This window comes from Podarcis cretensis (genome assembly GCF_951804945.1).
Source record: "Podarcis cretensis genome assembly, chromosome: Z".
Taxonomy (NCBI): domain Eukaryota; kingdom Metazoa; phylum Chordata; class Lepidosauria; order Squamata; family Lacertidae; genus Podarcis; species Podarcis cretensis.
This window is the reverse complement of record NC_137184.1, coordinates 32,802,301-32,914,704: the sequence shown is the minus strand read 5'-3', so window position 1 is coordinate 32,914,704 and position 112,404 is coordinate 32,802,301. Positions and strand designations below refer to the sequence as shown.

General features: G+C 43.4%; 5 protein-coding genes and 1 long non-coding RNA gene across 12 annotated transcripts; 1 reads left to right on the top strand and 5 right to left on the bottom strand.

The window, feature by feature from the left end:
- Positions 1–3,538: 3,538 nt before the first annotated feature.
- Positions 3,539–46,799, bottom strand: ENOX2 (ecto-NOX disulfide-thiol exchanger 2). Of its 5 annotated transcripts, none has more exons than XM_079962994.1 (15): positions 46,587–46,799; positions 31,148–31,264; positions 27,361–27,492; positions 26,280–26,417; positions 24,754–24,960; positions 23,070–23,303; positions 21,793–22,005; positions 18,584–18,690; positions 14,472–14,583; positions 11,858–12,039; positions 10,827–10,934; positions 10,095–10,157; positions 8,157–8,265; positions 7,146–7,231; positions 3,539–3,759 (listed from the first exon to the last, which is right to left on the bottom strand). In XM_079962994.1, exons 1-15 carry the CDS (start codon positions 46,747–46,749, stop codon positions 3,625–3,627), a joined length of 2,106 nt encoding a protein of 701 aa, XP_079819120.1. In that variant the 5' UTR covers positions 46,750–46,799; the 3' UTR covers positions 3,539–3,624. The 5 variants fall into 5 exon arrangements, with proteins under 5 accessions (XP_079819120.1, XP_079819124.1, XP_079819122.1 ...); XM_079962998.1 differs by lacking the exon at positions 46,587–46,799 and adding an exon at positions 46,406–46,497; XM_079962996.1 differs by lacking the exon at positions 46,587–46,799 and adding an exon at positions 40,083–40,234.
- Positions 46,800–48,444: 1,645 nt separating this feature from the next.
- GPR119 (G protein-coupled receptor 119) lies at positions 48,445–53,138 on the top strand. The gene is made up of 2 exons (XM_079961831.1): positions 48,445–49,945; positions 52,717–53,138. The coding sequence occupies exon 1, from the start codon at positions 48,953–48,955 to the stop codon at positions 49,940–49,942; it is 990 nt and encodes a 329-aa protein (XP_079817957.1). The 5' UTR covers positions 48,445–48,952; the 3' UTR covers positions 49,943–49,945; positions 52,717–53,138.
- A 7,051-nt stretch (positions 53,139–60,189) lies between these two features.
- On the bottom strand, positions 60,190–73,081 carry SLC25A14 (solute carrier family 25 member 14). Of its 2 annotated transcripts, none has more exons than XM_079962473.1 (9): positions 72,836–73,081; positions 70,387–70,534; positions 70,081–70,175; positions 67,996–68,081; positions 66,248–66,343; positions 63,997–64,121; positions 62,997–63,132; positions 62,131–62,211; positions 60,190–60,635 (listed from the first exon to the last, which is right to left on the bottom strand). In XM_079962473.1, the coding sequence occupies exons 1-9, from the start codon at positions 72,897–72,899 to the stop codon at positions 60,594–60,596; spliced, it is 873 nt and encodes a 290-aa protein (XP_079818599.1). In that variant the 5' UTR covers positions 72,900–73,081; the 3' UTR covers positions 60,190–60,593. The 2 variants fall into 2 exon arrangements, with proteins under 2 accessions (XP_079818599.1, XP_079818600.1); XM_079962474.1 differs by lacking the exon at positions 72,836–73,081 and adding an exon at positions 71,444–71,929.
- Positions 73,082–79,960: 6,879 nt separating this feature from the next.
- Positions 79,961–84,834, bottom strand: RBMX2 (RNA binding motif protein X-linked 2). Of its 2 annotated transcripts, none has more exons than XM_079962470.1 (6): positions 84,778–84,834; positions 84,125–84,240; positions 83,959–84,010; positions 81,618–81,747; positions 81,090–81,278; positions 79,961–80,525 (listed from the first exon to the last, which is right to left on the bottom strand). In XM_079962470.1, exons 1-6 carry the CDS (start codon positions 84,780–84,782, stop codon positions 80,181–80,183), a joined length of 837 nt encoding a protein of 278 aa, XP_079818596.1. In that variant the 5' UTR covers positions 84,783–84,834; the 3' UTR covers positions 79,961–80,180. The 2 variants fall into 2 exon arrangements, with proteins under 2 accessions (XP_079818596.1, XP_079818595.1); XM_079962469.1 differs by having other exon boundaries at positions 79,961–80,539; positions 81,101–81,278; positions 84,778–84,832.
- A 9,494-nt stretch (positions 84,835–94,328) lies between these two features.
- On the bottom strand, positions 94,329–102,850 carry RAB33A (RAB33A, member RAS oncogene family). Its single transcript, XM_079961575.1, has 2 exons — positions 102,296–102,850; positions 94,329–94,939 (listed from the first exon to the last, which is right to left on the bottom strand). Exons 1-2 carry the CDS (start codon positions 102,488–102,490, stop codon positions 94,484–94,486), a joined length of 651 nt encoding a protein of 216 aa, XP_079817701.1. The 5' UTR covers positions 102,491–102,850; the 3' UTR covers positions 94,329–94,483.
- Positions 102,851–105,892: 3,042 nt separating this feature from the next.
- On the bottom strand, positions 105,893–111,106 carry LOC307208370. Its single transcript, XR_013835124.1, has 2 exons — positions 109,287–111,106; positions 105,893–106,080 (listed from the first exon to the last, which is right to left on the bottom strand). It is a non-coding gene; the product is annotated as an uncharacterized lncRNA (long non-coding RNA).
- Positions 111,107–112,404: the final 1,298 nt, after the last annotated feature.

Here is a 112,404-nt window from a genome sequence, read left to right as displayed (position 1 = left end):
ATGCGGGTGGCGCCGTGGATTAAACCACAGAGCCTAGGGCTTGCTGATCAGAAGGTGGGCGGTTCGAATCCCCACGACGGGGTGAGCTTCCGTTGCTCGGTCCCAGCTCCTGCCCACCTAGCAGTTCGAAAGCACATCAAAGTGAAAGTAGATAAATAGGTACCACTCCGCCGGGAAGGTAAAAGGCGTTTCTGTGCACTGCTCCGGTTTGCCAGAAGCGACTTAGTCATGCTGGCCACATGACCCGGAAGCTGTACACCGGCTCCCTCGGCCAATAAAGCGAGATGAGGGCCGCAACCCCAGAGTCGGTCACGACTGGACCTAATGGTCAGGGGTCCTTTACCTTTACTATGTTACCTGGACCCTTAAAAACAATCTTCCACCTAGCGTAATCTAACATTACAGAGGGCAGTACAGTCAAGTCCGCTTTAAACCTAAATGAGAAAAAGCAGGGCCTTGAAGTTGCCCTTCAGCATCTGGACAGCAGACCAACCAGGTGTACAGGTTATCTGGTCATTGTCTTCCTCAAATACTAAGATGAATTTATTTTTACATTTTTGAATTTGTATGTATGTATATGTCAGGGAACTGCCATCGGAAGAACAGGTGGTGGGAAGGCTCCAGGAGAATAGGAGAGACACTTCAGCAGAAGAGGGAACCAGTAGGGGGGGTGCAGGAGCTCCAAAGGAAAGGGAGTCGGAGGGGAGGCTCTGGGATACTTCCAGTGAGAACAGTGAGGAGGTATCAGGAACCCCTTTAAGGACCCCCACCCCTCGCCGGAAACTGTCACGCAGAGAATCCAGGAGACGCATTTCCGTCAAACAGCTTTTATGTTGGAAACGTTTCCGCAGACGCCCACTGTCAGATTCTACCAGCGACTGACGGAGCCATGCCAAAGGGCTCCGCTCAAGGCAGGGCTTCACTACACTGAGTAAGCTCTGAGGGATCCAGCTTTAACGCACAAGCAGCTCATTATCCCACCACAGTATATAAATTAGCATATGCACACGTGTCCTTGGTTTTGTTTTTATGGTGATGTAGATATTCTGGCAATCTATAAGCGGCCATCCAATGTTGCCTGAACAAATATGATCCCCATCAGAGGCCCTGCTGCTCTGTGCCATTTTTGCCATTGGATGCAGAATGGGGCATTTTTTAATACAGTCTCTAGTGCCTGCCATACTTGCCTGCCTTTGGCAGAGCAGCTTATTTATTTGAAGAGGCATTTTGTGTTTTTACTGACTGCTGTGCATACAGAGTTAATGAACTGTTGCCATTTCTGATAATGCTTCTTGTTTAACAGTGATCATTTTAATATTCTAAACAGATTGTTTTATGTTGTATCAGTTGGACTACAGTAGCCACTTTAAATAGAAAAATTTTAATGCGGAAAAAACATGGTAAAATATGAAAATGAATTTCACATGGCCTAGCAGGAGTTTCTATGGCCAATCTATTCTTACTGCCATCTTTCCCAGTGTAGACTTTAATAATCAGGGCACAGGAAACATTGACCTATGGTACAAGCTACCTGCAAACTACCCTGTGATCTTCAGATGAGGGGTGGTATAGAAATTTAATAAAGAAATGTTACAAGTGTGTGGGTGCCAGACTCCCCTAAATTCATGGTCCAGTAGTATCAGAATTTAATTAATTCTTAGGGTGTTAAAACTGGGTGCCAGACTCATGTGTTTTAAGTTAGGTGCTAGACTTCTAAAATCCATGGATCCAGTGAGTGTTAGAATATAATTCAAGCTTGGGGTGCTAAGACACTTCTAATCCCTGGAATCAGCAAAGTGTCAAAAGCTAATTAAGTCAGACTAGTCTCCTGTGTTATTGTGACTGTCTAAGGTGATAAGTGATCAGACCAGAACAGAGAACCAGACAGAAAATGGGTGTGGCCCCTCCATCAACAGATAAAGCCAGAGTTTTAAAAGTTGGAAGCAATGTGAGCTAGATGCATAGAGAGCATGGTTAGACATTCTTAGATCCAAGACTGTAGTTATGGAAGAAGCAAGACATTTTGGGGGGTGTTGATGCTGTAAACCCATCCACCATAGGCTCAGGTTATATGTATCTGTAAATAAACCCGATAGCCTAAAGACACCACAGTCTCCACTGTGCCTCATTTCCAAAAGGAAACACAAACCCTGGGTAAAGCGCCTGGAACACCCTGGAATCTTGCACCACTTGGAGATTGGAGGTGGCATGCAACAATAATAATAGCACCCAGAAGACTGTAGCAAAGATACCACACATGGAGGAGAGCCACCACTCATGTTAAAAACCCTTAGCAATTTTGCAAAATAATTCAGTGTTGCAGAATCAGCTTGATGAAAAGTCAGAGATCCATGATCAGAAACAACCCCCTCATTTCTTCTAAATAGTTGTTAAAAGCAACTGTGGAGGGGTCCAAATTGAACTGGGATCACAGAGAGAGAAGAGAGAGAGAGGAGAGAAGAGACTGAACTTTTCTTCCATGCTATTTTTTAAATCTGCATTGGCATCTTTAATTTGTATTTAATTAGTTGTTGTTTTTAAATCTGTATAGGAATTGTTTTTAAGAAAATTTTAGTCATTTACCACCTGATGTTTGCCCCTGCCCCAGGGCAACTTTGGGAGAAAGGGTAGGATATGAATTTAATAAACAAACAAAATAACCTCCACTCACTCAGGAGCTGTCATTTTCTCACCATGACAAATAGCAGCTTCCAGGGGAGAAAGGGAAGATTTCAATCAGGAAAGCAGCACAATGGAATGAATTTTTAATAGACCACCCCCGTCTACTGTAGCACTGCAGTCACATTTCAATCTCCTTTCTTCCACAATGGCTATTAAAATGAAATTTAAAGAGACAGCTGGTCTGATCATGGACCACCAATGTGTCATCTAGCCTGGCCCTTACAAACCTTTGCTAGGACAACTGTTCCCAAGTTTAAACACATGGAATGTGCTTAAAGCAGCGAATGTAAGCACCCAGGGGAGGGTGGTCCATTAGGGCAAATGGAGAACTGCTCCACAAAGCTCAGTCTGCTCTCAAGCAGCTGCCACCTGCCTACCTTCTAACTAGCATCCAGAGGGTGGCACTGGCTGTCAGCTTCCTTCCCCTTAGTCTAAGTGTTGCCCTTTTAGAACTCAGAAGGGAGGAGGATATGGACAAAATTAGTTGGCTCCAGCTGTCGTTGGATGTGGCTTGACCAACCCTTGGCCTCCCAGTCTTCTGCTCTAAGACACCCAATAGCCACCACTGGGAGCATACACACTAACAATGGAGGTAATGCAACTGACTTGAGAAACCCCAGAACTGGAACCAGCTGAAAAAAAGCACTGCTTTGGTCTTTCCACAATTTCCATAACCGTTTGAGAACAGATAGGTCCAAAATGGCTGATTCTGTCCAAATAAAAGTCAAGAAACAGAGTACAGTAATCGCAGCACTGAAATGAAATATCATATGGTTAGTTTCTAACAGAAATGTTAGGTCTCTCTGGTGGCTGTAAACTCACCCAACAAACAATTTCTGTTGCAAAATGGCAACAATTTCTGCTTGCAATCTTTCTCTTTATTATCAATGATAGAAATCAGAAAAAAAAAATTCATGGTCCAAAGTCCTATTAGCTTCAAGTTCATGTGGCTGTTTTCAGTCCATCAAAGCCACAGAATTTCCACCTTTTTTCAAGGCTTGCTCCAACACCACTCATCTCCTGCTTGAAAGTGTGCTGGAGTCGCATCATGAGGGCTTCCACTTCACTAGCACAAATCTAGAAAAGAAAAACAGAATGTAACTGAAAACAGCTCAAGACAAAAAAAAAAAGGACGATCCTCTCAGTTCACCATGAAGGGTTTACATTTAACACCTTGGGTGAGATGACATTTCAGGGTATCCTGAACAGATATGCCAGACTCACAATCCTGTTAACGAACTTGGGTCACTCACTGTCCACTGTTTCTCTAGGGAGCTCTTGACTCCAGGGACCAGAAACACTACACCTGCTATGGATGAACTGCACAGCCCAGTTTAAAAGATAAGTGAGAATCAAAGAGCCCCCGATCTTTCCAGGGGTTTATCTCTCCACTCCCACCTCCCCGCCCCCGCTCTTCGGTTTGCAATTCACTGGCTAGAACAGGCATAGGCAAACTCAGCCCTCCAGATGTTTTGGGACTACAACTCCCATCATCCCTAGCTAACAGGACCAGTGGTCAGGGATGATGGGAACTGCAGTCTCAAAACATCTGGAGGGTCGTGTTTGCCTATGCCTGGGCTAGAATATGTGGATAAAATCAGGAGGCTGTTATTGAAGCACAATAGATTGTGTGACCACAGCACTTAAAATGCAGAGGTTGGGAATCTTTGGCCCTCCAGATGTTGCTGGCCTCCAATCCCCCATCAAAGCCAGTTAGTTTTAAATAAATAAATAAATAAACAAACAAACAAACAAACAAACAAACAAACAAACAAACATATCCTTTATTAGGCATAGCAAACCACACATTATCAAACAGACACGGTATACAAATTGTGCAAAATACAAGCTCAACATAACAAGGTTTGTCCCAGTCAGATCTTTAACTCCAGAGAAAATCAATTTGCATAAATAACACAACATTACCACATCACCAATCAATAAAGAACCACTAAATCTCTTTATAATGGCCCAGTCTTTCCACATGGACAGCACTCAAAAATTCAGCCACTATTAAAGTAATTTGATCATTCCTGTCCGAGAGCAGGTCCTGAACCGTTGGTAGCATAGAATTGAGCCTATTGAGTTGTAAGGCCTCTGATTAATTGTCTTCTGGCACAAATGCCAAAATCACAAGAAAAGAAAATATGTTCCAAAGTATCAGGTTCCTGTTTACTACATATGCAGAGACGCTCTGATTCTGGGAGAGCCAAGTATCTTCCTCTTACTATCATTAAGGGAAACATATTAAATCTGGCTAACATAAACAGCCTGCACAATTCATGATTCTTCAGATTTGTCATGTATCCCTTTTGAAAATCTCTACAAAATGGGAGATTTAAATAGAGAGGAGAGCAAGTGCTGTGCTTTGCAACCTCAAGAGTGGAGAGAACACCTTTTTCTGTAAGATTCTTCCTGATAATTTCCCAAATATCTTTGGGGTCAGAATTTTCAAAGTCAGTTAAATTAAGCCCTATCAAGTTCAATTTTGCATGGAATTTATCCAACCTCTTAAGGTGACCTGAAATCCACACTGGGGTGCCATATAAAATTTGGGTACAAAGTTTCATATCAATCACTTGCAATACAGCTGGAATATATCTATTTCCTACAGGAGAAATAAAAAAAGATTTAATATGGTGAGCTGTCACTTTAGCCTTAGCTATTGCAGCACAGATATGTGTGTTCCAATTCATGTTATTTTTAAATACAATTCCCAGATAATTGAAATAATTCACTTCTTTTATTAGATGTCCATTGATTATCCAATTTTTTGGGTTCCCTCTTTGTAAATTGCATAATTTTTGTCTTATCATAGTTAATTTTGAGGTTATTAAGAGGGCAAAAGTTTGAGAAACTCTTAAATATTTTTTTTAAACCCAAAGAGGAAAGTGAGATAATTACCGCATCATCTGCATATAGTAATAAAAAACCTGGGATACTGTTTAAATAAGGAATATGAGTAGTTACATTTTGAAGAAATAATGGGAGGTCAGATAAAAAGAGACTAAATAGGGTAGGGGCCAAGATGCAGCCTTGCCTAACTCCTCAGTTATTCAGAATTGGACCTACAAGTCTACCATCTTTTGAAACTTTAACATATATTTGGTTACTGGAGTATAAACATTGAATCAATGTAAGCAGGTATGGATCAATACCGCGGTATTCCAATTTGGTCTACAGTTTAATACGATCGACCAAATCAAAGGCACTTTTTAAATCTACAAATGCCACAAAGAGTCTTCGTTTGTTTCTCAAGACATATTTGTCCACAAGATGACTTAACACTAGACACTGGTCAAGAGTTGAAGGTCCTGCCTTGAAACCAGCTTGTTCCTTACCAGGTAGACCTTTTGTAAGCATCCATTCTTCCAGTTTAATAAGCAGAGATTTGGCATAGATTTTACTTATGCATGGTAACAAACTAATAGGCCTGTAATTCTCTTGGCAATTCCTATCATTTATTTTTTTAAAATCGACACCACTATTGAGTTATTCCACAATTTAGGTACAAGGCCTGAGTGATTGATAGAGTTAAAGAGCTGGACAAGATTAATCCCGGTTTCAATATTGTCACTGGAGGTTCAGGTGGCCTTGGTGAGTAGAGAGTGCCTATTTCCATTTCCAGCTGATTTGGAGCCATGCTCCCTTTTGGACAGAGATGTGCTCTGGTAACTTCCAGAACGGACTCCTGCCTATTGCAATGTGCTCTATGTGGTTCTGTCTTTGAAGGAAGACTTGCAAAATTGAATTGGTCCAAAATGCAGTAGCCAGTTTACTGGCTGTGGTTCCATTAAGAATTCACATATACCCCAGAACTAGTTGCCAGTTGGTTTCCAGACCAAATTCAAGGTGCTCACATTTAGTGTTTGAAGTCCTAAATGGCTTAGGCCCCAAATAACTGAAAGACTGCCTCCTTCTCTACAGATCCTCTTGGGTGTCAAGACTAGCAGAGAGGGGTGGGGGCACTTGGTAGTTCCTACATCCTCAGAGGTCTGGGGTGGAGGGCCCAACAGAGGGCCTTCTCGGTGGTAGCACCTAAGCTGTGGAATTCCCTGCCCATGGAACAGCTTCTAGCACCTTAAGTAGTTTTTGTCATATGCTGAAGAAACACTTCTTTACCCTTTGACACTAGATGTATACTTTATGTTTTAGAACCCACCTCTTGACTGTAATTTCTTTTAACTGAATATTTAATATTGAATTTTTAAATCACTGCAGCCTGTCCTGGGACCTCAAGGTGAAAGGCGAGCAAGAAATCAAATGATAATCATCATCTGCAGGCACTCCAAAATCCATGGGACGACTCCTTGGCTGGCAACAGCTTGGGCTTTTATTTATTAAATTTATATATCCCACCTTTCCTCCCAGTGGAGCCTAGGAGGCTTTTAATTGTGTCACAAGATGTTTCCCAGTGGCACAAACTTTACTTTGCTCATCATACAAGAGGTGCAGGCACATACCTTGCTATCAAGGCGCTGGAGGTAGGAACAGATGTATTCAATGCTCGCTCCAAAAGGGTGAACGTGCAAGAAGGTTGAGATTATTCCTAGAGAAACAAAATTAATGGAGTTACATCCGGGACTCAGATGCTTGCAGAGAACACATATGTCTCTACTGTGAGCATTTCTGTACCTTTGGGGAAGAGCAGAAGCTGCCATTTGGCTTTTCAAAATGTCGTGGGAATGCCCAAGCAGCAGGTCATTAGTGAAGGAACATGTCACCCTCCATATGTTTTTAGCCTCCTGCTCCCATCAGCAGCAGTCCAACAACATCTGGAGATCCACAGGTTCTCCACTTCTAGTGCAGAGAGATTCACACTGCAGGCTCCAACTTATTTGTTATAACATCAGGTGTTATGTATGTGGGCCTGCATTAATGGTTATTAGACTGGGCTGCACTTCTGGTGGGTGGATCAAGCCCCAGATAAAAGCATCCAGTAGTACTTCTGAGCAGGTACACCTTTGTTATTGAGCTCTCAGAACAATTTTGCTTGGTTGGCAAAATTATTCACAGCTTGGTGTGTTTTGGCTATTAGCCAAGAGAAGGTGTGCCTGTTGATTAAAAAAAATACTGACACATAAGCTTGTGTTTGTTTCAGGACTGCATCATCCATCCCACCCATTGGAAAAGTTTTTACTTTTATGGGGAAAGGCCAATTTGTTGTACAATAAAGATGCTTGGAGTGCATAATGAATTTAGGTTGTGCACATTGCAAAAGATAATGAGCCTTTACACCTGAGCTTATAGAGCTGGCATATTTTGGGGAGAGGGAGGTGTAGCTGGGTGTTAAAGAGCACATGCTTTGCAAGCAAAAGGTCCCAGGTTCAAGGTCCCAACCTGAAACCTCGAAAGGTTGCTGCCAGTTGATACTTAGGTAGATCAACCAATGATCCAATGGTGCCCAGCAGCCTCCTATGTTTCTGTGTGGAATGTATCCTGGCCTCAACAATACCGTGGCCGGTGATCCTTACCCACTAGCAAAGCTTCCCTTTCTGATTTGATAGGGCTGCTGTTGAGTCCTCTCTCAAGTGTGCTCTCCTTCTCCTGGCACACTGAGCAAGCTGGTGAAAAGTCGTTGGCCTAAAGGCAATTACAGATAATTACTTTCTAGCACTGATTTGTATCCTAGCAATCTGTCAATTAAGTCACCAGCTGCATCCTGCACAGTAAGCATACTTTAAAAACAGTAAAAATATTATAGAATGGGTATAGGATAAAGGAGCTGGAGAAAACACATTAGAAATTATTCCCAAATGCACGCATGCACACCCACCCACCCCTGAATGGGACTGACTTCTTCACTTACAATGGATTTTTATTTTTATTTTGCATGCTCACAATTAGTGTAATATTCTTCAGGAAAACACACAACTGCAAATCAGAGTCAGCCAGCATTTGTTGTCAGCCAACAAATGTGAGCTTCTCTCTGCAAATGGAAACAGCAGGTGTGGGGATCTAGACTGCAGCAGGGAAATGCACCTTGCCCTCCCCACTATGAGCCTGATCCAGTTCCCCCATTCCCGTGGCACACTGGCTGTTTGTGAAAGAAAGAAAAAATCTTGCACTGAAGGTAAAACCTTTACATCATAGGTACTTAGCCTCAAGATGGCTTTTAAAAGGGATTAGACTAATGCATGGAGAAGAGGTCTATCAGCGGCTAGCATAGCTGAACAGAACTTCCACGCACAGAGGCAGTATCTCTCTCTGAATACCAGGTGCTGGGGAAGGGCATCACTTCCTTGCCTAGCTTGGAAGCCCCTAGAATAGGCTTCCTCAAACTTCGCCCTCCAGATCTTTTTGGCCTACAACTCCCATGATCCCTAGCTAGCAGGACCAGTGGTCAGCGATGATGGGAACTGTAGTCCCAAAACATCTGGAGGGCTGAGCATGAGGAAGCCTGCCCTAGAAGCAACTGATGGCTGCCTTTGAAAACAAAAATGACAGATTGGGCAGACCTCTGTCTAACACAGCAAGAGTTCATAATAATAATAATAATAATTATTATTATTATTATTATTATTATTATTATTATTATTTTATATTTATACCCCGCCCTCCCCAGCCAAGACCGGGCTCAGGGCGGCCAACAACCAATAATAAAAACAAGTTGATTAAAATACAATTTTAAAAAGATTAAAATACAACATTAAAACATTAGGATGCAGCCTCTTCACAGGAGGAGAAAGGAAAAAGAAAGAGAGAGAGGGAATCAAACTGATTCTAAGCCAAAGGCCAGGCAGAACAACTCTGTCTTACAGGCCCTGCGGAAAGAAATCAGATCCCGCAGGGCCCTGGTCTCATGAGACAGAGCGTTCCACCAGGCTGGAGCCAATGTTGAGAAGGCCCTGGCTCTGGTTGAAGCTAATCTAACTTCCTTAGGGCCCGGGACATCTAGGGTGTTGCTATATATAGACCTTAAGAAAGTGGGAAGCTTACACAGTGGGGATAATCCATCAGGGAACAAAATGGTGAGGGCCAGCTAAAACTGAATTAGCCCAAAGAAATCTAACCAAAAGTAGGTTGCAAGATTTTCATAATCATGCAAGATCTAGTAGATCAGACAAAGGGTGCAATTCCATAAAGTTTGAGAACAGTAACTGTTACAAACCATGTAATCACCATGACTAGAATTAAGCATCACATGTCATAGGGATGGCATGTTCCAGTGCAGAAATAGAAAGGGACAAAAGGAAGGTTTTATGCCTCAAATTCACCATTGTCACCATTGTCTATATTACCTCAACAGGTTGGTTGAGGCTCATTCTAGGATTTGTGGCAAGCAAAGGAAAATACTGCCTGCTACCCTGCATAGTAGGACTGGGTTAATAAAAAAGCAGCCATATTTGAACCTGAATTCACAAGGAAACATAAAAATAAGACTATGTCAAAGTATTCAGAAAGAAACTTACGAAACTCGCGTGGTCTTGATCATTGGAGTCTTTCCCCCATTCTGGTCCAGCAGCCAGCTCTTGCTATATTCAGTTGGAGAAACAAAAAGTCATAGTCCCAGTAGCATGTTATTCTTGTTAGTTGAACCACTCAGCACTTTCCCCTCTCAGTGATAAACATCACCTTATCAAACTAAGGCTGAGTTAACAATCAAGAACAGAATCATGTGCAGCCACTAGCTCAATATTATTATTTTAAGATGAACAAGTTTTGTGCAAGTCCCCAAAGAAGTGTCTAATAATTAAAAACAACAGCAATATCGCAAAAACTCATTATGTGGAGAAAAGTCATACAGGCAGGCAATATGAAATGCAACACTGGCTTGAGACTACAAGACTTTTGACATGTAAAAGATTTAAAGTCTCAACAGATGTGATGCAAGTTACCCAACTTCATAACACCTTTGCTCTGTTCATAGCAATGCTAGTAAATAGGTTACTACATAATTCAAGACTATTTTGGCAAGGCCTAGATTATGTATGTATGTATATACATCTTTATCCCATCCTTCCTCCAAGGATAGTGGGCAACATACATGGTTCTCCCTATTTCATTCTTTTTATCTTCACAACTACCCTGTGAGGTGGGTTTAGATTGTAAGAGAGAAATACTGGCTCCCAGTTACAAAGGGAGCTTTATGTCCAAGTTAGGAGGGAGAGCCAGCAAGACCAGCACCTGGGAGCAAATCTTACATTTTCATTTAGGCTTTCAAGCAATTTGTCAAGTTGTGCTTTTTCTTCATTGACTTTTTCCAGTTCAGCATCTCTTCTTTCACATTCATCTTGGAGTTTCAGGAGATGCTTGGGAAGAGGAAGAGAATAGTTTCATCTATTGTACTTTTAGCCACCCAATCCCATAAACTGAGTAAAGTACAAACAAAACCGAAACTAATATTAGACAAACTAGGATTTATTTATTTATTCATTACATAAATTGGCACCTGGTTGGCCACTGTGAGAACAGGATGCTGGAAAACATGGGCCCCTGGTCTGACCCATTTTACATATAGAGCCAATTGCTCATGGTACAACTTTTGCAAACAAAAGTTAAAGCTACCTGAGCTGTTCATTTTTAGAGGACATCCCTTTTTATTATCCAAAACACTTGCTGTTGTTCATTCTGGGGACTATCATAGCATTTAGGAACATAAAAGATATTCCTGAAACAGCTGCTTGGAACAAACAATTTAGGTGCCCTTTCATGGTGCCAACTCTGTGAAGAAGACCCGCATTAGTCCATGTGATTAGGTCCATTAATTGTTCTACCAGTCACATGGAACCACACTGATTAACTCTTTCCCCAGTCGCACAGAAACAGTTTTATAACTACAACAGAAATCACATTTCAGAAATGCATTCAGGGAAGGCTCTGGCACTGTAAAGCCTAAACAGTACTGCTCTGTAGTCAAGTCTACTTCTTAGTGAGGGAGCATTCCCATGTTGCAACCTTGGAAAGAGATTTGGACATGTTGACATGTTGCAAGCTTCATGAGGGCATTTATTTTCACTCCAATAAAAGGCATCAGTAGAACAGCCTTCCCCAGAGGTTTAGGACTTCAACCCTGTCAGCACCGTCCATGATAGACAGTGGTCAGGAATTATGGGAGTTGGAATCCAAAATGTCTGGAGGGCACCGTGTTGGGGAAGAGAGATCTTCTTTGGCACAAGGCAATTACTACAAATATTCATTGGAGGTGGTTTCTTTTTGCAGGAAAGAGTCCTACCTGCTGCATGCCTTGCAAAGCCTGCTGGAGAATCTTTAATTTCTGGTCTTTGCTTATGTCTTCATCTCTGTCCACTTTGCCCTGCTCTTGCTTTAAAAGATCCACCTCATTCCTGTAGGCATCAAGCTGACATTTTAAGCTGTCGTTTTCTTCCTTCAGAGCTTCTGCTTGAGATATTAAAGCTGGGGGTTGGGAAGAGAAAAAAATGGGAAGGTGGATACATCTATTGTCCTTGGAATTATTTTGACCTTCATTGTTCCCCATTTGGTTTTTTTATTTTCTGGAACACCTTCTAAATATATGCTTACTTCCTTAATAAATGTATTGGAGATGTTTGTGTTATACATGTGTTATACATCAGCGTCTGGTCTCACCTGTTTTGGTAATTTGCTCTGTAGGCACCCATGACACAGCTGTAGTACAGACTGCATCAGACTGATCTGTAGTTTGCATGATACCATGCATGCTTTGCAGCAGGGGACAGTAAGCAAATGCAATGGCTGTACATCACTGGAACAAATCATTTTCCACAGGTCCCATCCCCTGTATTAAGTGGTGCCTCAGACAGCTCTTTGTGGAACTACAATTTCAGATTTTATGGGAGAATCCAGATCAGCAGGAACTCAAACAATGTACCGTATTTTTCGCTCTATAGGACGCACCAGACAATAGGACGCACCTTGTTTTAGAGGGGGGGAAACAAGGGGAAAAAAATTCTCCCCCTCTATGCCCAGCGCCCCTTCAGCGAAGCTGCAGGAGGTGCTGCGCAGAGAGGGGGAGAATTTCCCCCCTCTTGTTTTCCCCCTCTAAAACAAGGTGCCATTTAAGGTGCATTCAATCACCTTCAGGTGGCTACCTTGGAAGCCTAGAGAGCGAGAGGGGTCGGTGTACACCGATCCCTCTCGCTCTCCAGGCTTCAGGTTCCTTTCGACCTGCTCTTTGGGGCTGGCGGGGGAAGCCCACCAGCAGCCCCAAAGAGCAGGTCGGGGAGCAGCGGAAAGGCGCGCAGCGGAGAGGCTGCTGCCATAGACGCGCGTCACCTCTCCAGCTGGGAGAGGGTCGCGGGGCTATGGCTTCTTTAGCCCTGCGCTCGCTCTCCCGGCTGGAGGGGTGGCGCGCATAGCGGCGCGTCACCTCTCCAGCTGGGAGAGGGTCACGGGGGGCTGCTTTAGCCCCGCTCGCGCTCTCCAGGCTGGAGAGGTGGTGCGCGGCTAAAGAGGCTCCTGCCATAGTCCCGCGTCACCTCTCCAGCAGGGAGAGGATCACGGGGGGCTGCTTTAGTCGCGCGCGTGCTCTCCCAGCTGGAGAGGTGGTGCGCGGCTATAGAGGCTCCTGCCATAGCCGCCCGTCACCTCTCCAGCTGGGAGAGGGTCCCGGGGGGCTTCTTTAGCCCCACGCGTGCTCTCCCGGCTGGAGAGGTGGTGCGCGGCTAAAGAGGCTCCTGCCATAGTCCCGCATTACCTCTCCAGCTGGGAGAGGGTCGCGGGGGGCTGCTTTAGCCGCGCGCGCGCTCTCCCGGCTGGAGAGGTGACGCGCGGCTATAGAGACTCCTGCCATAGCCGCCCGTCACCTCGCCAGCCAGGAGAGGGTCGCGGGGGGCTGCTTTAGCCACGCACGCACTCTCCCAGCTGAAGAGGTGGTGTGCAGCTATAGAGGCTCCTGCCATAGTCGTGCGTCACCTCTCCAGCCGGGAGAGGGTCGCGGCGGGATTCTTTAGCTAAAGAAGCCCCCCGCGACCCTCTCCCGGCTGGAGAGGTGGTGTGCGGCTAAAGAGGCTCCTGCCATAGCCGTGCGTCACCTCTCCAGCCGGGAGAGGGTCGCGGGGCTATGGCTTCTTTGCTCCATAGAATGCACACACATTTCCCCTTCATTTTTGAAGGGGAAGAAGTGCATCCTATCGAGCAAAAAATATGGTATATAGGTAGGTCATCTATAAATATGAGATCCCCAGTGCAGGAAATAACTGCAACTAGCTCTGCCATTTCCAATCAGCTACTGTTTCGTAACTGACTCTAGCTTGAAAAACCTGGGGCCCTGATTAAAAATAATACCCTAGATTCTGGCATATAAAATGACTTTTTAACCCCGGAAAATCCTCTAAAAAGTCGGGGGTAGTCATATACGCCGGGTATGGGTTCGCTGGGCAGTGGCAGTGGGCGGCGGGCTCCACACCGGGAGGAAGCTGCCTGGCGAAGCTGTCCAGCGGTGCTAAGCCGGCTTCACTGGGCAGCTTCCTCTCGGCGCAGAGCAGAGCCCACCACCCACTGCTGCTGCGGTGGCAGCAGCTTCGGCAGCTTTGCTGGGCAGCAGGCTCTGCGCCAGGAGGAAGCTGCCCAGCAAAGCCAGCTTAGCATCGCTGAGCAGCTTTGCCAGGAAGTTTCCTCCCAGCGCAGAGCCCACTGCCCACTGCCGCTGCCCAGCGAAGCTGCTGTGTATAAGACTGGGCGTATAAGTCAACCAAATTGGCAGCTGCCAATTTTGGGGGGTCGTCTTATACGCCCAGTTGCCTAATATGCCGGAATCTTCGGTAGGTAAGTAGAACACACATGCTTGAATACTGCTCACCGCTGAACTTGAATACTCTGGCTTCCTTTCAACACAGTGCCAGTCATACCTGACTCTTCCATCTCCTTGGCATCTGATGGCTCTGTCTCGTCGTCAGACATTTCCATTTCCTCTTCTCGTCGGATGCCCATCAGCTCATCATTCTGAATGTTGCGGATTTCCTATGATTTAAAGAGCGTTTTTTTATATATATAAAAGAAAAAAGAAATGCTACTGATTGCTCTGCATGCTGGTTCACAGTTAAGAACCTGCAGGAAATACCAGGAGAAAAGGAATAGGGGGAGAAGTGTAGCGACTTTGTGTTTGGTAATGGCAAGCTTTGGACACTTAAACCTATCAAGTTCCTAATTTGTGCAATTTGATAAAATTCATTCACAGAATTTTGGGGTGGGGAAGATTAGCATGGAATTCAAAGCAACTCCCCCTTGATGATAAATATTGTAACTTGCACAGAACGTTCGGAGAACAAAATGCTTTATGTTCGTCCATTTTTTAATCCTCAAGTAATTGAGGATTGAGTAATTTTAATTACTCAAACAAGCCTCATGATCATTTCATTCCTTATACACATGGCTGGGGAATGATGTAAACCAAAGCCACCCCAGTTCAACTCTTGAGCTTCTGGGACACCAGATCTTAGCAACAGTAGGGTTCTAAGGTAGAAGTGCAGTCTGTCTGAAAAATGGTTATTTGAAGGAAAGGGTGGGGGAAACCTAAGAGTTTATCCTTTGGCTATTGCCTGGATATTAGGGAGAGAAATCCCACCAAATCCCAGCCCCTTCCACAGATGCAAACCATGGAGGGTCCTATTGTAGCAAGGGGCTAAGTGAATAGCAGTTCCAGAATACACAGAAAAGCCACATGGCAGCTAAACAGAAATGAACAACCAGACAAAAGTGTGATGGTTAAAGAGATGGAATGATTTGCTCCTAGGGCATTGGGGACTTTTATGCTAGATTTATGTTACCCAGCCTAGTATTGCTTACACTGACTAACATCAGCTGTTCAGAATCTCAGGCAGAGAAGAGGCTTTCCCAGGGTTTTTTTTTCCTAGAAAAAGAGGTGCCGGAACTTGTTGAGCTTTTTTAGGGGGAGCAAAGTTGTGCCAGGGAACAGCAACACAACAGAGGTGCTAGAATGCCCTGGTCTTTCCCATTACTGCTACCCAATCCTTCCAACTGGAGATACCAGGGATTGAACCTGCAACCTTCCACATTAAAAGCACCAACAAAAATAAATGAATGAATGAATGACCTACTTATGTGACGCTTACAAACAAAAAAATTGCACAAATACTATTCAGCAGAACGAAATATCATTATACCCCCCTTCCTTCTCCCCTCACCCCTTTCTTTTTCCCCACACTGAACGTAACTGAACTGTGAAAAGGACCCTATGAATTGAAAAAAGAGACACTATATGTACTTTTATTACACAGTACAAATCTTTAATAAAATAAAAAGTAGACAGCATTCTTCCCAAGTTCCCAAAACTCCATATTACGGCTTTCATCTCACACTATGTCCTTTTTTTTTTTTTTTTGGATGAAGACAGATCAATACTGGAAAGTGCTGAAAGGTTTCTTAATGTCAGACAATCAAAGCCATCAAGACATAGGTCCTTAAGAACTCTCTATTAATATGTCCCTACCCAACCACTAAGGGACGCAGGTGGCGCTGTGGGTTAAAGCCTCAGCTCCTAGGACTTGCCGATCGAAAGGTCGGCGGTTCGAATCCCTGCGGCGGGGTGCGCTCCCGCTGCTCGGTCCCAGCGCCTGCCAACCTAGCAGTTCGAAAGCACCTCCGGGTGCAAGTAGATAAATAGGGACCGCTTACCAGCGGGAAGGTAAACGGCGTTTCCGTGTGTGGCTCTGGCTCGCCAGAGCAGCGATGTCACGGTGGCCACGTGACCCGGAAGTGTCTCCGGACAGCGCTGGCCCCTGGCCTCTTAAGTGAGATGGGCGCACAACCCCAGAGTCTGTCAAGACTGGCCCGTACGGGCAGGGGTACCTTTACCTTTACCCAACCACTAAAAGTAGGTGGACTACGCATGACAGGGTGTTTTCTCTTACAGTACCAAAGGTGTGGAATTGCTCTCCAGACGGAGGCCAATCTGGCCCCATCATAGCCAGCTTCCTGCCACTCTGCAAAAACATGGCCCTTTCACAGAGCCCTTGGCAGACAGACAGCAAGATCATAAGCAACACTACTGTTTGGGCCAATTCTCTTTGTTGCATTTTTAGTTGCTTTTTATGCTTTATGGGATTCGTTAAGACAGAGAGGCAGGATAGCAGCGTTTTTATAAATAAACATAAATGAAAATGGTTTTGCAATAAGCATGCCAATTACTCCGCAGGCACAGCAGGACAGGATCTAAATTTCATTTATTTATATCCTGCGTTATTCTACTCCAGTTACGAAACTACCAATAAAATTATGCAGAATACTTGCCATATGTTCCAGATCACAATTACTTACCTGAAGCTGCCACAAACTGCAAGGAACCTCATTGTATATTTGTATTTTAAACCAGTTTTAACACATGCCCAGTTGCTTCTCACCCCAACTATTTATCACTGCGATCCAGAATAATCATGAGCAAACTATGAAATCACACAGAGTAGCACAGGCACCACTCTTGAACAAGGCCAGACATAAAGGCACCTTTGCTTAAAAAATGCCCTTCTATATCAATGTTAGTTATGGCTTGTTTGACAACTAAGCTATACCATGGTTTCATGTGAATCCTTACATCATTTGCAAGTATGTCTTAATGTAAGGCAGTATGGCAAAGTTCTGGCCCTCCAGCTGTTGTTGCATGAAAACTCCTATCATTTCTGACCATTGGCCATGCTGGCTGGTGCTGATGAGAGTTTGAGTCCAACACCAGAAGTTTCTGGGGAAGAACTTGGACTGTCTTCATTTCCATGTTTCTTATGTTCTCAGTTCTGCATGCCTGACAACTGAATGCATGCTGAACATTTTTAAAGCTTCTATGGATCTTCTTAACCAAGCCTGTCCGTCTCCAGCCCTTTCTAAATCATATAAGAATACTCAGCCTCTTCATAATTCTACAATGCACCACCACTTAGGGGCTTCGTTCAAATTATGCCTGGCACATTCGCCATTTCTGCTGTGGGCTTCAGTAGCAGACAGACTGCATGGTTGCCCAGAATTTAGAGTCAGAATAGGTCAAAGAGTCAAATCCTTGCAATAGCAGAACTTCTTTAAATCATACCTGACAGTAGTTCATCTGGTCTCATCAAATGTGTGGAGAGAGAAAGCATCCAGGGAAGGAGAATCCATACTCCTTTGTTCAACTGTTACAGCTAAGAATACTTATTCACATGAACCCAAGCTCATCTGCAACTTGAACCCAGCGCAACTGCTCTTGTCTCCATAGTGTCTGTCCCACGTGGGACATTTGTAGCCTTGTTACAGTCTAGCAGTGTAACAATGCTAGCACTGCCACATCTTTCCAGCCATTTAACCTAAGAAGAGCCCTGGCAGATCAGATTGAAGGCCCACCTAGACCAACATTCTGTCCCCACAGTGGTCAACCAGGAGCTTATGGGAAGCCCACCAGCAAGTCACCCCCCCTCCATGTTCCCAAACAGCTGACATTCAGATGATTGGAGGCTACAGATGATTACCTCCTTGCCATGGTTCTAGCTACCTAAGTTTTTATATGACTATTGTGTGTGTCTTAAAGCACCTGAATCCACCCTAGTATAATAGTGGTAGTAATTATTAGTATTATACCTCACCCATCTGATTGGGTCACGCTTGTCTCTTCAACATATATAAAACATAATAAAATGTTAAACATTAAAAAGCTTCCCTATACAGGGCTGCCCTCAGAACTGAAGAGAGCAGAGCTACTATCTTTAGGTCATGGGCATAATGCTGCCCAAAAATGCAAGTACAACTATTTCTAAAGAGCTTCATTCATATCCCACTATAATTCTGAGCTTCTTCTTAATAGTGCTCACCAATGGCTGTTCTCTTCCTCTCCTGAACTTCCTCGTGCTGTGTTTTGCTATGAACTTAGCTCCATGTGCGTTGCTACTTACCTTCCAGGGCAAGGCTGGAAAAATCCATCCTTTTATAAGCAAGCCTATAGGCCAAAGGGAGCTAACGAAAAGTAAAAGGAAGTACCAACCTCAGCTTGCTTGCACCATACGCTGATGTTCTTACGTTGCGCTTTCGTGAAATGGTCCCAAGCCTTTTGTTTGGATGCAGAATGGTACACGGCCACTATCTGCTCGACTTCAGTTTCAAAATCAGCAGGCAAAGCCAGGCCACAATATCATCCAGAGAGGGCAAGAGAAAGGAGTAAGAGAGCGGGATCAGGCAGGTAGTCCAGTGAATCTTTTTTCTTATGGTGCTTTGCTGGATGGAACCATAGCTGAGAAAGATGGCGCTCAGGAAGAAGCCAGAGCCACAGAACTTGGAGATCAAAGCAGACAACAGGCAAGATATGTTTGTATGTCCAATCAGGCAGAAGCCAAGTTAACAGAGTAAGCTGTCTTGATGAGGAGGGTGACACTAAACACTCAAAAAAGGAGTTTCTTAAAAAAAACTCAAGAGGAAGAAAAGCACTCATGTAAAAAGAAATAGATGCTTGGCCAGAGAGAGAGAGAGAGAGAGAGAGAGAGAGAATTTCTCCCCCACTTCACAAACATTGTGTCATAAATAGGGCTGGGTGTATTCCATAAATCTGTAACTGCAAATAAGTACTGGACCCAAAATCCTGCACACTGAATCTTACCTTGGTTTTTAATTCCATTTCTAGTCCTTACTACCAAAGTGATAGACTTGGAAAAATCTCAGAAGCAAAAAAGAAATGGAGTGTGACTTCCAGCGGAGCTTTAATATTCCCAATGGGTTGGCTTGCTTGTAACACGAAGGCAAACAATGGTTTAGCATGGGCTCCCAGAGAGGAAATCACAGCCACTTTACTTCTCCTCTTGTTGTTCTGCTGCTGCACTGCTCTGAGCTAAGCCATCATTTTAGCTCAGCATGTGATGAACCCAGGATTGTAGCTTGTCTCACTCCAGACAAACAACAGCAAGGTCTGTTCTTGGGTTTACAACTTATGGTTTGTCTTGATCGATAATAATAAATAATAATAATAATAATAATAATAATAATAATAATAATTTATTATTTATACCCCGCCCATCTGGCTGGGTTTCCCCAGCCACTCTGAATGGCTTCCAACAGAATATTAAAGTACAATAATCTATTAAACATTAAAAGCTTCCCTAAACAGGGCTGCCTTCAGATGTCTTCTAAAAGTCAGATAGTTGTTTATTTCCTTGACATCCGATGGGAGGGTGTTCCACAGGGCGGGTGCCACTACTCAGAAGGCCCTCTGCCTGGTTCCCTGTAATTTGGCTTCTCGCAGCGAGGGAACCGCCAGAAGGCCTCGGCGCTGGACCTCAGTGTCTGGGCAGACAGATCCTTTCCCAAAACATATTCCTGCAAATTTCTAGCCAAAAGGTTTAGACAAACCATGAACCTTAGTTCAGTCAACATACTGAGCCAAACCATGGCTTAGCTCAGAGCAGTAAAGCAGCAGAACGAGGGAAGGTGTGTAGCAGCAGCGATATCCTCTCTGAAAAGCCTCACACTCATGCATTTGTGCTGAGCATTTGGCTTAGCATTACATGAGAACCAGTTTTATGACTAGATTATTTTTAAAAATCACCACATGTACATATTTGCACAGCTTATATGAGAAGTTACAATGCATTGTTTTCCTCAGGATGGAATGTTATTTTAAACACCAGAGTAGAGCCCTGCTGGTGATGTGAAAAGTATGATATGCTACCCCACATTCAGTAAAGTAATACAGGTCCTTTCCCAAAACATATTCCTGCAAATTTCTAGCCAAAAGGTTTAGTTGTGAAAGATTATCTTCCCTGAAAGGAGCTAAAAATCCACCCCATAGCCACAGGTGATTGGCTTGAACACTGGAGAGGCTAATGAATTGCTCTTACCCTGGCTAAAGATTGACCAACACCAACATGATGGCAGGATTCAGGTCTGAGGTTCCCCCCAATTGCTACTTACTGTAACTCCTTCTGGAATCCAGGACCAATATATTTTTTTAAGGTTAACAGAATAAAACAATTCAAAACAAACACTAAGCAAACTGTAAGGGACTGCAGAATCCTCTTGGTACACTCAGGAGACGAATGGTCACACTGTGCTGTGATACATAACAAGGTGACCTTAAAAGGCCAGGAGGCTGCTAAGGTGTCGGCTTCCCCAGCAGTGAGGCAGTTGCTGCCTGCCAGGGACTTGGTTCGCTAGTTACTCAGTTCCAGAGAATGAAGGAGAGAAAGCTCTGCAGGGCATTCAATAGGAACAGAATCTCCTGGTTGGAAATGGTTAATAACAGGGCAATGAAAACTGCAGAACACTCCCAGGGCTCAGAAGAGCATCAAATGTTTTGTACATAACGTTTAAAGTGACGCAAAAAAGGAAAAATGAAGCAATATTACATTACCTTGAAGGCTTAAATCTCCCATTTAGTAAGATGATCTGTAGATCCTCAAAGGAACAGGAAGATAAGGGATTTGGCTATACACCTACCTTTGTTGCCTAAGCCTCTCAGCAATCACCAAAGGTACAAGGCTGTGGTTAACACAGGAGCAGCCTGCGGGTAGGAACATCACTAAGGCAGAAAATACCTGCACATCCCGAGTGTGAACAGAAATTAAGGAGACACTTCAAAGAAGATTCAGAAGCTTCAGCTGGTGCAGAAATAGGTGGTCTGTCTCCTGATGCAGTATGTATGATGCGAGTACATGACATCTACTAAGGCTCACTACCATGTTCTTTCCTGTGTCCCATCCCATTAATCACCCAAGAATGCTCTCGACTGTACCATTAGTTTCCCAAAGAAAATGTGCACCGTAGGAGTTTTGTGGGCTTTTTTATTTGTTGTGTCTGGGGACCATCCCCCCCCCCCCCCAGAAATCTATCAGAATAAGATTTTGATAGTTTTCCAGAAGCTTTGTAAGATTTTCTTGTTTCCACTGAGCATTAATGGCCTGGTGACCTTTCATTCATTTAAAATTAATTTTAATATCCAGCATTTTATCTGTTAAATGGTTTGTTATGTTTTTCCTTTTTTAAAAAGTTTGCTGGTTTTCTTTGACGTTTGTACGAATGCAGCATGGTGGTTTAGAAATTTGTAAGAAATAAACCTAAATATGTTTCCTAATAAAGGGCATGTATGTTCCGGATCTGTGTCTCTCTCTCTTGTTCAACCTTCAACTGGAAAAAAAGAAAACAAAAAATGGTACATTTCCATCAAGTGAAACTTTGAAATCCTGGTTGCAAGCCCCAAACACTTACACTGAGCAAGAATTCCTGAGAGTGCAAGCTTGAACTTCTCCTTTGCTTCTTCCATTTCCTTTTCATGGACTGCTTTCTCATTTGTAAGCCGGCGGATGTGGCTGTTGACCGACTGGATCATTGAGTAGAAGTTGTTTGCAGTCCGTCTGTTCACTTCCCCACGCTCTATCCAGGCCAGCAGTGTCTGTACCGCTTCCAAAAACTTGGAATCATCTGACCCAAGAGAGAAACACTGTTCAGGTACAAAGCACTGGTGAATTTTGCAAGTAATACTATTTAAATCATCGCTCCCTGTGTGAGAGTTTAAAACACAAAAACATAGTAAGATGTTTGATAGGCTAAAATGATATTGTTTTGTTACTAGTGCTCTGCCAAAGCTTCCTGTGGCTGCTATAGGGGTTCTTTTGTTATGTTTTTATGGTATAATGTATTTACATTTATATATTAAACATTAATTAAGTCACTTGGGGGACGCGGGTGGCTTTGTGGGTTAAACCACAGAGCCTAGGACTTGCCAATCAAAAGGTCGGCAGTTTGAATCCCCGTGAGGGGGTGAGTTCCTGTTGCTCGGTCCCTGCTCCTGCCAACCTAGCAGTTTGAAAGCACGTCAAAATGCAAGTAGATAAATAGGTACCGCTCTGGCGGGAAGGTAAACGGCGTTTCCGTGCGCTGCTCTGGTTCGCCAGAAGCGGCTTAGTCATGCTGGCGACATGACCCAGAAGCTGTACACCGGCTCCCTCGGCTAATAAAGCGAGATGAGAGCCGCAACCCCCGAGTCGGTCACAACTGGACATAATGGTCAGGGGTCCCTTTACCTTTTAAGTCACTTGGAGGTGTTCAGGTAACAAGCAACAGTCTAATTAATACTACTGTTTTGCATAGATTTGCATGAAATGATCCACCCAAGCAAGGCAAAACTCTGAAAGGCTGTGGTGGATGAGATTAACTCCACAGACAGTTGCAATGTACTCATCTGTTGTACGTCTACATGGGATGGATCACATCTCAGTGGAAGAGCATCTGCTTTGAATGCAAAATGTCTTGGGTGCAATCCTTAGAGTCCCCAGTTAAAAGGATCAGGTAGGAAGTGATGAGAAAGATCCTTCTTCTTCCAAGACCCTGGAGAACCACAGCCAGTCAGAGTATACAGTACTGGGTAAGAAACAGATAACTCATCTGATAAGGGTACAGGACAGCTTCCTATGTTCCAAACCACCTGCCACAATCCCCATGCAACAGCCTGCCAGTTTGGGACATTATACTACAGCCCTATGTACCTTTTAGCTTCTCAGCAACAATACTGCACTCATAATATGAATAGTGGACAACAGGAGGTGGGGAGGGAGGGTGGAACTGTTTTTCTGCCATCCTTCTGCGATGACGCTCTTCCCGGGCAAGCATCCGCTGCTTGCATTCCCACTCGTAGAAATCATCCCGGGCTTGAGCAAAATCCACGTGCAGGCGCCCTGTGTCCTTTTTATCAGTGCTGGAGCCCAGCCTGATGCGATAACCTGGCAATGATAGTTACAGAAACAACCATCAGCAGTTTCCCTGTGATAGTGAAGTTTTTAATGTTTGATCTTTTATTGTGTTTTTAATATCCTGTTGGAAGCCACCCAGAGTGGCTGGGGATACCCGGCCAGATGGATAGGGTATAAGTAATAATTTATTTATTATTATTATTATTATTATTATTATTATTATTATTATTATTATACTGTTCCTCTGTTTCCCCCATCTGCAACATGGGGGTCTGCCTGCTTTGTCTCCAGAGACTGCCAGAGACACCTATCAGAGGAAATGTGAACAGCTACAACTCAGGCTTAATAACATCCATGTTCAAACTGGATAAAGAAATGAACATCAACTGCTACACATGCTCATCCACACATATCAATATGTTTGATTTATCAATGATTGTATCACATGTATGATGCAGACCAGCTACACAGATCAAAAACACTTCAGGTAAATTCTGTTTGAAATTGTAACTGCAATATTTGCTAAGTTGTAAACATCACAAAGTAGGCTACATGGGAAGGGTGAGCATCAGGTGAAAGGTTGCTGCGGTTTCTGTTAAGTTGCTGAAGCCTTGCCAGATCCCTCTTACAACTCTGGAGGTGGTTCTCATAGGGTACAGTGACACTGACTGGACAACACATGTTATTCCAGAAGGGAGGCTAACCTCCAAAGTTCTCCAAAGAAGCCATGTTGGTTCTGGATAGTTTGAAAAGGTGGTAGTTTTCAATAATCAGCAGGTATTATAAAGATTTCAGGCCCTGAAGGAGCGCCTCCACCCTTGTCATTAAGCCCAGCCACTGAGATCTAGCTCAGAGCCCAAGCAGAGGACCTTTTTTGGTAGTGGTGCCCACCCTGTGGAATGCCCTCCCATCAGATGTCAAGGAGATAAGTAACTACTGTATACAAGGTTTACCTTTAGGAGACATCTGAAGGCAGCTATGTATAGGGAAGTTTTTAATGTTTAATGTTTTATTATGTTTCTGTATATGCTGGAAGCTGCCAAAAGTGGCTGGGGAAACCCAGTCAGATGGGTAGGGTACAAACAACAACAACAACAACTATCATCATCATCATCATTAATCATAGAGACTCACTGCTTGTTGCACTAGAATTATTCCCTCTCATCGTGAGCTGTGCAGCTCACAAGAGTTCCTTACTGTTGTTTCATGCTGACATTTTTTAGCTTGTTGGAATTTTGGAATTGGGCATTTTTCTGTTTTTATTAGACAAATTTATGAAAGCTATTCACAATGGTCTGTGTCACCACCGCATGTTATAGTGAAGTTAAAAGACTCCTTAGCCAAATAACTGAAACTGGTGAGAGATGACTGTACAACTGGGAAAATGGAAGGGGACACAACAGACATGACTGCATGTGGCTTTTGCAACTCTACAGAAGAAATTATCTCTGAGTCAAAAGCAAAGACAAACAATATCTACCAGACAAATAAATAGCCTTGTCCACCATGTATTCCTCAGAAAAACGGATGTGGCAGAAGTGCTTTTTGCTCTTCCGAAGCGCTAAGATCTCTCCACACTGCTCAAAAATCTCCACAACAGTCTCTTCTGTTGCATTTTCCGGCAGTCCTCCAACAAATACCGTCTTGCATCCAGGAGGTCTTTCCCTTGTGGTGGGAGGAGGGAGATCTAAGGACAACAAGAAATATGATACATAATCTTGCCACAAGCAAAAGACATCTGGTATTCAACTACAATCCGAAAACAACTGCTGCGCATTTGTGTTTTAAGTGTCAGAAGGCTTGGCCACCCCTAGCCTCTTCCACACTTGCACTTGTCCTGTGCCTAGAAAGCAGAGAACTAAGTGGTGTTCCACTTGCCCCATGTGGTTTTGCCTTTGCCCTGCAGGTTTTCCCAGGGGAATGTGGCAGGGCAAATGGAAGTGTGGATGAGCCTTCAACCTTGCCAGGCAAAGTTATATCCTGCCAGCCTTAAAATATCAAAAATCAATATCTTTCCAGGACAGCATGCTTCCCAAAGAAGAAAATATCCTCTCTTTTTGGCGACAGCTCACTGCTAGATTCATACTAAAAATAAACTGCAAGAACAGTGCACAGCCAAATACAAACACCCTTATACTATTGGACACAATACCACCAGCTTTATAAAAAGGGGGAAATGAGGGTCTATAAAAATTACTTGGGTTTTCTTTTTATTACTGCTTGCTTTTTAGCAGCCTGCAGCAACAGCTGTGCAAAACTAGGCTTCCATTTGGAAAATGTCCTATGCATTTTCATGTTCCAATCTATAGCCCAGCATACTGCACAATCAGCCCTTCATGATGTCGAAAATCTTATTTTTTAAAAAAAGATTTGCAACCTCATGTCTATAGCTTCCTCTTCCAATTACTCCCTGACCTTGAAAATATTCTAAAACAGAGAGGGTTCAACTAGAAAGTGTTAGAGATGTACTGCCAAGCAGACTAGAGCTGAGTTCTGGGAAGTTACGCACTTACCTCCCTTCCCTTCATCAAGTGGCATTCTAGACCAGGGATGGGTATCATGCAACTCTCCAGAAGTCGCTGGACACCAACCCTTGTGATCCTTGACTGCTACTGGTTCTCCCTGCCACTGATTCCCCCACAACCACCTCTAGACTGCTGTTTTAATCAGTAATGTTTGCTTCTCCATTTTGCCTCTCATTAAGTGGACAGAATCAGCAATCAGCACAGCAGGGTAGTACAGAGATGGCCTCACCCTTTGAGGACATGAAGATGCTTGAGGCTCCCAGCGCTGCCTTTGAGGTGGTCCTGGCCATCTCTACAATCTAAAAGCTATTCTGACTTGGCCAAACTATAAAAAATATCCTGTTGGGAAAAGAGCTTCTTCTTCCCTCCATGATCTGTACATCCACCAGATGTAAAGAGGGACACCATTAGATGTCCCTCTTTACTTTCAATATTTCCCAATTGATCCCAGTGCAACTGCAAGAATTATGGCAAGGATTACTTGAGTTAGGTGGGAAGAGTGTGCAACTTTTGCAATGAATGATCTCCTTAATCACTGGTGGTGGCACTATTTCCAAGCCAGACATCAAGGGACTGATTGGTGGGATCCCAGTCATCATTCCAAGGGCAGGGTCGAAATCTGAAATAGAGAGGATATCAAGCTAGAGTGTTTCGGCTGCAACTGCACAATAATTCTAACTAGGAAAGCAGATTTTTTCCATCAATAAAATCAAAACTTAAAGGACGTGAGAGATACATAAAGCAATGAGTCTGGAGAAGCAGAGCCATTTGGCAGCCCACATTATCCCACAAAAGCCAGTTCTCATGCATGGGAGGACAAAGATGCGGGCAGGCAGGATTGAAGAAAAAGAGAGCCCACAGTATATCCCAACACTGGGAGATTAGCCTCAATTCCTGCTGGTTTTGTAACTGAAATGACAGCCATGCATACCACCACACTGAAAGCTGGTTCACGCATCTGTTTTGCCTCTTCCACTCCAGGCTGCCTTGCCTTCTTTTAATTTTTTTAAGGAAACTTTTTAAAAAGTGCTTAACGGCTCCATAGATGGAGTGGAGGTGTTTTTTGGTAACATACAAGAGGATCGGCCAATCAGGCCAATCACAGCCAGATTCTGCTTTAAAGTTGCAGAGCTGTTTTTTGTTTATTATCTCAGCCACTCCAATGGGCCAAGTAGACAGAGTGCTCAGCTGATTGTCTAGTCTTGCAAAGACCCTTTCAAAGTGCTATTTTGCAGGGTGTTTTGCAGGTGCTGCCAATCACCTGATTAGTGAAACCTGCAAACACCCTTTCAAATAATCCAAGTTTTGACCTACCCCATAACTGACATCTTTTATGACTTCCAATAGATGTGGGACAGATGGGCATGGCTTCCCTGAAAATGGCCTTGTTGGCTAAATAAGGAGGCCTAACAGCCTAATCAGACACAGGCCAGAGGTTTCCCACCCATTTTAGGCTATGGATCTTGTGTGTTCTCTGAACATTTACTCCCCTTAACACTCCACTGGAAAAATTAAGCATTGCGTGCTTGCAGCGGTGATACCAAACCAAGAGCACAACCTACCAGGCAAAAGAGGATCTCCTGTTATTCCCATTGGTGCCATCCCCAAGTTATTCATTGCAGTGGTCCAGGCTGTTGGATCTGACATGCCCAAATCCATTGGAGGAGACTCTAGACTCAGATTTGGGATGCTGTCTGCAGAAAGGATTATGATTGACAAACATATTAACAAATGTACTTTTTTAAAAATTATCAGCATTACTTACCCCAAACTGGAAGAGAAAGTGATAGAAACCAAATAAATCACCCCTATGAAATGACACCCTGCATATCTTGGCAAATGATGGGATAAATTCTAAGGGGAGAGTAGGATGCAACAAATACTCGCTTTAGGCACAAACTATTTGATGCAAACCACATTTGCCTGTGCTCCTCTCCCGAGTATCATCCCATCCCCCATGTACCAACGTCTTGTTCTTTCCAAAATAAGAGCTCTAGTTGTAAAGGCACAAGTCTTAAAATAGATCTGAGCCAGCACTTATCATGGGCCCCAGAATGATCCTCTGATGGCAGAGTATAACCCCTAAAAAAAACACACTAGGCCATAATCCAGGGCAAAGTCCATGTGTTATCTGCATGTCCAAAGGCCAAATCCCACTGTCAAACTCCTGAATACATTTTCAAATTCTCTCCCATCTGCCCCAAGCTTAAAAAACAGTGGAGAGATTTGGCATAAGAGCAGCTTCAAGTGGCAAAGTCACACACAAAACTTAGTACATCGCAATGCCATCTTAGATCTCATGCTGAGTACTAGTAGTTTAAATTTGTTTATTCTTTTACTTATATCCCACCCTTCATCACAAAGCCCTTCATCTCAAGGCAAGTAACAGCAGCAGGGTTGCCATATTTCAAAAACTGAAAATCCAGACACAAAAGTTGTTGTTTTGGCCAAAGTTGTTGATGCCCATACATTTCAGCAATTTCCACCTGGATACTGTTTCCAATGGCTGAATCCTGGGAATGTCTGGAAAATTACGGTCTTATGGCAACCCTAAACAACAGGGCAATACACAAGTAATGGAATTACCAGGAGGACCTCCCCAGCCCATCTTGAAGTTGGAGCGGGACAATAGGAAAAACACTGACTGGCAAAAACTGCTTCTAGGGAATCTCACCTCGCATACTAATGACAGTTCATCTGTCCTTCTCTGTCTGAAATAATTATTCGGCTCCTCCCCTTGTACCTGCGATTACTCTATTCCAGCTCAACAGTGAAGGGAAAGCACTGGGGATGGAATGCTTAGAATGAGCCAACAGGCCCTTGCACATCTCATCAGATCAATTTCCACTGCAACAGGTGTACTTTACATCCTCTGACCCATTCCTTTAATTGCCTGAAGAACTTACAATTCAATTAACTCCTATCTTTCCTGGCCACTGGCCATACTGGCTGTGGCGGATGAGAGTGAGAATCCAACAATATCTGGAGGGCCACTGGTTCCCCATCCAATGCTCTGTTGGGGCGGGCGCTCATCAAGAGTAAGAAAGTTTTCTGCTTCATGCAGTATCATTTTAGCACAATCATCAACCCTGATGTGTAGTCTGGGGCTCTAATTTCCTTTTGGATGGCTTTGCTATTTTCAGCAGGTTCCATATCACAAATCCCCAAAATAAGAACAATCCCACATTTTTGCATGCAACTGATCCAGGTTAAATGGTATTGCTATGAGTTTGTGGGTGCCAGGCCTCTCTAATCCCTGGATTCAGCAAGTGTTAAAAGCTAATCAATCCAAGCTAGCTTTCTGTGAGTTGATAGCCTGGGTGATGAGCCATTAAGAGGGATTAAGGACTCTGTGGGAGATGGCAAATGAGCCCCTCCCTCCACTCACAGATAGTGAGAAGGACAAAAGTTAGAGTTGAGAGTGAGCAGTGATGTGTCCGAGAAGCAAAATAGCAAGCAGAGTGACCGAGAGCCATGATGGATCTCTGCTTGAATCCAGTGCTGCAGCTATGGAAGAAACAATGCCCATTCGAGGTTTTAATAGTGTGAACCCCTGCATAGCCGGCTCAGGTTGTATATATGTGTAAATAAACCATATATCCTAAAGACTCAGCTGTGCCTCATTCCCAAAAGGAAACATGAACCCTGGGTAAGTGCCTGGAACCCCTGGAATCTCACACCACTTGGAAGTTAGGGGTGTGTGCAACTGTATCTATATTGGGCTAATGAAAATTGGTAAAGGAACATATAAGCTATTGAGTTTCACAGAGCTGTTCATCCAACACAAGGAGTTACCTAGCTTGGGAAATTTTGTGAAATTCAAGTCGTATTTCTATATCAACCTGCATTGGCTCAATTAAATATATGCTTTTCCTTAGCTTGTGTTTCACATACTTTGGGATCATCATGGCAATGTCCATGTTTCATTCCAATTTTTTATGGCAGTGAGGGTGTCTTCTAAGGAAGGATAAGAAGTACTTTGTTTTTGCTACTGCATATCAACCAGACCAACAAACATAAACCCCCAATTCAGATTCATCCTGACTCAAGCACGTACACAGCTGTGACTCGCTGACTTCTGGCTATCAAGTGACAAGTAACAGAAATCCCAGAACTCAGGATCCCTGGCATGGAATGAGCTAGAATAACAGGACATTTTTCCATTCTAAAAGTGAGCCTCCGTTCGCTTAGGTTCTCTCATGCAGCCCCACAACTAAAATTATAAACACAATTTAAAACATTAGATTTTAAAAGCCAATTAAATCATCCAACACAATGCGGTAGATAAAAACAGCAACCATTAAAATTACAGACCAACAATCTTATTCAGTTAAAAGCTGCAAAAAACAATTGTGTGTTTTAAGGCCTGCTTATATACAAACAGACTGAGTATAAGACAAACATCCTGGGGGAGTAAGTTCCACAGTGATGGGGCCACCAGTAAAAAGGCCCCGTTTCCCCCCACTTCCAACCTGATGAATCTTAAAGGCAGACCTACAAACAGGACTTCTATGGCCAATATCAGGGTTGGGCAGGTTCATGTAAAATATAGGTAGCCCTTCAGATATCCTGGTCCCAAACCATTTAGGTTTTAAAAAGTAACCGCCAACACTATATCTGGGCCTGAAAACTCACTGGTAATGAAAGTAGCAAGTGTAGAATTGGTGTTATATGCTCTAGTCATCTGGCCCCCCAAAGCAACCGGGGAATGCATTCTGTACCAGCTGAAACTTTTGAACAGTGTTTGAGGACAGCCCCACATACAGCATGTTAAAGTAGCATAATTGGGATGCAATCAGGGCATGGACTACTGTGGCCAGCTCCACTTTCTCCAGATAGAGTAACATCTTATGTATCAGTTATTTATGGGTACAGATTCCATCAGCAACTTCCTAAAAAACAGCAAGTCCAGGAGAATCCCTCAGACTGTGTGCCTGGTCCTTCAGGTGGAGTGCAACCTCATCAACTCTGGGCACACACTATGGTCCAGGGCACCATGTTTCCTACCCGCAGTGCCTCTGTCTTATCCAGATTAAGCTTCAGCTTGTTTGCCCTCATCCATCCTAAAACCCCTAAAACTAGAAGGTGGAAACGATGAACAGAGTTGTACATCATCCACAAACTGATGACGCTTTAGCCCAGACTTCCAAACTATTTCTCCCAGCAGCTTCATGTACATGTTAACAAGTCAAGACAGGAGAAACAGAAGTGGTCATGGAGAGGAAAGAACTTTCCCAGTACCATCTTCTGGGTCTGTCCTGTTGTGTTCTTGTATCCCCCATTCATAGTTAAGACATCCCCCAGGCACAAACACAGCTTGCTACACCACATGCACAATTCATGGCCTACCTGTAGGCAAATTTATCCTCTTCCGTTTCTGGCTTGCCTCGCCTCCATTTTCAGCAGGGCTGCTATTGAATGGCAGAGGTTTGCTATTGCCAGGGTCAAAGGGCAGGTGGTTTAGTCCTGAGAGAGACGGAAAAGGGAAGAATTTGTCAAGAATAGCATTTGATCCCTTCTAATTTTCAAACGCAGGTGGCGCTGTGGCGCTGTGGAGACGCAGGTGGCGCTGTGGGTTAAAGCCTCAGCGCCTAGGGCTTGCCGATCGAAAGGTCGGCGGTTCGAATCCCTGCGGCGGGGTGCGCTCCCACTGCTCGGTCCCAGCGCCTGCCAACCTAGCAGTTCGAAAGCACCTCCGGGTGCAAGTAGATAAATAGGGACCGCTTACCAGCGGGAAGGTAAACGGCGTTTCCGTGTGCGGCTCTGGCTCGCCAGAGCAGCGATGTCACGCTGGCCACGTGACCCGGAAGTGTCTCCGGACAGCGCTGGCCCCTGGCCTCTTAAGTGAGATGGGCGCACAACCCCAGAGTCTGTCAAGACTGGCCCGTACGGGCAGGGGTACCTTTACCTTTACCTTTAATTTTCAAACAAATCCTCAATACTCAAGTGCAAGCCAAATGTTTTCACAACACAGCCTCAGAGAGTGAAAAGCCTGAAGTAATACAAGAAAATACTGCACTATTCACCTACTGATGCACTGCTAGGAAAAGAGGTTGGCAATTGGCAGCCCACAGAACAAACACGGGCCAAAGGGGATGCAGGCCCTCCCCACACAGCTGCCAACCCTCTTCTAACTGCTTAGGGGAAGCAGACAATTTGCATACTTCTTTATGGATCTAAATTAGTCCCATAACTGTAAAAGCTATTCTACCTTCTTTTTAGTCAAGTATTTCTATATACCATTGAGGTCAAGAGCTGCCGGTATTTTTATAATTTGAAAGGCATTTGATAAAAGGATTGTGATAGTAATTTTATGGTCTTAGATATATGGTAATGTTCATAACCGCACATACATAGATCAACACAGGAAGGCTAACCTGGAACCATTTTGATTCCTAAACTGAGCAAATGTTTTCTCTGCAAGGTCAAACTGGAAAAGCCTCCCCATTGTCTCTTTCCTCACAAATCCCGTCTTAAGGACACATTTAAGATATGAATAAGGTGTGAGCCTGTGACCTGGCCCAGGAAATAAGTATTTTACCACTACAAAAGAATGGCCAGGCTCCCCAGGCAATCCAATCAAGTAACTTGCCAGGAGATAAACTGTGACAGGAGAAAAACAACATTTAAATTTCTGTGATGTAGGTGGGATGTATCTGAGGGGTGGTCTTAGGTTACACCCCTTCTGTGATGTATGCATAATGTTTCTGGGGGTGGTCTTGATCTAGAGAATGGGAATTTCAAAAGTCTTTATAAGCCCTTGCACAGCATTTTTGTGGGTCCTCTTCCTCTCCTGCGTGTGAGGGGAGCACCCTGTTGCAACAGATTAATAAAGATCAAGCTTACTAGCTGCTTTGCTTCTCAATATTCTCTGGTTGGCCTCTGTTATTTTCTCCCACCAATAGGGAACCTATGTAAGGACTCTATATGGGCTCTTGGATACCCCATAAGGGAAAAGGGTATATTTTTTTATTTACAACAGGATGACTATGTATACAGTACTTAGATTATTCTCTGCTGTACAGGGACTAGTAGTTTAAAAAAAATGAATATTTTTTTAAAAACAAACAAACAGGAACTTAATAATTGATGGCCACTGATGCTGCTGGTGCTGAATACCTTCCATAGAAATCTGAAGTCCAGCTTTGTGTTGTGGTACTAGGAAATGGGGGGGGAACGGACGAGAGAGAGACAAGCTTCAGAAATTTGTTTGCAATTAACCTTGGCAGCTAGCACAATTGGTTATGACAACAAATACAGGATACAAGTGGTAAGACTGTCTAGCATTGCAACACCTCAAAAGCAAGAGGAAAGCTTAACTGAACAGAACATCTTGACTAAGTTCTCACTAATATGGCTTATCACATAAGAAGAACCTGGAGAAGTGAAAGGGTCCTTTTGTAGCAAAGAGGGAATGAGCTGTTGTGAAGGAATTATCCTGGCATGTTGTGTGTCAAGCAGACTTGCCTCTTGAGGACAGAACTTTATTTGATGATGCTAGGTGTTAAACCCTATGCTAATCCCAAAGCCTTGGTGAGAGTAGCGGCAACAAGTCTCAGCCATCACTGGGATGGTTGGAGAGTCTTGGGGCACTTCAGAACGATAAACATTTACTGCTAGAGCATTCCCTACATAGTCAGGTTTACATTTCCTGCACCTGGAACCAAGGCTGCAATAGTGACAGTCTTCTCTCTTGCCAGAATGCTGGGACAGACATGTTGGAAAACTCTGAACGGAGATGTTTAAAGTAAATGTATAGACTTCAGTTCTGCATACACCAGGGCCACACAATTTGCAACCTACCAAACACAGACTCATTGCACACAGACATGCTGTTACAACACCTCTCAATTTTATTTCATTTCATTTATTTCATTTACTGTACTGGCCTGAATATAAGCCTGACTTTCCCCCCAAATTCTGACTGTGAAAAGTTAAAGCGAGGCTTAAATTCACGACCTTACAAAAACTGGCTTTTATGATATCACTGCTGAAAAAGACATATCTAAGCCAAAGCAATCTTCTAAGAGCTTGAGAATACTTCCCAGCCTAGATCCATGAGGATCAAGAGGAGCTAAACACCTTTCTAGAGATGTTTGAGAAAATTATTATTTCTTTGCTATGAACTAACTTGATCTGTACTTCTCAAAGCTGCAAATCAGAATATAACTATCCTTTGGGATTCGCACATATTTACATTTTGCAAGGTATTTTTAAAGCAAAAACTTTATCAAAACATGTTTTAAATTGCATTGTTTTGAGATACATATATTCAGAAATGTGATCCTCCCTCCCCCAGCACTGCTTTTAAATGGGGCAGACCAGACATATGAATGAACACATACAAAAGTGACAGGGAACCAAAACAGTCCAATCTGCCCAATCCTATAGTTCCCTTACAGAGATGGTCCCAATATGGTCCTTTTGTAAATTAATTATTTATATAGCACCATCTACCTGCCTGCCACTTTGCAGAGGATAATGACAGGCCCAGCGGAGTTTACGATCTATAACTTAACACGGGAAATAAAGTGAGGAAGGTGGGGTTAAAGAGGGGATAAGTGGACTACGCAGAATTAGACAAGCTAACAGGAAGGATCCGAGACCGGCGGGACCAGAGGTTTACCAAGGACTGGACTAAATTTACTGAGTATTTGAAAAGTATTTGTGATGATCAGATTATGTTTGTAGGACTACAAGAAGTTCTGTGAGGAGTAATTTAAGAAATATTGTAAAAATGGAAAGGGAGAAATGATTTGTTAGAAAAGGTAAAGGGAATATTAAGTTAAGAATTGCAGGAGAAATAATCAAGACAGACAAGGACATATGTATAATAATTTGTGTGGTATGTCTTAAAAAAATTTGTATGCTAAAAATTAATAAAAAATATTATTAAAAAAACAGGGGATAAGTGTGTGCTCATCTGAGTTACACACACAAAAGTTTAACTTCAGTAGGGGTAGGGATTAAAGAGTTAATTAAGCATCCAAAAACAGCAATAGGAAATCCCTTGCAAGTTGATGTGGTGACAGAGAATCTTTGTGCTGCTATTACAACATCAACAAACCAAAACCAAACATTGAAGCACTTGCCTGTGACTGTCGTAGGACAAAATAGCAAGTGAAATGAAAGAATGAGCAGATTTAGTACAATTTGCCTTAATCACCATAACCTGATTTTGGGAACTCTGACATGGCTCTGACATTAGGATACGTTTGTAGTTGGAGGAGTTCACAGCGAAGCCGAAGCTTTGGGAACCATCTGTTCCAAGTTATTTAGTAGTTCACACTTTCCAAGAAGCAAATGAAAAGAATGCAAAGCGCCTGGAATATGACTGAAGGACTTGGAACCCCTAATCCAAGACACAAGTGCATTCTTGAAACACTGCAGCTAATTTTAAAGGAATTGTGAAGGCACCAGCAATTGAGAATACCATCCACAAGCTGCTTGGTTACAATGTTGTTATTGCCATGTGCCCAAGGGTGTGGTCTGCAGAAATGCGCAAAGAAAATAGCACCAAGGGGCTTATGCAGCTGATCAGCACAAAGTTTACCCTATACAGTGGTACCTGGGGTTACAGATGCTTCAGGTTACAGACTCCGCTAACCCAGAAATAGTACCTTGGGTTAAGAACTTTGCTTCAGGATGAGAACAGAAATCATGTGGCGGTGGTGCAGCAGCAGCGGAAGGCCCCATTAGCTAAAGTGGTGCTTCAGGTTAAGAACAGTTTCAGGTTAAGAACGGACCTCCGAAACGAATTAAGTATGTAACCAGAAGTACCACTGTACATAGATACACCACAAACTTACATTGATTTTATACCACCTCAAGTGTCCTGGTTTTTCTCAAAAGAATTCCTGGAACTGTAGTTTATAAGGGTGCCAAGTACTCTCTCTCAGAGATCTCGAACACCTAAGGAAGTACAACTCCCAGCGTTTCTTAGTTACATAGAATGCCTATTAAACCACTTTAATTCTATGGTATAAAGATGTACATAGTCTGCAAAACAGTCTTGCAAGTTTCAATTCAAAACAGGGCTGCATCACTTATTCCCCTGGATGTTTACTTGGTATTAAGTCTCACTGAGTTTAATGGGGCTTGCTCCTCTAGGTGTTAAAGCTACAGTTTCCATTCCACCCTGTTTTCAACACAATCAATGCAGTTTCCATTCTGCCGCAGATCAGTTTCCACGAAATACTGCGCTGTTTGACTCACGGTCTGCTATTTCACGTAACTTACATAATCAATGACAAAATTATTTCCACACCAATCAATTCAATATAAAAGAAGTGTAAAAACAATGTAAAAAAATACTATGTATTGGTTGAAACAACCAATTTGCAGGAGAATAAAGATTGTACTTGCTGGATTGATTTCTCTTCTGGACCTTGGATAGAAATAGTGGCAATTTCCACTCCCACTAAAATTCTCTGATGTTCCAACCTGCTCCCGAATAAGCATGCATAGGATTTGCAGCCACCGTTTATTTAAAACATATTGACAAAAAAGTGTGACTGGTTATTTGGAAAGCAAATTAAAATAAAATAAACTGCATCTAAACTGCTCACCAGAGATGAGGGGGTTGCACTGGCACAACCCAAGACCTACCTACTGCAAACACACTCAGCCCAGGAGACATTGGATTTCAATTGTGCTGTTAGGATGGTGACAGCTCAAATTCATAAGGAATAACTTGCCAAACTGCTAAATACAGTGGTACCTCAGGTTACATACGCTTCAGGTTACATACACTTCAGGTTACAGACTCTAGAAATAGTGCTTCAGGTTAAGCACTTTGCTTCAGGATGAGAACAGAAATCGTGCTCCGGCGGCGAGGCAACAGGAGGCCCCATTAGCTAAAGTGGTGCTTCAGGTTAAGAACAGTTTCAGGTTAAGAACGGACCTCCAGAACGAATTAAGTACTTAACCTGAGGTACCACTGTATGGCCCACATCATGAATAGGGCAGGAAATATCTATGCTGCTACTCTAGCTTCCTCACTCCCATTGTTTTAAAACAGGGGTCAGCAAACTTTTTCCACTGTCCCTCAGACCTTGTGGGGGGGCCAGACTATATTTTTTGGGGGTGGAGGAACGATGCAAGAGCACCACGAGCCCCCTTACCTGTGTCTTGCGAGCGACAGGGGCTGGCGGTGGTGGCGGGGGGATGATGAGCAGCGCGCAAAAGGGCTCTGGAGAGGGGCTGCTTAAAATGGCGGCCGCTTGAGCGCTGCTGCTGCTGCTGCTGTTGGCACCAACAAAACCCAGCCTTTTTCCTCCTCTAGGCAGGGCGGGAAGAAGCTAGGAGGGAGGAGGAGGCGCCACCATGTGAGAGAGAGGGAAAGAACGTGCGCACCTGCAATCCACATGGTGATTCCCGGACCATCCGTGGGCTGGATCCAGAAGGCAATTGGGCCTGATTGGCTTGCAGCCCTTAGTTTGCCTACCCATGTTTTAAAAGCTACAATTTTTAAAGCTACAGAGCCAAGAAGTACACCTCTCCTGTTTATGAAAAATGGGCTTTCATAGAAACTGAAACAGACTACTTTAAAGCAAAGTCTGCAAAAACAATTGCCAACTTCTTAGTTGCAAATTCAGCTAAATCTAAAGATTAAATCTAAAGGCTTACAACAGCAATACAATTACACACTGTGCCATCTGTAGTCCCACATATTTCAAAGGAAAAATGTGGGGGGAGTACCAAAGGAAACATAACGCATACATTGCCTAAAAACATTTAAAAACATTATTCCATATTTACGTACTTATAGATAACCTGTTTGGGGAAGCTAAAACAGACCCCAAAAATGCAGTTGGCCACATTTGATTTAGAAATTAATTAAAACAGCAGCATATGATCTTTTTAGGACCAGATGAAAGGAAAAATAAATCGATACCTTGTGAGTTTCATGGAATTCTCCATCAAGCAGGGTGTAAAATAAAAAAGGGGGAGGGGTATTAATGAAATTGGAGATTATAACTTGTGTATCTACTAAAAGCAAAGTCAACAGAGACCGAAGTGGAAAGCAGTATGTACAACCACACTGTATTACTTTCCACTCTGACTTCTATTTGAGACATTTTGTTTCACTCATAGAAAAAGTAACAGCATTAGGTGGTAAAAGGTAGACTTCCTCCTTTTCTATAATTGCTTGACAATAAATTTGGTATACTCAAAGAATACAAAGGTGCCCTGAGCAGCAATAGAATCAGTTTCAAATATCTGTTGTTCTTTAACATTTTCAGTGGAAAGCAATTGTTGTTTCTCCATCCCAGTATACTTTGATGCAATTTAATATATTTTGCTCTTGGCACAATCTTAAGAGCTTCCTTAATTAGTACAGTATCTTAAGGACCCAACTATTTGTGACCTCAGCTGCATAGTTCTGCCCTTAAATGCTGGTGCACACACCCCCAACTGTGAACACCAAAGACCCGAACCATATTGGAACTCTAGTGTAATGTAGCCTTTAAGCCTAGTATAGTTGTAGTCCCCCATTGCAATTCGGATCTGAATTGAGGATGGGGGGTTCTGCAACTCCAGTTTATGTGGGTGGTGGGGTGGAACTGCACTCAACGGCAAACTCTGCAAATTGCAGTCATGTATAATTTGGCTCTCAGGGACGCAGGTGGCGCTGTGGGTTAAAGCCTCAGCGCCTAGGGCTTGCCGATCGAAAGGTCGGCGGTTCGAATCCCTGCGGCGGGGTGCGCTCCCGCTGCTCGGTCCCAGCGCCTGCCAACCTAGCAGTTCGAAAGCACCTCCGGGTGCAAGTAGATAAATAGGGACCGCTTACCAGCGGGAAGGTAAACGGCGTTTCCGTGTGCGGCTCTGGCTCTGGCTCTGGCTCTGGCCAGAGCAGCGATGTCACGCTGGCCACGTGACCCGGAAGTGTCTCCGGACAGCGCTGGCCCCTGGCCTCTTAAGTGAGATGGGCGCACAACCCCAGAGTCTGTCAAGACTGGCCCGTACGGGCAGGGGTACCTTTACCTTTACCTTTATAATTTGTCTCTTACCATGCCTTCTATCAGCAACATTTTTCTCTTTAAAAAATAAATAAATACACATCTTGCCTGATGAAGAACTGTGAAACCTGACAGATAGCTCACTTTCTATAACTTTCAAGTGGTCTAAATAAACGTATTGTGCTACTGCTTCTATCTGAACCTGTTACTGCTACTAATGACCTGCCTCACTGACCTCTACCACTGTACGATGAAAATGACTATTGTAAAGGCTAATAGCTAAGTCAACTTTGTCTTCCAAAACGTTCATGTAGCAGGGAGACACCTTGACCTATAAAATCTAAAAACACTGCAGGAATGCTGTGCCACAGGCTTCCTTTGTCAGATGCATGCTGCACATACAGAAGAAACTGACTATGATAATTACACAATGAAACTCATAAAGCAAGCTTTGGAAGTATAAGCAGCTAAAAAAAGGGGGAAAGAATGGAGTCAGCACACCAGCTTTCATACTTTTGGCCAAGATACCGGTAAGCTAATTTTAATCTTTAATATTCACCAGTCACAAAGTGCTTACCTATCAACAGTGGCGGCAATCTGCATAAAGAACAGAGCTTGATTTCCGGTTTGAGGTAATCTCAATTATGTTTTGGATATAAATGTTATTAATTTTTCCCATTACACTGAAACTTGAGTTCAAAGATGACCTATTTTCCTACAGTCCCCTTGCACCTAGGAGTGGCTTGCTTCTGTTTCAAGCCACAGCTAGACATCAAGAAGCTGCTGCCCATCTGGTTAAATACTGTCTGTTTCAACATTTATTATAAAAAACACATTCAAAGACATTATTCCAAATCCTCCCATAACACATTTCAAGCCGCACAGAAACAGATTTAGAAAATGAAAGTCTAGAAAAAAAATTGAGATGAAAAAATTAAAACCCTGGAAGCTCTTCTGAACCTCCCCTTCCAAACAGAGAGCCTTTGATGACTCCAAGGCAGATTGGGAAGGCTAAAAGCCGGGGAAACCGCATTAAAAGGCTATCAAGAGCACCAGTTTGACCAGATGCACTGTGGATTTAACTCCAGCTATTCCCTATTTAAACAGTGCTCTTGCTGAATCCATATAATCCAAGAGATCAGGGAGCTCAGATTCAGTGTTATACTTGGCTGCAGGCACTCTGGCTAGAGCACCGGTCTCACTTGACTGTTGGTGTCTGTAGACTTTACTCTCCACCTCCCCATCGCAAACTAAGACTGCTCATGGCAAACATATTGGAGTCGAAAATATTGAATCTCATTACACCAGAATGCAAACCGTACCTGTGAAATGCACAAAAAACATGATGGTGCTTCGCAAAGAGTGCTCTTCAGTCTCAGCGTGTTTTATCTTGCTACCCACACTACCGCACCATCATATAAACACAAACTAGTAACACAGTTCAGCCTGTGTGTGACGCATGTGCTGTGCTGGACCCTGCAAACAAACCAAGTGCCAGCAGCCAGCGTAACAAGAGGAGAGCTTAACGTCAATAAAGCTACACAGCAGGCAATTGGAAACGCTGGGATGCTAAAGAGGAAAGGCATGGAACTCTTTTTTTAAAATGAATTGCTGCCCACTGCTGCATCTGTCCCCATCAGTTACCAATCAGTGACTCTGTAAGAGACTAAATCCTGAACATTATGGGGAGATGGCCAGAGAGCAGGTGGCGAAGTAATTAACAGCATGCTCATCTGTGAATCTGCAAAGGATTTCAGTACTAGGATCACTGAGAAGCGGCATGCAATTGGCAAGCCCCAATCTTGCTGGCTGCCTGCCCTGTGAGTGGTTATCTTTGCCATAACTTAACCCTCAAGAGAAACTAGTACTTCTTCTTAAGAATTCACACTAAAAAACAATCTTTTTAACTTCCCAACATGCTTATTTTGTAACCATAACATTGAAACAGAAAAGAGGTGAGGGGAAACCAAGATCAGCAGATATTCATACAGCCTTGTATTTTAAAAACTCACCTAGTAGCCCTAGGTAATCAGGAGTTCCATGAAGGTGAGTGAATAGGATGGCAGAGGAAGGAAGCGTTACTCTGCCCCTTCTCCCACAATGCTGTTGATAGAAGGCATGTTTTTTTACTATCCTACAAAGAAGCTAATAGCCTGCATTTCTACCTGGCTGTGGAGGAGGAGGAGCCTTCCCTTCATTTTCAACCAGCATAGAGACACAGGCTACTATTCTCTTAGGTAAACGGAAAGGGACCCTTGACCATTAGGTCCAGTCGCGGATGACTCTGGGGTTGCTGCGCTCATCTCACATTATTGGCCAAGGGAGCCGGCATACAGCTTCTGGGTCACATGGCCAGCATGACTAAGCCGCTTCTGGTGAACCAGAGCAGCACACGGAAACACCGTTTACCCTCCCGCCGGAGCAGTACCTATTTATCTACTTGCACTTTGATGTGCTTTCAAACTGCTAGGTTGGCAGGAGCAGGGAATGAGCAATGGGAGCTCACCCCCTCGCGGGGCTTCGAACCGCCGACCTGCTGATCGGCAAGCCCTAGGCTCTGTGGTTTAACCCACAGTGCCACCCGCGTCCTAGTACTATTCTCTTAGCAGCTGTTAATTTTTGTAGGCTTATTTACAAGGCTAAACATCAATACAGTATGGTGAATATTCCAGAGAATAAATATTGCTGCAAAGCTACACTCTGGGTGATAGGAAATTCTGTGCTACAAGGGGTCCTCCCTACAAAAGATATTCAGGCATTACCTGTTCTTTTGACACGCAAGAGAAAAAAACCAAACAGGTTTATTGTATGTGTGTCAAGTAGCATTTATTTCCTATATATATATATATAATCAAGTCCAATGCACATATAGACTGAGATAAAAAAATCTTCACAAAAAAGATTTGCTGAAAGGTTTTTCCTTAGGCGCCAAAAATACAACAAAAATTGCACCTGTCTGATATGCAGTGGAAGAAAGATCCAAATGGAATCTGCCATAACCCCAAAGGCCCAATTCCTACAAAATACGAAATGGGCCTCTTATCAGGAGGAGAAGTTGGGTATATAAGGAGTCACACAATCCTTATGCTTTCTATCCCAGTCCCAGGATTTTGAACTTGGCCCAGTAGCTAACTGGCAGCCAGTGCAATTCTTTCACCAATGGCCTAAGCACAATGACAATAGTTTGCCCCAGTGAGCAGTTGAGTCACATCATTTTGCACTAGTCAGGAGCAGTCCCCACATAGAGTACAATGCCATAATCCAATCTGGAGGTGACCAGTGCATGGCCAACAGTGATTAACCTATCCCAGTCCAGAAACTACCCTAGCTGTCTTGCCAGCTGAAGCTAGTAAAAGGCACTCTGGCCACTGAGGTCATCTGGGTCTCTAGCAATGGAGATTGATCTAAACTACAAGCCTGCTCTTTCAGAAGTAGTATAACCCCATCCAAAGCAGGCAATTGTCCAGTTATCTGGACTCAGGAACCATACATCCACAGGACCTCTGTCTTTGCCAGGATACAGGCACAGCTGGTTAGCCCTCATTCAGCTTGCCACCAATATAGAGCTTTCACAGCCTCTCCTGATTCATTTATTATAGAGAAACAGAGCAGGGCATAATCAGCATACTGATACCTTGGCCCAAATCTCCTAATGCCAATAACTTAATGCAGATGTTAAACAACTTTGGAGACCCTGCAGTACACCAATATATACCCCACTGGGTACATCCTGCCCTGTGTGTCAGACAGATGACCACTAAAGACTGCCCTACAGTTACCAAGGAGACCATGAAGTCCTGAGCCTGAATCTAAGCAGTCTCAGCACGAGTGCTGAAATCACGCAGAACTAACATTCCGGGATCCCACAACACCACACCCAAGATGACTCCTGCCAGTTTGGTCAGTAGGGTGCATTTTGTAGTACACTGGTACCTCTGGTTACGTACTTAATTCATTCCGGAGGTCCGTTCTTAACCTTAAACTGTTCTTAACCTGAAGCACCAATTTAGCTAAAGGGGCCTCCTGCTGCTGCGCCGCCGCGGCACAATTTCTCTTCTCATCCTGAAGCAAAGTTCTTAACCTGAGGTACTATTTCTGGGTTAGCGGAGTCTGTAACCTGAAGCATATGTAACCCTGAAGCGTATGTAACTCGAGGTACCATTGTAGTATCAACCATAGTTTACTGTCTCCTTGGCCTGACACCAAGTGCACACACCCTCATAGCCAAGTCTAAGCCAGAGTGGTTTCCTGGAAATGGAAGTCATGTGGACCACAGCAATTCCCCCATGCCTGCAGCTTGTACTTATGCTGCACCAAGTATCCAGGTGGGAACAGCTGTGCCAAATCAACTCCTCCCAGCCTGCCCACCCAGGTCTCAGTAATACAAACCAGATCAGCACCCTCATCCACAATCAAATCATAGACTGTCTGATTATTCCATTTCAGATCATTCTAAAAATGTTTTATTGATAAGCGGCACAGGTATATATAAATCTGAGGGGAAAACCATTATAGTCACAGAAAAGAATGTCTGTTGTTCCATAGGATTATGTGCAATACCTCATAAGAACATAAGAAGAACCTGCTGGATCAGGCCAATGGTCCATCTAGTCTGGCATCCTGTGCTTAACAGTTGCCTGTGGGAAACCAGCAAGCAGTTTCAGAAGTATTGCTGCCTCCAACAGTGGAAGCTATCACATGACATTTCTTTCATCTTCCCATTAAAGAAACCAGTGTGGACAAGGCAACAGGGCAGTTACTATGGTATCAAATTTCTACATGAGAAGCAATTTAATGTAGAGGCTCATGTGCGATAAACATTCACTTCGGCTTTCACACACAACCTTGGTATGCATGTTAAGTGTCCATAGATTAATATGGGGGGGGTGAGTAATCAAGTAATCACCTATTGGAAAATAAGCACCTTTTTCTGATTTAAAAAATAAACAAGCACACTGATTGTCTTAATCAAACACTTAACATTACACAAAAGATTTCGCCCACTTTTTATGCTGGGCAGAATACTGAATATGTGGTTTATACAGAGTACCCCAAAATATAACGTATATATCTAATTAACATATTGTTGCATGCCACCCCAATCTCTGAGCAGTGCAAGATTCCAGGGGTTCCAAGAACTTACCCATGTTTTGGTTTCCTTTCCTTTTAATTTGCATACCGCCTTTCTATATTACTATACACATGGCAGTTTACAAGCTGAAGAAACAACAAAATAGACAGCAAAGATCACCCACCTAGTAACAATCTGACATGTTCAGAGGGACAGCAGAGACTACTGTAGTTATGATATACGGTTTATTTGCACATACAGGAAACTCACATCTTATGCAAGGGTTAGATGTCAGGGGTCCACATGTGAACACAAAATTGCCAGGAACCCCTGAAACTGCTTCTCACGCAAGTTGGAGGGCTGCTTACTGGGCTCTGAAAAGTTTGTTGGAACTCCTTCAATCTTCTGAGAGGGCAGTAATCCAGATGCCTCAGTTACTGGGCTTTGTGTAGGAGGTGCAAAGGATGCTGCCACAGCCGTCATGCTGTTTCCCCAAAGCCGAGTAAGCAAGGCGTCAAGCTTTGGGTATGTGGCACTAAGGCTCTGGCAATATCCCAGAACCCTCAAGCTGCCTTCTCAAAGCTGAATAACAGAGGCGCCAGGCTTTGGGAAGGAGCCATGAGGGTTGTAAGATGCTCCCAGAGCCCTTGTGCCTTCTTCCCAAAGCCCAGGAAGCAAGGAATACCTGCTGGGTGCATAGGTGGAGTGGGGAAAAATAAATAGACAGCAGGGAATAGTGGATTTTCCCTGTTCTCCATTTATATATTCTCCCTACCCTCATCAAAGCTGCAATCACACAGGTTAAAGCAGTGTGGGATGAGAATTACCTGTATACACAACCTGAGCTTAAGATGGAGGGGCTCACAGCATTAACACCCCAGTCTTACTTCTCCCATAGTCACAACCTTGGATTCAAACAGAAATCAAGCTTCTGCCTGCATCTAGTGCAGCTCTCAGCTCACACAACTCTGTGGTTTGGGGCTTTCTGACTACTAGCCAGGTATTTCCTTTGTTATACTAAGGACAGTACAAAGGGCCATTAATTCACCAATAAGCTTGCCTGGTTAGTTGAGCAATGGAATCCTCCATTAGATTTTAACCCCTGCTGGATCCAGGACCCCAGGAATCAGAACGGACTCAGGCTTCATGAAGACTAACCCCCAAACTTACAACAGCGTTATACTTTTTGTTTGTTTGTTTGTTAATGATTGCAAAAAAATTTACTTACACAATACAAATACAATTCTGGGCAGATCATTGGGAATTATTATAAACATTTATATACTGCTTATTCAAGAAGCTTAAGGCAGCAAACATCACCTTGCCAACAAAGGTCCGTATAATAAAAGCTATGATTTTCCCAGTAGTGATGTATGGAAGTGAAAGCTGGACCATAAAGAAGGCTGATCGCCGAAGAATTGATGCTTTTGAATTCTGGTGCTGGAGGAGACTCTTGAGAGTCCCATGGACTGCAAGAAGATCACACCTCTCCATTCTGAAGGAAATCAGCCCTGAGTGCTCACTGGAAGGACAGATCCTGAAGCTGAGACTCCAATACTTTGGCCAACTCATGAGAAGAGAAGACTCCCTGGAAAAGACCCTGATGTTGGGAAAGATGGAGGGCACAAGGAGAAGGGAATGACAGAGGACGAGATGGTTGGATAGTGTTCTCAAAGCTACCAGCATGAGTTTGACTAAACTGCAGGAGGCAGTGGAAGACAGGAGTGCCTGGCGTGCTCTGGTCCATGGGGTCACGAAGAGTCGGACACGACTAAACGACTGAACAACAACAAAAGGCAGCAAAGATGGCTCTATAAGAAAGTCTTTTCTGTGTTGGTCCCTTGCCTTTTGAATGCCCTCCCAAAGACAGATGACCTGGAAATCTCATTACTGTACTGTTCTATTATTTGAGGGCAGGCAAAAATAATTACCGGTAGGTTCACAAAACTGCTAATGCCAGCATTACAGGCAAAAAACCCATTTCTATTTCTATATTCACAGAGCTGCTGAGGCTAGCATTTTCTACTTAGAGCAGTTTGATTTCACCCTCTGCCTGAATAAGCAGTTGCTGCTTTAGCTGTTGCTTTAAATCACTGTATTGTTATTACGATTCGCTTAAATAATAAATTCTAATTATTATAAATATTTATTATTATCATTACATTTCACTTTTTTTTTGTTTCTCACTTCTCTACTAGCCACCCTGAGAAAAATACTATTTATGTTGAAGGTGCAGGATGCGAATGGCAGGTCACAGCCAACCTGAAGCCCTACACAGAGAAGACCCATTGAGATGAATAGGCATGGGCTAACTTAGTTCCTTTAGTCTATTCGGAGGCAGGCTTAACTGGATCGATCCAACCAACCAAATCATTCATACTCACAACAACCCTGTGAGGTAGGCTAGGCTAAGAAAGCACGGCTGGCTCTTCATGAGTGGGTCCGGGGATCTGAGATGAGGTTCTAGATTCAGAACTCTAACCACTACACTACCGCACCCAGGTGATTAAAAAGGCAAATATCGGGTCCAAACAGGGGGCAGCGATTGAGAGGAGCAGATCGTGGCTGCTGCACCTGGTAAATAGGGCCAATTATCAAAAACCAGGGAGATGCCCTCCTTGAGAGCGCAGGCCGCTGCCGGTTCCCATGACAACGGTGGTGAGGCAACCCCGCTCCATCCACCCTCCCACCCGATCCCGGCAGGACAGGAAGCAGCGCCCCGCCCCGCCCCGCCCCGTTGCCCAGCAACGCCCACCTGCTGGTCCCGCAGTCCTCCGACGCCGATATTCCCGAAACATCCTTTCACCAGGAGGGCCCCGCCGTTGCGATCGCTTCGCAAACCCCGCCTGCGAGCTGCCTTGCACGCCGTCTTGTTGATTGGCGGTCTCTAGGGGCGTGGCTTGAATACCCGAGAGCATGATGAGAGCAACCGTAGATTCGTGTGCGCCGCGCAGAAGTCTGGAGTGGGGGGGGGAGGGAGAGAGACGGGACCGGGGGGCGGGATTTGCCGAATTTTAAAAAGGGGAAATGTGAGGGTTAAGGAGGGAAATCGCTTCCGCCTGCTCTGATTGGCTGCTCGAGTCCACCGTGCTGTGAAGGCTTCTGGGTAATGTAGTCTCAGGGGCTCCGCAGGGTTCAGAAGAGATAAGGCTGGCAGCATGTGTGCATGAGTGAGTATGGGGCAGAAGAAAGTGGCACAGATCAGAGGAGGATGGTGCCTGTCTTTGCTTCAGCTTTATATACCCCTCCTTATCCCCAGCACTCAATTCAAGTACGGCTGCAATTTTTTAAAAAATCGGTTTTATTGTTTTATCGTTTTGTAAACCGCTTTGAGGTTGTTGTTTTTTAAACAAACAAACAGTTTGTGAAATAAATAAATAATGCGGTTAACACTGTAAAGGGAGCTTGGAGTGTGTGCAATGCATCTTTGATTTTCATTAATGGGAATGCTATTCTCATACTGACATCCAAAGTATGGATGAAATATACTCTGAGTCGAGAGTGGATTTCCTGCTCTTTATTCAGCTCATAGTGGTGAGAAGGAATGGAAATTCCCCCACAATATCTGCTTTATATACTTTATTTACACAATGGGCTGCACGTGATTGGCTAATTCCGGGATTCTCCTGTAGGCCAATCAGGTTGTGGATTCACTTCCACCTGGAGCTTGATTGGGTGGCTCCTGCGGACCAATCATACTGCTGCATTGTTCTAGGAGCAATCAGTCTGCTGCATTCTGAATCCTATTGTTCTAGGACCAATCAGACTGCTGCATTTTGGATCCTATTCAACTCAGTACATAACAATGGGGGAAGCACAATAAATGATTTCAATGCTGCTTAAGGGAGCACAGAAGAGTTCTGGAGAACTCAAAAGCTTGTGCAATATTTATTTACTTATTATTATCCTAACAAATATTTCTGTTAGCACTTAATATACAAAATCCCTAAGTGCTCTGCATAGAAACAATTTAATTATTGAGATCCAAACTTTGTAACCAAAAATGCAGATAAATACATCAGTAAAAACACAATCCATCGATAAAACATTCAATTAAATATAAATAATAAAGATGTCCCAGGTGGAATATTATTAAAGAAAGTCAATGTGGAATATCTTCATGGCCCCCCACCCGACAGTTGTGGTAAAATTCTAATGTCCTCATCAAAATTCACAGGGGGCTTTTACTCTAAGGTTAATGGCTTCCTTCTGATATTTTGCAACATTTTGGTTGTCTCACCACCAGCCAACCACAGCTCACTCCGGGACAAATAGAAATGAGAAGACTCTTAACTGATACAAATCAGCTTCAAGCATTATACAAACCTGCTTAATGTTTGACTGTATCATTTATGTTGTCTGTACATGAAATGTTTATTAGTGTGGGGTACAAAGTGGTTTGGTTTGGACAGTGTTCTCGAAGCTACCAACATGAGCCTGACCAAACTGGGGGAGGCAGTGGAAGACAGGAGTGCCTGGCGTGCTCTGGTCCATGGGGTCACGAAGTCGGACACGACTAAACAGCAACAGTAACAACAAAGTGGTTGTTATAAGTATTTTCAGAAATGGAAAAAATAAAAGTCACAACTGTTTAAAGTGGTATGATATTGCCATGATTAGCTTACCATGCATGGCTACTCAAGGAAATGTACAAGTAGAAAAAGAGTTTTCTGTCAAGAAAACTTAGGAATGTAAGGAATACAATACAATACAAACACAAACTGATGGCTTCATCACAAAGGCATGCCATTTTGAGAGTACTGTGGAACCTAGAGACACACTATCAGAGGTAAATAGAGAATGTGGCCTTTGCTTGTTCAGCAAAGTTGCAGGAAGCATTTCCCCTCTCCTCTCTCAGGTTGTCTGGAAACTGGGGGAGGGACTAGACCTAGCACCTGGACAGGTATTGCCAGTATGAACTTTGCAAGGCTAGTGAGCTGAAGGTGGCAGAAGGCGCTAGGCTCTCAGGAAACGGCAAGACACTCATTCAACGAATCATATCCTGGTTTTGAATTTTTTTTCCAAATAAGTTCTGCAAGCAAGGTGGTTTCCCTAAGAAGCAGCTCAGGTTGCTTGTACTGACAGCAGAGCTCCTTTCTTCTGGTAAAGAAAAAAACTGCCATGGGAAATGTTGGGTTTGGGGTATTACTTGCGATCCTGGCCTCCCTCATCCTAGTGATGAATGCTCTGGTGGTTGTCGCACTGGTACGGCTGATCTCGAAAGGGGGCTGCCTTGGGCTGTGCTTTGTTTTAAATCTGGCTGTTGCTGACTTCTTGGTTGGATTTACCATCACAAGTCTGATCACAGAGGAGCTGTCCAGCTCTGAGTACCAGACGCCCCGAAAGCACTGCCTCCTGAGAATGGCCTGCATCACCTGCCCCTCAGCTGCCTCCATCTTCACTGTTATTCTGGTCACCTTTGACAGGTACTTGGCTGTTAAGCACCCTTTCCAATACTTTAAAATCATGCGAAGCCCAGTTGTTGGGGCTTGCATCACAGGGCTCTGGCTCTTAGCCTGCTTGGTTGGCTTCCTCCCTGTGATGGCTCACAGCTTCCAAGCGGACGGCTACACAGGGCTCTGCACCTTCTTCAGAGTCTTCCAGCCCACCTACATGCTCACTTTCTTCTGCGTGGCTTTCTTCCCAGCTTTCTTTGTTTTCATCTACTTCCACTGCCACCTGCTGAAGATCGCCTCCCTCCACGCCCAGCAGATTCGAGAACGGGAACACATTGGACTGGAGGCAGCCTGCCGAGTCCCTCAGCCCTCCAGCGACACAAAGGCTTTGCGCACCATCACCATCCTGGTGGGGTGTTTCGTGCTCTCCTGGTCACCCTTCTTTGTCGGGAGCATCGTTCAGGTTGCATGTCAGCACTGTTCCCTGCAGCGCCTCCTAGAGAAGTACCTCTGGGTGATGGGCTTGTGCAACTCTTTGGCCAACCCCTTGGTCTATGCCTATTGGCAGAAGGAAGTGCGCCTTCAAATCTACCAAATGTGCTTGTGTATGCGAAGCAGGGTCTTTCCCTTGTTTCGTGCTGACAGCCGTCCTCCTATTCCCAGCAGGGTTGTGGCTTCAGTGCCTGCCATCTCGCTTGCTCAGCTTGAGGAGTGATCGGTAAGAAAAGGTCCTGTGGGGAGTGTTGTTTCTTGGATGTGTTCTTTGACACACATGGTGCCTTTCACCTGGAGAAGCAGGGGCAAAACTAGGCTTTATTCACCTGGGTCAAAGAACCCAGTTTGGGACACACACCCATGCATATTTGCATACACACACACACACACAGGCTGGCAGCCTCAATGGCGCCCCTCTGGAGGCTTCACCCAGGGCAAAAATCCCAGCTAGCTCCCATGTAGCTACAGCTCTCTCTGGGAGAAACTCTTGCATTGTGTGAGACTGCTAGCAAAAATGTAGGTAATTTCACACTCCCTGCCTCCAGGACAACTTTTACTGAGCAAGTTACCTTTGGAGATGAGAGCGTAAGAATCAATTTATAGTGTCTCTGCAGAATCTGTTGCTTTGGAAGATGTACAGATTGAGCAGGTAGTGCAAAGTGCAGAAGCAAGTACATACTGATATTTTTTGAATATGCCAATAAGCCAGGAAAGCTATTGGCATGGCAATTAAGCAAAGATGGCATTAAAAACACTGTTAATAAGGTAAAGATTAAAGAAAAGACAATTGATAACAGACTTATATTGGATCGGACAAGAGAAAAGAGAAGAAATTGAAAGTTATATAAGACAAAGTAAATTACCAAAAATTCAAACAGGAAAATTAATTACATTAAATACACCAGTAAATTTCTCTGAGGTCTCTGAAGCAATTAATAATGCTAAAATAGGGAAATCACCAGGACTGGACATCCTTAGGCCAAATATTATAAGAAGTTACAGAAGCTGGTAATTAACCCATTACTGAATGTAATGAATGGAATTCTGGAAAAGGGGAAGGGACCAGAAATGTGGAAAGAGGCCTACATAACTTTAGTGCCTAAACAAGAGACAGATTTGACACTGGTTACACATTATAGACCAATTTCATTATTGAACAATGATTATAAACTGTTTGCAAATATAATGGTAAACAGAATTAAAGCAATACTATTAGAAATAGTACACCAGGACCAGGCAGGATTCCTTCCAGGTCGACAGATGAAGGACAATATTAGGAATATTACTGATGCCTTAGAATACCTGGAAGTAAGAAATGAAAAGCAAGCAGCATTGATGTTTATTGATGAGGAAAAAGAACTTGAGGAAATGAATCTTGGAGAGAAATTTAGGAAAGGAATAGAAGCAATATATTCAGAACAAAATGCCAGATTAATTGTAAACAATGTGATAACAGAGAAATGTAAGATACAGAAAGGGACAAGACAAGGCTGTCCCTTGTCACATTTGTTTGTTTGCTTGTTTGTTTGTTTGTTTGTTTGTTTGTTTGACATTAGAGGTCCTTGTGAGAAATATTAGGGCAGATGAAACTATCAGAGGTATAACAGTTGGAAATAAAGCATATAAACTGAAGGCGTATGCTGAGGATATTGTAATAACAGTGGAGGATCCAAAAAATTCTCTTCTGAAAGTCCTAAAAAAAATTCATGAATTTGTACAGGTGGCTGGCTTTAAGTTGAACAAAAATAAAACAAAGTTGATAGTGAAAAATGTATCAGGAAAAGATAAAAAAGAGATTCAACAGGACTTAGAAACAGAAATTTACAAAAAGGTTAAATATCTGGGAATATGGTCAACAGCTAACAATATTAATGTATTTAAAGACAACTATGAAAAGGTATGGAAAGAAATAAAAAATAATTTAGAGATTTGGGGACGGATGAATTTGTCACTTTTGGGAAGAATATCGGTGATTAAAATGAACTTATTGCCAAAAATGTTATTTCTGTTTCAGTCGGTCCCGGTGATAAGCAATATGAGATGCTTCAAAAAATGGCAGAAAGATATTATGAGATTTATCTGGAAAGGGAAGAGACTGAGAATAAAATATAAACTTCTTACAGATCTTAAAGACAGCGGAGATTTCTCCCTACCAGATTTAAAGATATATTATGAATCATCCTATATCTGTTGGATTCGGGACTGGATTAAATTAGAAAACACAGATCTTTTAGATTTGGAAGGACATGACAATAGATTTGGTTGGCATGCGTATTTATGGTATAATAAAGCCAAAGTGCAGAGATATAAGGATTTATTAGAACAAAAGACACCATGGTGGATCTCACCCATAGAAGTAATATCAGTAAAAAAAGGTTAACATGAGGACTAAATGGCCGGTGTACAGAGAGCTGTTGATAGAAGTGGATAATCAATTAAAGTTGAAAGATTTTGAGGAAATCTGGGAGAAAGTAACAGATTGGTTACAATACTTTCAACTAAATGAAACTTTTAAAAATGATAAAAAGAAATGATTTAGTTGCACCATATCAAGATTTCAAAGAGAAACAGTGGAGGATAATATAAAATTACTGTCAAAAATGTTTAATTTGTTGTTGGAATGGGAAACTAAAGATAAAGAGGTTAAGTGTGTAATGATAAAGTGGACAAAGGATCTGGGACATAATGTACAAATGAATGACTGGGGAAAACTTTGGAAGGTGGATCTCAAATTTACTGGATGTAGCAGAGTTAAAGAGAAATATATGAAAAGGATGTATCGTTGGTATATAAGACCGGTAAAACTTGCTAAGCTGTATAAAACAAGTTCTAATAAGTGTTGGAAATGCAGAAAAAAAGAGGGTACATCCTGTCGTATGTGATGGGAATGTAAGGTTATTAAAAGCCGCTGGGAAATGATATATAATGAATTGAATAGTATATTTAAGCTAACTTAAAAAAGAAAAACAGAAGCTTTTTTATTAGGTGTAACAGGAACAGAAATTCCCAAAGAACAGAAGAAAGTATTTACGTACGCCACAACAGCAGCCCAGATCCTGTTAGCCCAAAGATGGAAAGAAGAACAGTTGCCAACAATAGAAGAATGACAAATAAAACTTATGGAATATGCAGAAATGGCAAAGCTGACAGCAAAACGCAGAGACTCTGACAATTAGAAGTTTAAAAAAGAATGGGGGGAAAAGTATTGTGTATTTGCAGAAATATTGTAAACAAGTTGGTACATTGACAGGGTTCAATTAAGCACTTGTAAGCAGTAAGGAACTAGAAAATGATAAGGAATAACAATTGGATAAAAATGATAACAAAATGCAGAGAATGATGTAAGATGCAAAGAACCAGTAGAAGGGGGTGGAAGGAAGCCTTGAGGTTTAAATAACCTCAAAAGACGACTTGTAAAATAGCCCGATTCCTTATTAGAAGTTCAAATATTAAGATTGTGGTTTGATTTTTGTATCCTTATTTTATTGTTTACTATCTGTGAAAATTAATAAAAAAAAATATTTACAAAAAAAAAGTGATGCCAGTACTAGCCTTTAATTTCAAATTGCCTGTCCTCAGCCCATAGATACTTGGGTCTCTAGCTGTTTTTGGACTTCAATTCCCATCATCCCTGACCACTGGTCCTGCTAGCTAGGGATGATCGGATTTGTCACCCCAAAACCGCTGGAGACCCAAGTGTGGGAAACACTGATCTAAGGTCACACCCACACATTTATAGCACAGTACTTTCACAATCGTGGCTTCCCCTTAAGAAACCTGAGAACTGTAGTTTGCCCCCCACAGAACTACAATCCTCAGCACCCTTAACAAAATAGCTCCCAATATTTGGAGGGGCGGGGAGCCATGTGCTTTAAATGTATTATGTGGTTGTGTCAATTTTTGGGGACCTTCTGCCAGCAGCCAAAGGCAGGGTACAAAGGCAAACAAAGAAGCAAACAAACAAAGAAAACAAGAGACCTCCTCTTGCCCAGGATGTACATCTTTAGCACCTTTCTCAGCTATCCTGCACTTTGTCCTACATGCCATTCAGGATGTGTGGTCATGTTAGGAGGGGTGGACAGCCTTCCCTAATGTATCTTATCTCCCCCAATTGCCACTTGCGTCAAAGCAAAGTGGTTGATTTATTTCAGACTTCCTCCCTCCGTTATAAACAGGCTGGGTATGAAATAGAAAGCCTTATGCTTCAATGCTTCCAAACAACACTGTATTTCCACTCTGCTGTTGCTTGCAGGGGCAGTGTCTGGGAAAATGTGCTTATAGATAGGGGATAATAGACCGTACTGGGAGTTGGGTGTTCCAGGCATCTTGGGATGCAGGTGACAAAACACCCTAAGGGCCATTGTTGAGTAGGATAGCATCTACTTTACATGCAGAAAGTTCCAAGGTTCAATTCCTGACACTTCTAGGTTGGGTTGGAAATGTTCTCTGACTGAAACTCTGGAGAGCTGCTGCCAGTCAGTGTAGCCAATACTGACCTAGATGGACAGTGGTCTGACTGTGTTTAAGGAAGATTCCTATGAGACTGTGAACATATGCCATTGGAATATATCTGTATCAAACATCCCAAGGGCTGTCACGTGGAAGATGGAGCAAGCTTGTTTTCTCCTGCTCTGGAGGGTAGTAGTCGAATCAATGGCTTCAAGTTAGAAGAAAGGAGATTCTGACTCAACAACAGGAAGAACTTTCTGACAGTAAGAGCTGTTCAGACAGTGGAAATGTCTCCCTTGGGAGGCGGTGGTCCCTCCTTTCTTGGAGGTTTTTAAGCAGAGGTTGGATGGCCATCTGTTGTGGATGTTTCATTTGAGATTCTTGCATTGCAGGGGGGGTTAGATTAGATGACTCTCGGGATCCCTTCCAACTCTAAAATTCTATGATTCTCCATTACCAGAAGAAGAGAAGAACAACTGTACTGGATCAGGCCACAGTACCATCCTGCCCAAAACCTGTTTTTGCAGTGGCCAACCAGATGCCTATGAGATGCTCACAGGCAAGACCTGAGCCACAACAGCACTCACCCCACTTGTAATTCCCAGCAACGCAGCTGGTATTCAGAGGAATACTGCCTCTGGCAGTGGAGGTAGAACATAGCCTTCTTGGTTAGTAACCATTGGTAGCATGTTTCGTACAGGGGGGATAAAGCTATTTACAGGCCTTATCATATCTGCCAGATGCCATGAGACTATGGGACTGAGGAGGGAACAGTCCGGTCTCAATACCCAGGACAAAGGATCAAGTTTCTGGGTGTTGTGTATCGCTTCCTCTGCAATCATAAACGAATCATGATGACCCCATCAGCTGCTCTTGGGGCAGATTGCCAGAAGGCACAAGCTACCTTGCAGACTTTTAGGCAAGATTTCAGCATTCCCTCCAAATCTCAGGATAGTCATCCCTGCTGCAGCTGAGGCAAGAGCCACAACCCTTTGTGTCAGCATTAAAGAAGGGCAACTAAAGTGCTTTTCTGAGGCACAAACACATGATGAAGGCACAGTGTGGTGATCTAAGACTTGCCTTTAGATGTCTTAGAAATGTAGTAAGCAAGCCCTGTGTTTGAGAGCATTCATGCAAAAACACTGTCAGCCTATAACAACAACAACATGGATAGAAGGAACCCTATTTCCACTGATTTGAATCCGCCCCAAGTATGAATAAGTCTAGATCCAACCCAACAAATAAAATAAAACACCACAGACTATGTAAAGAAAGGTCAACTGAACAGCTGTATCGCTGTTCCTCTTCCAGTTCCATGGCACTGGCTTATTCAGAGTGGCTATGTTATTGATCTCCAGGACATTGTGCAGCTTGCTCTATAGAGTTAAACGATTTTGACTTGGAACTGCATCCCTCGATTCTTTTAATAGCCAAGAGAAGAACTGAAGGAGTGCTTAAAAGCTTCCAAGCTGGTGTAAACAGCAGCTCTTGATGTCAGAGCAGAAAGGAACTCCACTTTCTTATTCAGCTCAAAGGTGAAAATGGATTGCAATGTACATTTGGAAAGAAGGAACTGTGCTGTATAAAAATTAGACGCAGAACATCAGCCTTATCTAGATATGCCAGAGATTGAACCCAAGACTTTCATGCAAAGCAGATGCTCTAATGCTGAAGTATAGCCCTTCACCCTAAGTCAGGGGTTGGGTAAAAAAGACCTGGGGGCTGAATATCATGCTCCAGGACTATCTCCCCAAGCAACATCACCCCATCTCAAGTTACCTGCCCACTGTCTCTGCTTCACATCCAGAGTGTTTTTGCCTAGTTGGAACTCAGGTAAGACCTATTGCTTTTCTGAATGGAGAATACAGGTGTCTGTATATAAACTATCCTACTGCATTTGCACAAAGGTAAATTTTACACGTTACTTTGTTCACTTTTGCCTCTGGCCCCACTCACCACTGCCATGTGGCCCCCAGAAGGTTGCCAGAAGGGAATATGGCCCTTGGGATGATCATTTTTCCTTTTTTTTTTTAAAAAAAATAATTTTTATTAACAATTTTGTTTAAAATTACAATGCCAATAAACAATACAATATAACATCTCTTGACATAGTTCTCTTCACTTCTTTGGACTCCCTCACATCTCCCGCTCCTGTGTTCCTGTTTATAAAATTTTTTCCAGCAAATTTATCCCCTTATTTCTATTCTTATTATCTACTTTTCCAACGTTATATCTCTGATTTTAACTATCCTTTATTCAAATCTTAAAAAATTTAAATATAACCTACAACTTCCAAATTTTTTATCCTTTCTTAAATTTAGCTTATCTTCATAATTCACTTCGTCTAGCTTAATGGTGCCAAGTTGTTTATACTCTCGCATCCTTCTTAACATTCATACAATTTACAATATTTTTGTAGATAAATCTTGAATTTCTTCCAATCTTCTTCCACCGTCTCTTCTCCCAGGTCTCGGATTCTGCCAGTCATCTCAGCCAGTTCCATATAGTCTATCAGTTGCATCTGCCATTCTTCCAGTGTGGGTAGAGCTTGAGTTTTCCAATGCCTAGCGACAAGTATCCTTGGGGATGATCATTTTTCTTCCCTTGTCCTAAGACTGTTGGTCCACTAGTAGTCTATGAAGTTGCTCTCCAAGGTCTTAGGAAGAGCTCTGCTACCTGAGACCTTTTTAAATGCAGATGCCAGCTGCTGAAGCTGGAACTTGATAAAAGGCACAGATTATATTACCTAATACGGAGCTACTATTACCCACCCCCCAATCTGTTCAGATTCTTTTTACTTTACAAAAAGAAAATGTCCAACATAGCCTGCATTTGCAGTAAAACAGGGATGGAGAAGCTAGGGCCCTCCAAGATGTTGTCAGACACCAACTCTCATCAGTCCCAGCCAGCACGGCCAGTTGGGAGGCCAACAACATCTGGAGGTTCTCCACACGTACACTGCAACGTATGAGAGCTAACTATACTTTCTTGCTTTCTTATTGCAGTACTGAGTGGATGTCTTGCACGGGTAGGAAGAGAAGAGATGCACCAGGAAAGAACTAGGAGTCATCCTCAGGACTCCTGCTCAACTGTCTCTCCAATTCAGAGTGGGGACAATTTGAGCTACTCCCCAAAATTACTATTTGGTGAATTTGCAGCTGCCCACTTTGTACTGCCACTGGGGAAGAGTATCACCCTCAGAAGATAGATGAAGGACATGGATCACAAACATTTTGGGCTTATCAGTGTTTTATTTGAAAAGACACCTAGAGGTATTGAATGTCTCCAGCCAGTACAGACTTTTAAGAAACCTTTAGATTCTAGAAAGTCATTGTGTCAGTATTAAGAGGAATGAAATAATCACAACCCGAGTGACCAGAAAACTCACTTCTATGCTGAGCAAATCCAAGAAAAGTTTTATGTGAAACATAGTATGCAAATGGCACAAAAATGTATTATTGCAAATGCAGCTGATTTTATATGCAGGATACAATGTCCTACAGGTTTTCACAAGAACGTAAAAGGCAAATGGTTAGCTGTGACACCATACACCAACCACTGTCAGTGAATGCTACAGTTGCACCCTGACTTCATTACAGGAAAAGTGGGACCATGTACTGATGTTTTTTGGAGACACAAAGGTCATTTTTGTACATTGGGGAACAATAACAGAGTTGGGAAACAGAGGTGGCTGAAGGAACTGAACCCTTGATATAGATATGAATTTTATTTCCGCAGCTTTATGTCATCAAAGTTGTGATGGAGGAGAAAAAAGGTGTATTCAGTTTGGACTAGGTCTATTAATTTGTAATTACGAAAAATACCATTTCAGATGTTTTGTATTAAATGAAGAATCACATTTGATGATGTGGAACGTGCTTTTACACTGATAATCTGTTGATTGCTTGGGTTGCCATAGCTGGAACCTTGTGAAAAACAGGTGAGTGTAGGCTACTAAAAAAAAAAGGAACCAAGAAGTCCCTTGCCTTTCCTATCAAGGGAAACAGAGATGCAGGTTAAGCCCGTTCATACAAAATACAAAACACATGAGGGAAGCATGTAGAACAAGGATCTCACACACTAATCCCATACATCTTCCTCTGCATGTCAATACTAAAATCTGAACAGAACTTATCTGCATACAAGCTGTATAGGCATAGGCCTTGGTCAATTTTGCAGTGTATTATAGGAGGCTGGGGGAGATCCTGGTCGATTTCTACTCTGGCTTACAGCTCCTTGGATGACTTTGGCCCTAGTCTCTCAGTCCAACATACCTCCCAGGGTTGCTATAGGACAGACTTAGTGCATCATCCTCAGCTCCTTAAAAAACAAAACAAAACATAGAAGTGATTGACTTATTTCTTTGAGGGTGAAGAAGTATAAGCTGAGAAATATAGATCTTGCTTCCTGTGTGCACTGCTGTGCTGGGTGAAGAAGCAACATCCCAGAGAGAGTATGGCAGCTGGCACAAGGTTGGTGCTTAGCAGCCATTTACGATATTTTGAATCACTGAGTTTGCATTCTTTTGTTTGATAAGTTTGTTTTTCTGCCTTATTTACCAGCACTTTGAATTGGGCCTGGACACTAATGGGCAGCCAGTGCAGTCAAGCCAGGAGTGGTGTTATATGCTCAAACCACTTTACTCTAGTGAGCAAGCTGGCCCCATCCTTATCAAAACCTTGTTGGTGCTTAATAAATATTAAAAATTAGAGTAACGTAAGCAAACATAGAAGCTGCAAGGCATTTCCTTTATGCTCTGTTTTATCATGTCTTGTGTTTGCACTTAAAAAACAAACACAAAAAACCCCCCAAGCACACGAATTAAGTGAATGACACTGAAGAAACCCTGAAAAAATAAATATTTGCTATTATGATGGAGCACAGCAAATGTAGCAAAGGTGCCATCTGTGACACACAGTTCACAGGTGTCATCCTGAATACTGCCCAGAAAAAACTGGTGCACAGAAGTCAGGATGTAACTCCATCTGACTAATGAAGGGGAAGGAACCTGAAGCTGGTTGACTTTCCAGTGCTAATACTACAAAACAGCTAATATGGATCAAGACAGAGCACGACTACCTGCTACCTTCGTGCAGCCACTTTACTGGGGGATATTATACAGACAGTACATCAATATAGCACACTCTCCAGAGACAAGAGAACTGGATAATGCACATGGGGGGGGGTTTAACTCCATGTCCCCAATTTCTAACTTTATTCATGGCCCAGGCTAACAAGCTATAAAATCAAAATGTATAGAAGAAACCTGCATTACAAGGCTATTTTTATTCCCTCCCTTCCCTGCAATGTACCTGTTTTTCTAAAATCTAATTGAATTTCCCCATCTCAGATGGGGCTCAGGTGTCCACATCCATGAAAAGCAATTTATTTGCCTGGTACTATCATTTGTTTGCCATCTGTATGCAATAGACTCCTTAATCATTTTTTTCATCTTCAATAGCTCTACGCATAGGAACTGCCTTGATGAATCATTCCTGGGAGGTCAATTTGCCCCCTTAGAGGGTTAACAAAGTACAGATCAAGAGGTTTGCCTCTTTTAACAAACTCAAGGACGCTAGTGAAAGAAAACATATTTAATAGCAATATACATCCATGCATCAGGACATTCTGATCATCTTTACTCTGTTCTCCTCAGTTCTTTAGGCTCCCTCCATCAATAGGCAAGCATGAATCATCATCCAAGTCAAAGTGACTTTCCAATTTCCTGAGGGCAGCAGCATTAAATTTGAACATTAAGCAATTTATAGAATCAAAAACTGATCCTTTCTTCACAGTAGTTAGAATGTTCACTAACATTCTTCGTCATCACAGCAGTGCAGCATTAGGAGTTGGTGAATTCAGACATTCTGTGACAATGCTACCTTGGGGGCAGGTGAACAGGGCAGTTGGATGTACAACTTTTTAGTTTTTTGTCTACTGAGAGAGCAGCTGTTCTCGTTCACAGGCTGCCTCCTCCAGCACCAAACTTACAATACTGAAAAACACAAAACACATACATAGCTCCAATAAATAGTTTATTAAGGTAACATGACAATGGAAGGGAATGCAGCAGCTCCTTTGAATTTCCCCCTTGCACAAGTTAAGGGGAAAGGCACAGCTTACTGCAAAATCCACATTGCAATAAGCTGCACTCTGAAAGACCTCAAACTCACACAGCTCTTCACAGAAGATACAGACTCAGCCCTATGCTCTCTCTCCCCCTTGCTCTCCAACTTTCCCTTTATGGGAAAGCACTGAATATCACTGGCCCCAACATCCCCCTTCTCATCCAAGCTATGCTCCCGAGGCCTGAGCATTCAGGAGTGGGGATGGTAGGCCTCAGTCCGCATAGGCAAAAAGACATGAAGATGCAGGAACAGGTGAGCAAGAAGGGCAGCTGAATCACCAATCCGATCTGGCCCCTAGAAAGGGAGCCTCTTCAGCTGCTCGTAGGTGATAAAAAACTGTCAACAAGTTAAAGAAATGCCCTCAAGGAATTGGCTTTTCATTCCATACCCTGTTCCCTGTCCCAAGTCTCATCACAGCTAAGCATCCACTTTATAGGTTTCTATTTCAAACCATGAAACAGAAGGGCAATCCAGTCATAAGTGCTTTCGACCTGGAGCTGCTGGGACAAGAAGACTCTCAACCAACACCTGCTTTGGATAACCATCTGCAACTATTCACTCGTGAAATATCAGAGAAGCCACTTTCTCACCCAAGTAATGAGACAGCTCCACAGTCAGAACTGCAGAAGCCTAGAGACTGTTACTATTTGGTCAAAAAGCAGGAGAAAGAAAAATAATCACCCAGCTAACAAATATTCCTAGGACTTCCCTCATTGTTTCTGCAACTTGAGAACTACAAAGCCTGTTTTCCACCTGTGTTGGTCATGCTAGACAGCTAGAGTACTGCTTCATCATCCCCCCCCCCCATTTCAGGCTAGTGAGAAATCTGGGCTATACATATAGTCCAAATACACAGTTAACATATGAAGCTCCCTTATACCAAGAAATACCACTATTCCGAAAGCAGAGATCTTTCCCGTATCTGACTACTAGAGGTCCTTTTTTAAATGGGAGCTGCCCGGATTGAACTGGAATCCTCTGCATGCAAAGTATGAGCTCTGCCACTACTAAGCTGTGCTATGTGGTACCTATGGCCCCTTTGACCACTGTTCTGCAGCCTTTACCTTGCCCACTCAGTGTAATTGTATCACCACTGTTTAGTACACCCTAGATAAATAAAATAAAAACTGAAAAGGGCCCCAACTCCCCACCCCTGAGAAAATATCAATTTGGCTAAAAATGCACAGCACACAAAGACTACACAGAGGACCAGTTTGTTTGTTTTAAAATGAAAAACAAGGTCCTTTCAGCTCCAAGAGTCTCACAGTTCCCATAATGTACAGTGGCCTGGTTCGCATACCACTTTAAACTAAAGTACAGTTTAAAAGCAAGCACACAGTGATGAAATCACAGGAGCTTGTCTCTTCCCTTGTTCCTGCTGGAAAATAAGCTGTAGTGTGGCTTAGGATTACATCTTAACGTAGGTTAGTGGTTTAATTCTCTCCACAAGTATACTACAAACTGTAACCAAAGTCTGTTATTGGCTTACCACTTATGGTTTGTTTAGAGAGCAGTAAACCCACAAGCCCAGGTTCAGAACCAAAACTAAACCAGACCATGGCTTGGTCCCTAGCAGCAACAAACAAGGAGCAAAGTGAAGCCCTTGCAATTTTAGCAGCCTGCATCAGCACACTGGGCATTCACCTTTAAACAACAGTTTAATTTAGTTGCAGTTGAAAGTGAAATGAGAATACATCATTGCTGGATTGTTGTAAGATCTGTCTAGCTATGATCTAATATCCAATATCCAAAAAGAATACTATGGGATAATTGCTTTGAGAACTCTCTCCGACTTTCCTTTCCCACCAAGGTCACACACATTAAAGGATACAATGATGTTCCAGGGGCCAAGCCGCAACCAATTTGGCCAGAATCCTTTGTAAAGCGCGAAGAAGCCCTCACTTTTCCATGTCTGGGAAGGAGACAGAAAATTTTCAGGACCCACTGTGATCAACCTACCAGTTCTCTCAAAGGCCTGCAGCTATATGGCAGAACAGAAAGCAATTAACTTTCTGTTACAGGGTGATATTCAGTCTCTAGAAAACCTCTAGTTCAGAGGAGGGGAACCTGTAGCTCTCCAAGTGTTGTTGAAGTCCAGCTCTCATCATTCCCAGGCAGAATGTCCAATGGGTCAGGGATAATGGGACTTTGTAGCCCAGCAACATCTGGAGGGCCACAGGTACCCGCTATCTCCTCCAGCTGCTCATTACATGCCTTTGCTCTTTCTAGTGTCTTAACTGCAGGCAAAGTCCCAATGGCTAGCTTTGGAGGCAGGCACAAGAATTACCAGGAATACACAGACATGTGTTTGTGTGCAAGTTTCCTTCATTTAGAAGGCACAAGAAGTTCCCAGTAGATTTGTCATTTATCCTTGTCTTGGAAAAAGGGCAATCCCTATATACACACCAAATCACTGATCAGTTTGTATTTATTTATTTAATTTTTAAAAAGTAGTAAAGAAGAAAGGGGCTAATTGAAAGAGGCTGCTTTATACTGTATGCTTCTACAAACTGTGAACGAATGGCATAACACTAGGATCTTAATTAGCTTTTGGAGAAACCTCACGTGCCATATACACATCACTGAATTATTTTAATGTTGTATGAGCAACTTCAAAGGACTTTTAGGATTTTAACCCATCTTCCATTTTGTCCCTGACATTTCAAGACCCAAAAGTGACTTCGTTACAAACCTTACCTTTACCAGACCATCCAGTGTACCCCTGTAGAGGTCAACGGTCCCCACAATGGCCCTTTGATTCATCATACGTGTCCGCACCACATCCACTGGATTTGAAGCAACGGCACCAGCCAGCCCACATGTAAAACTGGAACTAAATAGAGAAGAATACACCAGGTTACTTTTTGCACTCCAGGGGAAACAATTCGGGGTTGCGGATTCCTCCCATTCTTAATATACTGGTTCTAGAAACAAGACTGACATAATGGAGGTGATGTGCACAGGAACCATTTTTTCTGGTTACCACCAGCCCCTCTCCCCTAAATCTTCCGGTATACACAGACAACTCAAAAGTAGGGCCAGGATCTGTCCTGACTGCTCCTGACCAGAATCTGGAAAGAAGTTAAAGATGAGGCCCTTTCTGTTCCAGATCTCTGTATGCGCCTGAGGACTCAACAGGGCTTGCCTCTCATTTCCAGCATCAAGTGAGCGGAGGGGCGTTTTCTCTTTTTATTTCCCCTTCCTCTTCTGAAAAGTGGCAAGTCTCAGTGCTGAGAATAAGAAAGGGGAAAGAGGAGGTGCCTGCCAAAATTGAGTGTTAGGTGCCTACAGATGATTTAGTAACTGTTCTTAAGTTATTTGTGCTTATGTTAGATTGGTACTTCCATGACACAAACATTAAAAAAAACACCTACTTCCTCAGGCAGTGGAAATGAGAAACTTCAGCACAGAAGTGTAAAGTCCATGGGCCACATTCACCTTTGACAAATCTTCCAGGAGCTGCATGCCATCAACAGGTTTGACCAAAAATAGACGTACCCACACAATACTGCTCCCCGCTCATCCTCTCACACCAGAGCTCACATCCTCAGCTGATTCATGCAGACCAGCCTCGGAGAAGGAGTTATCATCACCTCTGCTCATCAGAAAATTGATCTGATGGTGGGTAGAGGTGATCTGCCCACCACAGCACTATGTTTACATTCATTTTATACATGCAAAACTGGTCAATAATTACATGAAGTGGGCAAGGATTGTGTCCCCCACAAGTCCTGAAAGGATCAAGTGCTTCTTGGTGATGTCATAGACTGGCAATTCGACTCCCACCACTATGGCAGCTCTCTGAGCAGTCGGGACAACACCCTGCCAAATAAAAAGACTGAAAGTTAATAGTGCTGCCACCAGAAACCCTCACTCTAGTAACTCCCATGCATCTCCACTCCCAAATACCTTGACGTTTGCAGCCTGCATAATCTTTTGGAAAAGGAAGGCTCATTGGCTATTAAGGCCTGCCAAAGTATCCTGGGCATAATAACATTTGCTATCCTTAGAAAAGATAGCTTCCTGTACTATCCTTAACTCTGCAATAGAAAACAAAATTTGACTAGAATACAGCACACTGATTTCTTTATATTACTTAATGTTCTTTCCTTTTAGTCCTCCTCCTTCCAAGAAGCTGCATCTTGGTATTTGCTTGCTTAGGTCAGAGCTGGGGAACTGAATTAGGGAAGAATGCAGTATTGGATCTCACTTTGTGGCTATATTATATTAAACTGGTTTAACTCTACAAACCCAAGGGGTTTGCAACCATGATCCCAGTTGCTGCCTCCCCCCCACTCAGAAAAGACAAGCAAGCCTATTGAATCCACCTCATGAACTGGACAAATTAAGATTCTGCAGAGAATTTTCCCCCAAGCAGGTTCAATAGCTAAAGAAGGGGAAGGCAAAAGTAAGGAATAGGTCAAGTTCATTATCCTTTCATTGCAGCACTTTGCTAGACATGCATACAGTTTATAATAATTTTATAATAATCTGGGTGGTTTTGTCGTTGCATTGCTTTGTTGTATGTATTTTTAATTTATTCTTAACCTTGATGTGGACCACCTTGAGAACTTGGATGTACAGTGGTGCCTCGCAAGACGAAATTAATCTGTTCCGCGAGTCTCTTCGTCCTGCGGTTTTTTCATCTTGCGAAGCACGGCTATTAGCGGCTTAGTGGCTTAGTGGCTATTAACGGCTTAGTGGCTTTAAGAAAAAGGAAACAAACTCGCAAGAACTCGCAAGACGTTTCGTCTTGCGAAGCAAGCCCATAGGGAAATTCATCTTGCGGAACGACTCAAAAAACGGAAAACTCTTTCGTCTTGCGTGTTTTTCGTCTTGCGAGGTACCACTTGTATGGGGATATAAATACTATTTGTTATGGAGCAGAAAGCATTTATCCAGCACAAAAACATGTTATCACATTCCATGTTCTCTCACGCTAAGGTGGCATCCAGAACAAAGATAGCCTTCAGACAGGGGTCAGCAAACTTTTTTCGCAGGGGGCTGGTCGACCATCCCTCAGACTTTGTGGGGGGCTGGACTATATTTGGGGGGGATCCCCCCTCACCAACTTTCCCCTCCCTTCTCCACAGCACTGGACGAGCCCTGGTGGCTGCTTATCTGTGCCTTGAGAGCGGCAGGGGCTGGCGGCAGAGGGACAATGAGCGGCGTGGAAGGGCTGGCTCGGGGGGGGGGCCTGCTTAAAATGGCGCTCAGCCAACTGTGGCTCAACAAAGCCCAGCCCCCTTCCTTCTCTAGGCAGGGCAAGGAGAAGCCAGGAGGAAGGAGGAAAGAGGTGCCGCTGCCACAGTGTGTGTGGGTGGGGGGGAGAGAATGGCACAGCCCAAACGATCAGAATCCCCACGGCGATTCCCAGACCATCTGCAGGCCGGATTCGGCCCCCGGGCCTTAGTTTCCCAACCCATGCCTTAAGACAACCACAGGAAGAACCCTGGTCACTTCTCAAACTATGGCAGAAAAGTTGGGGAGCAACTTACCCCCTGACTCCTCTTTAACTGTAGCAAAATCAGGCTTCCCTCAATAATCTCTCTAAATAGTGGACAATAGGGACATCAATGGGGACATTCACCTCTGAACACACACCCCAGTAATTTGAGTACTGTACTCAAGGAATACATGCTGGTACTAAGGCAAACTAGGAATATTAGCCAATTCAATCTGCAGCATACTCACTATACCAAAACAATGTGGATTTTACATGTTAGGAAACCAAAATGCAGAAATCCATATTATCCTTGATAAGTCTCACTACAAAATAAGGCTTGATAAGACTTGATAAGTCTTACTACAAAAAAGTTTGTTCTCTGAAGAATTTTTTTAAAAGCAAATGATAGATGGATGGGGTGCTAGCACTATAAGGAGAAGTAGTCGGTGGGGAAGGAGGGAAAGAAAGAAAAGAAAAGAAAAGGTACAAAAGAAGCACTTACTCTCCATAGCCCCCGTGTGCCTTCCTGCTGGTAGATGTCTATGAAGCTTCCAATCATTCCTCCTTGGAACAGACTGCCCTGAGCCTGCATTCGGATCTAAAAGAGATGGATGAGCAAGAGACTTCCTAGTTAGAGAAATGAATCAACATTCCTGATAAAGTAATGAATGAGCTGCTATCCAAAGTAAACTGAAGAAGAAGAAGAAGAAGAGTTTGGATTTGATATCCCGCCTTTCACTCCCTTTAAGGAGTCTCAAAGCGGCTAACATTCTCCTTTCCCTTCCTCCCCCACAACAAACACTCTGTGAGGTGAGTGGGGCTGAGAGACTTCAAAGAAGTGTGACTAGCCCAAGGTCACCCAGCAGCTGCATGTGGAGGAGCAGAGACGCGAACCCGGTTCCCCAGGATTACGAGACTACCGCTCTTAACCACTACACCACACTGGCTCTCACACTGGCTCTCACTACACCACACTGCTTGTAAACCCAAGAATCTAAGCATGAAGCAGCTGTCTAGCATGGTATCAAAACCATTTGTTGTATATGGCTGGTCTTGAACTAGTGAGCCAGGGCCTATGGGTGGGTCATGCTGTAAACTAATATGGTATTATCACCACAAACTTTTTGTGTATGTGTGCTTAAGGTTGGAAAAGAGGTTTGAGAGAGAAAATGTGACCAGATGCAAAGAAGGCAATCCTCCTCTACTGTTAAACCATTCTGTGGGTTTTCTCATCCCTCAAATATCAGCAGCATCTGCTTAAATTACCTCTTCTGCACAAGTACCACTGCTGTCCTCCTTTGCTTCTGGTCACCCAAGAGAGAAAGAAGCAGGAAGACAGCCAAATATAGCTTGCAGGGGGTTAAAATGAGTCTTACAATAAGCCTGCAACTTATGCACATTTAATTTGTCCACATTCAGCTTTATGTGCAAAGTAATATTTTAAGAATTAAAAAGGGGTGAAAAGGGGGGTGTTCTGGGGAAATTAACTTTGGCAATCCTGGCCATCCACTGAACCAAATGACTTTTGACTATAAGTGATTTTGGCTTTAGGGGTGATCCCTGGAATGTAGCCACCGTGTAAATTGTGGGCTTACTGTATTTAAAGTATATACAGTGGACGCTTGGGTTGTGAACGTGAGCTGTGCGGGAAGCACGTTTGCAACCCGCAGCACTGCGTTAGTTGCGATTCGGCACTTCTGTGCATGTGAATGTGCGATTTAGCGCTTCTGCACATGCGCCAAAACCTGGAAGTAACCTGTTCTGGCACTTCTGGGTTTGGTGTGGTGTACAACCCAAAATCGCACAACCCAAAGCGTCCTTAACCCGAGGTATGGCTGTAAACTGCTTGATCAGAAATACTCCAAGCGGTATACAAATAAAAATGATAAAACATATTGAAAAATCCCCAAACAAATTAAAACCAAATATGAATGGATCCATCGTCATTTTAAACAAATACAAAAGTTCATTAATATTTTTAGAACATGATAACAGGCTGTAGTTAAAGGCTCATCAGAAGAGGTTGAGGACTACTAGTCTTCACGTGTCTAACTTAAAAGTGTTACACTAATGTGAAACTGTATTCGGTCTCTTCCCTTTGTTGCTGCGTGTATGGTCAAAAAGTATGGCAAACATGGAGTAGCAGCTATAGATTGTAAAAGCAAAATAGCAGCATCTCCACAGGCTAAGGACCAAAGGAGATAACATATGGAAGCAGCAAGTATATACACAAAGGCAGGTCCCTCTTACCTTCAGTACATCTGTTGGATTTGCCAGCGCAGAGGAGATCACCCCTGACACAACTCCACATATAACATTTAGTAGTAATGTTTCATCTGCAAACAGGAAGGAGTTTGGAGAGGAAGTTATAACCCCAGAATGGACCCCAAAGGAGGGAGAGCAAGAGAGTATTTTAGGAAGAAAAACAAAGACAACAAAGATGTAATGCTACATAAAGACCAAGTGTTCCAGCTTTTTTTATTTTGGGCCTATGGCACCAAGAACAGCCTTGTGACACTTCTGGTTTTTAATGAAAGTACTTCTGCAGCTTGACCTATGAGAGCACAGGAGCACACTACCAGTTAACTTGCTCTTTGGGACAGTTATCTGTCTAAAGAAATGTCATCCAATCCCATAGGGGCAATGTTCAAAGAATTTTGATGGTGGGGGTGGGGAGGATTCTACCAACACCTAGAAAAGCCATCCCCAAGACCAAAAAAAAACCCCAGCCAAGGAGATTAGATCATTAGTTCAGAAAGTAAAAGCCAAGAGTTAGAGCAGAGTTAATGCTGGGAAGGGCAGTGGTACTGACCGCAGCGCTCTCCAAAGGAGACCGGGTCAACAGCTGCGTGGGGCCTGAAGGGAAACAAATATTTAGGATATAGTACCCAGAAGCAGAGAGACCCTGACACACCACATGTGGCAGGCATAGACAGAGGCAACTGTGTTGGGCAGCCAAGAGACAAGGAGGCATGTTGCTGGATTCTAGTAAGTTATGTTACATTCTACAGTTGCAAGTACTAGAGGAACTCAAGCTATGCTATGGTTTCTCCATCAGGAGCCCAGGAGTGGCAGGGCTACCAGCTTAATCAGTGTCCACAACAACAACAGTACCAAGCTCCAGGCTTCCAAAAGGAAAGCAAGAGGACAGTGCTGCCCAGGAACTTGATTCTGAATTGCAGGAAGTACTAGAGAGGCTGCCAGGAAATGGACCAAGATGAAGCTAAGTAACAGCCAGTTGTTTGAATGAAAATCACAGCATGACTGGCTACAATACCTCACCTACCTCCAGTAAAAAGCATCTCTTCCCCCAACACTCAAGTATCACTCCAGTTTTGCCAGACTCCAGGAATAGCAGGTGCTATTTGTAGTGCATCTATGTGTGTGCATAAATGCATGCACAGAAGTCCTTTCAGACTGATGTCAGTTGTGCATTGGCTGTGGTAGTAGTGCATGTCAACCATGCATGCCCGTATCCAGAGGGTGGGATTAGTCCATGTATGCATGAGCCCTTTCACATGCTTATATTGTTGTGAGACCTGAAAGACCTGCTCCCTGCCTTGCAAGCTTTTTCCACCTGGTCTGGGACTCCCAGGTCCTAACTGACTCCAGCTACAAAAGCTGAAGCTGCTGAACAGATCTCAGGCTGGGGTGTTGCTTGGGGTGGGGGTTTTGGGGGGGTATCTTTATTTTACATCTTGTGATTTATGTGGAAAGTGTTCAGTTTGGTTTTATTTTTTTTGTTTATTACTACTTTCGTAATGTTGCAGTTTTGTATTTTTTCATATTGTAAGCCAGCTTGAGCATGGCCTGAACAGTGGAAAGACGGCATACAAATGAAATTATGTATGTATGTAATAAAACCATCCCTGCATGCTTAGCTTAGTATGCCTACACCAAAGGGCCCAATCTCATACAGTAGCCACTGATAAACAAACATTAAGTGAGAACTTTTTAAAAAAACGTGAATTATGACCGACAAGAGAAATTGCACCCAAAGATGCTGTAGAAAATGTCAAAGACAGCAAATGAAGTGGAGAGAAATGTGGCTCACTCTCTCTTGAAAGAAGAGAAGTAAAAAAATAAAGCTACTCCTGAGGAGTAAACTTTGTAACTTGAAATATGTTGAGTCTTTCTAGAACACCTTTGGGTGCAGTTCCATCATCTATTTGCAGTGGATTGATGCAGCCCTTTTGTCCACCTTAGGGATTTGAGGCCAGAGACATAAAAGAGGAAACCCAAACCAGATAAATTATTTATAGTATGGCATCATCAATATACATGGCCCTATAGATTAAGAAAAAAAGGCACACACTGTTTTCTTGGCAAACTAACCTTCTAATCGATCCACAAAAAGTCGCTTCAAAGTCTGGTATATACCAATCTTTATTGTGCCATAAGATGCTTGTCTTAACAAGGCTGGAGCGATCCTGTGGTGGGGGAAGAAGACAGTTAAGTTCCACTCAGCAAAGCAGGAGCATCACTCCTCCTTGGGGGGTTTTGGCTGAGTTCCCCTAGCATTCCAATTACAGTATACAGTTTTGCCTCTTGCTATCTACAGGTTCTGAAACCTCAATTTAAAGGATGGGGAAGATGCCTCAAGCATTGTGTGGTTACTGTACATAAAGGACAGCGCTTTACCCAGAGTAGAGTGCAAGAATGCCTTCTTCCCTGGAGATACGAAACAAGGCATGGAACATGCCCCGATACTTGATCTCTCGGAAACGGGCATCAATGCTTTGGCCTTGGACTTGAAGCCGTGTTTTGGTGAGATCCACAGGAAATGTCCCTATAAGAAAAAGAGAGAGAGACTTCAGTTCAGACACCAAAGTGAGGGCTGAGAAGGATGCTGATTGGTCAACCCTGCCCCAAATCCATGCCAACACTAGCCGCTCTGTAATAATTTACATATTTGACTAGGATGCAATCAAGTTCATTGACTTATTTCTTCCTACAAAGCGCAAGTATCGCCTGTACTGAACTAAGCCATCCAAACAGATACGTATTTCTCCCATCTGCTTCCCACACTTCACCAAAACCAACTAAGGGTCTTGTGGCACCCTTAAAGACCAACCAAATTATTAAGGCATTAGAAGCAACATAGGAAGCTGCCTTATACATAGTCAAAACATTCATTCATCTAGCTCAGCATCGTCTACAGTGATTGGTACAATTCTCCAGGGTTCAATAACTGCCAACTGAGCTACAGCACGCTGTTGAGTCATATCTGAACAGCTCAAGAAGGCAGAAACCAATACAGTGGTACCTCGGGTTATATACACTTCAGGTTACAGACGCTTCATGTTACAGACTCTGCTAACCCAGAAATAGTACCTCGGGTTAAGAACTTTGCTTCGGATGAGAACAGAACTTGTGCTCTGGCAGCGCGGCGGCAGCGGGAAGCCCTATTAGCTAAAGTGGTCTTCAGGTTAAGAACATTTTCAGGTTAAGAATGGACCTCCGGAACGAATTAAGTTCTTAACCCGAGGTACCACTGTACATTTTGCCATAAGGAATTAATCTGTTTTGTTATTCACTGTAAATAAATTAATGAATTTAGTGTTTAATTGCATCCTACCAGAGCTGAAGTGCTGTTTGATACCTTAAAAACTCTGTCTATATGCACACATGTGATTTATGGATGTCAGTAAGATACAGTGTACACTTGATTTGTAAGGGAGAAGACAGGAAGGCCCACCTCATCAGCTCTGCTGTGACTGTCTTTTGGCTCCTCCTCTCTGATAACTCTCTTTCAGTGGCTGTTTCATTTGTTTATGGAACAGTTATGCAACTATGAAGAACTAATACCTGAATTTGCTTTTTCTCTATTCCTTCCCTATCATTTCCCCTTTGAAACATGTCTGCTAGCCTTTAAGTGTACATACGGGATCTGTGTTTTGCTTTTAAATCTTTGCATAGCACCTAGAAAACGCTAGGCAATTTATAAATTATCATACAGAAATACAAAGCAATGTGTACATGCATGATGTATGCATACACACATAGATGTGATAACATTTCATGCAGCTAAAGTGGTCTCCAATTGACAAAAGCATGTGTCACAAATAAATCTACTTACTCCTTAAGGTGCCACAAGGACATTTAATTGCTTTTACAATTAAAATATTTAAGAAGTCAGGAACAACCCATGGACCCAAGTCATCCACTGATATATTTCTGTGTGTTTTTGCCACTCTTTCTCTGAAGGAGTGCAGATTGGCATAAAATATCCTGCTTTTCCATTTTCACCCTCACAACACACAGGTAGAGTGAACGTATAGCGAACAAAGTCACCCCAAGAGCTTTTGTGCTGAGGAGTCAAACCAACTTCTCGCCTGAACTAGTATGAAAAATGAGGCCCTGCAACATAGGGGCTTCTCTCTATATCCCACCTTCCTTCTGAGGGTCACAAGACCCATGTATGTGGTTCTGTCACCCCCACTACAGCCCTGCAAGGTAGGCTAGGCCAAGTGACAGTGCTAGGACCAAGGTCATCCACTTAGCTTCACCGGCACCTTGATTCCTTGAGTTATAATTCAGAACTTTTAACCCCTACATCATACTGTCCGTCCCCACCCCCCACGTTCCCCATCTTCCCCTTTCTCTTTCCATTTCCAATAAGCCACCCTTGCAATGACCACCCGTTGTTAACATTCGGATCCTCGTTTTCTCCCTCCATCAACAGATATACTTTTGCCTCACAACAACTCTGCGAGGTAGGCTGGTCTGACAGCGCGCCAGTGGCCCAAGGTCACCCTGCGAGCTTCGCCGGCAGGCGGAGATGCGAAGCAGGTGATCTCCCCTGTCCTAAAACCCCTTCACCCCGCCGAGGCTTCCCCACCCCCTCATCTCTGGCAGAGTGGTATGGTCCGAACTGAAAACGGGATGCGCCATTAGCAGTGAGGGGATGGCGATAAGGAAAAGCCCTCAAGGGCCGGACAAAGCCAGGCAGCGGTCCGAAGGCACTAGGCCCTAGAAAGGGCGTGGCCTGTTGCCCGGTAACGGGGAAGGGGCGGGGTTAAGCAAGAGCGTGCGCCCAGGCCGGGGCCCCCCACCCACCTCCCGGGTCCCTCTTTCTCCTCTCACCCACCGAACTCGGCGACGAGCGAGGCCAGGCCGCCGTAGACGAACGGCTTCCAGCTCAGGACCGACATTGCGGCTGAGGACGGGAGCCGGCAGGGACGCCCCCACCCCCGCTCCTTTTCCCCAGAGCAGCCTGGCTCTTTCTTTCGCACGGCGGCGCTCCTGCTGAGGAGAGAGAGAGAGAGAAAGAGCGGCGACGGCAACCGGCAAAGGCCAAAAAGCGGGAGGGAGGGGGAGGAGTAAGGCTTTCGCTACCCGCGTGATATAAAATGCGCAAGACCGTCCCATAGCTTATGACTGGACAAGTGAAGCGGGCGTTTTCCAAGGGGCGGGGTAAAATCCGACCAATGGCAAAGCAGCAACCGGGGGGCCCCGCCCCGCCCATGCAGCGCGCGCTACGTCACGCACGCCCTCCCGCCCCGCCCCCTTCCCTTGGCCAGGATTCCTGAGGGATGAGCGGGAGAGACAAAGGAGAGGTTGAGGCTGCCACGGCGGGTTGAGTGCATGGCACGTGGGAAAAGGTTACACCCGTGTGTGGCGTAGCGATTAGGACTAGGTTCTTGCGATTTCATTCTTGCCTGTTGGCCAGCATGAGAGGATGATGGTCATATTAAATACTGTATAGGAGGACATCATCACTACAGATATTTGGGAAGGAACAAACCACCTATCTACACAACAGAAGAAAGGTCTTTCTAGGCCTTGCAGTGTTTTTATCAAAGCGACTCCTTTCATTTTCACATTTAAAATCTTAAGATTTTTGTAGAGCATGAACAAAACAGAGCAAGACCTGCATGGCAGACATCTGTGGAGATCACTGTGATCTGGAAACACTTAATGTCAATCTTGAATGCCTTTCCTTGACTAAATCTGTTTTAAGAACAACCTTTCTCAGAAACTGGTACTGTATCAGGTTTAGCACCCTTGGTCTTCGTTTCCAGACAATCAACTTATCTGACAATAAACACATCAATTTGGTCTCAATAAAGGCATTGTTAATGGAACACAGTATCACACTGGCATCTATTGATGCCAATTACCCTTCCTGGGGTTGGGGGCAACCCTGTGGCCAAAATGAAAAGGGGGAAAAAAGCTCAAATGAGTTAATAACTGATGGTGATTTTAATCGGAACATAAATGAATCATTGTATTTTTTAAAAAAATCTGTTTTATGTGTTTTTTGCAAAAAGACTGTATGTCCATTTTGAACAAATAAGTTGCCATTCTGAGCATTTTATTGGCTCTCCTAACCCCTTCACATTTAAAGTAATTAATACCTGTACTTATTTTGGCAAATAATCAATAGTGTCCTTCACCAGTCTAAGCTTTGCACAGTTTTGCTATAATTCTGCAGTTCAGTTACTTCTATAATAAATCTACATATGTCACAAGTTTGAAAAAGCAGTTGAATTAACTTAAACCTTTAAAAGATACAGTATGGTTTATTCAAAATAAAAAAAATCCTTCCAGTAGCACCTTAAAGACCAACTAAGTTAGTTCTTGGTATGAGCTTTCGTGTGCATGCACACGTATCTGAAGAAGTGTGCATGCACACGAAAGCTCATACCAAGAACTAACTTAGTTGGTCTTTAAGGTGCTACTGGAAGGAATTTTTTTATTTTGTTTTGACTATGGCAGACCAACACGGCTACCTATCTGTAACTGGAAGTATGGTTTATGTCCTCTTTCAACAGTAGAGGGCACTCCAGTACCACTAAATGTATAAGGTAAACTATAAGAGTAACAATCAAGAGAATCAGAGAATTGAAGACTTGGAAGCAACCCTGAGGATCATCTAGCCCAACCCCCTGAACTGCATGAATAAGCAGCTGTCTTATACAGGAATTCAACCTGCAACCTTTGTGTTATGTGCACCATGCTCTAACCAACTGATTTATCAATGCTCCAGCATATTTTAAACAAATAAATGATGGGGCATATTATAAAATTGTATGGACCAGCTGATAGCAACTATTTTTTTTTCCAAAATTATTATTATTATTATTATTATTATTATTATTATTATTATTATTTCAAATGTTATCCAGTTTGTATCACGTCCAAATGACAAAGGAAACTTATCAAATTCATATTGCAAACAGGCAGACCACACATTAAAAAAATATTTGCTGTACCTTTGCCCAACTGTTGGAGGATGAGGACTCCCAAATCTAAACAGCTATGACAACGCATGCTAATTCAGCAACATGACAGAGCTAATGTCTGGCAATAAGCAAGCTTAGCGGGGCACCTTAAAGAACTTGGAAATATATGGTGTCCTTATAAAAGCAATGTTCTGTTTTTGTTTGTTTTTAAATACATCTCTGCTCTTTACATTGGCTCACAAATCCATTCACACTTACAACTTTCTGGGTTTGGACAAAATGTGCAAAAGGTCCCAGGTCCAGTTTATTCAAGGGACATTATTATGTGTTTTCATTGTTTCAAGAAAAAAATGTGAGATTTGGAAAGCTCTTAAGAAAGTTGGAAGGAATATCCAACCTAGGACAACAACCCAGTTAAGATGTTTCAGGATTTACCTTTTGACACTTTAAAAAAACTTCTCCACAGAAAACAAAAGCATCCGGACTGGAACGGGTTATGCATTGGAAATGCATTCTTAAAGAAGGCACCTGGGGACAGGCATATGTTGTTTGAAAACAAAGGTTGATTTCAATATACTCCCACATTTATTTCTTTAAAATGTTTGAAATATATTTGCTTTTTATGCTTGTGGTATACAGTACTCTGTACCCACAGAGGTGCTGCATTACTCTCTGCTGTTCAAATAGAGTACTGTATGCTTCAAGCTATATTTCCCTAATGATTTAATAGTTTTAAGAAGGTTCCAGAGCTGGAACTTAGGTAAACTTGCTGGAGTTCCAATTAATTAACAGAACAAGAACAGTAAACATAGAAGGTGTGAATTGGTAGAGAAAATTAATAATTATTTACAAAAAACGACTACAGGTATAAATGTAAATACAGTGGTACCTCGGGTTACATACTCTTCAGGTTACAGACTCCGCTAATCCAGAAATAGTGCTTCAGGTTAAGAACTTTGCTTCAGGATGAGAACAGAAAGCGTGATCCAGCGGTGCGGCAGCAGGGGGAGGCCCCATTAGCTAAAGTGGTGCTTCAGGTTAAGAACAGTTTCAGGTTAAGAACGGACCTCCGGAACGGATTAAGTACTTAACCCGAGGTACCACTGTACATACTTTAAACAGACATTGTTGGCAAAATATCTTTGCAAAAAGGACCCATTACTACTATTCTCAATTGTGTTCACGTAGGAATCTCCAAGTAGGGACGCAGGTGGCGCTGTGGGTTAAAGCCTCAGCGCCTAGGGCTTGCCGATCGAAAGGTCGGCGGTTCAAATCCCTGCGGCGAGGTGCGCTCCCGCTGCTCGGTCCAAGCGCCTGCCAACCTAGCAGTTCGAAAGCACCTCCGGGTGCAAGTAGATAAATAGGGACCGCTTACCAGCGGGAAGGTAAACGGCGTTTCCGTGTGCGGCTCTGGCTCTGGCTCTGGCTCTGGCCGGAGCAGCGATGTCACGCTGGCCACGTGACCCGGAAGTGTCTCCGGACAGCGCTGGCCCCTGGCCTCTTAAGTGAGATGGGCGCACAACCCCAGAGTCTGTCAAGACTGGCCCGTATGGGCAGGGGTACCTTTACCTTTACCTAGCAATCTCCAAACCAAAGTCCTCAAAGTTAGAATCTTACCATTCAATTTCTTTTCTTAATTTGGATTATAATTTTTTTACAATCCTGGCCCTAAATTTACCCTACCATTAGGGGAAATTTCTGCTATGTCGTCTGCCACTATTAGAATAAATAATATAGATTTACCTAAATGTCTTCTTGGCCACAAAACAAAACAAGTCTGTCGGCTATCACCTCTGTTATTTGCATTAATCTTAGAACACTTAGCAAAAAGTCTACACTCAATTTTAGCTGGAAAGGGGGTAACCATTAACAGAAAGGAATACATCCTGGGATTTTATGCAGATGGTATTATTTTATGTACATCATGTACATCAGATCCCATTAGTGTTGATAGGGTGTTAAGTGAGGAATTTGAGGCTTTTCCCACTGTTTCTGGACTTAAAGTAAAATTTCAAAAAAACAGGAGTGTTTTTCCATACACCACAGGCTCCAAAAAAATATTTTCTAAAACATTACAGATACCAATAGCCAGGAAAACTTTCAGATGAGCGGAGAGGAGGGAGAAAAGCAGAGCCTGCTTGCTTTAAAGGAGCAAAGTAGGAGAGGAGCCTTCTCCCCTTATACCCCTCTTGTTCATTATTAGCAGCATCCTTCTCCACCCACCCCACGCATGCTTCTTCTCCCCTTAAACCCCTCTTCTGCATTATTAGCAGCATCCTTCTCCACACACCCCACGCGTGCTCCTTGTCCCTTGAGTGCTTTTCCTTCCTTCCCCACTTAAAACATGGTTACAAAGCACGGATCCACATGGATCCTCACGATTTTTGCACTGGGTCACCCCAAATTCACCATCAGATCACATAGCATGTCCATGGCTACATCTTGCACCAAAAAAATCACACACACACTGTTGCCTGGGGCCGCAGTGGTGCAAAAACGTGGTTACAAAGCATGGATCCACATGGATCCTCAGGATTTTTGCATTGGGCTACTCCAAACTCACTGTCAGATCACATGTCTGTGGCCACAGCATGAACCACAAAAATCATACATCCACTGTTTCGTTTAGAATATTTTTTTTCTTGTTTTCCTCCTCTAAAAACTACGTGCGTGTTATGGTCGGGTGCGTGTTATAGAGCAAAAAATACGGAACATTGGGGGGGGGGACAACTCCTAGCAGTGCTTGATTTGTAACATAGAACACAGCTACTTTATAATATGATCATGGGAAATCCAGAAAGTATTAAACAATGCAGCTACATAAGAACATGAATCATTCTCAAAATATAATTATAAACAAACGTCTTACATATGCACCTTAAGTATCTATACAAATTCAAAGAGAAGTGTGAGCTTGCTTTCATCAGGTAATCTCATTTATATTAAGGTCTAATTTGAGACAAATAGTATGCATTAAGGACAGGAGTCCAGCAATTGAGGAGGCAAGTGGGGAGGGCTGTATCCTGGGGGGAGGAGAGCAATTTCCTCCCTCTGGCGCTGCTCTGGCTCTTGCTGGTGTGCTTGAAATGTGCCCTAAATCTGGGTCTCAGAACACCCACCAGCTGAAGAAAAGTGGACTACATCAAGGTACGCAGTCACCGAAGACGACAAAAGCACAGCCACATGTCGTTATGTGAAATGTGACTTTTTGCATTACATGGTGTTTACAAGTGTTTCAAAGGAAACCAATTAATAAATACTTTTTCAAGAGCATATTAACACTCAGAACCCTGGAACGAGAAAAACACTTCCCTTCAGGTCTTTTAACAGCAGCATGGATGGCGCTTTCACCTGCCCCTTTGGATTTGGATGGCTTTTGCTTTCGAGCAAGGAAGTCAGCTTGTAAACGCAACCTTAGCTTCTAATTTCCAGCTGATGACTTAATTGTGGTCTGCATGTGAAAAGTGCCCATTTTTCAAGTAACCACGGGGTGCATGCGTGTGTGGAAGGAGGTGGCTAACTTGACATGGGAGGGGGGAGTTTAAGTGGGGTGGGGGGAGGAAAAACACTCAAACTGGAGAGACAAGGAGTGTGCATGGGGGGGGTGTGGAAGGAGGTGGCTAACTTAACATGAGAAGGGGGAGTTTAAGGGGGGGGGGGAGAAAGGGAGGCAAAAGTTCTCTGAAAAGCCAGTCAGAGTGTGCTGGGCTTCTCTCTCTCTCTCTCTCTCTCTCTGTCTGTGTGTGTGTGTTGTTGTAAACAACATTTTGCCCTTTTCCCCTTATGGGGTATCCAAGAGCCCATATAGAGTCCTTACATAGGTTCCCTATTGGTAGGAGAGAATAACAGAGGCCAACCAGAGAATATTGAGAAACAAAGCAGCTAGTAAGCTTGATCTTTATTGATCTGTTGCAACAGGGTGCTCCCCTCAAATGCAGGAAAGGAGGAGGACCCAGAAAAATGCTGTGCAAGGCTTTATAAAGACTTTTGAAATTGCCACCTTGTAGATCAAGACCACCCCCAGAAACATCATACATACATCACAGAAGGGGTGTAACCTAAGACCACCCCTCGGATCCATCACACCTACATCACAGAAAAGGCGTATAAAACATAAATTTGAATATTGTTTTCTCCTGTTGTTGTTGATCTCCTGTCTGGCAGGTTACTTGATTGGATTGCCTGGGGAGCCTGGCCAGTCTTTTGTAGTGATACTTAGTTCCTGGGCCAGGTCACAGGCTCACACCCTATTCAAACACAGACATACCCTTAAGACAGGATTTGTGAAGGAAAAGAGAATGGGGAGGGTTTTCCACTTTGACCTTGCAGAGAAAACATTTGATCAGTTTAGGAATCAAAATGGTTCCAGGTTGGTCTTCCTATGCTGATCTATGTACGTGCTTGGTTGGTACACTTATGAACATTACCATATATCTAAGACCATAAAATTCCTATCACAGTGTGAACCTAAAGGAATCCTTTCTGCACCCAGCTTCTCTCTCTCTCTCTCTCTCTCATGGCATGCCTCTCCGTCTGCATATGCCTCCTCCTGCCTCCTTGCTTCTCCTTCTCCTTCTGCCTTTGTTGTGCAGGTGTGTCTTTTGAGAGGAGCATGCTGTGCTCTCTCAGGCTGCCTCGGAGAGGAGCTGGGCTGCGATCGACAGAAATCAGTCAGGTGATCTACGAGTCGATCCTGATCAACCTGTTGGGCAATCCTGCACTAAGTTATATAGAGTACAATTTGGACACTAATCCTTTATGCTTAATAAATTTTCAGATTGTGTTAAGGGTCTCAGAGCTTGTGTTTTTACATGTTCTTTTACAATAAAACTATGAATATGATTAAAATAAATCCAGTTTGTGTTTTAGATTTGACGAATTTTATTTGGTTACCAAATATAGGTTGATTATTGGTATAGAAATCTTGCAATGTGAATTCCCAGTGTTCAAATTGTTTAACTCTCCCTTGCTGATAAAAATCTGGGTGATGTGATATTGGGATTAGTGGAGAAATAATAGGTACAAGATTGTGATATATACAAATGACATGTGAAGACATGGTCTATTTATTTGCAAAATTCATTATTTCCATTTCCAAAACAATAAAAAGTCACTTAAAAACAAACAGAGGCCAACAGCACACAACATTCACTCCACCAAGGATTCAGGGCTCCCTGCATGTCACAGGGTCAGGTGAGTCTGTGGTGGCTTGAAGACTCCTCCTTGCAGGGCTTTTCTTCTCTCCCATCACTCCCGGGATCTTCTGCTTTCTAATGCTCGGGGCCTTTCTTTGGAAGTATCTACCTTCTTGTGCTTCTCACTGTGGATTGTTCTCTGTTCTTGCCTGTCCCTGTCTGTGGCTCTGTCTCGAGACCTCACTCTCACATGCTCATACTTAGACTCCTGTTCATGTTGTGCCCTGCTTGCATGTTTGTGCCCAGATGTGCTACTCCAGGTCTGCTGACTTGCATTGGCATGCCATTCATACCCTGGGTCTTCCTTCTCCACTTTGATCCTGGTTTTAGAAGGAGGCGAGTCTGCAAGCTGTTCCTCTTTCGCACATTTTCGGTGCTCTCTCTTCTCTTTCTTCTTCTTCTTGCTTTTCTCTTTAGACGAACAGCAAGACACAGAGGTCAAAAAGGTTTGCCACATCCCTACTAAAGGTCCTCATTATTTCTGCTCTTTCATCTAACCATTCCCAAATATTTCATCTCTCCAGGAAACTCTTCTTCCTAGTGTGTCATAGGCCCTAACAATCCCAAGACAATCAGACACGAAACATTTTTAAACCCATCTTTCCCAAATTCAGTTCGCTCTTTTTATTCTTGGTATCAGTTCTGCCCTGCTGCTGACCTTGCATTATACATTGTAAGGATTAAGAGAAATACACATAAAGACTAGCCCTCTGTTTCACTTCCTTCACTCTCACCTGCTCAAACCACCCGTTAAACAAAGGCTAGACAATCCTAGCAGATATTTCACAACTAGTCAGGTAAAATGCATACTATAACTCAAGAAAGGCAGGGAAGATGACATAACTTTGGACTTTCCACCATGCTTTGTCACTTGCGCACTAGTCATTTCTAGGAATCAAAAGCTGGCTCATATTTCTAGACTTAGGAGTTTCAAACAGACTTACAATTTTCAGACACACACATAGATGTTACCTTTTTTGTGTTTCTTTACTACCACCTCATTATCTTTTGAAGACTCTGGTGAACTTGGAGGTGTTTTAGCACCACATCCTTTTTCTCGGAGAGCCTTTGTTACATCATCAATATCCTCAGAGTCTTTCGGTGGGCGATAGTTAGCCACATGGTCCACACGAATTGTCCTTCCTTTAATCTGTGAACAGAGAATCATTACAATTATGCAACAGACACATCTAAACTGGCAACCTTGTTATTCTCCTCTTCTTTTGATTTAGGCAGAAGTGGCACCACAAAACATAAGCCTGGAGCACAATAAGAACTAAACTCATAGAATGTTAAGATGCCTGACAGAATACTATGACTAGTCCTTTTGAGGGCTATTGAAAATGCTCAATTTCTGCAAACCTTTCCTAGAAGAGTATGGTGACTCAATGCATCTTCCAGAGTGAGGACTTATCACAGCCTGACTCTAGTAGCTAAGTACAACAGAGAGGAATTCTAGACACTTTATGTCTCCAATTGCCAAACCAACCTTTATTCCATTAAAATTATCAACCGCAAGAATGGTGCTTCGCTGATCTTCATAGCAAATGAAACAGAAACCTTTGGATTTCCCTGTCTTTTTATCACGTACTAGATTTATGTTCACAATTTCCCCATACCTGAAAAGAAAAACAGAGATCAACAGAACTTAGGCTTCACACTGAAAACATGGAAGGATACAAGTCAAGCCAAGAAATATTAAGAAAACACAAATGCTGAGGTAGGGTTTAATTTCTCAAGGCAGAGAGGTGAGAAGAGTATAACCCTGCTTCAAAAATTGTATCCATGAATGTAACTGCCACACTGGGTCACATCAAGATCCATCTAGTATGGCATTCTGTTTGCAATGCATAAATAGCCGGCCAGGCTATTTCCCCACTTACAATGGGGGAAAGCCTCTCCCTGAAGTGAGAGATAGCAGAGACAAGAAGCCAGAATTTCAGAAGGGAGGGGCAGAATTTCAGTGATGGATGAGATAAGCAAACAGGACAAAGGTGTCCCTTTTCAAGCTGGAGTGTGGGTGTGTGGGGAGGCAAAGCACAATGCTGCAGAGAGGGTCAGACATGATGTTTGCGGTCTCTTGGAATCTGAGGCTGCAGCAATGGGAGGAATAGGACCATCTTGTGATGCAAACACTCTGCAGTCCCTCCATCTAGACACAAGTTCTATATATGTGTAAATAAAACACATATCATAATGACACCACAGATTCTGCTGTGTCTCATTGTCTTCAACAGGCTCACAGACCCTGGAAAGCACACCTGGGAGTCTCACACCACTCATGGAAACTGGGGTGGGTTGTAACACTATTAATTAATGGACCTAACTCAGCCTTGTCCATTAATTTCATGTCCCATATCTAGAAAGCACGGGTCCAAGTGGTTTTCTGCTTGCCCTGTGCTTTTTATGGATGGGTCCGAGCGGCTTTCCCCTTGCCCTGCTCCTTTCCCAGGGTAAACACTCTCTTTTAATTCTAAATTGGAGCGAACATCAATCTGAAGAAAACCTGAATTGTGATCATCAAGCACTATAAAGAATGACTTTCCCCAGGGGAAAGCAGCAGAACAAAAGGAAGTGTGGATAAGTCATATTGAATTTGATGGGGCTTACTTCTGAGTAGACTGCACCATAAATGTTTTAAAAGACCTCTGGGAAATGATATATAATGAACTGAAAAAAAATGTTGAAAATAACTTTTCCTAAGAAACCAGAAGCTTTTCTTTTAGGTATTATAGGACCAGAGATCCCAATGGGCCAGACAAAACTATGTATGCGACCACGGCTGTGCACACTCTCTTAGCCCAGAAATGGAAAGATGGTACAACACCGACCAAAGAAGAGTGGCAGACAAAACTGATGAACTATGCTGAGATGTCAAAACTTACAGAAAAAATTAGAAACCAGGAAGAAGTCTTTAATAAAGAATGGGGAAAGTTTATAATTTATTTGAAAAGCTATTGTGAACAATTACATACATTGGTAGGATTGACAGAAAATCTGTAGTAAAAATTTGAACTATGGATTGACAAAGGATTTATAAAAATAGTTGCGATAGAGATACAGAGTGGGGGAAATCATTTCATTAAGATCCGGTGTTATGTAGTGAAGTTTCACCCTGGGCCAGCAGGGGGATACTGTATATAGTTTTCACTCAGGTCTGTAGATAGTTTTCACTCAGGTCCACGTCAGTTATTTTAGGCGGGAAACGCTGGGCTGTTGTTGCTACCATGTTGACAGCCGGCTGCCTATAAAAGCAGGCCGGCTGAGCTGTTTGCAGTCAGTTCTATTCCAGCTTACAAAATAAAGAGCTACTTGGAGAAATCGCTGTGTCGTCTGCTATGTCAACCCACAACTTAACATCCACAATGTGGGGGAGGGAAGTCAAAAGGGATGCCTTCAAAGGAGTTCTCAAAGAAATGGAATGTTGAATGGACAATAATGATGGCAGTTAATCTCTCTTCACACCAGACCTGAGAAGAGTGCCTGAAAGGCTGCTCACGGACATTTATGTGTTTGGGAAATAACAGAGGAACTGACTGTAAGGCAACAAGAGCGGTTAGCTATGTAAATGAATTAAAATGAATAGAAGGGTGAGAAGATGATTAAATAAGAAGAATGAAGAAGGCAACAACTGGAGGAACTGGACATATGTTTGCACAGGAGCAGGAAACCTAATTATTTTTTTAAAATGTTTAAACAATTTGGATTGATTTGTTAAAATTTGGATAACTAATAAAAAATTAAATACAAAAAAGGATTATATGTTTATGTATTTAATTCATTTATGTTTTTTATGTAAAATACAAACTAGATCTCAATTTTTCACTTACTGTGAAAACACACAAATAATGTCGCCTTCTGTTAGCTCATAGGGAAGACCACCTAGAAGCAAAAAAAGGGGAGGAGGAAATAAGTACAGTTCCCAGCAAAAGTCGCACAAACTGCTATACTTTCAGGGATTGTGCCTCGGAGGCTGCTTCTGCGCTTGACACCCACCCACAAACACCCAGGCACTGTCGCTGTACTCAGCATGCCAGGAGACCTTATCTTGTACACCAAGCTGTGCCTCGCGCTCATTCAGCTCGTTGATAAGCTTCACTTTGGTTAGTGGACTAGAGAAAGAGAGAGAAACAAAAGCCGTGTGAGTTCAGGACAGACTTCACCTGCATTCTCACCACCCTGCAGGGTGTCCCAGCAATTCGCGCCAGCGTACATGGTCCTTCCGCAACTTAAAAAACAGAGAGGTAATTAGCCAAATATCACCCGGCGAGGCTCATGGCAGAATAAAGAGACTTGCATGTCGCCGATCTCGTCCTAGCCCCACACTATACTGAGGCATATTTAAGGCATAGCTGTCAACTTTTTCCTTTTCTTGCGAGGAATCCTATTCGTAATAAGGGAATTTCCCTTTAAAAAAGGGAACGTTGGCAGCTATTATTTAAGGACCCGAGAGGAATGCGTGGCGATCTTGCGCAAATTCAGACGTGCTATTCTTCCGTGTCAGGGCGTCACACGTTTCAGGCTGGATCTCGGCTCTCGGAAAGACGATCTATAAGGCCGAGCGCTGATTCAAGAGAAGCCCCCTCGCTCCCCCAAACCTCCACACGCCATACCAAACCAAAACCTCCCTACCCCGCCCGCTCACTTACTTCATGGGGGTTCTTCTCGTCTCTTGCGCGCAACCAGAAAAAAAAACACCTTGCACAAGCCCGGCCGGCCGCGCACGCGTAGTCCCGCCTCCTGCTGTCCCTGATAGGTCGTGCCTCCTGACAAGATGACCAATCCCAATGCTCCGTCTCTCTCGGCCATGCTGTCCCAACCCGCCTTCTAGGGGCTCTATAACGCAATGAAACCATAGAGACAGAAACAGTGTAGAACGCATTCTTAACATCGCCGTTCAGAAATTTGAAAACCCGCCCATTGGCGTTGGTGGTGCCAAGCGGTGTCGCTCTAGCCTTTCACATCCCTGTGGTGAAAATTCTTCTGTCCTTCGTAATGGGAGGTTCCATTGGGGGGATCCGATTACTCTGGAGCGCGGGGCTTCGATTCCAATTGTCTGCGTTTTGATTAATAAATAATATGCATATATTCAAACTAAATGTCAATGCAATAAACATGTTTTAATGCTTTTAAATTTCATAAACCCTTTTTAAGATGCAGAAGGTTTGAATTCCCACGTGTTCAAACCAAGGTGTTTAAAAATGTGGGTGGCGGCGGACACTGGTGGCTGTGCTCCTCGTGTGTAAATTGTACAAGGGGCATCTTTCCTAGTGAGTGAGGCGGCCCCTCAGGGAAAGGCCCTGGAAAAGAGCGTCTGCTTTGCATAGAGTTTAAAAAACAGTGGAGAATCAGGGTAGGTTATGTCATAGCTGTCAACTTTTCCCTTTTCTTGGGAGGAATCCTATTCGGAATAAGGGGATTTTCCTTTAAAAAAAAAGGAAAACGTTGACAGCTATGGGTTTTGTTATTAGTTGCCTTCCACATACGTTCCAAGGCAATGTACAAAGTATAAAGAAACAAGTAGAAACAGTTACTACAGCACAAACAAAACAAAAGAATTTAAAAACAATACAAAAATGGACACATACTCGTCCAGCTGGAAACTGTCTTAATACAGTACTGTGCTGTTAATTCCTTATAACCCGTCACAGGACCGTATGTGGCAGGAAGGTGGATAAGAAATTAGTAACAGTAATAATAGCATAGTAATAATAGTTTCCGGTCAATTCAACTACATGCATACCCTCCAACATTTCTCCCATTAAAATAGGGACGTCCTATTCCATAATAAGAATAATAAGAATAATTTTATTATTTATACCCCACCTTCTGACTGGGTTGCCCCAGCCACTCTGGGTGGCTTTCAACATATATAAAAATACAATACTGTAATACATTAAACATTTTTTTAAAAAAAACATTCCTATACAATGCTGCCTTCAGATGTCTTCTAAAGGTTGTATAGCTTTATCAGAATTCTAAGGTATCAAATATAGAATAAGTGGTCATAAATGCACAAAACCACACACACCTAAGTATATAAACCACATGTTTGAAATAGTACAGGAGAGCAATCCTGAAGCCATTTTGACTCTCCCAAAGTGACCACAAATGTTCCTCTGCAATAGGAGGAAATGGGGAAAGCTTTCCAGTTGTATTTTCACTTGCAAATCCCATTAACAAAACTGCCTGCAATTCAGTCCCTCCCTTCTGAAATTAGGGTAAAGTTACCAGATTTTTTTCCAATGGTCTTGGGCTAAGGGGTTGGCAATTTCAAAAGCCTTTAAAGGTTCCTGCACGCTATTTTTTTTTTCCTTTTTTAAAAAGAAATAGAAGAATTTGGACAGGTGGCAGGTTTTAAACTGAATAAGAAAAAAACCAAAATATTGGTGAGAAACATAGACCAAGAAACTAGTGAAAGAATACAGCAACAGACTGAGATTGAGGTGGTAAAGAAAGTGAAATATTTAGAGATTGTATTGACTCCCAGAAATATTGACTTGTTTCAAAATAATTATGTACCAGTATGGAATAAGGTTAAATGAGACTTAGAGGTGTGGGGTAGAATGAAATTATCATTTTGGGGAAGAATTGCAACGATAAAGATGAGTGTGTTACCGAAAATGCTGTTTTTGTTCCAAGCAATTCCAATAATTAAAGGAGTTGCAATATTTAAAGGAGTTGCAATATTTAAAGAGTGGCAAAAAGTGATTTCAAGATATATCTGGCAGGGCAAAAAGCCGAGAATAAAATTTAAGTTGTTAACAGATTTAAAAGAGAGGGGAGGCTTCACCCTGCCAGATATGAGATTATATCATGAAGCATCGTGCATATGTTGGTTGAAAGAATGGATGAAATTAGAAAATACAGATTTGTTAGATCTGGAAGGTTATGATAATAGATTCGGTTGGCACACATATTTATGGTATGAAAAAAACGAGTGCATAAAGGTTTCAAAAATCATATTATTAGAGGATCTCTGATTGAGGTATGGGGTAGGTACAAAAACCTACTTGAACCAAAAATACCACACTGGTTATCACCATTAGAGGTGATGAGTATTAAAAAGATCAATATGACTGGGAGGTGGAATACATATGGGAGTTTAATTGAGAAAGAGGGATGTAAGTGGAAAATGAAACCATATGAAGAAGTGAAAGAATATGTAAATGATTGGCTGCATTACTTTCAGATTAATGAAATGTTTAGAAAAGAGGTTGCAGAAAGAGGTTATTTTGAAAAAGAATCTAGGTTTCAACGAGAAGTATTGAATAATGAAGTTAAAAATTTATCTATGATGTATAAATTATTATTGGAATGGCATTTGAAGGATGAAGAAGTTAAATCAGTTATGATTCAATGGGCCAAAGACTTTGGATATAACATTCAATTTGATGATTGGATAAAATTGTGGAAGGAAGGGATGAGATTTACGGCATGTACCACAATTAAAGAAAATGTTATGAAAATGATATATCGATGGTATATAACACCAGTTAAAATAAGTAAGATGTATAAGGTGAGTAATAAATGTTGGAAATGTAAGGAGAAAGAAGGGACATTTTATCATATGTGGTGGGAATGTAAAAAAATGAAGTGCTTCTGGGAAATGATATATAATGAGATAAAGAAAATACTGAAATATACATTTGTTAAAAAACCAGAAGCATTTCTATTAGGAATACTAGGTGGTGAAATAAAAAGGAACGATCAGAAAGTATTTCTGTATGCAGTAACAGCAGCCAGAACTCTTTTGGCCCAGAAATGGAAACAAGAAGAAATGCCTACGATTGAAGAATGGAGATCGAAATTAATGGATTACGCGGAACTGGACAGATTGACAGGGAGGATTCACAACCGACAAGACCAAAGATTCACTGAGGACTGGAGTAAATTTGCATAATATATTAAAAATATTTGTGATAATGATATAACGTTTGTAAGTTTTCAAGAAGCTCTGTAAGAAGATTTGGTAGAAATATTGTTTAAACAACATGGTAAGATAAGATATATATAAAGGTAAAGGTACCCCTGCCCGTACGGGCCAGTCTTGACAGACTCTGGGGTTGTGCGCCCATCTCACTTAAGAGGCCAGGGGCCAGCGCTGTCCGGAGACACTTCCGGGTCACGTGGCCAGCGTGACATCGCTGCTCTGGCGAGCCAGAGCCGCACACGGAAACGCCGTTTACCTTCCCGCTGGTAAGCGGTCCCTATTTATCTACTTGCACCCAGGGGTGCTTTCGAACTGCTAGGTTGGCAGGCGCTGGGACCAAGCAACGGGAGCGCACCCCGCCGCAGGGATTCGAACCGCCGACCTTTCGATCGGCAAGCCCTAGGCGCTGAGGCTTTAACCCACAGCGCCACCTGCGTCCCTTAAGATATATATAGTGCAATATAAATTAAGAAATGTGAAGATTTGTGATAATTACGGAAAATTATCAGACATGTTGATGGAAGTCTAAAAGAAAAAAAGATGTGTGATAATGTTATAAATTTGTTTTTATTGGAAAATTAATAAAAATTATATATATACAAAATAATAATAAAGGTTCCCGCACACTTTGTTCTGGGTCTCTATTACCTCCTTGCAAGGAGGGGAGGGAACTCTGTTGCAACAGAAAGATGAAGATCTGCCTTACTTTCACTATCCTGCCTCCATCCATTCATCTCTGGCTGATGACCTTATTCTTCTTTGGTGAGTAAGATTGTCTTCCATGAACACTGACTTAACAGTGTGTTTGTAAGTGACTGTGGAGGTCAATTCTGGATCCACACATCTTTCCACAGTGGGGACATAAGTTTCCGGGCTTAGGGGACTCAGTCCCTTGCAGAGTTGGACCAAAAAAACCAACCACTCCTAGTTTATATATCAATAGTTACTTATCTCCTTGGCTTGGGGTCACATAACTCCATACTCTTCAGCATTTTTCTGTTGAAAATAGGGACATTCTATCATATGCACCAACATTTATTCGATGAAAATAGAGACTTTCTAAAGAAAAGCGGGACATTTCAGAGTAAAATCAGAAACTGGGATGGCTTATGTTAATCTGGGACTGTCCCTGGAAAATAGGGACACTTGGAGGGCCAGCTACATGTTGCATCCAGCTAGTAATTGTAGACTAGTAGCTTTTGTGAGTTACTGTAAGTATCATTTAATTCACTGGTCTTCAACTCAGCTACTAGGTCATAGCCTGATCTAAGGTGGTGTGGGTAATGACAGCAGCACTACCTGCCCTCCGCTCCAATTATGGTATACTATAGTAATTAGAATAAGAAGTGGGTCGTCAAAGGCATGTTGGGTTGGTCCTGGGTCTGAAAAAGTTGAAGACTTTAACCAGATTGGAATGGGAGCATTGAAGAACTTGTCCTGAAATTTATTACACCAACAAACTGTGTTTTTATAGTTCGGCATCTTATTAACGATCTAAGCACTGTACAAATGTTTGTAAAAGAAACAATACTGTCCTGCTGGCTTAAAGAGCTCCTTTGGCATTTCTAGCTGGTGTGAGTAGGAAGGAAGCAAAGAGGTGTGAGCAACAGGGACCAGCCTCATAAAGAGCCAGCTAATTACTTTTCAGCAGGCAATGACATCACCAGTGCCTGATAAGTGTTGATCCATTTCTAAACATTTACCTCTCCTTTATAAACAACTACCACACTGGGCTTATTTGACCTCTGGCCTATTGCAGTGTGGTATCAGGAACCAAAGCTGCAGGGGCTGAAAGATGCCCCTGAGATGCCTTTTCCCAGGACAACCTCTCCCACACTCTCCCAGTGTTTGTATCAGGGCAGGTCCATTTGGTTACCAACAGGGAAGGTTGGTGTCCATTGGGACTGGTAGGATGGAAGGCTAGCAGGAGACTGAGGCAAAATGAATAGCAGATACAGAGCCAACCTTTTATTGTTTTGTCCCCATTCTCCTTCCAGCCAACATGTAGACTGTGGAGGAGGAAGCTGACAAGCAATTCCACTCTTCTGACTGGTTTAAAATAGGCAGGCAGGCAGGTTGGGGCTACCTGAGGGCAGACAGAGCTTGGTGGGTCCCATTTGGTCCAGAATTGCAGATATTTGACCATACAATACCTGTGCTTTGTCAGCCTCGCTGGCTCTCATTTAATATCTGAGCCAAATTTAAGACGTTTTTAATATTTAAAGCTCAAGAGTATTGGGACCAGGTTACCTGAATATCTGCCTTCCCTCATATGTACCTACCTAAACATTATGATCTCCTTCAGAGGTCCTGTACTGAGTGACCCCGTCAAATGAAGTAAGCGGGGAACCACTAGTGTAACCTTTCCCAACTTTGGGTCTCCGTATATTGCTGGACTAAAGCTCCCGTTATCCCAGAAAGCATGGCTCGATGGGCAGAAATGTTGGGAACTGTGGTCCAACAACATCTGCGGACCCAAGGTTGGGAAAGGCTGCACCAGGGAGTACACCAGGGAGTGGCATTCTGGTTATGGTACAGCCTTCCCAGAAAGCTTTGTCTGGCACCCCATTATTCCTCACCATTGGCTATGCTGGCAGGTACTGATGGGAGTTGAGAGTCGAACACAAGAAGCTGCCTTATACTGAGACAGACCACTGGTCCAGCTAGCTCAATTTTGTCTACAGCAGGTATGGGGAACCTTTGTCCTTCCAGGTGTTGCTGAACTACAATTCCCATCATTCCCTAATGACCATGCTTGCTGAGACTGATGGTTGCTGTAGTTCAGTAATATCTGGCCAAAGGCTTGCTACACATAGTCTACTGTAGCTTGCAGCACCTCTCCATGTGTCAGACAGGGGCATTCCCAGTTCAACCTGGAGATGTCAACATTAAACTTGAGATCTTCTGCATGCAAAGCATATGCTCTACCACGGAGCTATATACCCCATCCCCATATAGAGAGCAGCTTGTTCCCCATCTCTGCTCTAATCCACAAAAGCTGATGTATCAGTAAATGTTTCACAAGATCCATGCGGACCCCATCAATTATGTGGTTCCTTCCCATGATGGTGTTTCTCCTCCCACAAAGAGCTGGACAGGTCTGAGAAGAACCACATTAATAATACACTCCTCAGAGATGACCTAGGCTAGTTTTATGCCTGACCAGAGAAATTTAAATGGGATTCCCCATCTCCATGAAAAAAACATCACAATCCCCTCTATTTTTAATGTGCAGGTGGTGAGTGTCATTGCATATGTAATCAAAGTAGTACTTCCCATGTGTGATAGGGAGGCATCAGCAGGATCAGGGTAACTCCAAGATTTACAAAGTACAAAACATTTTATTTTATCTTTGTGAAAAAAGCCCCTAAAGGGGAAAACCATTGAGGGCTCTGAGCATGATCAGATGCCACAGAATGCTAATTGACAGCTGGAGGCAGTGGGGTGGAAAATAAGGAAGGAGGGGGAATGGAATGGAATGGAGTATCCTGAGCAGGAGCAGTTCATAATGCAACATTCTCTTGCAGATTCTGTTGCAGGTTTGGATGGATTTGCTGGGATAGCTCAGTCAGTAGAGTGTGAGACCTTTTAATCTGAGGGTTGTGGGTTTGAGCCCCATTTTGGGTAAAGGTTCCTGCATTGTAGGGGGTTAAACTAGATGATCCTTATGGTCCTTTTCAACTCTACAATCCTATGATTTTATGATATACTAATGCCAATTCAAGTCCTTTCATGCTTACAGAGTTGGAGCCAAAACAACACAATCCTTGTACAAAAGAGAGAGACCACTGGAGTTAAGCTAACCAGGAGTTTTGCAGATAGTTAAAAAAAATGTGCAAGGGGAAACACTTGCCCATGCTGCACTGAGGAAGATGCTTAGTGCTAGAGCATGTGCCATGCATACACAGTCTCAGGTTCAACCCCTGGCATCACCAGGTATGGTTTGTAGGGTACCCTGTCCAAAACTCTAGAGCTTGATGGACCAATTCATTCAACTCAGCATAAGGCAAAGTCCTATGTTTTTATTCCTTCCTCCCGCCCTGCCCTATAAAATGCCAGCCCCCTAATAGCTAACTAGCTGTGTAAGTAGAGAAAATAACAGACAACTAGGTAGACTGAAGTGGCTATTTTTAAATGTCCCCAAGGATAGAAGAGATGATTGCTCAAGCACATCAATGGAGAAACTATGACATTTAATGTAGCTGGGTTTGGGCATCATTGTGTCATAGCAGCTCCTCCATCCCCTGGTAATATAGTTTAGGAACCAGGCCTTTTAAAGCAAACTGACAGTATTGGAAGTGACACATCAATGAGCACTAGGATTCAACCTTTCAGCCAATCTTTGATGGGTGATGGGTCAGCTCAGAGATCAGCTCCAACTCAAGTCAGTGAGCACTGCTCTGTTCAGTACTGAGCATCCTGGTTAATCTAGTCAGGAAGAGAGGAGACCAGAACATTTACTGCCACCATTCATAGACAAGGCTGTGACAGTCAAGCCCTGGGCCTGCCTCCTGGTGACTCAGAAACCAGTGACAGCTGGTGAAACCAACAGCCAGTCAGGAGAAAGAGAGGGGAAGTTTTAAGTGTAGGCTTACAGTTTTAACTCTCAGGTAGGTACTCAAGAATGTAGACCGGGATTATATGTGGCAGAGCTTTCCAAACTTTTCATGTTGGTGGTGGCACACTTTTTAGACATGCATTGTTTTGCAAGACAGTAGTTCAGTTTTAATAGGATGATGTATAGATTGTATTTGACTCCTGTAAAATTAGCAAAGGTATATCATAATTGTGACAATTTATGTTGGAAATGTAAAGAAAAGGAAGGAACATTTTATCATATGTGGTGGACCTATCCCAGGGTGAAAGACTTTTGGTAAAAGATTTATAATGAATTGAAAAAAATGTTGAAATATACATTTATAAAGAAACCAGAGGCCTTTCTTCTTGGAATAACAGGCTTGGAATTGCCAAAGAAAGATGTTAAATTATTTTTGTATTAAATGTGTTAAATTATTTTTGTATGCCACAACTGCTGCTCGTATTTTGTTAGCTAAAAAGTGGAAAACCCAAGAATTACCAACAGTAGAAGAATGGCAGATGAAGATGATGGATTTTTCGGAGCTAGCTGACCTAACCGGAAGAGTCTGCGACCAGAAGGAGGAATATCAGGAAGAATGGAATAAATTTAATGATTATTTAGTTAAATTTGTTAAGTTAAACTAACCGGAAATAGCTTGCAGATACTTAATGGGCTTAGGATTTTGTTTATGTTAAGTGATGAATTAATATGTTTAACTCTATAAGGAGAAGATTCGAGGATGTTAATGTTTAAGTTAAATTTCAAAAAAATTGGGATTTGGCAAACTGTCACAAGGACATGCAATGAAAGTCAACCAAGGGGAAGCGAGGAAGTCATTTAACAAAGTTAATAACTGTAATTTTCAATAAGGCTATGATTTTTGTTATTTTTGTTTGTCTTGTGTGTGTGTGTGTGTGTGTGCTTATAATATTGTAAAAACCAATAAATTTTTTGAAAAATAAATTTATAGCAAACCAGAGGCTAAACTAACTCCTTTCCTAGCATTTGCACAACACACCTACACACTGCAGCCAACACACTAATGTGTTGTGACACAGTCTGGTCTGCATATTAGACAGGGACAGTTGAGATAGGAAGAAACTGTCAGTGTGGGCAGTTGGGGTTTGGGCTATCTGAGTGGGTTAGCTAGGCAGGGCAACCCAGTTTTGATTCCCTGAAGAGATCTTAAATTCCAGAAGGGAATGGGTTGGTGTTGCTGATTAGGAACATTAATAGCCATTCTAGGTAGGAAAAGTCTATCCGAATCTTAAGATGGAAAGAGTGCTGTTTTAAATTCTCTGTAAAGAGTTTGTGTCTTGAACTAAGTTTAGGGTCTCCCTTAGCATCACCATCATGCTTTACACTCTCATAGAGTTTGTAACTAAATAAACATTCAGTTTTGTTACCAAAGTGTCTCTTCATCCTTTGAACCTATGCATGGGAAATGAGTGAATATTGTGCAGCCTTTGCAAAAGTACACCACCTTGCTTGGCCGTGTAATCAAAAATACTACCAGAAACAGCTAAGTCTATACTTCTCTCCTGAGTTAATAACAGGGTTGTTGTTTTTCCTTTTAACATACCAATAAAACCAGTCACGTTACCCAGCACCCATCTTCAGTGAAGGTGGTTATCACAAGGGCTTGTTCAGATCACAAACCAGCAGAAACAAAGCTACAACCAAACCAGTTGAATGCCATACAAATTTTATTATTAACTTAACATTTAACTTAGATTGAGACAAGCGGGTCTTGTTTCAGTTCATTGAGGGACAAAAATCTGCCCTTCTCACTCACAGTCACACACATACCCATTAAATGGTCAGGAATTGCAACCTCAACAGTTCAGCAGGGACAAGGGTTTCTGCTGCTCCCGTCTGCATTAAGCGTCATTCTAGGTGCCTTCCCCTGCTGCCTCTCCATATCCCGATAAAGTAGAGACTTCTGGGCCTTCAGCCGGCAAGCCAGACACATGAAAATAGATTCCACATTCTGACTTTCTTTGGGGTCCTTGGCTGAGGTTTCAAACAAAAGCATATTATGTGCATCAGCAAACTTCAGGGCCATGCTGGATGGCACCTGGATCTGGTCCCGCAAGTCACACTTGTTTCCCACAAGCACTTTAGGGACAAGGGCAGGGACTGCATGGCCATTGCACTCCTCAATCCAGGTCTTAAGATTGATGAAGGAAGCCATCTTGGTGACATCATAGACGAAGACAACAGCATGCACATTGCGGTAGTAGTGCTCCACCATGCTCTTCCGGAACCTTTCCTGGCCTGCTGTGTCCCAGACCTGCACCTGTGGAACAGAGCAGAATTTCTGAAGAGTCTGCAAGCCAGGTAGAGAGTACATTCATGCAGGATCAGCTACAGCATTAAGGGTCGATGTGAAGGAAGATCCATAGCTCAAGGTATGAGCAACCTGCTTTGCCTGTATACAATCCCTGGTTCAATTACAGGTGGAGCTTGGAATGTCCCCTGCCTAAATCCTCAAGAGTTGCTCCCAATCTTTGTTGATAATATTGATCTGGAAGGACAAATGGTCTGACTGGCTATAGGGCAGCTATCTATGCTCATATGAAGGCCCTCAGTAAAGTGCTTTTGGCAGGCTCTGGGCTCACCCATCTGAGGCAGCAGGCAGCTACAAGTTGCCACTGAAACAAATTCCCACAATGCCCATGCTGTACTGTTGTCTTTTCATTTTGTATAATGGCATGGAGCCAAGCAATGCCAGAGGCACTGTGGGAAAACTAAACAAGGAAGCTCACAGACCCAGCCACTGTGTGTGTGTGCGCACAAGCGAGCAAGCGAGCGCGCATGTACGCACCCAAGACAGGAACCAGGGCAAATGAGCTCTGAAGGAAATGCTAGAATCTTTTAACAGCTGACAGAAAATGTTCAGCCTCCATTTATATCCAGCTTTTTCTTCAGGAAGCCCAGTGTGTCCCACATGGTTTTTCCTCCCTCTTTTATTTTATATAGTATAACCCCCTGGTATGGCCGAGATTTCTCCCAATTCATCTTCTGAGCTTTGTGGCTGATTCACAATTTGAAGCTGGACCCTAGTCTGACACACTTAGGCCACCACATTATCTAAGGTCATATCCACACCATTTAAAGCACATGGTTTTCCCCTAATGAATGCTGGGAAATGTAGTTTGCCTGCAATGCTCTGTAGGGGTAAACTACTGTTCTCAGGATTTTTTGGGAGAAGCTCTAACTTTTAAAGTGGTAAAAGTGTGTATTGGTTGTGATCTAGTTTAAAATATATGCGGATTTATAAACTGCTTCACAAGAAAAATATGCTGAAGGGGTATATTAAATAAAAATCAAATATACAAACCTAAAAGATTATGAATTCAATAAAATCAAAGTCAATTAAAGTTTTTTCTAAAATTATAGAGTTATTATCCCCTAATATGACCCATTTCATAGGTAGGGTCAGCCTTCTCCCCAGCTGAGACAAGGAGAGATTAACAAGAAGACATGGGCATACTGTACTTCCTAGCCCACACCTTTCTTAGTTGAGTAAACATGAATTGACCTCCCTTCACCTAATCTTTTCCCACAACCAACAATCTCCTCCACATGTTAGCCTTTGTTATCTGGTCTTGAAGCAAAACAAGGCCAAATGGCCAATCTTTGTCCTCAGAAGGTTTTCTGAGGGCCTGGAGGCAGAGGAGCTTCAAGGAAACTGGGTCTGCATTCATGAGGCAATAGGAATACATTGCACTGCTTAAGACAGGGGTGCCCATACTTTTTTTCAAAGAGGGCCAGATTTGATGAAGTGAACATGCATGAGGGCCAACCAAATTAAATCGACTGCCGGGCTGGATTAGGCCCCTGAAATGGACTTTGCACATGCCTGGCTTAAGACCATGTGGGCTCTTGAATGCTTCCTTGCTTTTTGTTGTTTTTTTAATTAAAAAAACCCACACACTGCATCTTCTCTGTAACCTGGGGCAGGCAGGCTCTTCAGGAGAAAAGTTTGCATGCAGATCTTGGTCTGCTGTGATGGCTTTATATTTGAAGTGACTTTTTCCACAGCCTGGTGCAGTTTGCCCGCAGCACTAAGCCAAAACCACAGCTAAGCATGAATGCACTAGTGTGTGGATTCTTACAGTAAAAAAGAATAGTGGCTGCTTCACTTCTTCCCAGGGTCATCCTGCTCCCATGCTAGTACCTAGAACTAAGGCATGCTCTGGCTTAGCATTATGGTTTGCCTCCTGCAGATAAGGCATGAACAGTAATCCAAAAGCAAACCTTGGCTACAGTTCATGGTTTGTTTGGAGTGAGACAAACCCCAAGCCTCAGAGTTCAGACTTAACACTACGCCAAACCATCCCTTAGCTATGGGGAATGAGAGCAACGGTCATTTTGACTGCATGTACCCACACACTCACATTATATGGGGTTATTTTTAGAGAACATGTTCATGTGGTTGGGAGAGGATGCAAGCTTGCCATACAGAGGGTAACATGTGCGTTTACAACCCTGCGTGGCAGGAAAAAGCTGCTGTGGGGGGAGAGGTTTGCAGTTAAGAAATTGCAGTGAGGAAAGGGTCAAGCAAAATGTTTCCTGCCAGCTCTCCACTGTCAACCTCCCTTTTTTTAAAGCATTAAAAAGAAAGAAGGACATTTTTAAACATTACATCTATTTGGGCACTCCAGGTCAGAACCCACAACTGCATGGCATCCTGACCACTGGGGTATCTGCAGTTTTCTTTAAAAAGGAGAAACAAAGAGAATGAGCTATCAGATGCAAGGGAAGACAGAGCTCTTTTACCTTTGACAGTTGAGCAGGACAGGGAATAATGTTGACTGCAGCAGCTTGTTAACCTTAGGAAAAGTAAAGGTAAAGGGACCCCTGACCATTAGGTCCAGTCGCGGACGACTCTGGGGTTGCCGTTCATCTTGCTTTACTGGCCAAGGGAGTCGGCATACAGCTTCCGGGTCATGTGACCAGCATGACAAAGCCACTTCTGGCGAACCAGAGCAGCGCACAGAAACGCCATTTACCTTCCCGCCGGATTGGTACCTATATATCTACTTGCACTTCGTGTTTTCGAACTGCTAGTTTGGCAGGAGCAGCGACTGAACAACGGGAGCTTACCCCGTTGGGGGAATTCGAACTGCCGACCCTCTGATCGGCAAGTCCTAGGCTCTGTGGTTTAACCCACAGTGCCACCCGCGTCCCTAACCTTAGGTAAAGATAACTGCAACTACACTAACTCCCTCTCCTGAACAAAATTCCCTACTGTTCTGAACTGCGCTTGGGAACTGTGGATAGAAAAAGGAGAAAGGTGGACCTGAGAGTGGTGGATAGGTCAGATGCTATGGCTGAATGCTTATGAAATTGCTCTGTAGAGTTTGAGGTGGGGTTGAATCCCATGAGCACCTGCTCTTTCGGAAGGGGCTGTAGCTCAGTTATGCAGTATATGTTTTCCATGCAAAAGGTCCAAGTCCAAGCCCTGGCATCTTCAGGTAGGGTTGGGAAAGATCCATGTCAAAACCCTATTGGTTGTCCATGTAGACCAGCCTTTCCCAGCCTGGTGCCCTCCAGATTTTTGGACTATAACTCTCATCAGTCCCAGCCAGCATGACCAGTGGTAAGGGATGATGTTAATTGTAATCCAAACCCCCTAGAGAGCATCAAGTTGAGAAAGGTTAGTATATTAAGTTTAAACCCCGCCACTTTGCCAAATCCCTCTATTTTCTGCAGGGCTTCTTGTACACTTTTCTTTGGATCTTCTAATGTTATAACTAGATTGACAGCAAACACTTTTATTTTAAACTCTTTTACCCCCACCCTAACCCCTCTAATTTCTGATGTTTCTCTCAAATTCTTATTTAGAACTTCCAAAGCTGTAATAAACACCAAAGGTGACAGGGGACACCCCTGTCTGGTCCCCTTGGAAATTTCAAAAGTGTCCGACAAATTATTATTTATAATAAGTTTGGCTTTTTGTTCTAGATATATGGCTTCAATACCTTTGAGAAAAGACCAATAATGTTAGTTAAAAACATGAACAAAGAAGAAACAGAGGAATTGCAACAGGAGACAGGAATCATGGTGACTAAGAAAGTGAAATACCTCAGAATATGGTTGACAACAAAAAATATAAATTTGTATAAAGATGATTATGAAACTACATGGAGAGAGTTTAAGAAAGATCTAGAAATTTGGGATAGGCTGAAACTCTCTTTCCTGGGCAGAATATTGGTGATTAAGATGAATGTTTTACCTAGAATGTTATTCTTGTTCCAAACAATTCCAGTGATTAAGGGGACAGGAGAATGTAGAGAGTGGCAAAAAATACTGTCGAGATTTGTCTGGCAGGGAAAGAAACCGAGGATTAAAATGAAAATTTTGATAGATAAAAAAGAAAGAGGCAGATTTGCCCTACCAGACATGAATCTCTATTATGAAGCGTCCTGTCTCGTATGGCTAAAAGAATGGATAACACTGGAAAACACAGAACTTTTGGATTTAGAAGGGCATGATAACAGGTACGGGTGGCACTCGTATCTGTGTTATGATAAAATAAAGGTCCATAAAGGTTTTTTAAATCATATGATAAGAAGGTCAATCTATGAGGTGTGGGAAAGAAATAAAAAAAAATATTGGAAAGGAAAACCCCATGGTGGATATCGCCAATAGAAGTGTTGACCATCAAGAAAGTTAACATGGAGGGAAAGAAGAAATTACCGGTACTAGAAAAATTACTAGAAAAATGGAACAAGGGATAAAACTTAAGCCATATGATCAAAGAGAAGGTATGCTTACAGGTTGGCTGCAATACCATCAGCTTAATGATATACTGAAGGATGACACAAAGAAAGCTGGGTTTGAAGACAAAAAAATCAAGATTTCAAATAGACTTAATAGAAGGCAGAGGTAAAACATTATCCAAAATGTATGATTTGTTATTAGAATGGTTTACAAAAGATGAGGAAATGAAAGCAGCAATGATAAAATGGGCTATAGATTTTGGGCATAATATTGAATTGGATGCATGGTATGAGTTGTGGAAGGTAAATATGAAATTTACGGCATGTACGGCTTTAAAATAAAACCTAATGAAAATGATCTATAGGTGGCATTTAATAGCGGTAAAGCTGGCAAAAATGTACAGGATGAAGGATAAAAAATGTTGGAAGTGCAAAGAGGTGGATGGAGATTTCTATCATATGTGGTGGACTTGTGATAAAGTTAAGAACTTTTGGGAGCTAATTTATAATGAACTTAAGAAAATATTTAAGTACACTTTCCCCAAAAAACCAGAAGCCTTTTTGTTGGGTTTGATGGTGAAATAAATTAATAAAGTAGACCAAAGATTCTTTATGTACGCCATAGCTGCAGCAAGAAATATACTTGCCCCAAACTGGAAAGTGTAAGAAGTCCCAACCATTGCGGAGTGGCAGACGAAAATGATGAGTTATGCAGAGTTAGCCAAACTGATGAGAAGAATTTGGGACCAGGATGATCAGAGGTTTCAAGAAAGTTGGAGTAAATTTATGGTGTATATAAAAGACAATTGTAAAACTTTAAAAACACTGGCAGGATTGAAATAGCTCTTACAATGTATGGCAGATATAAGATTAAATAAACAGAATATGCAATATAAGAAAATAAGGGATACTCGCTGAAGTATCCCTTCAGGGGATGGGAAGTTGTGAGCCTGGCAGAGCTAAAGTAATATGATTTTCTGTATTGTATTGTTAAAGTATGAATAAGGAAAATAATAAAAAATTTACTGGAAAAAAGAGAAAAAAAGAGAAAGGTTAGTATAGGCAAACTCCTATATGATTTTTTGCTCTTTAAAGGTCTATGACTCATAGAAGCATACAATTGTAGAGTTCGAAGGAACCCTAAACATACCAAACTCCTACAACCATTCCTCATAAGGCTTGGTTTCCAAACCCTTGATCCTCTTGGTTACCCTCTGCATACATTCCAGCTTGTCAATATCCTTCTTAAACTGAGTATGGCATTAGTATGTAACGTATACTTTGCCCTGGAATTTACTGTAACTGAGCAATCTGAACATTTCTGCAGATGCCGATTTTATGATATCTAAATATTCTGGATTTTATATCTTTCTTCTCCCATCCCCAATGTCAATATGTGTGCTCTCGATTGGCCTAACATTACAAGGATGTAGCAGAGATGACTGAACCAGGACACATATATCCAGTCCTTAATTCCTGGTGTGCAAAAGTGATCCAAAACTAAAACATCCAGAGTTAATAACAGCATCAGAATCCCACAGTATAGGTAGTCCTTGTGCAATCACACAGAGACCTCAACAGAAGTCTGCATAACAGAAGCACCAGGGGCTGAGTACAGTTTCTGGGCTGTGATGTGACTGTGAGAATGCACTGAAATCTCGGCCCTGCTCATACCTCCCCCTTCTACCAGTGTATCTCCCCCACACCTTGTCCATTCTACTGGGAAGGAGGTGTTTGCTTAGTGAAACATGTGAAGTAGCCATAAAGAACAGAGCATCTGAGCACAGTACAGTTATGGAGGCTGGTTCATTCATGCATGCCAATTGATTATGGACATGGTAGTGAACTGCCTGTAGGAAAAGGCCATCACAGATTCCAGCACTGAAGCCAGAACTTTCATATCAGGCATAACAGGGGAGGAGGGTGTCAGTTCACAGATGCAAGTCATCAAGTAGTTGAGTAATGAAGTGATGTAAATGCAGTGAGCACTATGCCCTGGCCCTCTATTTCTCTTGCCACTATAGGGCATCACAACCAGCTATAGCAATCAGGAGTTGCCAAGTTGGGGGTGAGGGACGGGGAATGCTTCCACCACACTTGACTTCCAGACACTGTGGAGCCCTAAAACACTTGTAATTTTAGAAATTAGTCACTGTGAAATTAATACCCCAACCTTCAGAAGAACCTGGAGCCAGAATGATGTAAGTAGTTAGGGAGAATATACATGCAACACAGTCAGCCATTGGTCTGTCTATACTGAATAGCAGAGCCTATCCAGGGTTGCAGGCAGGGTTCTTTCTTCCAGCTTTATCAAGGATTGAACCTGGGACCTTCTGCATGCAAAGCAGGAGCTCTACCACAGATTTACGGCCCTTCAAATCCTTACTTAGCCATTAAGTTTACTGGGCCAGTCCTCGTTTTGCTGTCTCTCCCTCCCTCATCATTTCCCACCCAATAGGGTTTTTGTGAGCATATTAAGATGGTGGTGGTGACAACAGCACCAGGATTTGGATTAGACAAAATATAGACATCTTACACACTGTGCCTTAAGAACCTTGCAGTTCAAGGTAGATTGCCTACTGTTGCTCCTCCTCCCCAAGCCTGTCTTATACTGGTTTCCCGTTACTCTCCCAAGACCAAACAGGGTTCTATAGCCTGCTTCTCCGGGAGTCCATCGATTTTTTGCTCCCCAGCTCTCCTCACCTCCATGGGGCGCCCTACATCCTTTCAGACATGGCAGCAATAGAAGACGAGCGGAGCTTTCAGAAGCAGCATCTTCAATTATGGTTGCTTAAAAAAACACCCCGATAACAACAGACGAAGCCACCTGGAAGGAGGACGCGGCTCCCAGAAAAGGCTGTGTGCACCAGGCCCGACTACCCCGCTCTCTCCCTCTTCCCTCCCTGCTTTTCTTCGTGCTGTACCTTGATGTGCTCTCCCTCAATCTCCACCGCCTTCTCCCTGAAGTCCACGCCGATGGTGGCTTCGGTGTTTGCCGGGAAGGCTCCCCCGCAGAAGCGCACAGTCAGGCAGGTCTTGCCCACGTTGGAGTCGCCAATGACGATGATCTTGAAGATGCGCGTCTGAACGGACTGCTCCATCGAGGCTTCCAGCTCCATTCTGGAAGGACACGCCGTCGGCGCTGGCTAGCAGGCTAGGCGAGGATAAAGCTCGGCTTTTCCGTAGCGCGAGAGCGGGAGGAACGCGCCGCGCAAAAGGAACAAATAAGCAAACCCAACGAAGGCAGGACTCGACGGAAAAGCTCAGGGTTGGCTCAGTACGGCCGGCATGGCGACCGGGGCGAAACACAGCTCCCTGCCTACAAGACTCCAAGCTGACGGTCCAGCCAGCCGCATTTAAGCAATGAGTCGCAGCTGCGGGAGCACCCTCGAGTCACCGGCCAGGAGCCGCCCATCGCTCCGCGCTTCCATTGGCTGCCGACACCCAGCCGGCTTCCAGGGCACAGCCCCAAAGGCGGAGCCTTAGCAGCACCCCACCGGCGCCTTGTGTTGCGCTTAGCCAACTAGAAGGCAGGACGAGGGAAACCAATAAGCTTGGGTGGCCCCCACTTGCTTGCCGGCTCTCTCAGCTCCTAACTGTTCATCCCCTGCTGCGCATGGAAATGTGCTCATTTCCTTAGCGCTTGCTAACATCTGAGACGGGGGTGCTTGGTGACCCACGTTCTGCTGCTCAAAGGAATGTAAAAACAATTATAATAGAAGACACGTACGGAGGCCTCTCATGTTTACAGTGATGGAACGAACACATGCTGCCTAAACAACGCGCTCCAATGTCGGCGAGGGCTGTATTGCTGAGAATGTCGGGATAGGACTGGGAAGATCCAAGCTAAAATCCTCACTCATGAAGCTAACTTGACCTTGGGAGAGTCCAGCAGAAAATGATGCTTCTTGGACTTCAGCTCCCATCATCCCTGACTTTGGTCCATGCTTGCTGGGGTTGATGGGAATCTGCATCCCAACAACATCTGGAGGGCTCCACATTGACTAGCCCTGGCCAGTGGCCTACCTAGGGTCCCTTGTACCCTTGGCAAGGAGCTGCATATGCCCCCCCCCCCAAAAAAAAGAACCTTGATCCAGCACAGAAGATTCAATGGCATATGCTCTCGGTTAGGCTGTAATCTTAACCCTATTTACCTGGGACTAAATTCCACTGATGGGACGTGGGTGGCTTATGGGTCGCGGGTGGCACTCTGGGTTAAACCACAGAGCCTAGGACTTGCTGATCAGAAGGTTGGCAGTTTGAATCCCCGCAACGGGGTGAGCTCCTGTTGCTCTGTCCCTGCTCCTGCCAACCTAGCAGTTCAAAAGCACGTCAAAGTACAAGTAGATAAATAGGTACCACTCCGGCGGGAAGGTAAACGGCATTTCTGTGCGCTGCTCTGGTTCGCCAGAAGTGGCTTAGTCATGCTGGCCACATGACCTGGAAGCTGTATGCCGGCTCCCTCGGCCAATAAAGCGAGATGAGCGCCGCAACCCCAGAGTTGGACACGACTGGACCTAATGGTCAGGGGTCCCTTTACCTTTAAATTCCACTGAAATTTACTTCTGAGATTTGGTTAGGATTTTACTGTTAGCGTGGAGAAGATTGTGCTGCAGAGTTGTCTTTAAACATGCTTACCCATAAGTGAATCCAATGTGAATTCTGTTGGGTTTGGTATATAATTTTAGGTTTGCTGTTTTAATCTGGTCTAGAAGTAGTGACTAACTAAATGGAATATAACTGGTTGGCGTCTGTCTTGGGCAACAATGGAGGAGTGCGCCTTTGGGTGTGAAGTCAAAGGTTGCAGTGCTATGGCTGTAGAGACTGATGCAGGAGAGACATGTTTTGTTGCAGCTGGGGCAGATGAATATAATTAATTGTGCAGTATTCATAAGATGGGACGCAGGTGGCGCTGTGGGTTAAAGCCTCAGCGCCTAGGGCTTGCCGATCGAAAGGTCGGCGGTTCGAATCCCTGCGGCGGGGTGCGCTCCCGCTGCTCGGTCCCAGCGCCTGCCAACCTAGCAGTTTGAAAGCACCTCCGGGTGCAAGTAGATAAATAGGGACCGCTTACCAGCGGGAAGGTAAACGGCGTTTCCGTGTGCGGCTCTGGCTCGCCAGAGCAGCGATGTCACGCTGGCCACGTGACCCGGAAGTGTCTCCGGACAGCGCTGGCCCCTGGCCTCTTAAGTGAGATGGGCGCACAACCCCAGAGTCTGTCAAGACTGGCCCGTACGGGCAGGGGTACCTTTACCTTTACCTTTATTCATAAGATAATCAGAATAAATAATAAGACTATGGGCAAGTGGTTCTCAATTCTAACTGAATAAGGTCAACCTCAAAGATAGAGGAAAATCCCCAGAAGGAGACGCCTTCCATAAATGATGCTTGATGGTAAATAGGGTTTTTGTTCTCCTGGCATGTTAAAGGGTGTATGAAGTTTTTCAGCTGTGACTCTGTTGTCATCCTTGGAGAATTCCAGAGCAGAAGACTAGGTGAAACCAGAAGCTCTCCTGCTTGTGGCAGAATTGCTGAAGGGGTTGGCACCTGCTTCAGCAAAGCAGCATCTTACAATGCTGGTGAAGATGACAGTTAGGATTAAGCTGCTGCTGCTACTATACAAAGTTTAGGCTCAGTTGTTTCTGCTGAAGCGATCTTAGAATTCTGCCAAGCCTTAGATCAGTGCTCACATTATACGTGGTGCCCACAATACGTTGCTCAGGATTGCAAATGTGCCTTTGGATCCTAAAAAGTGTTGACCACCACCTGGGATACAGAAATGATATTGGCACATGATTATGGCTGTTGTCATTTCTATCAGCCTTCCCTTTTGTTTACAAAGTGCTTTATGCAATTTTTATATCTTTCATATCTTCTTCAGTCTGCAGGCTGATGCCCTGTTCTTGGGGATTCAGCAACTGTACCCATTTAGCAAATAGCTTGCACTGCAACTCCATGCTCAGAACTAGGGGCCCCCTCCAGTCATCCTTTTTGTTTCATTTTCCTGTGCGCTTCCCTGCCCTTCCCTTGAGCACAATGGAAATGAAGCAGACAACCAGGTAGTTTCACACCACAGGTTTGAGATCCCCCAAAATTGTGCACTCAGTTCTTTCTTTGTTCCCCCACCCCACTCCCTGAAGGGGCCACACACTGCCCAGATCTATAATCCTTGCCCATCACCTTACGAGATGGTTGTGAGCAGGTAGAAGAGCAGGGACTCTCCCAACCAAGACTGCCTGGTAACCCAGGAGTGCCAAGCAACTGTGTGATTTTTGTGGAGTGTGTGTGCTACCTGCTGGGGTGGGGGCTAACTTGGCCAGTCCCCCTAGGTACACCTCTGCCTAGGCCAGTCAATCTCTCTCTTAAGTAGGGTTGTTGCGAGGGTATAAATGAGGGTTTGGTGATAAAGGAGTCCATGGACACTGCCTTAAGCTCCTTATTGGAAAGGCTGGATAGACAGGTAATAAACCCTGACATCTGTATGACTTGCTGCTAGGAAAATAGAGATAGACACAAGCAGAAAGTTCTACTCGTAGCAGACTCTTATTCACTCACATTCCCCAGGTCTGGCCTTTAAAGCAGGTATTAGGGCTAAAGCATGTGGAAGAATTGAAAACTGATTTCATCCAATGGCATATATACAGTCAGGTGTGTTTCAGTAGCAATGGCGCACATACATTTACAATACTCCATGCTTTAGCAGAGCACTAACCTCTCATTCCCCTTCATGGATCACTGCCTTGCCGTGGTGAAGGGGCTTGAATAACTCAGAGAAGCTATGAACTATGCTGAGCAGGGCACCCAAGATGAACAGGTCATAGTGGAGAGTTTTGACCAAATGTGATCCACCTGGAGGAGGAACCGGCAAGCCACTCCAGTATCCCTGCCAAGAAAACTCCATGGACAAAGACAACAGGCATATAAAAGTTATGACGCTGGAAGATGAGCCCCTCAGGTCAGAAGGCGTCCAACATGCTACTGGGGAAGAGCGGAGGACAAGTACAAGTAGCTTCAGAGCTGATGAAGTGGCTGAGCCAAAGCTGAAAGGACGCTCAGTTGCGGATATGCCTGGAAGTGAAAGGAAAGTCCAATGCTGTAAAGAAAAATATTGCATAGGAACCTGGAATGTAAGAACCATGAGCCTGGGCAAGATGGATGTGGTCAAAAATGAGATGGCAAGAATAAATATTGACATCCTGGGCATCAGTGAACTAAAATGGATGGGAATGGGCGAATTCAGTTCAGATGACCATCATATCTACTACTGTGGGCAAGAAACCCGTAAAAGAAATGGAGTGGCCCTCATAGTCAACAAAAGAGTGGCAAAAGCTGTACTGGGATGCAATCTCAAAAATGATAGAATGATCTCGATACGAATCCAAGGCAGACCTTTTAACAACACAGTAATCCAAGTTTATGCACCAACTACTGGTGCTGAAGAAACTGAAATTGATCAGTTCTATGAAGACTTACAACACCTTATAGAAGTGACACCAAAGAAGGATGTTCTTCTCATTATAGGGGATTGGAATGCTAAAGTAGGGAATCAAGAGATAAAAGGAACAACTGGCAAGTTTGGCCTTGGAGATCAAAACGAAGAAGGGGAAAAGCTAATAGAGTTCTGTCAAGAGAACAAGATGGTCATCACAAACACGCTTTTCCAACAACACAAAAGACGACTCTACACATGGACATCACAAGATGGGCATCATCGAAATCAGATAGATTATATTCTCTGCAGCCAAAGATGGAGAAGTTCTAGACAGTCAGCAAAAACAAGATCTGGAGCTGACTGTGGCTCAGATCATCAGCTTCTTATAGCAAAATTCAAGCTTAAACTGAAGAAAGTAGGAAAAACCACTGGGCTGGTAAGATGCAATCTAAATCAAATCCCTTATGAATACACAGTGGAAGTGAGGAACAGGTTTAAGGATTAAGATTTGCTGGACAGAGTGCCTGAAGAACTATGGATGGAGGCCCGTAACATTATACAGGAGGCAGCAACAAAAATCATCCCAATGAAAAGGAAATGCAAGAAAGCAAAGTGGCTGTCCAACAAGGCCTTACAAATAGCGGGGGAGAGAAGGCAAGCAAAATGCGAGAGAGATAGTGAAAGATACAGGAAATTGAATGAGACAAGAAGGCCTTCTTAAACAAGCAATGCAAATAGAGGAAAACAACAGAATGGGAAGAACCAGAGATCTGTTCAAGAAAATTGGAGATATGAAAGGAACATTTCGTACAAAGATCACCATAATAAAGGACAAAAGTAGTAAGGACCTAACAGAAGCAGAAGACATCAAGAAGAGGTGGCAAGAATACACAGAGGAATTATACCAGAAAGAAACGGATGTCTCATATACCCCAGGTAGTGGGGTTGCTGACCTTGAGCCAGACATCCTAGAGAGTGAAATCAAATGGGCCTTAGAAAGCACTGCAAATAACGAGGCCAGTGGAAGTGATGGTATTCCAGCTGAACTATTTAAAATTTTAAAAGATGATGCTGTTAAAGTGCTACACTCAATATGCCAGCAAGTCTGGAAAACTCAGCAGTGGCCAGAGGATTGGAGAAGATCAGTCTACATCCCAATCCCAAAGAAGGGCAGTGCCAAAGAATGCTCCAACTATCGCACAATTGCACTCATTTCACACGCTAGCAAGGTTATGCTTAAAATTCTACAAGGAAGGCTCAAGCAGTATGTGGACCGAGAACTCCCAGAAGTGCAAGCTGGATTTAGAAGAGGCAGAGGAACCAGAGACCAAATTGAAAACATGTGCTGGATTATGGAGAAAGCTAGAGAGTTCCAGAAAGACATCTACTTCTGCTTCATTGACTATGCAAAAGCCTTTGACTGTGTCGACCACAGCAAACTATGGCAAGTTCTTAAAGAAATGGGAGTGCCTGATCACTTCATCTGTCTCCTGAGAAATCTCTATGTGGGACAAGAAGCTACAGTTAGAACTGGATATGGAACAACTGATTGGTTCAAAACTGGGAAAGGAGTATGACAAGGCTGTATATTGTCTCCCTGCTTACTTAACTTATATGCAGAATTCATCATGCGAAAGGCTGGGCTGGATGAATCCCTAGCCAGAATTAAGATTGCCAGAAGAAATATCAACAACCTCAGATATGCAGATGACACAACCCTGATGGCAGAAAGTGAGGAGGGATTAAAGAATCTTTTATTGAGGGTGAAAGAGGAGAGTGCAAAATATGGTCTGAAGCTCAACATAAAAAAAAACGAAGATCATGGCCACTGGTCCCATCACCTCCTGCCAAATAGAAGGGGAAGAAATGGAGGCAGTGAGAGATTTTACTTTCTTGGGCTCCTTGATCACTGCAGATGGTGACAGCAGCCACAAAATTAAAAGACGCCTGCTTCTTGGGAGAAAAGCAATGACAAACCCAGACAGCATCTTAAAAAGTAGAGACATCACCTTGCCAACAAAGGTCCGTATAGTAAAAGCTATGGTCTTCCCAGTAGTGATGTATGGAAGTGAAAGCTGGACCATAAAGAAGGCTGATCGCCGAAGAATGGATGCTTTTGAATTATGGTGCTGGAGGAGACTCTTGAGAGTCCCATGGACTGCAAGAAGATCAAACCTATCCATTCTGAAGGAAATCAGCCCTGAGTGCTCACTGGAAGGACAGATCCTGAAGCTGAGGCTCCAATACTTTGGCCACCTCATGAGAAGAGAAGACTCCCTGGAAAAGACCCTGATGTTGGGAAAGATGGAGGGCACAAGGAGAAGGGAATGACAGAGGACGAGATGGTTGGATAGTGTTCTCGAAGCTACCAGCATGAGTTTGACCAAACTGCGGGAAGCGGTGGAAGACAGAAGAGCCTGGCGTGCTCTGGTCCATGGGGTCACGAAAAGTCGGACACGACTAAACGACTAAACAACAACAACCACCTCTCATTACTGGGGTATTTGATTAATTATAAAAGGATACTCTCAATTAATTTTGCATGTGTGTATATATATATATATAATAAAAAGGTGGTGAGCGGGTGGCGCTGTGGTCTAAACCACTGAGCCTCCTGGGCTTGCCGATCACAAGGTCGGTGGTTCGAATCCCTGCAACAGGGTGAGCTCCTGTTGGTTTTTCCCAGCTCCTGCCAACCTAGCAGTTCGAAAGCACACCAGTGCACGTAGATAAATAGGTACCGCTGTGGCGGGAAGGTAAACAGCGTTTCTGTGTGCTCTGGTTTCCATCACGGTGTCCCACTGCACCAGAAGTGGTTTAAGTCATGCTGGCCACATGACCTGGAAAGCTGTCTGTGGACAAACGCCGGCTCCCTTGGACTGAAAGCAAGATGAGCGCTGCACCCTATAGTCTCCTTTGCCTGGACTTTACCACCCAGGGGTCCTTGACCTTTACCTTTTACACACACACGGTTACAAAAGTTGCAGGTGCTAGATACCTTCTTAGCAACAAAGCAAGTTATTAGACTGCAGTTACATAATCTCCGCATTGGCTGTTCTGTCTGTGGTTGATGGGAACTGGAGCCCCACATCTGGAAGGCAATTCCTGATCTAAAAGCAGAACTATTACTTTATTCAAATTAACATTTGTGAATCAGTTAATATCCATTATGATAGGAACATAGGAAGCTGCTTTACCATGGGGTCATCTAGCTCTGTATTGTCTATACTGCCTGACAGTAGCTGTCCAGGATTTCAGGCAAGACTATCCCCCAGCCCTATCTAGAGTTGTCAGGGATGCAAAGCAGATTCTCTGCTACTGAGCTATGGCTCTTTCCAATGTCTCTGATCTATGGCCTGCTGACTGGGACTGATGAGAGTTGGAGCCCAGAAATATCTAGAGGACTAGTTTCCCCATCCCAAATTTAAAGACCAACGTACATGAGTAGGGGTAGGCAGACTCCAAGTTTATGAGATCCTGTTGTTAATAGGACCCCGAAATCCACCCATAGGAACCATGTATTGAATGTTGGCTTGGGTGATGCTCCTGGACATGCATTTAGAATAAAGAAAAGCACCGCTTGCTCAGGTAGCAATTTGTTTTCACTACCAGAATCAAAACCTTGACTCCAGTCCTTGGTTTTCCTCCAAAATTTGTTTCAGCAGCTTAATGGGGGGGGGGGGCTGTTTATTGTTGCAATTGCTAAACCACTGGGCATCCCAAACCATTGCTGATCTCCTGCAAATCACTAAAGAGCTTCATCTATATTCTGCCTGCATCTGTATTGTGGGACATTGCAGGGGTGGGAAAGATGTGGCTTTCCAGATGTTGCCTGACTCCAACTTCCAACATCCTTGAGTATCAGCTATGCTGGCTGGGGCTAATGGGAGCTGGGAGCCCCAGAAAATCTGGAGAGCCATAGTTTGCATGTCCCTGTCCTCGAGCTTCACATCCCTGAACATCTCACATTAATATGCCAGCATTCACAGAAATCAAACCCATGCTTCCCTGTCCCCCCAGCCTCTGGAATACAAACAATGTTCTGTGTCTCATACTGGGAATTTTTCCTGCACTGGAGAACAGACTTTGGCAACGTGTTTTCCAAAGGCATGGAGGTTTCTGAAAGGGTGGAGTGGCTTTTCAAGCCATGACTGATTGCCAAGTGGCAGCTGGACCCCACAGGCTGGACCCCATCTGGGACAATAAGAACCCCAGCTCACCATTTGTGACTGTCATCTTCAACCAGTGTGTGGGCAAAGCCATACTCTGCCACTTCTACTTTGCTGACACCTGGATGATGTTCAGCAAAAATTCCTTCCAATCAGGTGAACAGCCCTGGGAATAGTTTTATTTGCAAGTGCAGGATGAATTTTACCTATTATATGCTGTGATTCTCCTATTGTGTGATAATAGTGGGATATTATGATTATTTGATATTGTGATGGTGACTGTGTGATATGATTGTACGATTGTATATATTACAACTGCATATGATTGTATGATAGTATGGTTGTATATTATGATGTTACGAATGTATTGTTCTTTTTTTAAAGCCATCTAAGCTGTACCACCATCTTGCAGCTGTGAGTTCCACTGATTCAGGTACAACTGAACCCATAATTCAGAAGTCATGAATCTTTGAGCTGCAACCAGGGGGTAATCAACACAGATACTAGTCTGCCTTACAGCAGCGTCACAATGATTAGAGTTTGTGCACAAAGGGTTTTGTCTACCAAATATTAAATATGCACCATTCCTTTTCCATGTAGCCATTTCTCAGCAATGGCAACAGTGAAACATTGGAAAGTTTTAGAGCAGTATTATTTCCTGGGGGCACTGGCACTGGGTTGAAGTTGAATCCTGACAAGACAGAAGCACGGTTTTTGGGGGACAGGGGGAGGGCTGGTGTGGAGGTCTCCCTGGTCCTGAATGGGGTAACTGTGCCCCTGAAGGACCAGATGCGCAGCCTGGGAGTCATTTTGGACTCACAACTGTCCATGGAGGCACAGGTCAATTCTGTATCCAGGGCAGCTGTCTACCAGCTCCACCTGGTACGCAGGCTGTGTCACCAGAGTGGTGCATGCTCTAGTTATCTCCCGCTTCAACTACTGCAATGCGCTCTACGTGGGGCTACCTTGGAAGGTGACCTGGAAACTACAACTAATCCAGAATGTGGCAGCTAGACTGGTGACTGGGGGCGACCACATAACACCGGTCGTGAAAGACCTACATTGGCTTCCAGTACGTTTCCGAGCATAATTCAAAGTGTTGGTGTTGACCTTTAAAGCCCTAAATGGCCTCGGCCCAGTATACCTGAAGGAGCGTCTCCACCCCCATCGTTCTGCCCGGACGCTGAGGTCCAGCGCCGAGGGCTTTCTGGCGGTTCCCTCATTGCGAGAAGCAAAGCTACAGGGAACCAGGCAGAGGGCCTTCTCGGTAGTGGTGCCCGCCCTGTGGAACGCCCTCCCATCAGATGTCAAAGAGCTAAACAACTACCTGACATTCAGAAGACATCTTAAGGCAGCCCTGTTCAGGGAAGATTTTAATGAGTGACATCTTAGTGTATTTTTGGTCTTTGTGGAAGCTGCCCAGAGTGGCTGGGGA

What these genes read in the sequence shown, in the direction of transcription:
- SLC25A14 (XM_079962473.1), bottom strand. Translation starts at nt 72,899, where the DNA reads ATGTCGGTCCTGAGCTGGAAGCCGTTCGTCTACGGCGGCCTGGCCTCG. An exon ending in ATTCTTGCACTCTACTCTGG is followed by an intron (nt 70,176 to 70,386) that starts GTAAAGCGCTGT and finishes CCCCCACCACAG; the next exon opens with GATCGCTCCAGCCTTGTTAA. An exon ending in ATCCAACAGATGTACTGAAG is followed by an intron (nt 66,344 to 67,995) that starts GTAAGAGGGACC and finishes CATCTCTTTTAG; the next exon opens with ATCCGAATGCAGGCTCAGGG.
- RAB33A (XM_079961575.1), bottom strand. Translation starts at nt 102,490, where the DNA reads ATGGAGCTGGAAGCCTCGATGGAGCAGTCCGTTCAGACGCGCATCTTC. An exon ending in TTGAGGGAGAGCACATCAAG is followed by an intron (nt 94,940 to 102,295) that starts GTACAGCACGAA and finishes TCTGTTCCACAG; the next exon opens with GTGCAGGTCTGGGACACAGC.
- GPR119 (XM_079961831.1), top strand. Translation starts at nt 48,953, where the DNA reads ATGGGAAATGTTGGGTTTGGGGTATTACTTGCGATCCTGGCCTCCCTC.
- RBMX2 (XM_079962469.1), bottom strand. An exon ending in ATTATTTGTGTGTTTTCACA is followed by an intron (nt 81,748 to 83,958) that starts GTAAGTGAAAAA and finishes TTTTCTTTTCAG; the next exon opens with GTATGGGGAAATTGTGAACA. An exon ending in ATAATTTTAATGGAATAAAG is followed by an intron (nt 81,279 to 81,617) that starts GTTGGTTTGGCA and finishes CTCTGTTCACAG; the next exon opens with ATTAAAGGAAGGACAATTCG.
- ENOX2 (XM_079962994.1), bottom strand. Translation starts at nt 46,749, where the DNA reads ATGCTCTCGGGTATTCAAGCCACGCCCCTAGAGACCGCCAATCAACAA. An exon ending in ACTCTTCCCACCTAACTCAA is followed by an intron (nt 24,961 to 26,279) that starts GTAATCCTTGCC and finishes TGTTGTCCTTAG; the next exon opens with ATCTCCCTCCTCCCACCACA. An exon ending in AAGGGAAGCTTTGCTAGTGG is followed by an intron (nt 7,232 to 8,156) that starts GTAAGGATCACC and finishes TTGTTTCTCTAG; the next exon opens with GAATAATCTCAACCTTCTTG.